General features: G+C 39.4%; 1 protein-coding gene across 1 annotated transcript; it reads left to right on the forward strand.

The window, feature by feature from the left end:
- The first annotated feature begins 70075 nt into the window (after positions 1-70075).
- vwc2l (von Willebrand factor C domain containing 2 like) lies at positions 70076-114226 on the forward strand. The gene is made up of 4 exons (XM_036573329.1): positions 70076-70227; positions 72386-72783; positions 96875-97004; positions 114073-114226. Exons 2-4 carry the CDS (start codon positions 72403-72405, stop codon positions 114222-114224), a joined length of 663 nt encoding a protein of 220 aa, XP_036429222.1. The 5' UTR covers positions 70076-70227; positions 72386-72402; the 3' UTR covers positions 114225-114226.
- Positions 114227-121896: the final 7670 nt, after the last annotated feature.

Raw genomic sequence — 121896 nt, forward strand, 5'->3', positions numbered from 1 at the left:
TTCCACCATTTTTTTTTTTTTCAAAATTTACAATTTCTGCATTATTTAACAACTGAGACGCAAAAATGTGTCAAAGTTGTTTGAAGTGAAATGGTTCATTGTGGAGAAACTTAATGTCTTGAATTTCTTTACAGTGGAGATAGAAGGAATTGGGATAGGAACAAGGGGTCACAATGTCGGCAAATATGAACATTTTATTTACTATTTGAAAGGACTGGTGAACCTATATTTGTCTTAGTTTTTATTTGTGATGTTTATGATGAAAAAAAGTGGTAAATTAAAAAAAAAAATCTTTTGGTTTTATGTGGCCTTAGAACAAACTCTGTGTACATCTCCGCTAAGAACGGATTTCAAAAATTATGTTTTAGGCCAAATTCTCATGCAAAAAATTATATATTTAAATTAAAAAGATTTACATATAGTAACCATCTGTGAGGGGGCTTTTAGAGCCACAAAACTATTCAGATGTCTGGTTCCTATCACCTCCACTGTGAACAATTCTGACTTTGTTTCTCTAGAGTGGCGTATTTCACATCAAACCACTGTAAATGACATGACATCATAATGATGTAATCAAGCAGAAATTTAGAAACATCCCCTTTAAGGGTAGTGTACACTATCTTAAGTCTGCATATGATACAAATATGATTGACAAGAACAAATTAGGACAGATATTTCAGTTACAAAGAGGCTCGTCTGTCAAATTATCAATATAATATATAATGGGAATGACACGACAGCCAAAATATTTGAAATGAGAAATGAAAGAAATGTGAAATTCCATAATCACAAGTGTTTTGATATTGTAACAGATCTGTCAAGGGCCATGCAGTTTTTAATAAGAGGCGAACCAGATTTGGCCCTGAGGCGCATCATTTAGTCCAAAACTCTATCTTAACTCTCCTCAGAACTGCTTTGAAACAGTTTAAAGCCCTTATCTTACAGCAGCTGTGAGGCAAAGATACCAGCACTCATTGAAATTCCAAAAAGCTCAATACACCTGCCAGCATGGTTTAACCGTGGCACCAACACAAGGCGCTACAGCGGAGACGACTTTGAGAAAAGGGCTCTAAAGGATACTTTTGCCTAACTAAGTTATAATGAAGTGTACTCTTTTTAACAAACCTTTGTAAGATTTTCTGTTTACTTTTCTTGCTCATACCACTTTAGCCTGAAAGCATTATGTTTTAAAATCAGCTGTAAAGGAAACATTACACTGACTGCTACCATATAAAGTTATATAGTAACTATATACAAAGTGTACATTAATGTCTTTGTGTACCTGTCACAGTTTTGGAAGTTTGGAATCAACATTCAAATGGAATCACTGTTGTTATTATTAGTACAAAAACATTTTTTGTTGCAGACACAGTGCTGAGCAAAAGTCAGAGACCGCCAATTAATTTCCAGGCAAAAGAGCGCTTTACAAGTTTTTCAGGAGATTTTTTTCTGAGGAGATTAGACATAAGATTTGCATATGCATAAGGAAAGAGAAAGTCAAATGAAAATAAGTCTAAACTATAGAGAAAATGGGCTCCTAACAACCATGCAAGACCTAGTAGACACCAAAACTGTCCCCATCAGATAAACAGCCCTCAAAGCTTTCATCTTTGAGAGAGAGGAGAAAATCAAGCTGCTTCAGATCTGAAAACATCCACAGGTGTTTCTGTCCATCCTTCCACTGTGAGAAGACAACTCAGTGCTATGGGTCTGAAAGGATGAAAGGATGTGTAGCTGTCAAGAAGACTCACTGAGAAAAGGAGACAACATTTGCAAATCAAGCAAAGAAGCTGCTGGTGTTCTCAGAACAATGGACTGACCACCTCAGAGTCCAGACCTCAACATCACTGAATGCATTTGGGATTATTCGGATCATGAAAAGCAGAAAATACAACCAACTTCTAAGACTGAACTTTGGAGGTGTGGAAAAATATCCCTGTAGATTTCTTAAAAAAACTGGAAGCAAGTCTCCAGATGGAAGCTGCAGTAAAGGCAAAGAGTGGACAGATTAAATACTGAAACAGTTGATATATTTAGCTGTTGAGGCGTCTGTCTAATGTTCTGGTATAAGTATGTTTTTTTCCTTATAATGAAAAATGAATAACTTGTACTTAATCACCATTTTGACTAACCTTTGCACAATATAAAATGATTCTTTTATAATGAAACTCTACAACTTCATAGAATTTTGTATAAATGACTTGCAGAAATATCCAGAATATAGATGATTCTAAAATGAGTGCATATGAAGCTGCATAACATTAAGAATACAGTTGGAAGAAAATAAACATCCTGAATTTAATAACTTCTTGGAATAAAAACATCTTTTACTGAATAAAACATCTGAAAATTCCTTCTGTTGTCTAACTTCACTCTACACTGTATGCTTTTATTGAATAAAAGAAAAGCAATTAGTAATACAATAAGTGATTCCAATTTTTTTTAACTGTAATGTATATCCACAGTAACGTCTATATAAAATAACCCCTTGATATAGAAGATGTCAAGCTTGATATAGAAGGTAGTAGGACTACAAGCATCTTCTCTCTTTGTCTAATGCCTTTCACACTGAATGACTTATGAATTAATACAATTACAGCATCACAAATTCAGATTACCAAATGTCTAAAATCCACAGGCATTCCAAAATCAGTGAAATTGTGATGAAAGCCATGTAGTGTGGAAAAGACATCACTAACAACAGCATTACAAGAAGGCACAGCAGCTTTTTTCTACTCCATCAAAGCCAGTCCCATATTTTCAGTCATCTTTAAAAGCATTTTGGAGCTGCCCTCTTTTTCACTGCCTGAGTATCTTCAACAGCCTTTGGACAAAAAGGAAATCATTACACCACAAAAACGGCTCCTGAAATATCCGGCTGTCTCTCAGCAGTGGATATATGATCAATCACGGGTATAATGACTCAAAAAATCAGGAAAAAAAATAATGAAAGCACAAGATAAACCACAAGTGGAAAGTTTATGAACGAACTTTAAACTGGCTTGACAAAGCCGTTGCTACGAAATCCTAGGTGGTTGCTAAGCTGTTGCTGGGCCATTACTGTGGTATCCCAGGTGGTTGCTAAAGTGTTGCTATGTTATCTCAGGCAATTGCTAAGATGTTGCTAGGCCATTGCTAAGGTATCCCAAGTGGGTGCTAGAGTGTTGCTAGGCAGTTGTTATGTTACCCCAGGCAATTGCTAAGGTGCTGCTATGTTATTGTCATGGTAATTACAGATGGTTGCTAAGGTGTTACAAGGCTGTTGCTATGGTATCCCAGGTAGCTGCTAAGACATTGCTAGGCCAAGTGAAGAATAGTAAGTTGGCTTTCTCAAGCTTAAGTATTATCAACATATATACTACTGTAGGAATGATGCTGTGATACTGAATGTTAAAAGTTTTCTCTCTGTTAAATATAGCTAATTAATTTTTGTGCTCAATAATTAATTAATTAATTATATTTCCTGTTCAATCTTTTGCAATAAACGGTTGTATGCAAAAGTTCAAACACTTCCAGTCAAAATACATGGTTTGTTGATTTTCTGAGTGAAAGTAAATTAACACACCCTCACAAACTTAAATATGGCATTTTTCTGAAAATTGTAGTGCACAGTTTCCATTTATTTGAGTTTTTTTTTTATTTTACATATATTTTTGGGGGGATTTTGCCCCAATTTTCTCCCCAATTTAGTCGTTTCCAATTCCACCCACAAGTTGGGACTCCCCAATCACACAATACTACCAGCACTAGGAGGGTGAAGGCTCCTCAGAGACCTGTGAAACACCACCGCATCTTTTCGAACTGCCGCTAACACAATGTCATTGGACAGCCAAATGCACTCAGAGGAAAGCTCCAACCTCTAGTTGTGTGACGTCAGCTAACAGATGCTTGACTAGCAACGCATTGAGTAATGGGGGAAGGGGAGGCCATCCTACCCACCCAGAGAGTGAGGCCAATTGTGCTGTCTTGGACTCCATGGATGGGTGTAGCATCAACAGGGATCCAACTCAGTGCTTAGACGGTTGCACCACTCGAGAGCCCTTACTTGCTGAGTTTAACATAATGCGGAAATGCTAACATAAAATATACACTGGGCTGTGTTGAATTCAGCAAATAATTCTAATTGTGCATTAAAACTTGCGTAAGTGTGTTCTCTGTAGAGGATAGTTTAACCTATTTTCACATAAAAAAATCAACAAAACATGTCTTTTGACCAGGGGTGCCCAAACATTTGCACACAACTACATGTATGTACAACAAAATTCAATGCCTTTTTATTGCTGTTAAAGCAATAATTCCCCCACATTAGTGCTGCTAATAACGATAAAAGGAACCAGACAGAGGCTCTACAATGTGATAAAAATGGGAGCTCTTTTATTCAATGGCATCAATGTTGCCATTTTTAGGCATATTGCTTTAATTATTGCTTTAAATGTCAGTGGTTGCAGCTGTGCGAAGGTGTTCTGACAGCACTTCTTCTATTCTCCCCGAGTCGTGGCACTGTCTGCATTTTACCGCAATGGCACAGTCCATGAATCACTGATATATCAGGGACAGCAGAGAAATGGTTCGGCTTTTTTGGACGCGATGTCATCTAACACCTCTGATCCGCGCGGCCTTTTGATTCACACCGTGCTGCTGAGCAGCAGATCATGGGGGGGAAATAAATAAGTGATTAAAGTCCAGGCCAGTGACTGATGTTTCGCCGCTCGGAGGAGAAATTGAACAACAACAGCGGCTCCAGTGCTATCACAGTCCCCCCTTGTAACTCTCGTGTACACTCATTGGCCCATTTTTCCAAGCTCACCTCAGCATGAGTAACAAAGAAAATGCAGGTAACGACCCGTTTCCAATGCGGCCAGCGCCACTGACAGCAGCTATGTTCAAAATCAAATGGCTGCAAGTATGATTGCTTTGAAAGTGGGCCCTGAAGTCACTTGCTCCCTTGGCTTCTTCAGTGATCAGTGAGCTAGCAGTAATCAAATCATATGAAGAGAATGCACTCAGGGAGGTAGCGAGATTTCTTGTTGCACAGCCGGAGAGCAGAGTAGAGCCACACGTGCCAAAAAAAGAGCTTATGCCGTCGGGCTGAGCACAGGCTGCTGGTTCTTAAGAGCCTTTCCATTCTCCTGGAAAAGAACCCCTGCATGGCTGCCATGCAGCGAGACCGCAACCCAGCCTGCTGTAATCTGCATGAACCAGTACACAGAATATATCAAGCTAAAAGGGGATACTAATGCATTTGTGCATTTCAGCATGCAACCTTCGCAGAATGGTGCTGGGGAGGAGATCAGTGCCCTTTGCATTCTGTTTTGTCCTGCAAGGTAGTGCATTCATGAGAATGACAAGGATTTAAATGTTTAACCAAACCATATTTTGAAATAAGGGCTATTTGGAGTGATTCTATCACTTTGGTTCTTCAAAGCACCTTTCAGTGGAATATTTTGTTAAAGCAGGGGTTCCCAACCCTTTGAACTGCACAGTCCAAACTGCAGACCACAGTTTTAATGAACCAGTTGGGGAGCTCAGCAGAATGTGATGACACACATGAGTAGGCCTTTTGTTTTGTCGCCATTGTCGAGGAACATTGGTAAAGTAATTAGATGGTGTAATAGCCTGAGTCACCAGCTTCTGACCTCATAGCACACAATATTTTTGGCACAGTGTTGATGAATCCGTATTTTATGTAGCTGCCATCATATTTTAGATTGAAATATGCTTTTTCTTGGCACTGTTTTCATTCTGTCTTCCATATTTTTGGAGGCGGTTTTGTAGCCTGTTAAATAAGTTTCTCCATTTTTAACTTAACTTTTAACCGCAACCTACCCACATGCAAGAGGCCATATATTACATAAAATTTGTGATTATGAGCATTTTACTAGCAAGAAATAGGCCTAGTCAAGGACAAAGCAATGTCACTGATGCTAAGCATCGCTCCTATGAAGCATCAAAAACTATAGAATTTTAAGCCTGCTAAACATGAGTGAGTGAGTGAGTGAGTTAGTGAGTGAATGAATGAATTATAGGCTAGGTTTGCATTTAAAATACTACTATAATAACATTTATTGCATTTATTATAACAAAATAGCAGATTTCATGTAGGCCTTTAACCCCCCCCCCCACAGTTCAAGTTTTGACCTTTGCCATAAGGTAGGGAGGGGCTGGTCCGTTTTAGAGAAATATTTTCTTGAAAGAAGAGAAAACTTATTAACACAAAATAATAAAAGCCAATAAGGATTGCCATTTTGTACTTAAAAGCTTTTCTGTTCTGAAATTATTTTCTCAGCTTTATGCTACAGAGATTTGGTTGAAAATACTAGAGTATTCCCTTAGAAAATTACCATTTAAATGGTCAGGGAGCCAAATGTGGTTCTTGTGTGGCATCGTTCAAAAAAACCCTGCTGGCATATATTTTTTTTAATGTTAATTCTAGATGGAATAAAGTCATCATGTAGTAAAGGGGGGTAGTAATAGAATCAGCTGCTCATTGGGTGAAGCTAGTTGTAAGCCCCTCCCCATAAAGGTGCCAAATAGGTTCTTTGTGCAAGGACAAAGTAGAACCATTTTTGGCTCCCTAAAAACCTTCAAAAGTGGATGGCTTTTCAGAAAATCTATTTTGCAAAATGTTGGTATAGCGTAGTGGGCAGTTACACCACTACCCACTATGTGGCTGGTTGGGTTTGATGCTCCACCTATGCAAGAGCATCATTCTACACCAATAAGGGATCCTGGGCAAGACTCCTAACGTTACAACTGCCTACCTCTCTAACCTGACTAAAATTGTGCAAAGCCATGCTGGATAGTTCTGTAAATGAATGAAGGACAGTTTTAAAGTTTATAGAACCTCTGCTTAATGTAAAGGTTCAAGGAAGAACCTTTAAAGTGGTCTTTTCTACACTTTGTGAAACTTTAAATGATTCTTCACTCTCTCAAATCTCTTTTCAAACATGGTTCTTTAGGAAACCATAAGTGGTTCCTTTATGGCAGTGGTGCTCAATCTTGGTCCTGGAGATCTACTGCCCTGAGGAGTTCAGATCCACACATGGCTTTAACATTTAGACGCACCTGGAAGCCTCCAGGTGTGTTAGATAAGTGTTGGATGTAAACTCAGCAGGGTGGAAGATCTTCAGGACCAGGATTGAGCACCCCTGCTCTATGGCATCACTCATCACTCCATCTGTGCTGGTTTCTTTCGTTACCTTGCTTAATCTGCCAGGCCAGAACCCACAACATTATGAAATTACTCATTCGACCTGAGTCTAAACTGGTTTTTATTGCCATTTGCTTTGTTTTGTTTTTTCACTCTGAGGCTTTTCCCATCGCTTGATGTTACATATAAATTACCATCGCCATGGTCTGCAGCTAATTAGCTCTGAAACCTGTTGAATTCGTGATGCTGCTTGCTGTGTAATGCTTAGTTAGACGCTCCGGGCGGCATTTTGTTCACAGGTTTCATACTGTAAGCAAAAAAAGAGAGAGAGAAAGAGAGACAGAGAATAATAAGGGTGTGCTGTTGCTCTGGCTCGCCATCTCAATCCCTTCTTCAGCATCTTCCACTAATGACCCATCTGTGAGCCAAGCCGCAGTTTATTTTAGACACTGCCCATGCTGCTCCTTTTTCCCCAGCCGAGTCCATCGATGCAAACAGCATTAGGATTTTTGCCTCCCCTTTGCTTGCTCAAGTCACTGTAAATATAAATAAAGGCAATAACTATCACTGTCAGCAGCGCCTGGCAAATTAAGGAAAGTAAGTGCGTCAAAGCACAGTTAGCAATTATCATGCACCATGTGAGAGCAGACAAATGATTATGGGCTGTGTTTTAGGCTAAAAATTGTGTTTTATTACACTGCACCAGCATGAGCTCCACCAGGCCCTGTGTGTGGAGTGCCCCATTTTTATTTTTTTATTTTATTTTGTTTTTTTTTTACCCAACTTTTTTCGCTAATGGACAAAATTGCAGTGGTAAACAGAAAAAAAAACTGATGGGTCCATTTATGCAGAAAGAGCTGCCCGTATTGATTGAATTTCATGTGGATTAAGCGTAGGGGAGTCTGGAGGAAGAGTGTGGAGAGGAAAACAAAATAAACTGCTTTTGTGACCCCGCTGGAGAGAGCGACGGGCGCTCCTGAGGGACGCCTGGTTTTGATGTGCGTGCCTCTGCTCTTCACAGTGTGAAAAGCTTTTTAGAAGTCACCTCTACCACTTCTCAGCATTGCCTCTCAATTCTCCTGGTCCCAAGCCTCTTCCAGCCTTTTCAACGGAGGCCTTCAGACAACAAAAACATACTTAAAAAAAAAGAGTTGTCCACTCAGGGCATAATGAGCAATGCCTCGCGCTGTATGTTACTGATGATGAATTATACATTGGTGCTTGATGGAAAAGGACTAAAGGAAAAAATATGTATTGTGGATTTTTCCTTGTTTATTGAAGAGCAGCTAATACAAGACCTAATACAAGACTTCCTGCTGCCTGATGTTTACAACACAAGCACAGCTATCATAATTGCATCCAAGCCGAGGTTATGCAACTAAGGAGGCCGAGAAGTGCTTGCTCTTTTGAGCGCTAAACAACCTGGATCTACTAATTACTGGGCCCAGATTTATCCAATTAGAGCCCAACTGTTCCATCAGTCCTCATTGCCAGGGCTGATTTGACTTGCTTTAACATGAGGGCATGTAATTTGTGTTTCCGTAGTGTCAGTCAAGCTTGCTGTGAATAAAAGGGGCCACACAGTGTTTGCTACATTGAAACACACATCTTTTTTTTTTCCAATTGAGATTGAAAGGTCTTTAACTATCATTTATTATGTAGTTTGTTCATTCAAAAATTTCTTCCACTTTCATGAAACATCATCACAAATGGGTTATCGTAGTCTTTAAAACAGGAAATTATGCTTCTAAGACTACCACAGCTGTGCTGTAGGAGGTGAGTAGGCATGTTTCTAATGATAATTAATGTGTAACATTTTTTTATTTTGGACAGAGTGACCCTTTAAGTAGTGATAATATTATGACGTTATTGGCATTGTGCTGCAATTAACCCTCAAATGCTTAACTTAAGCCACTAGTGAATAACCTAATTTCTTCTTCAGTTACTTTCTTCATCCATTTTTTTCAGATGAGTGACAAACAAAATATCAGTCTACTCAGGCTGAGCTCAAAAACACTGAGATTAATAACTGATCATCACATTGATTTATCAGTCTACTCAGGCTTTAGCAGAGCTCAGTAACACTGAGATTAATAACTGATCATATTGATTTATCAGTCTACTCAGGCTTTAGCAGAGCTCAGTAACACTGAGATTAATAACTGATCACATTGATTTATCAGTCTACTCAGGCTTTAGCAGAGCTCAGTAACACTGAGATTAATAACTGATCACATTGATTTATCAGTCTACTCAGGCTTTAGCAGAGCTCAGTAACACTGAGATTAATAACTGATCACATTGATTTATCAGTCTACTCAGGCTTTAGCAGAGCTCAGTAACACTGAGATTAATAACCGATCATCACATTGATTTATCAGTCTACTCAGGCTTTAGCAGAAATGTCAAGAAGTCTACTTCAGAGTCTGTGTTTACATGCTGTGAGCTGATTTTAAAGTAGTTAACAAACAACAATTGGTGGTGTTTTTTTAAAGATTTTCTTTTTTTTAAACTTGGTGAGTAAATATTCTAAAAGTATTCTCCTAATAATATAAAAAGTAACTATTCTGAATACTACCATTAGAAAATGTAACCTGGACTGAATGCAGATGCTTAATTTCTGTATTCTGAATACATATTCCTGATACTTGTATTCCTTTACATCCCAACCCTGTGTGTAGGTCAACGGGACACATCTATGAACACACCTAAGTTGAACTTAGACATGCCTACCTTTTTGGTACACCATGAAAGTGTACAGTTAGGACTCTGACATTTAAGATCTTTGTACCTACATATACTATAGCATTTTTGTATGCATCCTGCAGAGTGGGGTGATGCCATGCCTCCAAAAGTGAAGAGGCAAAATGTATTGATTAAAACAAAGTGTATCAGTGTGTAAGTGTGTAATACATAATAACATCCCAAGAAGAACTTTCATGGACAGGGTCAATGTTGCGCGCTTCACTAGGCTCTGCTCAGACAGCCACGTAGTTCACTAGTATCTATCTAATATCTCTGAGGAACATCAAATTCCAGACAGCAGTAATACTGGAACTGACATTTAGTAAATAAGTAGTGATAATAAAGTAAAGTAATAAACTATATGGCCAAGTGCATTTGTGTCCGCATCACTGCTTGAAAATGTTCTAGATTAGCATTCTTTTCACTAAACATGAAATCATGCAGGTTTAACTTTTTTGGAAATGTCTTACCCTCCAGCTAAGATGGAGGTTTATTTAATTTAAATGGTTCTGCTGTTGAGTTTGACTGTCTGTCAACTCGTGCCAATAGGTCAGTGGTCAGTGCAGTTAGGGAGAGTGATTTTTGTTCTTGTTTTGTTTGTTTGTTTTTTTTTTCTCAATCTCTATCAAAAAATGATGGGTCATCACCCCAGTACTCTGAAAAGTGGTGGAGTGGTGTTTTAAATACTCACTTGCCCTCCGTTGCTCTAGCGGCCATAATCGATGGTCAGTTTCTGACCACAGAGCTGTTCTTGGCTGAATATTTTTGACCGCTAGACTGTTCTCATCCCAGCAGTAACATTATATATTTTTAAACATCTTAAATTGTGAAGCAACACATGAACTACAAAGTGTATCTATATGGTAGGTGTTTCTAATAAAATGGCAAATGAGCATAGGTACAATGTAGGTATACCCAATAAACTGGCAACTGTGATTATACTTACAGTTGGTGAACACTCATGCACTTAAGGGTTAAAAGTTAATAGATGTCATGTCTTCCCTTCTATTATAACATGCCATGGATGTCATTAATCAGAGTTTTTAACCCTCATGGAATTAATTTCACCACAGGTATGAAAACACCAAACATCCAAAACTCACATAAAGCTTCATCAGCCACAGTCACCAGCCACCATCAATGAGTGCATGAATGACACCAAGACCCTGTATATTAAGCCTGTGAAATTGCGGTGGTCTTGACTGTGACGGTTGAGTAAATATACCTGCTTTGATATAAGCTGAATAAAGTCTGGAAAAATATTGTCTTTGGAATTCCATTTAAAACCATGATACAGTGATGTCTGGTCCAGTATATTGAATTGGCCTGGACTGCTCCTATGAAAGGAGACACTGGTTGATATATGGTGCAGGTTATTTGATTCAAAGGACATTACGCTGAGCTATCTCCAGAAATATAAATGGATATAGTCATACAATCATATTTCTCCTGAGGAGCAGCATGCCTCGCTATATACGAGGTGAAGGTGTCAGCGACAGACGCTTCTACAGGGGCCGTATCACAGATATGGAGGGCACATTTCTCTTCGCTTGTCTTGGCACTACTTTCAATCATTTCAAGCTTCTTTTTTTTTTGAAAATTATATTGGGAAGAAAATATGTTCTTGAATAAATGAATAAATCTTTGCTTTCAGCACATCAAATTTATAAAAAACCACTTCTTGAATGTGCTTTATTGGTCCAGTGGAGCAATTTACTTTCATACTTTCAGGCTTTCTCTCGGTTTATGTCGGGGTAATGCAGTACAAAGTAACATGTTACAGTAATGTAAGTCCTATGCCCTGTTACAAGGTAGTGCAACCATAGTTGGTATAGAGTAGTGGGTAGCACCTCTGCCATCCATGCTGCACTCTCAGAAATAATGGTACTACTGTCACTGGGGCAGTACAGTCAAGGGTACGTCACAGTACCTTTAGTCAGGGAACATAACTGTACATTAATCCATTGAAATGATATTGTCTAAGTTGTATTGGCTCCACACACCCCGTCTCGTCTCCAGGCTTTTATTTTATTGTTCTGTTTTAAAACATTCAGTGATAAAAAGGTACAAATACGAAGTTTTCACCTGGAAAAACTTAAGGTTCACAATTGGACCTTAAAACCACTGTTGTACCTTTGAGGGTACATTTACATTGTTAGTATCTTGATGAACCTCTACCATCCACTCTTTAGCATCCTATGCTATAATAGTACGAGTCCCTGGGCAAGACTCCTAACACCACCTTTGCCTACCTCTGTAAAATAATCAAATTAAGTCATTACAATTGTAAGTAAGAATCCTGTTACTTAAACCAAATTATAATATTCATAAGTAGCCAATCAATAATACTACTAATGTATTGGTGCTGTACTCTAACCTCTACTGCAGTCCACACAGCATTTAGCAGTTACTAATATATTAGCACTTCAAATAGTGCTGATCACTCAACTCAAAGCTGAAGGACATGAAAGCAGCCTTACTATGCAGATCCCAAGGTGAAATAAAACAATAGTTTCACAGCTTGGGGTCATAAAATGACTGGTCTGCGGTGGACAGAAGTTAGGAAAAGTGGGTCAGTCCGTGACAGAACAGCCATCAGGTCAAACCTGTCAGTTCTAATCCATGCCACTGTGTATTTTCCTAGCCCAAAACATCATGAACTGCGCAGCCATCCATGAGAACTCTCTTTGTTTGGGCAAAACTGTTTGTGGCTGTGAATGTCAAGTTGAAAACATCCTTCAAGCTCGAGTGTGTGTCTGTTGGCTGGAGAACACTCATCCTTATACAGAGCGGTCACAATGAAACGGCATTTCTGCAGTAGCTCAACCTTAGTGGTCCGGTTTCAAGTATTCCCCTGAAATCAGTAACCTTGAGCTGTATGTGTCTGTTCCTCTAGAGAGCATATATTACTTCAAACTCTCAAGTATTAGCAAGTTTAGAATCAGTTGTGTGCTTAAGCATGTTCATCTCAAAAATACCTTTTTTTTACATAAAGGACTGGTTTTGTTAAACAGACTAACCCAGTCTAACTGGATCAGCTGGCAAGGGGCTTGGAAGAATACTGAGCAAGATGCTGAGCAAAGCAAATACTGGAACGTGTTGAGTGGGCCATCAGAAAATGTTGCATTATTTACTTACAACATCTGAATGGAAGAGTAATAATCATACTTAGCATTGAAATAAGTACCAGCATGTTATTTCACTGTTATTACACTTGATTAGCCTACATTGCCATGTCTTTCCTGAGCTAAAGATGTCCCAGCTAGTGGGCTTATACAAGTATTCTTTAGGATCCATTTTTGAAAATGAGTCCAGTCAAGTGTACACTCACCGTCCACTTTATTGGAAACATTAACGTTGTGCTTCCACTTGCTGGCCACTTTATTAGAAACACCACCCCCTTATAGTTCCACTAACAAGCCACTTTATTAGAAACACCTACTTTGTGCTTCTGCTAACTGGCAACTTTATTAGAAAACACTTACCTTGCACTCTGTAAATATGCTGTAACTTATGGCAATAATAGTGAATTAATAAAAAAAAAAAACTTGATGAATTTATAAAGAACTTGATATTGCATCAACCAGTTGGAGCAAGACTTCTTCCAAGTAATTTTGGAGCATTTATATTGGTCCACACATCATAAGCCTTTAACACATTGTAAAGGACAGCTGGAAATTCTGTAAAAATCTTTTGATAAATAGATCAACAGAAATGATCCAAAATTACTTCAAAAACTTATACAGACAGTCAGAAAGAGAGGTCTGGTGTTCTTGTTAGGCCAAGTGACCAGCCATTCCTTTCATGTATATATGTCCGCTGTCTCAAAGTGCAAATGGCTGCACAGTGGGTAATGATTGAAATATCATGAATGAAATATCCCTGACTCTGACATTCAGCTAAATGGAATAACCTTGGACTGTTTTGTATACAGCATTAACTGTGCTTATTTGTGGCATACCTGTATAAAAGGCTACATTACAATTCGGAATTATGATAATAAGAGAGTTAGCTTAATGTCTTGAATGACATGCTCATTACCAATAATCTACATAGTTAATAAACCCCAAGACACAAAGCTGAAAAGATTGTTGATTACCAGGATAAGGACTTGAATAAAGACTGGATGTTTGCCCAACTATTGCCCCAGTCTTTGTCACTGGAAGCTCCTACCCTCTATCTGAATCCCTTTTATCATATGCCAACAACACATCTCAGAGTGTAAAAAGCAAATGCAAGCTTTCCACAGTTAAGGCACTTGGAGCCATCACATCCTTCCAAAATGCTGTTCCTGCAGTATCATAGGGCAGCTGAAAATACTGCACAGTTCTTTGTAGACAATTCTAACTCAGAGAAGCAAGAAGTAATACTGTCACTTAATCTGTGCTACTCAGGAACCCCCATAAAAATGTAAGTTAGTACTGACATCCACAGAGACTGATTGCATTTGCTGACAAGTTGTGTCATCCTATTGCTGATTTTAGTTCAGCTGTACAATCTTTAGAGAGAGATGGCTCCACTATGACCATCTTCAGCACAGTTTGAATAGCTCACTTCACAGTATGAAGGAAAGTATTCAAAGTACCCCACTTCAGCATTTTATCATTTGCAACCTGGGGAGAGCATTTAACAGAGACAGGAAGATTGAACTTCACACAGATCCAGGACATCACTGCTATGAAGCGGTGAAGAGGTGTACTGATATGTAGGCCACGTTATTTGTTTTAAGAGCTGACAGAAAAAGCAAAGTAACTTGCCTCTGTCAAAATTCCAACTACACAATATACTACAATACCTGGCTTTGATGTGACAGAAGGCCCTGGTTTAAATGACACAAAACAAAGACAAGATCATGAGCATTTGAGTATCAAAATGGTCCTGACCATGAGGACTACCTGAGTAAACATGAGTATCAGACCTCATCCACATGTGGCCAAATGTTTCCACAATCCATGTTTTAAAAAAAACCCTTTCACACATAAATTTCTGAAAATTCTCCCCATTCATACATAAAAATAAATGATGAGAACACTCATATGATCATGCCAGCCCAGAGGAAGGTGATTACACTTCATAAAATTTGATGTCAAACACCTTGAGATAAGTATTACAAAAATAGAACATGGAGTGGACAGAATGTGGCAACATGTTGCAAACACAACACCATGGCTATTTCTAAAAGTTTTAAGTAGACTGTCCTAAAAAGTATTTCACAGGTTTTGAATATTTGCTGGTATTCCCAAACGAGTACTTGAATATTCACTCTAAACATCACCCTTATAAACAATAATGTTTGAAGAGGATTTAAATCTGCTGGCTAATGGAACAGATGCACTTTCATTTTAACTTCTTTCTGCAGGCCCCCTACGGCCACTTGTGTCTTGTGTTTTCGCCTGGTCTTGTGTTTTCTGTGTGTATATTCCAGATTCTATCCCGTGGCTTCGCCCCTCCCTTTCCCGAATACTGCTGTGTTCCACTCCATGGCTTCGTCTCCTCCCACCTGCTTAAAAGGCGCCCTGGCGGCTGGTCAGAGAGTTAGGTTAGCACCCTGTCTTTTATTTCCTTTTGTTTGTGTGTAGGGTAGGTAGAGTTTGTTCTAGAGCTACTGTGGGTGTGTTTGTTGTTTTGGCTGAGGTCATTCCTGAAGTCTGTTGCTGGTCTGAGAATCAACTATTTATATTCATATATCAGTTACAAATAACAGTCTTTAAACTTAATAGTTACAATTGGTGTTCCATTCTCCACATCCACTTCACCATTAAAACTCATATTCATATTGTAATGGCCTGACTTAGACCAGGTCATAACACACTTCACTGGTCCACTTTTTTGTTTTCATTAATGTGATTGAATAACATATTTTCCGTATAACTGTTAGATTTAGGCATGTGAAATCTTGTGACTGTATTGGGCTGCTAGTGAGCAATGAGGAGTGAAAGGGGAAGAAACTGTGTGCTGTGAAAACAATTCACACCTCTCCACAAAGACAGCCATGCTAAAATGGAACAGACAACACAACCACAGCTTTCTTCATATGAAACATTCCTTAGAACTGTCACAATACAAAACATAGCATTTAAACACTCTTATAAATGTTGACTTGCTTACTCACCTGGTAAAAGCCAGTGAGTCCAGTTCACTTCTGGTTTTGTAAATTATACAAATATCCGTTATATATTCTATTTTCCATTTGCATATGAGTGAAGCAATCACTCCACAGAGATCCAGTCAAATCACACATTTTCATTTTCATTAGCAGTCTGAGCTAAATTTAAATGATAGTGGACTAAAATGTGATGACCGTGTTGGTGTGGTAGTTGCAGTGGAGCTCCCACATTGTACTAACAGTGTGTGAAAAGAGAAAAAACTGTTCTGACACCAACAGGGTACAAACTTTCTTTACAAGTTTTTGTCACAAAGCAGCTTTACAGAAACCCATAGAGCAAGCCAAGGATAATGGTGACAAGAAAAAACTCCCTAAGAGCAAGAGGAAGAAACTTTGAGAGGAAACAAGACTCAAAAGGGGAGCCCATTATCGTTTGGTCAATGATGGACAGCAACACAAGAACACAGAAAAAGTAATATTGTTAAAGAATGAGGAGTTGACGAATATATACAACAGTGAACAAAGAAATAAAGAAAAGAAATGAGTTTGTCACTGAACAGAAGCATTAAAATTAACCAGTGAAAACCATTAACTAATTTTAAAAGCCTATCAGATTGAGAATGAGAATTAAAGCCATGACTGCCATAACAACATCTCATCCAGAGGGTGAGTCGTTCAAGGTTTGAACTTAAATTTTTAAAAAGAGAGAAAAGAGAGCTGATATTCTTAACTGGAGCTTATCTGGCATTGCATCTGTTGTGAAGACGTATTAAATATTAAATTGTGAAGATGTAGTACATCCTTACTGTACATATGTATGATCATTCGGTAAATTTGTTGTTGTTCTGTGGTATGCAAATGCAAAGTGGTCACACACGTGACTTCTTTCTGAGCCATCTTTGTGCTTTTAATGTAAGTAGCCATGTGAAAACCTGTGCAGCTCTGAGGTGAGGTGACACTTGGCATTAATTCATTATGCATTCAGCTAAACCAGCTATAATTTATTTATTTATTTATTTTTTTTTAATCTTCCATATGTTAACAATCTCTGTGCTATTAAAAAATAAAGGGCTTATAAAGGGCTTTGTTGATAAAATGTATGAGAGAAAAAAAAAATTGAATCCTACATAGAGAAATAAAAGCATAATGAATGCATGCTAGCATGTTCAAATTATTTGGGCCAGCCTTAGTATTAAAAGGGAATTCCACTGATATTTTCTCCACCATCTCCACCCTGGAAAACATTTTCCATAAGTTTCATGTGGGCATGCAAGCCATAATACAGAGTTAAAACTGCAGTGACAGGACTTCAGATAGACGTGAGTGTGAGAATTATCAGGTGGTCCTAAATATAGGTAGTATTTAAATATTTGAGTCGAAGGTTTTTGAGTATTTACGAATCAGATGGTCCTGAATTGAGGGATTATCTGAGTAATTGAGAATCAGGTGGTCCTGAGTGTAAGAAGAATTTGACCTTGAATGATATGGGTATTGAGTGGTATGACAAGTGAGAGTCATAAAGTCATGAATGTAAGTATCCATATCCGTATATGAGAATAAGATGGTCCTTAGTATAAACAGTGTGTGAGTATTTGAGAATCTGATGGTCCTGAGCATAAGAGTATGTGAGTACTGGAGAATCAGACGGTCCTGAACATATGTAGTATGTCAGTATTGGAGAATCAGACGATCCTGAGCATATGGAGTATGTCAGTAATGGAGAATCAGACGGTCCTGAGCATATGGAGTATGTGAGTATTGGAGAATCAGACGGTCCTGAGCATATGGAGTATGTCAGCATTGGAGAAGCAGATGGTCCAGAGAATATGGAGTATGTGAGCAATTGTGAATCAGATGGTCATGAGCATAATTAGTATGTGAGTATTGGACAATCAGGTGGTCCTAAACATAAGGTGTATGTCAGTATTGGAGAATCAGATGGTCCCGAGCATATGGAGTGTGTCAGTACTGGAGAATCAGATGGTCCCGAGCATATGGAGTGTGTCAGTACTGGAGAATCAGGTGGTCCTGAGCATATGGAATGTCAGTATTGGAGAATCAGGTGGTCCTGAGCATAATTAGTATGTGAGTACTGGAGAATCAGGTGGTCCTGAGCATATGGAATGTCAGTATTGGAGAATCAGGTGGTCCTGAGCATAATTAGTATGTGAGTATTGGAGAATCAGGTGGTCCTGAGCATAAGGAGTATGTCAGTATTGGAGAAGCAGACGGTCCTGAGCATATAAAGTATGTCAGCATTGAAGAATCAGATGATCCAGAGCATATGAAGTATGTCAGTATTGGAGAATCAGACGATCCTGAGCATAATTAGTATGTGAGTATTGAAGAATCAGGTGGTCCTAAGCATATGGAGTATGTGAGTATTGGAGAAACAGATGGTCCTGAGCATATGGAGTATGTGAGTAATGGAGAAGCAGATGGTCATGAGCATAATTAGTATGTGAGTATTGGAGAATCAGATGATCCTGAACATATGGAGTATGTCAGTATTGGAGAAGCAGATGATTTGAGCATGTGGGGTATTTGAATATTTCACATTTCAGATGGTCCTTAGTATCCGGAGTATGTCAGTATATGAGTATCAGATGGTCCTGAATATAAGACGTATTAGATTATTTTAGGATTAAATGGTATGGAGTTCCTGTGTATTTCAGTATCAGATGGTAATAGAGGAGGAAAAGGAGAGGTGAGAAGCATTTAAGTTCAGTTCAAATGAGTGAAGTTATGGATATTATTTGGCCTAAACATCTTTGCTTTGTTTACAACTATGAACATGGTCCAAATGGCTGAATTGTTAAAGGAAGCGGAGTATGTATATGGAAAAGCAGTTAGGTCCAACCAAACAGCCAGGGCTTTTGTAAATTTGTGTGAAGCTATGTGACTGGACTGCAGATCACCGACAGTTCAGAAGTAAAGAGCCTCAGATGCCAGAAGGCTTGAAACAATGAGCCAACAGCCTGTGGTTATGCTACACTAGAAAGATCTCAGCACTCTCGCATTCTGATTGTTGAAGTGGAATTTTTCAGACAGTTTTTCACTGTTCAATTTTACATGAGCCTGCAGCATCAGAATTAGATGCAGAATCAGGTGCGTAGGTGGATACAACAAAAGAAATTCATCTTTGGCAAAATTGCGCTTAGCACAGTCATGCTTTAAATTAAATTAGAAGTTCAGGCCCGAGGCAAATTGAATTAGAGTCTCGAGTTTGAGACCGAAGTAAAATTTCGGTATTGATTTTCTTTTTTCCCCACTATGGCACTAATTTATTACTTTGTTATGCGCTTGTGGGTTTAATACAGAAAGTATCAAAAGAGGATCAGCATGGCTAATAGTGAACATTTATCTCCTAATACTCCATATATTACCAAAGCCATTGTTGGGCTAAAAAGGTGCCTGTCTGATTTGTAGTACCCAAGAATGTTTTCAGCAACTACATGAAATATGACACCAGAAAATACATGTCTAAGCACCGCACCCACTAGAACATATACACAGATGGGTTGCACAGGTTTAGACCAGTTCAGTCTTTACTACTTTCCAGTTTTTATTGCTTGTCGGCAAAATGTTCCTTCAGTTGTTCAAACCCTAATCCTTTTCTTATTAGGTGCCTAGAATAATCAAACCGAAAGGGGCAGGTCAATGCAGGGGACAAGTACTGATGTGCACCAATAAACTGCTGATGTGTTGCTAATGAAAAAAATCATTTAAAGTGAATTTAAAAACACTTTCATTTAGATGCAAGCCATTGGCTACTTCCCAAAATGTTTCTTTTATCTTTAATTAAAGGTGCTGGAGTTAGGAAGCTTTGTGCTTAAAAAAAGCATTAAAGAGTCATGTCAAACCAACAGCTGACCAATAGCTACCACTGTGACTGTAGTTATACATAAATATATGTAAATAATTATAAATAAACAAACAGGCAGACTGCGATGGAAAGAACGCCCATGCATCATCTGCAGGGCCGTTCCTTCCTCCTACTAGAGCCGTAATTTAATGGGCTTGGGCTCAGGAATAATTCATGTAGGATCCCTGGCAGGCAGCGGCGGTGCAGGGGTGACCTCACACTGGCAGCGGCTGTGTGAAAAATGGATTCGGCAGCGGTCAGAGGCACTACCTGGGCCGACGTGTGACAAGGGGGGGGTATTGCTGTGTTGATCTGACAGGAGGAATAGAGAAGCTATCGGGCTGATTGGCAGGAGGAAGGCCTGTTTACCGACGGGCCCCCCACAGGTGAGACCCAGGCTGGATTCTCATGCGGGTCAGGTAGCATGCTCCATTTCCTCGCCTGTCAGCGCGGACAAGCTGAAACACCAGACTTTTGACACCGGCGTTTCCCCATCCCTCAGTCTGCCAGACATGCTGAATGGAAAATCAGTCTTGTCGTCAAGGCAGCTGCCTGTAGGGGCTCAGGTCAGTCTTCCTTTCTTCTGTGTTATTTTCTGAGAGAAATAGTTAAAACCTTATTACGATTTCACACCATGGAAATGTCACACACTAGCTTCTGTTTGTTGGCAATCTGACCTCCTTGGATTTACTTTTCCTTTTCAATTTAGTGCTTCTCATTTCTGGCCTTGACCAAAGAAAGACTGGACCCAGCCTCAAAAAACCTTATCAACTTCTTCTATTGTGATTCAAGGCAGGTTTCTGCTGAACACTCGATGTGAAATCAGGAACATCTTCAAGGTTACACAAAGACTCCCCCAGCTGGGTTTCTCATAGTATCTGCTTAGGCTTTTCCAGCTATGAGCTCCATGCTGTGCTAAATGCTGTGATGTGTGGTACTCACTGCTGGAAACGTTAGGCCTTAACATTAGTTCTCCTTAAGTCACTGGCAAGTGCCCCTGCTGTTAGATGGGGGCAGATGAAGAAGAGGATAACAGGTAGGTCAGCATACCTGGAATCCATATAGTGGGATGTTTTCTGGGCAAAATTCACTACATCTGACAGATAAAATAATTCTGACTCTGAACCCCTTACATGGCCAGGGCCCGCTGGCAAGCCCAAAGTTTTATTACACGCTTTTATAACCCAAGAATACCTCAACCAATTTGCATTGATGTCCCTGTAGTTCCTGAATAATAAGCCTTACTATGTAATAAGCCTGGGGTTAATCTCACCATGAGGTACAGTCGCTAAAAGTATATGTAGTAACAAATTGAGGGGGATTTGAGAATAATCATAATAGGAATTGAAAGATATCCTAAAAGAGGAATGGCATAATGGTAATAATATCAGTGGAATCAACTTTCTACTGAGCAGGAACTGTTCCTTATTACATTATTATAACACTGGGTTTATAACATGTAACTCATTAACTAATAACATTGTAATAAACTTCAAAGATGCATACTTTGCTTTGTCCTTAAGAGATGATAAAAAATAATAATAATAATGACATAAAGATATCATGAAAAAGTAATTGTATAATCATACACAAAGATACCAACTGGGTCACTTTGTGTCTAGCAGAAATTAGATAAATTATTATAATATTGGGTTTATAATTACAGTAATTAGCTTATTATCACATTGTAATAATGACAATGCTAAATTCAAAGATATGATTGCTCTTAAATGTTCTTACGGTTGTCAAATAATATTTCCCAAAGGATTGCATTGTATCTATAGAAACCTGAATATTCCTTTATCTGTCCCTAATAGAGATAATGGAGAGTAATGATAATGATATGCAATGTTAATATATGTTAATAATGGTATACAATATAGAAATATCATGACAGATAACTAATATAGTGATAATGTCAGCTGAATCTACTCTGCAGAACTGCATTTTTTATAACAGTGGGCTTTTAACAACATAGCAATTAATTCATTATAAGATTGTAATAAAGAAATCAAAATTTAAAAATGCTATTGTGTTCACTGTGGCCCAACAATAGCAACAAGAATTGCATCATATACACAAGAACTTGAAGATACTGTTTTGTCCCTAACAGAATTGAGAGAAAATAATGATAATGATATACAAAATAAAGATATTGTAAAAGAGTAATATGATTACAGACAAAGAAGTCAACTGGGTCACTTGGCGCCTGTCAGCAACTCATGTAATACTGTCAAAAAGGAAACTTCAAACTCAAACATGCTGTTGCATCTACTATTGCCCACAATGACAGTAACAAGAATTGCATTGTGGCTACAAGAACGTGAACATACCTTTATTGGTCCCCAATAGAGTTGATAGAAAATAATGATACAATATAAAGATATTATGATAGAGAAAAGATATAATGCTAAAATGTCTGCTGAGTCAATTTACTACTCAGCAGAAATGGGTTTATCAATAACATAGTAATAAAGTCATTCTAACTTTGGAATAAGGGAAGCCCTAACTTCAAAGATGCAAATGTGTCCGCTATTGCCTGGTAATATTGCTTCAAGTATTGCACTGTTTCTACAGGAACTTGAACATACTTTTGTTTGACCCTAATAGAGTTGATAGAGACTAATGATAATGAAATAAAGTTGTCATGGAAAGAATAATTGTTTAGCCGTACACAAAGATTTCAACTGGGTCCCTTAGTACGTAGCAACAACTGGTATAACTCATCTAACATTTTAATAAAAGAAATTCTGTACTCGAACCTGCTGTTGCACCCAGCATTGCCCAAGAATAGAAACAAGAATTGCCTTGTGTCCATAGTAACCTGAACAAATGTGTCCCTAAAATAGATGAATTCTGTTTAAATATCATGCACATTCAAAACACTGTGTTAAGAATAACTGCTGCCACTGAGAACATGTCACAACACATTTTCAGTTCAGGCTTTTCTCTTTTTCTCTTTGTATCTTATATGAAGCACAATCAAAGGTCAGAGCTGAGTCAGTTTTGTTTAAAAAAAAATTATATGTACTGGAGTCATAACTTGACTCCCAAGTTACAGCCCTCTGTCAATCAAATGAGAACAATGACTCACCCGTTCACCCGAATTGCCCCCCCCCCAAGCCGGAAATCATTGCGCTGTGGACTGACTCAACACCAGAGGCATTCTTTAGACCGAAGGCTTTAAACCAGCTGAAAAATGCCCACAGAATTCAACCTGACACCAAAGGAAGACCGCTGTCTGATGTCACCTCCAATGCCACGATCGCTCAAACGCCTTCAATAGGAATCGTGGGCACATCACAGGGAAAGTGTCATGGGAAAGCGATTATGCAGGGACTGGTTCAGATATGTTGTTCGCTCTCATTCAGTGCCATGACATCTTTATAGAGACACTTTTATGGGAAATTGTGTTACACACAATGGTTCATACACACAGTATCACAGGACCTGTCAGTGAAAGTGTCATTTCTACAGACAGGAGGTTGCAGATTTTTTGCAATGCCAGCTCAGATAAAAGTATTGCAGAGTGCACAGGGACAATGTGTTTCTAGAGTAGAATTAATACTTTGACAAAGTTGGTAATATGAAAAAATCTTTTCTGCTACACAAATTAGCCAAGTACATAAAGATTCTCTCAGAGGGGAACTCAGACGGCCTTCTAGAGAACTAAAAAAGTGCATGGTGGGATGATGGAACTTAAAATGCATGTCTGTAATTTGAGGTTCATATTTATTCAATGGAATCATTGTCTTTCAACTTTGCAAGTACTACAGTACTACTCTTGTTTCATTGTTAAGTTCTAGATGAAAACAAAGGGCTTACTGGCCAATCAGGATTTTTTTCTCTGTGGTTTCTAGCAGATACAGCCAAGTGAGCTCTCCTATTAGGACATCAATAACTGAAGAGAATTCCAAGTGTTAGATTAGCAATTAGCAAAAGTATGAAGTGACAGAGAATCAACCCTTCATGTTTTGATTTCCAATAGGCGGGACCAATTTTGTGAGGAAAATTGTCTCTCTAGGCCTTCTGGAAGTCCCATATACATCACTGACCAGGAATATAAGTGACAACCTGGGCAATGGGCTGTTAGAAATGGAAAACAGAGGCAGCAGCTCTCTAGCAGCCTCTCTACTGAAAGAGTAAAACTGCTACAAGGTATATGCTAATATGTCTGACACAAGCTTCAAGTAAAACATGGAATGCCTTACAAACTTCAAATGTCTGTGTTTAATCTACTAGAACGACTAAAAAAATGTTCATGCTGCTAGCTTGGCACTAACAAACTAGAATCAAATAGAGTCACTGGCAAAATCTGCATTATAGTACACTGCTAGAAATAAAGGTTCTGTACAGGTACATTTTTCGTTCATCAAAAGTACAAACAATGTAAATGTAATCTCAAAAGGTACAACAGTAGTTTTAAGGTCCAATTGTGATCCTTAAATAAGTTTTTTCAGGTAAAAAGTATGTATATGTACCACTTTTCATAACCTGTTTTAAAACAGAACAATAAAATAAAAAAGCCTGGCGACGAGACGGGGTCTGTGGAGTTTATACAACTTAGAATATAATTTCAGTGGATTATGGGACATTTATGTTCCCTCACTAAAAGGTACTGAGATGTACCCTTGCAGGTACCACGTCAGTGACAAGAGGGGCATTGCCCCAGTGACAGTTTGATACCTTTCTGAAATTGTAGAGGTGGATTTTTCCTGAGATTTTGACCCCAATTTTTCCCCTCACGTCGTGGCCTAAATTGAAGGCTGAGCTTTAATAGTCAGGAATTGCCACTTAATTCTTTGACCATGTCTAGAATCACTTTAGTTACTACTTACTGGACAAACTTAACCTAAGTAAAATACTACTCAAGTGACATTATTGCTGTGAAGATACATCCTTAGGATACACCATCAGTGATGTAACCTGAGGTTAATGGGTGTTTCAGGTCTTTCAACATCAGACACCCCTGCTCAGGCAGCCCGGCCCAATCAGTTCATCAGGCAGCATCCTAGTAGCGTTAGGCTATGGATCGCCCCTCTTAATTCAATGCCATCTAGAGGCTCTTACGGCAGCCTCTGTGATGGACCTAATAGACTTTCTCTTTGCAGCCTCAGTGATGCCAAGTGACTTTGCAAGAGTGAGCAGCCTGCAAAGTAGAACCTACTGGCTCACAATAAGCCCACCAGGCCTGTCTTCAACACTCCTCCAACTGTTGCTATTTGCCACATCTCCTCTCATTTACCTCCTCTAACCTCTACCTTTAAAGTGGTCTTTCTATATCACGATCAGGTGTTTTGAAGTCTCTGAAAGTATCACTGTTAGGCCTCAGAGATGTTAATACTACAAATACTCTACTTCTATTTTCACTTGAGTGCAAAAGTACTTGCTTTTAAAAGTACCTAAGTAAAAGTATTGTGAGATATTCTAACAATCCAACACTTCTGAATGAGTAAATTTCCAAACTCCTGCGATATCGGGTGTCAGATTTAAAAATACTCTGCACAAATGTTACAGAATTTATTTCAATGTTGACAGGCTGCCAAGCTGTGTGAAAAACATTCATTTTGCCACTGAGCAATGCAATAACAGACAGCAGGTACCAACGCAGGGCAGAGCACAAAAATTACATAATTTGACATACTTGTGCAGTAGCCAATAGGAAATGGTGAAGGATGGGGCTTCAGTCAGTGAGTTGATTTTAAATAAAATGAATGACTGCTGTCAGCTTACATCCAGACCTGTAAAATACAGCTCTAACAGTTCAATAAGACAGCAAGCAGTTTAATTAAAAGTCTTTTTTTGCATCATTTTATGAAAAAAAAAAAGTTTTCAGGTTCACATGAGCTTCCCTGTATCATTCTCACTATAAAGTCATTCATGAGGTGAAGCCAACTAAAAATGAATGTTTAAGTAGCTGTTTCAGTTACAGCCTTTTGATGTCTCACTCATCCCATCCTAGAAGCACAAGAATTTCATCTCGGACCACATCTCTGTTTGAATCTGAGCTCTGAGTAAAAGTATGGGATTTCAAGAGAGGAGAAAATGAATTTAGCCGCATAGGTCATGTTAACAGCAAACAAAAGAAGAAAAAAACAATGTAACAAGAGGCCTTTAAAACAGCTGTTAGTGTTAGCAGGCTATTTAGTGCAGTAGAAACATTAAGGAAACTTCTGTTTCTTTTTCTACTTCTGTTTTATTTTCTTGCCCATTGATCTGGTGAAATCAATGGTTGAAAGTATGTTGCTCAACATGATCATGGCGTTTTGATTGGCTGTTACGTGAAGCTCATTTCACAAAGCTGAGACATGCAATTTAGATTTAAGTTAGTTCAAGCCACCTACCAGTATTAGAGATGCCAAGGCTAAGCTATGACTGGGTATTCCTTATCTTGGGATGGCATTTAGTGAAAGGTTAAGATTAAGTGACACTTTTAGTCCCACAACGGGGAAATTTCACCACATACACAGTAGCGAATGCACACACACTAGGAGGCAGTAGTGAGCACACTTGCCCGAAGCGGTGGGCAGCCCTATCCTGTTGGAGGTTAGGTGCCTTGCTCAAGGGCACTTCAGTCATGTACTGTCGGCTCAGGGGATTAAACCGGCAACCTTCCGGTCACAAGGCTGGTTCCCTAACCTCCAGCTCATGACTGCCCAAGGTGTGCTATGATTGGTTTGATTTATTTGTGAAAGTGCATCATGTTCTTTTGTGTATTATGCCAAATCTTTTTTTACTTGTACTGCTTTGAAGAAAGTATACAGCAGGATATTTTACTGTGAAACAGAAGTGTGAAAGTACTACCAGTCAGATATTTCCAACACCTTCACCAAGACCAGCCCTGGGTGCACTGAAGGCAGGACTGTTGTTAATGCTACTTTTCACTACTGATGCCATTCCAAGGCCTTCGTTCTGGCAGTCGAGATGCCTAAGCTTTTGTTTATGCACGTATGAAGTGTTGTAGGCAATAAAAGGCCTCTGCACTGCTGTTCTGTAGATGGTAAATGACTGAAATGTCAAACATCCTGATCAAAGTTCCCCGAAGCACAAAGCATTTATCTCACTAACTGACATCTGACCTTTAAGGTAAGGTAACACTTTAGTTCTTGATGTGCTGCCAAGAGTTGTAGGGTTATCAAAGCTTAACCTGATTGTTTTTAAACCCCTCTGTCTATCAAGGCTTTCAGTGCATGCGGGTTAATGCTACACTCTGAAAAAAATCAATGTCAAATTTAATGACCAATAAAATTTGTTATGTTTTTTTGTTGTATAGGATGTGCTGTGGAGTTCTGTAGTGCACCAATGTATCCTTCAGCCTCACTAATTTGACAGAATTCATGATTTTGCATTGTTTTAATGTTTTTGTTCCTCTGTGTTCTCTTTTACTACAATATCCAGCATGCATTTTACAAATGGGAATCCATGTGGTGTCTACCAATCCTGACTGCAATCCTGACTGATGTACAGACCAATAAATAGAACTAAACTAAGATTAGGGTGGTACTTTATTTTGAGTTTTTCTTTTTAGATGAAATAAACTCTCAGCAGACTCTCAGTAACATAATCAACAACATATCAATGATGATGAGCAGTGAATACATTCAGTACATTATCAAGATTTTTAATTAACTGTCAAATAACATTTGTTTATAGATTGTAGATGTTAACCTGAAGGTCACTAAACATGTAACTGATATAATACAGACCATCTCAACATTCTCAACAAGCTGTTATAGACATGCTGCTCACACCATTCTGTAACTGCAGCTAAACTAGATTAGGTTTTGGTTAAGTTTAGGGTTAGGTTTAGGGCCAGGCTGAGGGTTACAATTAGCTTTTGGATTGTAGTTAAGGTTAGGATTAGGGCTGGGGTGAGGGATGGGATTAGGGCCTGAGTGATGGTTGGAATTAGGTTTTGGGTTGAGGTTATGGTTAGGGTTAGGATTAGGGCCAGGGTGAGGGTTGAAGTTAAGGTTAGGTTTAGGATTAGGGCCAGGGTTAGGGTTAGGATTAGGATTAACTTTTGTGTTGAGCCCTCCCCCATAAATCTACCCCAAAGCAATTGTAGTTGTTGTTCAAAGAGTTTCTCTCACCTTCAACATACATGAAAAGGGGGTTTTCCTTGTCTTAAACCAGAAAATCTCCCTCTAAAAGCTACTGCAGCACTGCTGTAGGATGTGAGGCATAACAACAGCTGTGATGTACATTTTGGTCAAACTGTCCCTTTAATGAGTCCTAATATGCTGTAGAACTAAGCAGATCCCTTTCAAATCTTTGGCAAAGCTTTAAAAAGGCTGCTCAGTGGCGTCTTTCCACAGATGTTTCTGCATCCCTTTAAAAGAAGTTCAGCTAGCTTGATAACTGATGACAGCCCCTTTGTGCGAGAGGACAAAGTTTAGTATTGTCCTTCAGATTTTCATTAAGTTGGAGATATAGTTGAACTTTTCAGGTGCTAGCCGAAAGAGGAGGTGGGAGCTGATAAATAATGAGGCTTCGGCTGATCAAAGGCTAATGTCTTCTCTCCTCTATCTCCCTGTTGTCACCACTGCTAAGACTCTGGCCTTTCTCTGTGCCGGTCCACACAGAGCCTAACTCTGCTCTGTCTCCAGGAATACAGCCTTCACAAGCAACAAGGCTCATTTGTCAAACACAGTTAGCAGCTCCCTGGCAAATGTTGTACCCTTTTATCTTTGTTCAAAAGGAGATTGCTGCCGCACTTCCATATTTGAGCTGTCATGGCGTTATTTTATTTTTTAGTTTTTTATTTATTTATATAGTTCTCTCCCCCACTGGTATGCACTTTTCCAGCCAAGTTTAAACAAGATTGCTGGGTTAAAAATAATAAAAAAGTAATTAATTTACTGTTCCAACAAACGGCTGAATTAGGAAGATCCACAGTGCCGACGTGTGCAAGGCGAATTGGCAGTAGACTGTATTTTTTTAAGAGGAGACAAAGCTCAGCATCTTAATGGCTTTTCCTAATGTTTTATCACAGTGTGAGCTAAGGTTCTCTAAGGGTGTTTAGATTGTTAATTTCTACTGTTTTATCATTAGTTAACACTACTTGGAATCTGAAAGACAAAACAAAACCGAGGGCCTGAGATCAGTGCTTCTGTTTTTGACCCCCAAAATATGGATTATGTAATGTTGCATTGTTCTGAATGGCAGATGTCCTTCATTGGTAAGGCTGACATTATAAGAACTAAATTCCAGCTGTGTCCTCCCAACAAAAAAAAGTTCTCACAGCTGTCACACTAAAGCTGAGGTTACACTACAGGAGTTTTACCATGATTTTAGCCCTGATTCTCAGTCTGGCCGAGTCTGTGCTAGTTGGCTCTAGTCTGCATATTTCTGTTCAATTTGAGTCAACAGTAGGAGAGAGAATTGAGTAGTGTGTGAGGGGCACAGACCTCCAGATCATGTTTGATTAAACTCTGACTGGTCTGAAACATGTTTGATTTTTTCGACCTGACTCTGAGTGTAATCTAGTCATGTAAACTGATCAAAAACTCAATCTGAAAGAACTCTTGAAACAGCCAATGAAAACAGAGAGCGCAAAAGAAGAAAATACAGCAAAAGTTCATGTGTGGAGCAAAGCTTTTAAATGAGCTGAGTTTAAGGCAGAATCAAGTTTATGTACCTTTAAAACTCTACAAAATACCACACTGATCACATGATCCTCACTTAAACATGTTTACCTGCTGCTTCTTTACTGTGTCGGTGCAAAACGGCAGAGAAAACAGCAGCAGCAGCGAGCTACTCTAACTTTTATTTATTTGGGTCTCCTAGTAACAGGAGAATGCAAGAGCTAGCGTGAGTTCACGCGAGTTCAGCGAGTTCTGTTCGGTCCGGTTCAGCAACAGCTTAGAAGTTGAGTAGTGTGTGATCCCCAATATTTCAGTTGCTTAAAAAACCTGCAAAAAAAGTCAGTGTGAGATTCCCAGTCTTTTTATATTCTTTTAAGACTTTAAAAGTCGTGTAGTGTCCCCAAGGCTTAATATTCACACAAGCAACTGCACAAATTCATTTTAGCTGCCTCACAAATTTCTCTCATGTGCATCAAAAATGGCTAAAGGAGATTTTTCAGAGGAGATTATATATAAAATAATCCACTTGCATGAGGAAGTGGAGAGTCACAGAAAAAAACAAGTGGAAAAACAGGGGTTTCCAAACCTGGATTTGATTGAAAGATACAAAAAACAGGACACCTAACAACTGTGCAAGACCTGGTAGACCACCAAAACTGTCCGCATCACATAAACAGCACTTAAAGCTTTCATCTTTGAGAGAGAGGAGAAAATCAATCTGCACTCTTGATATTTGCACTAGAACACCAAAACTGAACATCTGAGATATAGAGTCTGGTTTGATGAACTGAGTCTAATTTTGGGCCATGAGCAGCAGAAAATGATGACATCTAAGACTGAAGTTTGGAGGTGTGAAAACATTCCTGCAGATTTCTATGAAAAATAGAAAGTCTCCTGAAAAGAATTAAAGCTGTTTAAAAGGCAAAGGGTGTAAACAGTACATACTGATTACATGTTTATATTAAGCTTCATTGTTGACACTTCTGTGTAATTTTATGTTAAATACAGGTTTTCCTCCTTTGTTTCCTGATGTTGAAAAATGAATAACCTGCACTGAATGTCTGTTTTGACTGTGAATCAAATACATGAAAAGGTTGGTCTCTGACTTTTGCACATTACTCTATACAGAAGGCACAAATGTAGAGCTAATAATATTTACTGTGCAAGAGAAAATAGCCCATTTTTCATGTCCTCCATTAAACTTGACAGCTTGATTCTTAAGGTAGTGGGTGCTCATTTGTTTCATTAACCCTGTGAAACAGTAGGTTTCACTTGGGAAAGGGTCTTCCTGGACGTACAGGACCTGCGGTGGGTATTATAATAGTCAGCACATAATTCATTTTGACGGAACAGCAATACGCGTCTTGTACCTTATAGCCGGCAATCATAACAGTGTGTTGCGATATTAAATGAAATGGACAACAGCAAGCAGGGACAACTGCAAATCTTCTCAAAAGGGATGGGTGCTGGCAGAGGTTTCGCTAGACCAGTTTTTTTTGGGGGGTTAGCTTATTAAACATGTATCTTCAGAGCAAAATCATACTGTTCCAAATTTTTTCAACCAAAGTTATACCAGTCTATAAGCTATGTACTTGAATGTGTTTAGAGCCGGCTATGTATCTAAGAAAGAGAAGATTACTTGACTTCAGTACCTGTGCTTGATCTGTGCCTGTTGTAAGTGGATGGTTAGCTGTTAAATCATATTAGAACTTTGCCTAATACAAGCAATGAGGAGGCAGATTTGACCAAACTTGACTAAATTACCTTTTTTTGAGTGATTTTTACACTAATCACTACTCTGAAAAAAGGTTTAGAGCCTTCTTTTCATTTCTGCAGTGGGAGCATACCCCAAGACCCCTGCTTTTTTAATTGAACCGTATTACAGGCCAGCCAATCAGAACGTAGGTAATTTACACGTATCAGTCTTAAAGCCACAGTAGCAAAAACAGCCCGTTTAACCATTAGAATATTAGAATACTAAGATCTGCTGGCACTTATACACGTTGTGTTTGAAGAGATTTCAAATGTATTAAATAAATAAATAAATAGTTTCTGTTTTATGTGCTTTTCCATTTATATAAACTGCAATGTATATATGTATGAATGATCTCTACATCTAGGTTAGATTCTGCAGATTTCATAGACATGCAACACTATGAATTAGATCCACTGTCCCCTTTAATATAAAGGTAGCAAAATATGCCCAGGAATGGTTTGGGGCTGTAAGGGTTAATTGCAATAAATAAATAAAAGGTCCAGATTCATAAAACGCATCGCCAGATTTACAGTGATGGTAAGAGTGAACATCATTGCAGAAGAACATTTATTCATTTATAAACAAGGATTACTCGCGTGTTTTACAGCTTGTGCAATGTTGTGACCACAATTCTCCTCCATTTAAACGCACTGGTAGCGATTAATAACACGACATACATACATACATACATACATACATACATACATACATACATCATCTAAACCGCTTATCCTACTGGGTCGCGGTGGGGTGCTGGAGCCTATCCCAGCTGTCATTGGGCGGAAGGCATAACACGACACCATCCCACCAAAAATAACATGCAAACCAGTCTGGCTGTAATTTTCCCCAGTAAACTTTGTGACTGCTGTTGGAGGAAGAAGACTCGCTTGAGCATGACTTCAGATCGGCAGATTTAACTGGCACTGTTCTTAAAACGGCCTCTTTTTCCTGCCTTAAATTTGAATTCCCCTCCTGTGCATGGATAGTAAGTTAAGCTTGAAAACCAGATAATGAAGAGTAATCTAACATGTTGAGAACTGATTTAGTTGCAAGCAGTTTTAGCTTTTAATCGTACTTTTCAATTTACAACGGATTTATAAGAAGAATTTGTTTACACGTGAAATGTTTACTAGGAAAAATGTGAAAAAAGGAAATTTAAAAAAAAAAAGCACTTTAAACTTCATGTTAGTAAAAAATTGCTACTATAATTATATTGAATTGGAAAGGGGCTTGAATTCTTTTCAATAAGAAATAAAATTCCTATACATTCCTATAATTGTCATTTTTCTGACATTTTCTGATACAGAAACTTTTTTTTTTCTTAACCAAACAATGTACAGTTATTTACCAGCATGTTTTCCCTTAAAATTGTTTGTGAACATTTTGGTTGTTTTTCTTTGTTTTTGTTTCTTTCATTATTTCCATGTTGGCAGCCAACTGGAGCATCACTTGACATGTGTCTTTAATATGTAGGACCTCCTTTACATGTTCATTTTGATTGGCTCTTACTGCATGAATGGCTCTTATATACTGTGCCACACATTGCATGGCATAGCATTGTTACCACCGAGTTTTATGAATCTGGCCCAAAATTAGGTTCAAAAATGTTCGTATGAAAATGAAATATTTTGGTACATTAACACATACGAACATTATGAGTGGACCTCGAGAAAAAAAAATACAAGACAACTATAGGATATGGGCCCTTTTATGAGACATTCATTCCATAAAACTAGTGGACATCTAACTTTAAATGGGCAAGGACAGAAGCCTCTGTGCAAAGTGAGACTTAGGGGGAGTTTCTGTGATGACACGCTCCATATGGGAGGGCTGCAGCTACTGAGGAGTTCAGAGAAAACCAATCGCTAAGCAATTAGTCTGCCATCTTGGAGCTTTTCCCAGCAACCTGACAAAGCAGGAAGCTGGCGTTTGCTGAGAGTGAAAGAAGCTCTGAATGCGAAGGCAGCACACATGCAGAGGTAGAAAATCGTCAGAAAGTGAGGCGCCCTGTTTCTGCATTGTTCCCACAGTATATTCCTTGCTGAGACTATCTCTGGACAAAGGCAAAAAAAAAATACTCAAAAAAAAGTTTAGACAACGCTGGAACCACATTTCAAGCAAGAATTTCACTTGATATGAGATTCATTAAAAGATCAATGCCATTCTTTACCAGTGACGCATTTGTCTTGTATCCTTTTTAACCACATGGATTCTTGCCAGATACTATTTTCCTCCTGAGCTCACTATAGGCTTTTACTCACCCTTTCTTTTGGATAATTTCTTTGAAGTGGTGCTGGTGATCGAACTCAAAAAAGGCACCCCAGCTAGACTGCTAATGGTGTCATGGGATGTCTCAGAGTGTTACTGAGATGTTCACAAGTCTGAGCAAAGCTCTCTTAAAAGCACTGAGAGTACATGGTGCACCCAGAGCGCTGGGCAGACTGTAATCACTCCTCATCCATCCGTTTCAGCCTCTTTCCCCCTGGCATTGCAGTGACAAGCCTCCAGCTGCTACTCGGATAGCAACGAAAGCCCGGGCTCGGGCTCAAAGAGAGGACAGCCATGCGCGGAATGAAGACACACTGATTTGACGGAGGGCTCCGAGCGCTCCGCACTGCTGTGTTTTTTGGCTTTAGTGCACTTTAATGTGATTTGTGACCATGGAATTCAATTTGGAACTTCACGTCTGACGTGAACACCAAGATGCAACAGAGGCTGGATGCACCAGCATTGTGAAGCTATGGCATGTGCAAGAGAAGAACATGCCATCTGGTATGCAGACTGCTCATCTTCTGTACATAACCATGCGAGAGACCATTGGGCGACAACATTTTGCCTTGCATTTGCATCAAGATTCTGGATCTTCTACAGGGTTAGAGCTTTATCAACACGTCCCAGATGTCCAGACTCATTGCATGTGGTTCATATCCTGCATTGGAAAGATCAGAGAGAACGACAAAGCACAAAGTTTTGGAAGCAACTCAAAGCCCTTTTCACCAGCACTTCCATAACATCCTGATACTCACACTGTTCATCAAATATTAGGGGACTTCTTTTGAAATGTTCTGTGCACTGTTGAGAAAAATACCTGCTAATTGATTAGTTTTGAAGTGTCGCTATTATACATCATTCTTTTTACATTGCTTCCCTAATCACACCCTTTGTACAATTATTTGAGTACAATACAATCATTCCAATACAGTATAATCAAAATGTATACAACAGAAATGATGATTGCACTTAATATAGACCAAATAATAACTACATACACAAACTTTAAACACGACTTGGACAGATTATGATGTAGATTCTCAGTGTGGAGAAGAAGGCTGGAGAAAATGCAAATGAAACACTGGTACATAAAGAAACACTAGTACATAAAACCTGCTCTCTGCTAGAGAGTAAAATGAACAAGCTTGTCCGGAGGAAGGGGGCCAATGTGTCAGTTCTGCAGCATTTTGGTTTCCAACCAAACAAACATAGAGAACCACTGTATGTTAAGTGTTACATGCAGTTTGTGCATAATATAGTTGGGAATTTTATGGTAATTATGCAGGCTATAGTGTAAGGCTCTGTGATGCTTATGCATATTTTGTAATGTAATTTGAAACACAATATTTTATTGTGATAGTTCTGCAAACGATAATCATTTGTGAAAATGCACATTATTGTCCAGGCTTAATAACTGCAAATGTTTTGGTAACGTTAAACAGCACTTTGTCCCTGAGGGGGTTAACAAAGTATGCAGAGAAACAGATGGACCACAGTCTGTAACTGTAGAACCACAAAGTGCTCCTATATGGTCAGTGGAGCTGATAAAAATGGACAGAGTGTGCAAACAAGGACGCTTACTTAATGAAGTGGATGTTGGGAATTGTTTTATTTTCTAGTTTTCGGTTCTTTTTCCTGAATTTTAGTTGTTATTCATTGTTAAGCAGGATTCAATGCTGACGTTGACTACATTCTGTTCTCATGATTTGAACAATAACAACAAATGGCCTTTACAGCACCCACTGAGGAGGTTTTGGCCTTCCTGGGACAGAACACTTAGTTTACAACACTAAGGTATTTACAATAGTATCCAAGTCCCTGAGAAAACCAACTCTGTCCTTTCACGACAGGATCTAAGGCTCTGCCCACTGAACACACACACACTGACCACTAAACACTGTGTGTCTGAATGTTTGTGTAGACTGGGGTGAGACTGGCACAGTAGATTTACATCATGGACAATCAGTGTATCTCTTCTCACTGAATTAAATAAAAGGATTATTTTTACAGCTTTCAATACAGATCTATGAAAAACACACAAAGCCATGCCTCTTTCAATGTATTGACTGTGTATAGATTTTTCTGTCTACCTTCTCATTTACATTTACTAATAGTTTTAATATTTTTTTAGGTCACTCTGCCATGTAACTTTAGGAGTTTCAGTAGGATCCTTTACCAAACGACTAGTACAAACCCAATTTCTCGATCGATTTAAGTGTCAAAAAGGTCTATACAGGAATTGCTTTATTGGTCCACTATTGAGTGCAGGCAATGCCCTTCATATTCTGACTAACTAAACATATGCCCCCCTTATCTTTCATTGCCCCACAGTCAAAGCAGTCTAGAACTGAGGCTGATAGGGAATCCCTGTGGTGTCAGTCAACCGTGACTGCCAGCTTAGCCAAGATCTATAGGCTAATAAATACAACCAAGCTAGCAATAGTGTAAACCTCTATCACTGAAAAAAAAAAAATGTAATGAAAACAGTGATTATGTTTATTCAGGACAAAATGGACACAACAGACAAAGTTTTTGACCCTTTTGATCAGAGAAAAGAAGTCAAGCTGTGGTAAGATGTCTAGATTGCCAGGTATTTTGATAACTAAAGCTTTTTTTATCTTGTCATTCTTATTAATGAGTCAATTCTGTCATCAAAAATGCCCCCTAAATGCTCCTCCCACCTTCAAGATACATCATAAGAAGGGGGACTTCCTAGTCTTTAAAATAAAAAAAAAAAATGCACATGGCACCCCTGTAGGCATGTTTACAACATTACATTTTTCATTTCGACCAGCATGTTTGCCTTTAAAACATATATTTTCAAAAATGAAGAGGCCCCAAACTTTTTTTATGGGCATGTATATCCGAATATGTTCCATCTGCTGAAAAGGCCATCAACATAATGTAGTACAATAAATGTATTTGGAATGGAACTGCACTTCAAGCAGAAATATTGGCACGGCGCAGCAGCAGATCAGGATTCGGACTTTCAGGAGTGACTCGCGCAAAGCTCAGAGACGCTTCTCCTTAATTAAATTGTTTCCCATACGTCGCGGATATGCCATGGCAGCTGATCTACACTCTCTTCCCCCCACCAATAAAGCACTGAAGCTGGCAGTAGAGAGGCGTCCACCGAGCGAGCTAATCTAATCTCCGAGGCTCTATCAGGCCACTGTATCCCCACTCTTCCTTCTCCCTCTTTCCATCATAACCAAGATTTATTTCACTCGGGCTTTGTTCCAAATCTCCACATGAGCCGTAAACCTGCAGCACCTGGCGAGATGAAAAGGTACGGTGGAGAAGAGAGAGAGAGCCAGAAAAGGTGATTGTATAGGTGTACGGTTTAGTATACCATACAGCACAACAGCAAAGGCGCCTAATTAGAAACCATGCGCTGTCTATTTCTCTCCCCATGCGGATTCAGCCTATTCAAGAAGCTTCATCAGATTCCTGACTAATGAGAAATATATCGGTGAAGCACCGTGTAATGTGCAGTGGCAAGCGTGATGCGCTGGAGCATTATTATATGCTATTTTCCATAATCTCTTCAAATGTGTGGGTAATTTAAGACCCCATTATGATACCTAATGACAATTGCAATTTTGGAAGTTAATTTTCCAATTGGACAGGAGCGATGCGCTGTGTGGGCTGATGGAGGGGAAGACTCTGTAGATGCTAGATTAGGATGTTATGAGGGGTTCGCATACCAGAATGGTCTTATCTGATTAACGGGATTTGACTAATAACCCTGGCAACCGAGTATGGCGAAAGGCCTGGGACACGACCCATTATTTTTACTATATCCCTAAAGGATAGATGGAGAGAAATGGGCCATTAGACAGTTGTGCTAATAGCCGTACGCGCATACGGTTGATTGCCACATGAAGTCCAATTTTAATTCTGGACAAGCCTCATTGCCTTACAATCCTCATGACACATCATATTACAATGATGTAATTTTTATTTAAAACAAAAAAGGGAAAAAAAAAAATGAGCCAGTCGTCATTGCTTAACACAGCAAAAGTTTCTTATCATAAGATGATGAAAACAAACAACTATGACAACATATTTAACCATTTGCTCACTGCAATCTGTTTAAATATTTCACAGTTGTGTCCAGATGATGCTGGGCACGCTCACCTTCACATCCACAATATGCCGAACAGGCAGCAGAGATTTTCTGCTAGACGCCACAGCCTGCATCGCAGTGGGGATAATAACAGCAGCATTACAGCTTATTATGCAATGAAATGACAACCTATTATCATACTTAATGCGTTCATTTCTCCAAATGTGTTACAATGTCAATTTGATGCTTGTCCACAGAAGATTTATAGCTACAAAACTAAGCTATCTGAAAAAAAGCATCTCTGATAGCAACTGCATTATTTATACGGTACTATCCTTAAGTAATTGGACATAGATACGGTTGTTTTTTTGGTTCTGTACTCTAGCACGTTGGATTTAAAATGTGCCACTGGCTATAGGGTGCATTTACATCTAGATTGGGTGCACCAGATAGGAAAATCAGACAGTTTCATATAAAATCCTACCATTTCAGTGGAATTACCTATGATCCAATGACTTAAGGCCCCCTGAAATGGATAATATATAAACATCACTTTTTATACATTATATATATATATATATATAGAAAATGCAACTTTTTTTTTTTACATCTCCAACAATCCAAGTAATCTCAAATACATTCAGCAATGTTGAGGTCTGGACTCCAGGGTGGTCAGTCCATTGTTTGAGAGAACGCCAGCAGCATCTTAATCTGTTTAGAATTGTTTTTTTCCCCCTTTCTCAGTAATTTCTTTGACATCCATACATCCTTTCAGACTCATGGTGGAGTTGTCTTCTTGCAATTTAAGGATGGACAGAAACACTTGTGGAGATTGATTCTCTCTCAAAGAAGAAAGTTGTAAGTTTTGTTTATCTGCTGGGAACAGATTTTGGTGGTGTACCAGATTTTGCATGGCTGTTAAAAGTCCTATTTTCACTGCATCTTTTAATCATTTTTTGAATTCAAGCTTTGAAAACTCTTGTTTCTCCTACTGATTTTCCTTAAAGGGTGTTTTGACTGGAAATGAAATAAATGAAGGGTGGTCTCTGACTTTTGCACAGTACTATACTCACACTAGTGCCACACATACTACCATGTCATTTTCATTGCTGTGCTGAGAATGGTCCACACCCAAGTAATATCTGGTCAGTGATAATCCTATGGCTAGAAACTGAGCAGTGATAAATGGAGTGGAGGGCAGCTGATTAACTGTGCGTGAGCAGATGAACTACAGTCTGTAGCCTAATATCAATATAGTGAATCTATAAGGTAGGTAGACCAGTGAGCGTTGGTGTTTCTACTAAACTGGATGCATAGCCTCTCAAAAACAGTACCATTACATAGTTATTTAAGAAAAAAGTCTCTAGTCTTTGGATCTACAGCTGCACTGTGCAAACACTTTGCCACGTGGCACCATTTTATTTCATCCTGGGTCATTATGTGCCACGTGAAGAGCATTTTAGGAAAAGGCTGCATGTCTCCCATGTAGAAATATTTTCAATCACATGTTATTACAGAAAATTATTTCAATGTTCTCGTTCTCAAAAGCACTCCAACTGGGCAGCAATGCCTCTCCTTACAGCCTGAACCCCAGGGGCCAGTAATACATGTGTAATTGTCGACAGCAGTCAGGAACTTAATTACTGCCAAAGCTTTTTCCCCTCTCCGTCTGCCTTTTCACACAGGAAGCTGTGGAAATCTGCTCTATGCCACAAGCCAATGTGTAGCCCAGCAGAGCTCTTCTGGACACATACAGCACAGCACGCAGCAGAGGCATCCCCAGAAGTGAAAGGAGAGATCGTTTCATGGGCAATAAAGCAGCTCGCAATGATTGAGGGCTCAAGACATAACATACCATTCAATTTCAGAGAGAGAGAGAGAGACAGAGAGAAAAAGAGAGAGGGGGGAGGGATGGGGACAGCTCCTGCTCTGAGTGGAGCATTCCCTATATATTCATGTGACCTCTAAGGAGAAGATCTCTTCTTTTAGAAATTTAATATGTGTGTGGCAGGTGAGGCAAGAGAGTATACGTCACATTTTTAATACTGAGATTCATTCTGGGATTCAATGGACAAGCGATGTAAGACAAGGCAAAAACATGAGATTGCATAGCGAGATCACCAGAGCGGGTTTAATGAGCTACCTTTGCTGCCAAACTCAAGAAAGTTTGGTAGCACTTTACTTGAACCATGTAAAATCTTATCACAAAACTATCGCAAAGCTTTGTCTCAAGCTGTGTATTCAATCTTTCATGTAATAACTTTCAGATACTTGCCTCCTTTCACTATCACTGTGAGCAACTCTGATTTGGAATGGAGTAATTCACAACAAACAACCTCAAATCACATCCCATCTTAACTTCTGAGTTGAAAATTTTGGTATTCATTGAGGAAAAGAGTACTTGACTTGCAGCTTTATTTGAGCACATACAACTGAGAAATGTAAGTAGTTACTACCCACCTCTGCTTTCAGTAGCATAACCAGTGAGTGTTGTCCATTTATACACTTGCCAACAGGCACACTGTAGACACTCCAGGTCAGTTTTTGGCTTGGTAAGGTCCAAAACCATCCTCACACTACTACTACTACTACTACTACTACTACTACTACTACTACTACTACTACTACTACTACAACAAATATATTACTGGTTATAATCTGTCATGTCAACTCATGGCATGGTTAGGTCTATGGAACAGGGTCTGAGCATAGTGTTTCCAAAATGTCTTTAACTCAGACACTTTCAGTTGAGTTTTCTCTAGTGGATGTGAGTGAACAATTCCAGCTAACTCTTCCCACTTTGTTGGAGGATGGCTTTGGACCTTACCCAGCAAAAAACTAGCCTGGACTGTCTACAATGTGCCTGCTGGCCACTGGACATCACTCACTGGCGATGCTGCTGCAAGCAGTGGTGGGTAATAACTAGTCACATTTATTCAGTCACATGCACTGAAGTAAAAGGTGAAGTCAAGTACTGTTTTTCCTCTCGTAATTCCACCAGTCTTTCATAATAATAGTTAAGATGTTAATGTTAATGGTAATTATGCAATGCATTATCATTATTGCATAATTATTAACCTTTCATACAAAAAACTCAAGACATGGGTAGATTCACTCACAGTTTTGGATATTAAATAAAATACTTGTGTTGTAGACATTGAAACCTCTGGTTCTTAACACAGCCATTGTAAAGTAATCAGAGTTGATACGTTTCTCTACAATGAACCATTGCGCATCAAACCACCCTACATGAATTTGCTTACATCTCAGAAACTGAATGATGCTTTACTATTTTATTTTAGTGCATACAAATGAGAAGACTAGCATCAAGCAAGCTTCACTTTCTATGCTGATGTTGAAAGTACCAAGTAGTTCCACTGTAGTTCTATAATCAGCACTTAATTAGTTTTTGACCTGCTACTTTTGGACTTCTACTGAAGTTGTTATTTGGAAAGGTACTTCTATTTTTAATGAGTCATTATTTCACAGAGGTGATAACACATTTAATTAAGGATGGGTTTAGGCTACTCTCTCACCTGATTATGCCATCACTAAGCACTCAGCACCTTTCAGAAATTCTGCCTTTGGCCCAAAGTTGTTTTGAAAGCTTTTGAAAGTTTACTATTCCACCTGATTTTTACACACTTTTATATAACTCATCACCAAACTGATTGTTTGCAAAATTATGACTGACATACCTCTCAGTCATCAACAATTGTCTCTAAAAAATGTTCCTTCCTCAGTCAAGTGAAGGAAAATCTGACAGAGCTTCTCAAAACAAACCTCCAGTGAGAACAGCAGTGGCAGGAAATCAGTCAGAATTATTAGGCTAAGAAATTGTGGAAAGGTGCTTCTGAGGAATGTTTGTTCACACGCTACTCTGATCATCTAGAGGGTGGTGCTGTTTTTATTTCATTGAAGAGCTAAATAGTTAGCTTTTCTTTTTAGCCGGTAAATCAGTCTAATAAAACAGGACTGTATAGCTCATTCTTGACAAATATGAATATATCGTGGCGTCAGTAAAGAAGAGACATGGGAAACATTGCGCTTTAAAGGCGAATGCTCTTTTATTGAACAGACGGTAAGGGTAAACCACCACTCAGCGCTACTCAAGTGGCCCAGACAGCAGGTCACTTCTAGCCAAACACTTCCACTTCACAGTAGGCACTAACACTGCACCAACTACCCCGTGCTACTATGACAGCACAGCCAATGGCCAGGGGGCAGTTGTGGACAGGAGGTTAGGGAACCAGCCTTGTGACTGTAAGGTCGCCGGTTCGATCTTTTCAGCTGACAGTACGTGACTGAAGTGCCCTTGAGCAAGGCACCTAACCCCCAACTGCTCCCCGGGTGCCATGGATAGGGCTGCCCACCGCCCTGGGCAAGTGTGGTCACTGCCCCCTAGTGTGTGTGTGTGTGTGTGTGTGTGTGTGTGTGTGTGTGTGTGTGTGTGTGTGTGTGTGTGTGGACTAGTGTGTATGTGGTGTTTCACTGAACGGATGGGTTAAATGCGGAGGTCTAATTCTGATGTGTTCAGACACAGTTGGCTAAAAGGTTCATTTCAGTTGCAATATTGTTTCATTAAAGTTTTCTGTTAAAGACAGAGTCTTCCTCAGCATCTAACATCGCTCTGATTGGCTCTAGTGTTAGCTTTAGCATTAGCTCATCTGATGAAGTGCAGCTTCCATCGCTAAAACCTCCTCCTTCTCAGACACGAAAACTACTTCAACATTGAGTGGCTAAACTATTACCCTGGTTTGATTACTGTAAAATGACTTCCAAAATCCTTTTGTTGTTTGCATTAAATTAGCCAGAATGTTTTTAAACGTGTATTTCTTGACTGAATGTCTTGTAAAGCTAGTTTAATTTTATGAAAAATATGTTTCAAATGTACTCCTCTCTGTATTTCTAAATTTGTGTTTCTTTGATGGATGTAGCAACAATAACTAAGAGAAGCAGGACTTTTTTGTGGTCACTTAGCAAGTCACTTAGCAAGGCCTTCATGAGCAGAATTCTGAATTTCATTGACATCTCTAATATAAGATATATTGTGAAATACATTTGGGGTTAAAAGCCAGATGTGAGGCCACAGGTGATTATATATATTAGAAAGCTTTTATAAAACTTCAGTTTAAACCAGCACTCTAACTCTTCTGCTTTACGTTCAGAAAAAAGTCAAAGTTCACTAGATTCGAATCATTCTGAGCCTGAAAAAGGGGAAAAAGAAAAACAGCCATTTAAAATATCAACTGTGTAATCAAATGCTTATTACTGCCATTAGAAAAATCTTGCTCCATTGAAGGGAGTTGTCATATGCATCATACCCTGTAATTAGAATACACTGTAATTACAGGTGCCATGAAAAAAAAAACACACCACACTAAATTGATTTACTCCCTTTATAGCTGTGTAGTTTTCCTTCCTAACTTATTTAATGCCTTTAGTGTGTACTCACCTGTACACAGCGTATGTCCCTGCATCTCAAATGGCTATAAATAACTCCCACTCCCTGAATAAGTAAAATCACATTACTCTGAATTTGATTTTCCCTGGAACAGTGTCCAATTAAAACATTTATGCTATACAGAAAGTGGTTCATTTAGCCATGAGTTGGTTTTCATTGGAAGAGCTTAAATCTTATGCATTATTAAATGCATATGACAGCTCAGTCCAATGAAAATGGGCTTGGAATGTTTTATTAAGTTGCAACCAAACTGGGTGCTTTATACTGGACCGTGGCATTGCCACCGTGAGTAAACTGCCGCGGCTGTCTGGCCTTAACCAGTGGCAAAAACTTCATTTAATTTAACAAACAGAGTGAAACTAATGGGGAACAGAGAATAGGGCTGAAAGTTTGTCGCTGTTTGCTTTTGCACCAAACGCGTCCGCTCCCCTGAGGACCCGCCCCCAGGGACAATGGAAGGGTCGTACACTGTGGCTACGGGATCTAATTAATCCGCAGCTAAAACCACAAACAACCAGATGCTCGGCATAGAGTCACCATCATTAGCTTAATATGACACATTAGCGTGAATTATATGGCATGTTTGCAGCCGTAACTAAGGCAGCATTAATTAAAAAGGAGCGAGGAGGTATTGAGCAGCACATATTTTGTGTGGCATGTGTTTTTTTTTGTTTTTGATTTTTAAAAAACAAGATCATTAATGATGATGCATCAACACAGCAACTATATCAAGCATGTCCAACAAAACATCTTTTGACCATTTCTGCACCACTAACCACGGGCACCAAGCACATTTTTATGGCTGGTGAAAGCTGCAGGTTACTTATGAATAACCCATACCCACTCCAGCTTACACAGCTGGCCTCCAAGCAAGTGTGCATGTGGTCTGGAAAGTAGTGAGCAAAAGCCTTTAGAGCAGAAATAGTCAACTCACAGTTCTCACTGGATCCATACTGGAGGTTTTCCAAACTTGTAACAACTAGATCACCCATGAGGACGTAGTGTCCAATCCAGCGCTCAAATTGTTCAATTAACCCTTGAACCTTAGGCTTATTAGGACTACTATAAATTATTCAGTAACTACTATTAAACTAATGTGCAAGGACCCACACAAGCAGATAATTACCTGGGGTTAGAAATACCAAGACAAAGTTTGGACTAAAGGTCTGAACTTAAGCAACTCTACTTTGTATGGACATAATGAGATGGGCTACTGGAGGATGAAGAGCAGAGGGCAAGAGCTAGAAGTAAAAGTACACTTGGTTTTATGAAGGACACCAAAATGTCAGCAGCTCTTTGTCTTCAATGGACAGGTTCATTTTAAAAAGGTCTCAGTGGAGAACACTGGGAACACTGTAGTTTAATACACTCATGAAATGACAGCAGGGCCTCTGTATATGCACTCACTATCCACTTTATTAGAAACCCCCCCACCTTGTAGCTCTACTTTGCTGATGTGTAGTTGAAGAAAGTAGCCAGTCTGTTGATGCACAATTTGCATTAGCCATGCTGTAGCTCAGGGGTCAGCAACCCAAATGTTAAGGCCAACTTGTCCTTTCAACAAAAATCAAACCACCTTGGGAGCCACATCATGTTATGTCCATTTTATTGAAGTAACGTTTTACCATCTTGGCTGAAAATATGTCTTAATATGTGCTAGCCAACATCGTAGTATAGACTAAAAATATATAATATAAACAAAAACTAGCCACTCTCACGCCAGCCCCACATGGACCCTGGGAACGCCAGCGCCGCAGAAGGCCTTGCAGACCCTCACTGCCACCCCAGCTGATATTCACCTCCTGCAACCATTTTGTCGCCCTCAGTTCACCACCTACACCCATGCCTACATCGTGGGCCTCCTCGCCGCCCGCCCCAGGGACCCAGACCTCGTCACCCGCCCCAGCGCCTCGTCCCTCTACACAGGACTCGATTTATGTTATCGGTAGTTCTGTTGTCCACCACGTTAAAGTAAAAGGAATAAACAGCCATGCCACTGTCTCGTCTTCCAGGTGCACGTGTTTTAGACATAGCCAAGTGTCTCCCCTTGGCTCTCAGCAGACGTAACACCTTCGGGACCGTGGTTATCCATGTCGGGACCAATGACATCTCCGACCGACGTAGTGAGGTCCTGAAGGAACACTACCAGATGCTGCTGGACACTGCCAGGTAAGAAGACGGACGCCAGGATCATTATATCCAGACCTCCTCCCGCATAGAGGAGGGGATCTGAGCGCTTCAGCAGCCTCTTAGCGCTGCAGTCCTGGCTCTCATCTGGTGCGCCGTTAACGGCTTGGGCTATGTGGACAACTGGGCCTCATTTTGGGAACAGCCAGCGCTCTACCACAGGGATGGGCTTCACCCTAGTCATCTCGGATCTGTTGTCCTCTCTAGGAACATCGAGAGGGCCATCCGCTGACTACAAAGCGAAGGCCACGTAAGTAGCGCCAAAAATAGAAACGCTACAGCTTATAATGCTAGTGTTAGTACTGAAAATAAGACGCTTACTAGCACTTACACTGTAAATAAGTCAAGTGCTGATAAAAATACTTATTCTATAAATACAAATGCTCATAGGTTTCTCCCAATTGAGACTGTGTCTGTTCCCCGAATAAAACAAAGCATCAAAAAGCCTCGAAATGTTTGCTCTAGTAACTTGATTAATATCAGACCAGTTGTACCACTCTGCAATGGCCGCACCTTTGGTCTAAAACTAGGACTGCTTAACATAAGATCTTACATCTAAAGCCATCGCTGTAAATGAAATTATTACCGATCACGACTTTGATGCTCTGTGTCTAACAGAGACGTGGATTAGACCTGAAGAGTACTTAGCTTTAAATGAAGCCACCCCGACAGGCTATAGCTATGTACATAGTCCTCGCTTAAACGGTGGAGGCGTAGCAACCATTTACACCAATACTTTAGGAATAAACCAGAAAGCAGACCATAGTGTCTCTTCTTTTGAAACTCAGTTTCTCAGTGTTAGCAATCAAGGAACAAATGAGAGCTAATTTTTGCTCATCAAAATCTACAGGAGTTTTTACAGGAATTTACTGACCTGTTATCTAGTTTAATAACAATCTTGAATAAAGTAATAATTGTTGGAGATTAATATCCACAGACAAACCACAGGATCCGCTAAGTAAGGCATTTGTATCTATTTTAGACTGTTTTGGCTTCACTCAAAATATTATGGGGACTACTCATTACTGTAACCACACTCTAGACTTAATATTGACCTTAGGTATAGACATTAAGCATTTGGCCATCCTTCCTCAGACCACAGCAGTGTCAGATCACTACTTAATCTCATATGAAGAGTTTTAGTCATAATATATATATTTATTAGCTGTCCGTCTGAACCTAATGAATTAGATTTGCTGATTAAATGTTTGGAGGACAATTTTTGCTCTACTTTAGATATTGTGGCTCCATGGTACAATGATCATACTCGAGCTACAGGAAAGCACTAAAGTCAGCATGTTCAGCCTATCTCTCGTCAATGATTGAAAATAAGAATAATCCTAGACTACTATTCAGTACAATCTCTAAATTAACTAATGACCAAGCAGCTACTGAAGCCCAGATACCATCTGCCTACAGCAGCAATGACTTCATGAACTTTAGTAATAAAATTGAATCGATTAGGCACAAAATTCAAAATGCGCAGCTAACAAGTGCAGTGTCCTATAAACCTAATCTAGATCTAGAGTGCAGTATAACCACTACAGAGACGCTGGAGTCTTTTACTTTACTCCAACAAAACAGAGACAACAACAACAACAACAACAACAACAACAACAACACCTATTCCTACAGGTTTACTTAGACATTTTGCCAGAAATAACCAAGCCTTTTCTATCTATAATAAACTCTTCTCTCAGCCTTAGCTATATTCCAAAATCTCTTAAATTAGCTGTATTTAAACCCCTAATTAAGAAACCTAATCTTGACCCCTCTGAGTTATCAAACTTTAGACCTATTTCAAATCTTACCTTTTTATCAAACATTTTAGAGAAAGCCTTGGCAAAACAATTATGTTCCCATCTGCATAGGAGTAATATACATGAAAAATTTCAGTCTGGCTTCAGGCCTCACCACAGTACTGAAACAGCATTAGGGAAAATTGTGAATGATCTTTTATTATCCGCTGACAAAGGAAACATATCCTTACTGGTTCTACTTGATCTTAGTGCAGATTTTGACACAATAGACCATTCCATTCTATTAGTCAGGCTTGAAAAGCCAGTAAGAGTGACAGGTAAAGCTCTTTCATGGTTCAAATCTTACCTTAGTGATCACTGAGTTTGTTAATGTAAATGGTGAACCATCAGCTCTCACAATAGTAAAAGTATGGTGTTCCACAGGGCTCTGTTTTAGGACACATTATTTACCCTATATATGCTACCACTAGGTACCATCATTAGAAAACATGGCATCAGTTTCCACTGCTATGCCGATGATACACAACTGTATATTTCAGCTAAACCAGACGACAAAATTGAACTTAATAAGATAGAGGACTGTGTCAAAGACATTAAAGACTGGATGTCAAGTAACTTCATCTTACTAAACTCAGACAAAACAGAAGTTCTTCTTCTTGGCCCAAAAGCTGCTAAGAATAATCTGCCTATGTTCACTCTTAATCTCAATAGTTTCTCAATTGCACCAGACTGTAAAAAGCCTTGGTGTCAAGATCGATCCTGATCTGGCCTTCGATAAGCATATTACCAATATTACCAGAATGGCTTTCCTCCACCTGCATAACATCGCTAAATTAAGAAATGCACTGTCGCTACAGGATGCAGAAACGTTAGTGCACAGATAGGCTTTTCTCGCATCTCCAGCAGGAAACTTTTCCTTAAATGTAGAATAGTTCCTTGTAAAATGTCCCTCAAAATCTAACCTTTTATGAGGCTAAAGTCTTCTCACTCGCCAGCTTTTTGAATGGGAAGATGACTTCAGCTTCGTGACTTTAGTGTTTGACAGTTTCTTGTTGCAGATTAAAAGTATCAGGAAACCGGTTGGAGTGCTTAGCAATGCAAATAGGTCCACTTGTCTCCAAACTATGGATGTTCACTTTTAAATCTCTCTTTTTGCCGTTTCATTAGCTACTAGCTAGGCAAGATTCTGGTCTGTATTTCTATGTGACCAACAGTCTGCATGCCAACCTTCAGGGTTAAAGGTTGGTTTGACTTGATGTATGTAAACTTACAACAGCAAAATGCACTACCATGTTGGTGTCACTGCTCTGTTGATAGTGTTCAACTACTCAAATAATGTGTGGTCAACAGCAGTCTTGTGGTCAGAAACTGACCTGTGATGAATGTAGCAATATGATCAAAATGTAGCAATTAAATAAGAGTATTACCACAATACATGCAGAGTTTAATTAGAACAAATGTGATGGTTATATTAAACAAAAAGAGACATGTATTTTATTTCAGAGAATTCCATGAAGGCCTTGAGGGTTCCCAACTGCTATATAGTGACCCTATAGCTCAAAGTGGCCAAAAAAGTGGAAGTACAAGGTAGGATTTTCTAATAAAGGGTATAAAGAGTATAGTATGCTCATTAGGTGTTGGGCTGAGTCTCGCTGTGTTTTGCTATAAGCGGTGTACGTACTGACCAGTGATGAACGATCCACAATGCTTAAGTTATGGTTATATTTAGACTCATCACTCTGTAAGATTCACTTCACATCTCAGATATCCAGTTTTAATGACGGCAGTGAGGCGGACCCAAGTGCAAAGATGAAAACCAGTGAGAAAGGGTGTTAAATAAATTTATTGAAGTAATGGGATGTGGATTTGGCAGGTTGGGATTGAGGTGACCCAGAGCCAGGCTCCGTGGCCACCAGAGCCAAGTGGTCCATAAAGTTACCGCTGCGCCACTGGGAAGCACAGGCCACAATGGGTAAAACACCTCAAGGAGCTGGAAATAAAAAGGCGGGAAAAACAGCAAACAAAGGAAACGCTGAAAGCAGCTCAAACAAAGGCTGAGATAGAAACGTGAAATAAAAAATAATCAGAAAACAAAAGACTCTTCCACTGTAGTTATGAAGGGAAGGCAGTCTTTACGTTTCACTCGTTTGCTCTTTGAGCTTAGCTTTAGTATGGCTTGGAGCCGTTTGTAGCTCAAGCCTTCCTGTGTCCTTGAGTAAATTTGGGGCAGTTACTCTCTTTTGTTTTTTCCAGCCCTCTTTTCATTTCTTTTCTTTTTTCCTTTCCTTTTAAATACCCACCTAGGCTAAGTACCGTACCAGTCACCCCTCTACAAAGGTGTGACAAAGGGCTTCTGTTTGCCACAGCCTTAAGTAGAGGAGTCCACAGGTGTGTCAGGTTGGGCCTAATCGGCCTGAGGGCTCCTGGGAATTGGAGTTCCTGAAAGTTATGGCACTTCGCCGACGTCGCCCTCTGCTGGCAGCCGGCAGCCCAGGTTGGACCCTTACAGCAATACCTTGTTCTAAGAACAATGATCTAGCCACCCAGGCCTCAACATCACTGAATGTGCTTTAGTACTTGGATCTTAAGATGCAGAAAATGCAAACAACTTCTAAGACTGAACTTTGTAGGTGTGGAAAAATATCCCTGTGGATTTCTCTGAAAAACTGAAAGCAAGTTTCCCAAAAGGAATGTAAGCTATAAGCTGTAAGGCAAAAGGTGGAAACACTAAATACTACAAAAAATGTCTATTATATTCAGTTTTTGAGGCTTCTATGTAATTCTAATTCAAATATATATTTTCCACTTTTTCTGATGCTGAGAAATGAATAATGTGTGCTTAATTGCTGTTTTGACTGGAGATTAAATAGAAGTGTGGTCTCTGATTTTACACAGCACTGTAGCTTCCTGGAGTAACACAGAAGAACCGTTCCTCAGATTCCACTGTATCTGTCAAGCTGCACCAGAATTAAGTGCTATATTTATCTCCCACCTCAAAGAGTAATGAGCTAAAATCATGTCTGTATAATTGCATCCAGGATCTGCCATGTCAGCCTGAGAGGTTTGATATATGGGTGCTGGAAAAGAAAGCAAGGGTGCTCAGCCTCCCCCCTGACGTGTTACAGCAAAGAAGACATGAAACTACAGGGCAACAGGTTCACACAGCAGGAGGTAAGAAACCTTGACAACATCAATGCACCAAAGAAGTCCATGTGGCAGGTTACATGTATACATGATACACAAGGTTGTTTTCATGATACAGTGAATACACAAAGATGGAGCTTTCTGCTAGCGCACCAAAGCCACACTACTACAGAGGCTTGCAACACCCACCAGCTGCTGCAGTCACTGAAAGGCCCAATCCCATTTCACCCCTTGCCCCTACCATTTAGCCCTTAGCCCTCTGTTTTGCGCGTTTACATCTAGGGTTAGGGTGTCCCAATTTTTGTTGAGAGGGGTAGAGTGAATTGTTAGGGCTACATGGCCCTCCAAACGGAGGTTTTTCAGAAAAAAAAAGAAAAAAAAAGAAAAACTGGCAAGACGGCTGAGCAAAAGACCAAAGAAACCCACTAATGTGAGTATTTTCTCCATAAAAAAAATACAATAACCACTGTATTGTATCAATAACCAATGTCGTTTCAATGTATTATGGTCCTTTTCTTCATAACAAGCATAAAAAACGCTAATAGCATGCTAATGTCTCGGTAGATAGCTAGCTAACCTTCCCGTTCCACCTTAAATAGTCCAGTAGTACTGAAGGCTGAAGCGCCAGAATGTTACTGCTGCACCATTTAAGGTGGAACAGGAAAATTCGAACAAGAAGTTGGTGAATAGCTGATTTTAGCATGGTATCAACAAAGCATTAGCGGCGGGTGATAATAAACAATTGTCTTATTCTCCCTCTTTGAAGGCATATGATGCCCTAAATGTTACTTAAGCCTGGCAGTGAGGTTGCTGAACTTTTCCCTTCTCTGCTATCAGTGAAGACGGGGCAGGTCGCCTACAGAGCACCGCTAGTAGCTGTTAATGAAGCAATGTTTTATTTATTTATTTTTTTTAATTTGGGGTTTGTCCCATTTCGTAGGGCAAGATTTCAACCCCTACCCCTTGTAACGCAGTTCAAAGGGGTTAGGGTGACACTCGAAAACAAGGTGTAGAGGTAAAAGAAGAAATGGGATTGGGCCAAAGTCATTTGTGAAAGAAAAAGAAGAAGTGTTTGCGTGAAAGAAAAACCCCATGAGGGTCAGTGAACACCTTTCAATCTGAGTCTTATTAAAACCAGCCTGACTGCCATTCTGATTAGGTATAGACTGTTTCACTCCCATCAGCCAGTCTGCACATGTTGTACACATCCAAGTCATCTGATCATGTAATTAACGAGCAGACGTTATGTGAGATCTATTCGGAGCTCAAGCTGGGCAATGTGTTAGATAAGAGTCTCTCTGAATCACATCAGCGGGAGGCAAAGCTACTCAAGGGAGAAACAAAAAACAAGCACACTTCTTTGTCAGTGTTAAGATGTTAGGAGCTGTGGGTTAAAAAATAAAGAATATCAGCCCAAATTGGAAAACACCTTTCATCATGCGGTGGTCTCATCACTGCAGATGGTGTTAGCAATACCAATAACTCACCTGTTCGGGACAAAATCCCATTTAGTTAATCAAAATCTGATTACTGTATTATACAGAACTGCATGGTCTATCAGAATCAGACTCAGATTTGTTGACCCACACTAGGAATTTGGTTCCAGCTGTTTGTATCTCTCTAGTATTAAAAGCAGTAAATAAACAATGTACACGTAATTTACAGACAATACACAATATACAATATACTAGCAATATGCAGACAACATATACAAGTAATATACAGACAATTTACATATTATTTACAGACAATACACAATATACAAGCAACATACAGATTATATAGGGGCAAGCAACAAACAGTGGTGCTTAAAAGTTAGTGAACCCTTAAGAATTTTCTATATTTCTACATAAATTTGACCTAAAACTTCATCAGATTTTCACATAAGTCTTAATAGTAAGAGAACAAAATTGAGCAAATGAGATAAAATATTAGACTTGGTCATTTATTTATTGATTATCCAGTATTACATATCTGTGAGTGGCAAAAGTATGTGAACCTTTACGATTAGCAGATAATTTGAAGGCGAAATTAGATTCACACTAGATACTGAAAGCAAAGGTTCACATACTTTTGCCACTTACAGATATTTAATATTGGATCATTTTTCCCCAATTAATAAATGACCAAGTCTAATATTTTTGTCTCATTTGTTAAATTTCATTCTCTTTAGAACTACTGTGCCTTGAGTGAAAATCTGATGAAGGTTTAGGACAAATTAATGCAGAAATCTAGAAAATTCTAAAGGGTTCACTAACTTTCAAGCACCACTGTGCATACATGTGTGAGGTAGTGCAAACAACAGTAATCTACATTATGTATGGGAATGAAATTTTTGTGCTGAAGTCTGAAGTCTGAAGCAGGGTGTAATATTCAGTAATCCCACACAAAATCAGAGCAAAACACATGAATTACAATATTTTAAAACATAAAGAAATACTGTTGTTTAGCACATCTATTCAAAACCTGGGGGTCACAAACCTCTAGAAGGTCAAAAGGCTATTATCAGGGGTCCTGAGATGATTGTCAAAAAAGGGCATATTTTTCAGCCTATAATGCAGACATATTGCTTTGTTTAACATGATTGATTTGCAAAAGACTTGTTGGATGTTTGCAAATGTTTCCATGCATTTTGAGAACCAAAATATATAGTTATCATTCCATTTATTTATGTATTTACATATTTATGGTCAGCAGTGCCCTGTTCTCTCTCATATGTAGTAGCTGTAGTGTGTGATAATCTTACTGACTCCAGGCCTGGAACTAGGAGTAGCAACAGAGTTTGTCAGGTATGCCCAACAGAAGTGGATTACCCAGCTGAACTATCAGTGCTCTGAAAGTTGTGAAGAACACATGTTTCAGAAGAAATGTGAAGAAAGTTGCTGAACCTGGCCCATTACCCAAGTGATGAATAGGACCTCACGTTTGAAGTAAATTCTTAAATGCGGTTAAATTCTGTAGCAAGCAATTATATAGCAGTCATTAGATCAAGGATGAATTAAATAAAAAAAAATATATATATAAAATAAGATGATATGATGAAATGAACAGCTGGCCAAAATTAGGTTAAATTCTACTTTACCAAATGTATTCATCAAGCAGTGCTTTTAAACAACACAACTAGATAAAGTCTAGATAAAGTTTCCATACTGTGCTGTTCTCATGCTGTGCACTGCTAAGGGCAAGATGTGGGTGTTCACCTATTTAATGCTAAAGCTCTTTCTGTGCATAAAACATGTTACATTTAACCTAAACATACTTTTGGTCAAACAAGCTTAATATAAATGCCCTTTTGGCTGCACTAAACTGTACTCTCATAAATCATTTCATGATTTATTTACCTCACATGATTTTCTCATGAATGTGGGTCTCAAGAACTAAATTCTGATGCTAAATTCCATCAAAAACACGTGGCTGGAAGTGGCTGACCCCAGCATGGCAGATTAAAAAATGTTTTAAGGTAATGAAAATAGGGAGGAAGGATAAAGTAAGGAGAAAAATGAAAGCAGGAAAAAATCCAGGCTAAAATCAGCTAAAATTTGAAATTTGAACCCAACCAGAGCCCAATGTAAATTCGAGAAATGACGTCCAAACCCATCCAAGCCTAAGGTGAGAAGTCTTGTCCCAACAAATAACTATAGGTCTATCCCAGGTGTCTGGTACTACTCTTGTGTGTACAACTAACCCTTTGCTACTCTATCATATCCTAATGAAGGATGGAGTTTGGGCTTTAAGGTCACAGTGATATACCATCCCACACCATGCTCAGTTTATTATTTTCTGTACCTCTGTGAGCATCATCTGTCTCAGGTCTGGATCACCTGAAGATCAAGGTTAGGTCACACTGTGTGTCACATTCATAGGCTACATCTATGAAACCATTTGTGATTTAGCCAAGAAAAGAACTGAACAAATCCTGTGAAAGTATATCAACTATAGTCCAAAGATTGGAATTTGCAATCAATAATCCCCCCACCCCCACCCCACGCCCCGCCCTTTACAGGCACCTCATGTTTCCACAGATTTTCTTTTTGTGCTTTTGTAAGGGAAGAATGGGAGAGAGTGGCACAATGCTTCACTCTATAATCATGCGGTGTTTTGTGGCAGGCTGCGTCACGGTATCCACGGTAACCTACTCCATCTGATTTGTCTCTGACAGGTTTTAATGAGGTCGTCGGGCCTGCCTCGGCATGCAAAACACTGCACGCTTTCAAATCACGCCGGCGCCACCGCTCCACTAAGAACATCGCATCCTCACTTCAGAGTATGAGTCTATAAATTATGACTCCACACTTGTCCCATTACGGTGGCAGCAGTCAGGGGAGATGATGGTAGATTATCTGAATGAGGGGCTCCTAAACTGATCTTCTGACTGACCCGCTCCAGCGGTGGTTCCACACAAACAATCCATCAATCCTCAACAGATCTTTGGAAATCAGTGCTCACCTAGTGGTGTTTACTACTAGTAGACTCTGACTGTAATGCAGGCTTGTTAAATGCTAATATGACTCTGTTTGTTGTGTATTTGTCAAAAATGCCCTTGATAGAACTGACTGATGCAGTAGTTCAGAATGCCAGTACATGAGACTCTTTATTCTGAACATTTTTGCATTTTTCCTCCTCTAACTCCTGACTCAGGACGTTAATGACTTGTTAATTAGTTAACCCACAGAAGTGGAGCATTATAACTGTTGCATTGCTATGTCATTACATAATGACACATATAATTACATAGAAGGTTATTGATTAATTACATTTGATTTATATTCATTATTAGCAGGTTTGAGTCTGCTGCACTTACAACTTTTTATTGTTAGCTTCAATGTCAAGAAATGACAGAAGTTAATTACTTCTTTTCATAAAATAAGATTGTATGCATGACAATGACATTTTATCAAAATCAAATTATAATAAAATCACACAGGATTCGATCCCTGGTGATGCTACAGCCATCCGTGGCCAGGAGTCCAATACAGCACAACTGGCCTTGCTCTCTGGTTGGGCAGGATGGTCCCCTCTCTCCCCTATCACTCAGCGTGATGCTTGTCAGTGAAGGCGTCTGCTAGCTGACGTAACAGATCTGGCGGTTGGCGCTTCCCTCTGAACGTGTTCGGCTCCCCAATGACATTGTGTGAGCGGCAGTTCGAAAAGATGTGGTGGTGCTTCACAGGTCTCGGATGAAGCCTGTGCAAGCCTTCACCCTCCTTTCACTAGTGGTACCGTGTGACTGGGGGACTCCTAACTAGTGGGTGGAATTAGATATGAGAAAATTAGGGAAAAAATAAAACAATAATAAAAATCACACCTCTTTTATTCATAAGGACAAATGTGGAATTGATTGAGACTTTTGACAAAATTCCTCTATTTCAATGAGCTATGAATGAGAAATAATAAACATCAGAATCATAATTCTGAAGGACCAACACTACCATTCAATAGTTTGGAATCACCATTTGAATGCTTGGAATCACTATTTACAACAGTGGTGCACAACTCCAGTCCTGGAGGGCCAGTGTCCAATACAGTTTGGTGATTAACCTACTCAGACATACCTGATAACACATCTCTTCATTGTCAGGTATAGTATGTGTTTGAGTTGGGAAACCCCAAACTGTGATGGACACTGGCCCTCCAGGACCGGAGTCATGCACCAGTAGTTTACAATAATACCCAATCCACCAAGATGATTCTAATGTGATGCTAATATTCTATAGATTTCAAACTATATGTAGGAAGCTGTAAAATTAAGAAATTTGTGATGACAAACAGAAGAGTATATGACTCCATATTAACTAAGAAAGTGACAGCTTTGGGAACGAACTTCTTATCAAATAAACACCCCATATGCCTTGTATTCTTGCTGAGCATATAGCTATTAACAGTGATTTATTGACAAGAAATTATTAGAAATGGAAAACAGAAATGTCAGTGATTCACTTTAATGATCATTTTATCATATTTCATTTTATTTTTTTTCCATGTCATAACTTTGTCTTGTTTCTGGAATACTCTAAATTGTTAACTGACTCAGACTTCCTACATGCCCTGGAAGACCTTGAAATTTAGAGACTAGTTTGCCAGTCATGGAAAACACCTAACAAAACTGATAAAATGAGTAACACTTCATTTGTAGTGCTCCTTTGTAGATGATTAATAAACTCTTAACACATTATCAGTAACACATCAACAACATATCAGTGAAGTGTCAGTAGTGGAGCATCTGAATACATTGAAGTAAATATCTTAGGTTCTGATGATGCATTACTTATGTTAAGCAGATGCACTGTCACTATGTTAATTCCATTATGCAAAACCTAAGATTACCCAACTTTACCCAAAACCTAACCCTAACCCTCACCCTGGCCCTAATCCGAAAGCTAACCTTAACCTCAACCCTAAACCTAATCCCAACCCTCACCCTGGCCCTAATCCGAAAACTAACCTTAACCTGAACTGAGTCAGACTTTACTGAAAGTCTGTTGAGTGTTTGTTTTATCTAAAAAGGACCACTCAAAATAAAGTGTCACCATGAAATGTCATGTAACTATATCTACATCACGTCAGCATACCAACAGCATTAGCCAGGCACAGAAACACACATCTCTGCTTTTATAACCACCGCAGTCTTTCACTTCTCTTCCTTCTTGACCTTCATCCACTGGCATAAACTCTTTAACCTGCAGTCCCAATGGCAATTACACTCTGAAAAAGGAAAAGTCAATGGAAGTCGGCTCTGGGGTTCAAGTGGATGTCACCTCACCACGCGGCCACCTGATGCTGCGACTGAAGAACAAAGAGCAAATGTCTGCTTTAAATGCAGCCAGTGAGAAAAGTCAGCAACGCTGTGTCAACACTGATCGAGAAATGACTAAGCGCAGTTCAACTCAAACACATGCCTGGCATCTTAAACAGACATGAGGTGCCATCTTAGACGCACTAAAATGCCAAACTGTTGCGAAGAATTTAGACTGCTCGTAGCCTTTTGCATAAATGTTGCACTTTGAGGGTCAAAAACTGACACCGCAGCTCCACAGGGTGGGCCATTCCCCAATAGAAGAGTGTGTCTTGACAAATTGGGGAGATATTTGTGTATTTACAACCCAAATCATCATTAACGAAGCCAGTAGGGACAACAAATGTTAATTGAATCTCTGAACAGCCACACATAACTTTCACTCTGGATGCAAGAAGCTGCTTATCATGCATGGGACGAGCTCTGGCAGGGCAAAGAGATTTGTGTAGCGAGTCTAACCTACAGCAAGCATGGAGCAGAGGATAATGAGGAGCAGAGGACGCAGCTCAAAGCCTAATCACAACCAATGGCTTTCTGCTCTACATCCACAGCTGTTTGGTAATGTACCAAAGTCAAAGCAGGCATAATTAATGTTAAGAGGTTGTATCCATAAGAGTTCTACCAGAGGACTGCCTGCTTTTGTAAGTCATATTGGTGTTTATGTCCATAAAACCTCTATAAACATGATGTATTTATGGCACAGGACTATGAACTAATCATATAGAACACACTGAAACGATAACAGATCACCTTTGGCATTATTAAGATATACGGCAGTGTTCAATCCTTCTAAATTCCATGTTTAGTTGGTAAAATGCTTCATCATCAACTGTAATATATATATATATATATATATATATATATATATATATATATAATGTCAATACGTTTTTCAATAGGAACCATGACTGAAGTTACATCTCCATTTAGATCTAAACAAAGACAGTAAATAAAGCTAGAAAGTGTTGTAAAAAGTGTGCATTTATGTACACAATGCTTGTTCATTTGAGCAATTTGTAAGGAAAAACAGAAGAGCAACAGTTTATTGAGTATAAATGCGGGACATGATCAAACTGAGTCAGTAACAGTCTATTTGCAGTTACAAAGATGGGGGTGTTATAATAGGGTTGCACTGCATAAACCTTTATTACAAGGGTGAATGCACGTTTCAGAATTTAGTGGTATAAGCCATCAACTTTGGTCCACAAAGATGTGGAAAAGGTGGTTGGGTGAGTGCATGTACAGCATATACACCATAAGAACAGTACAGACCTGAATGTTTGACCTCTACAGCGCTACCACAGTTTGGGTCCACTTGTCCTTCCAGGTGGAGGATCAATTCAAATGAATACAAAGTTATTCTGACTGATCACCTTCATCCTATGAAGAAACATATCTATCCCAATGGATAGACAGAATGACAGTGCCCCCATCCACAGGATGCAAGGGGTCACTCAATGGAGTCAGAACACATCAGAGAGAGACTCTCTGAGCGGATAAGATCACAGTGGCTTTCTGGCATTTTAACATTTTAACCTTCTTTGACAAGAAGTTTGACCTGTTTCTCCCAGAAAGCACCAATTTATGTAGATTACTACAGAATGTCCAGTGTGAATTTAGTTGTGAATTTTGTAAATTTAGTTGAGCTTTACAATGTACTCGCAGCTTGAGCAACAGATCAGGTGTGACCTGTAGCCATACTGGTACTTTGCAGGTAAGACTGGACAACCCTATGCTATGGCATTTGCAGTCACCAGATCCCAACACCTATAGGAGATTTTGGACCAACATGTAAGACAGCACTCTCCGATAATCATCATCAAGACACCAAATGAACAACGGCGTTCCATCCCTCAAGTACAGTTCCAGAGACTGGTAGAATCCATGCCAATGAGCACTGAGGCTGTTATACATATACAGTGAGGGGAAATATTAAGACATCTTTGTTTTTGATATTTAATACACTTCAGGTGCATATATGCACTTCTAATAAATGTTTTAACTCTTATAAACATGTCATTATAAGCATAAAAAGATATAGTTAAAAATAACATTCATGGTGATAAAAGTATTCAGACACCAAAATTAGTACACTGTTGCAAAGCTGTTGTTGGCAAACACAGCTGTGAGACGTCTACAGTGAGAAGTAAGTGGGTTTTTGCAGCATTGTGGTTCAATTTCGGCCCGTTTCTCTTGGCACAATCATTTCCAATTGTCCAAGTTTATGAGGGGCTCTCTGTTGAACTGGCAATTTCAAAATCATCCATGAATATTCAATGGGATTCAGTCAGGGGATTGGCTAGGCCATACAAGCGTCTTCACTTTCTTTAAGAAACCAGTCTTCAGTTATTTTGTGTTTATGTTTGAGGTCGTTGTCCTGTAGAAATGTTCACCTTCTTCACCTTTTTGTCCAATGAGATTAAATTCTCTTCAAATACCTCCCGGTATATCACTCTATTCATGTTTCTTTTGATGACTTGCAATGCCCAAGTACCATTTGCAGAGAAGCAGCTCCATATCATGATACTCCCACCTTCATACTTCACTGTAGGTATGGTGTTTTTGGAATTGTATATACAACCCTTCTTTCTCCAGACATAATGAGCTGAATTATTGCCAAAATGTTCTATTTTTGTGTTGTCTGGCCAGAGTACATTAATCTAAAACAGTTTTAGATTCAGGTTTGTCTAAATTCTCATGCGCAAGTCTTTTTCTTGTTTTAACAGAGTTGTTTTAGGAATGGAGATGATTGCAGTGCAGTTCATTGCTTATTGTTCTCTGTTGTTCCTGCTACTTTCAGGTCATCTTGCAACTCCTTTTCCAGTGACTACTGGCCCCTCTTTTACCTTCCTTATCATTAGTCTGAGGGAAATCTTGCATGGTGCATCTGTCCAGGAACATTTAGATGCAGTTCCAAGAACTTTCCAATTTCTTACAATGAAACATATTGTACTGGCAGGGATGTCTAACATCTTTCTAGGACTCCGTAGCTTTTTCCATCCAAGTGTTGCTTAATAATGCTGTCTCTGAGAATTTTAGTGTGCCCCTTCACCTTCACTGTGATTGCTATGATTGATCTTTTTTAAGCTTATGAATTCATATATTTTTGTTCATATTTATATGATGTCAATAGACATTATGTGTGTATATTAGAATGAATAACAACAATAAAGTGCACCAACAAAAACCAGTGTCTAAATACTTGTTTCCCCTCACTGTTTATATGGATATAGTGCCTATAGTTTTGCACATCGTGAAATACTAAACCATTCTTGTCTCCTTGTAGGGGCTGATTAAATACTGTTGGTTTTCTGTAAACGCAGATTCAAGTTCAACTGCTGAAACAGAAATGTAATTCTGCTCTCTCCTTTCTGCCACAATGTACTTACACTGCAGCATTATTAGCAGCCTGCACCCAGAGAGAGTATTATCCTAAAGTGAAGCGGAGTTTCATTAAGGGCACTGAACCGCTCTGTGCGCTCAGCACCCTCGTGCAAGGAGCAGACACTTTGAAGAGAAAACAGGACCAGAGGGAAAGTGAGGGAAAGAGACAGACAGACGGAGTAAGGAGAGAGCTTCTAACTAAACTCAGTGGAAAATGTCTTGCTCCAAACAGAGATGGCTCCACATAGCCTGACTAATAACTATCAGAATCTGCCTCTGATCCCCAGCACAACCCAATTCAAGACATGGATCCTTTTTTACAGGCTGCTTCTCTCTACAGGAGCACTTTGTCTGGGAGAAGGGAGAAAGCCCTTTATCTGTCTTTATTAGTGTTGGGGTCAAAGGTGGAAAGATACTGGCTGCAATAAAGGACTCACTTGTAATACATTGTAGACATTAGTCCAGTCAGCAAAGCCAAATGAGGAATTTGTACAGATTCATATGAGCTGCTATAGTGTCCATATAGATTTCTAGGGATAGTTCAGTGTACAAATAGTAAAAACTCTATAGAAAAGCATTCCTAATACCTTGGGATGCTCTGGAGCAGCCACTCATTGTTCCCAATGCAAAGCATTGGCTAAGGGAATATAAAACAAATTTCTGTTGTTTCTTTTTATAAACAGTTGTTAATCTTCAATTTTCAAACTGTAGATGCATGTTTAAAAATAAAAACAACAGAAATCTCAAATGTAATTTAGTGCCCATAGGTCTGTGTAGCATTAGGGGAGGTCAAATTTGGCACATCACCTGTCTGTAATAGGTGGCCCCAGTTATCAGCTACACAGTTAAGTATTGTTCAGTCATACTATCCTCTCAACCACACTGCCAAGTCGGTGCACCCTTAATGAAGACCTGGATGCAGTTCAAATGGGTTAAGAGAAGTTTTGGGGGTGTATTTATGGAAATGATTTAGGCGACCATTGACTTCTAGTGTTTGTTAGCAGCTTTAGCCTTTTAGCTCCAGTGCTGAAGCAAAATGACAACAAACATGTCTCGGCTGAACAACATCTGGAGTAAGTGAAAACTGTCAGTTTTACACTTAATTGTTCACCAAACTATTCCTTTAAAGGCACTTTATACAAACTATGCAGCCATAATTTAATTCGTTTATTTTTACTCTGGTGCTACATAACCTTGATCCCTCATTCAAATATCTTTCATTCTTACTCATTTACAAAATGCACTGCTGTGTCTTCCCCATGAACACTTTCACTGTGATGCAACAGCTCCCCCATCTAAAATCATATGTGGTTATAGTTTATACAGAGCACTGTATTTATGTTGCCATGCTGTCAATAACCAAACTGTAAGGGAAATTTAAAGGGCTATACTTAATGTACGAGGCAGTTGCTCAGAAATGGCACAGAAATGGCAGAAAAAAAGCAGACTGCTCCATTTATCTCCCTCGCACACACAACCTTCGAAGATAACGGCGGTTAAAAAATAAATAAATAAATTCACTCCCACGTTGGAAGCACGGGATGGCTTCAGGAGCTTCGTGTTTCCATATGATTCACTTAACCCTCCAGTGTAATGTAACATGCGAAAACAATCTAGGTGCCACCACAACGGCAAAAAGTCCCGCCGCAAAATTAGGCCAGAAGATGTGTTCCTGAACAGTTTGAATAATGGAGAAAGTAATAAATTCACCTTTATTCCTCACTGCAGGGGATTCCAGCACCTCGCCCGCAGAGTTTGATTTGTCACACAGGACAGACTGGAGATTGTGAGGGGAATATGAATACGCTATAATAAAAAAAAAAGGAGAAAAAAAATACAGGATTTTCTTTCTACTACCAACAGCTTTTTTTCTCTTCCACTCTTCCAGCACCATGCTTAAATCTCTCTGCACAACAGGCAGGAGTATAACCCTTTTGTCACATATGAGCATATGAGAGAACAGCCTCATATACAGAGAGGAATATAGCAGTGCATGGCTGTTTGAGAAAGCCTCAGGCTCGTCTGCCTGCACCATTCAGGCTTGGGAGCGAGCGTGAACTGCTTTGACCAAATATAATGCTGAGAACTTGCAGGAAGTCTATTAACATGGGCCTAATGGCCAACCCATTATAACAGTATTAAAGTCCTCACTGTGAAATCCATTGCCCAAGGGGGGGGAAGGGGGTATAGGAAATATGCAGTTCCTCCATTAGCTAAGTGAATCCGTATGGCTTCCACGCGCACTGTTTTTGTTCACTTCGCTTTTATCAGCTCTTTCTAACAGACCAAAACAGTCTCTGGTTAGAACTCAGGAGAGCATGGAGAGCTGCTCAGTGTTCCTGACCTGCCAGGTGAAAGCATGTTATTGTGGACGATATGTTTCCTTCTGTGTATTTTGTGCCACAGATATTGTTTGTTTCTTCGGTGCTAGAGGCTCATGGTTCAGTACTAGGCCATAGCAACCACTCGAAACATCTGCAATGTTGCTACCATGCCCCTCCTATTAAAGTTATTATTAACCACACTGGCCTGCAATAGCACAATAAAAGATTAATGGCCTCTTGTTCCAGCTCCCTCTCCTCAACCTTTAGTGGATTTGCCTGAACAAGGATGGATGTGTGGCCATTCACAAGGCATTAATGTTTTCTCCAGCATGTCGAATCAGGCCAAAAGCAAAGCAAAGGAGACAAGGGAATACCCGGACTCATGCTACAGCAGCACGGCTCACTGGCCAATTCTGTGCCTCATGGTCATTTGAAGTAGCACCTTATTCAAGACGCTTGTAGGCCGGTTACTCTTAAAGCATGCATTTTGCTATCGTGTACAATTCTGTCATTCTGTGCCAGGCCAAAAAGAAATAGGCTAAAAGAATTTTAATTTGCATAATTTTTGCAGAATTGATTTACATGATAACTATCAATATTTATACAATAATGATGTGTCAGAAATCATCCTTCATTTATTTAATTATAGTGTAAGAAGCTGCTGGTGTTCTCAGAACAACGAACTGACCACCCCAGAGTCCAGACCTCAGTATCACTGAATGTGCTTGGGATTACTTGGATTGTGAGAAGCAGAAAATGCAACCAACGTCTAAGACTGAACTTTGGAGGTGTGGAAAAATATCCCAGCTCTCCTGGAAAGAATGGAGGCTGTAATAAAGGCAAAGTGTGGATATTCTAAATACTAAAAAAAGAAATAACTTGTACTAAAACACAGTTTTGACTGGAAATTAAATAAATGAAGAGTGGTCTCTGACTTTTGCACAGTACTGTATGTAGTGTTAAAACTATGTACATTGTCATGTGTATGAGAAAATGCAGACGTTGCAGACTGCACGAGATTTACACTGTATTATTCCTGTTACAAGAAAACTCTGCATCAGCAAAAAAGAGGGTAGTAAGCCATTTCAAGAGGGTAGTAAGCCATTTGTATTTGACAGTTTTGGCCTTATGGTTATGGAAGTTTAAAGTGTTAAGTGTTTTTACCCCACACGTAGCCAAAACTCAGCCTACATTCTCACCATTTTGAGAACATTTCAAGTCTCAAAATGTCAAGAACATTTTTCAAAACACTACCAGGAGGCACGTTTCATGGTTTTCTGTCACTCATAATCTTCATGCAAGTGTTTGACCCAAAGAAACTCCATCTACTGCATGTTGTTTAAAAATGCCAGTAAGACTTAGAGAAATATAGCTATTTCCTTAGTCGTGTATCTGTTTTTGTAAATTAAATACCCCTGCTTTCAGTGAGATGAACAGTCATAAGCAATATAATCAACATCAACTTTAAATTTCTCACACTGACTCCTTTCCAATGATGTGACAAAGTGGTTCCATTTTGCATTGTGTAGTACAAACAGAACCTTTAGTGGACAGTGCTACCTAGGACCCACCTTTCTTGGATGCAGCCCAGCTTCTGGAATACAGCTAAAGACTTCACAAAGATGCAGGGACTTTGGAACCCCTCAAACAGCCAGGAACTGCCAACGAGTCCAAACTTTTATTATGCACATCTATAACTTAAGTCATAACTCATCCAGTTCGCACTACAGTCCATGTAATTACTGAATAATAAGCCTTAGGATGTAATAAGCCATGGACCTTAACTCATAACTACATATCATTAGTAGTCACTGAATAACAGGTCTTACATTCTACACAGAACTGTTTGCCATGTAAAGATACCCCCAAAAACTCCTTGAAAAGCACTACATCATTGCTCTAATCCTAAAGAGAGGAGAAGCTGTTCCTCATCTTAACCTGAAGTCACAAAATCCTCTCCTGCTTGCTTAGTTTCACTGAGCATCAGCTAATGTTAGAAGAAGAGATTAAAAATATATGCATGATCAAGCATCTGCTTCCTCGTCACGGCTGCTGCGCTTGTGATCGCCAGCATCTTAGCAGTCTGTCACTGTGGGGGAGGCTCCGTGCCATCACAGCAGAGCCTGCCGGGCTGATGGGCATGCGCTCGTGCCCTGGTGTTGTGATTCCTATAATGAGGAGTGTGACCTGCATGCGTCTGAGACCCGACCCTGCTGGTGAACCCGTCACCGAGCACGAGGGGGCTGAGGCCAATTAGAGCCGCATCATGCTCAGCGCCTGACACCCACCGAATGAGGGCGCGAGAAAACACGCCCCAATTACACGGCACCCATGTCATCAACCCCAGGCCTGAAGCGGGAGATGCTTGAAAGATGTGACTGATGTGACAAGAGCCGCAGTGCACATGTGGAGCATGAGACCACAACCTCTGCATGTACAACATCAATGCCAGCTCATGACTCAGCGAACGCACAAACTTAGAGAGAATAACACAATACATGTTTAACAGTATCCAGACAGCCTTTCTAATTAGTTCAATTGTTCACACACAGCTTGTATAATCTCTATAGAAAAGCACTGCCAATAGAATGTGACACTGTGGAGAGGTGGAGCTGCGTTCTCTGAAGTGATGGAGCTCCATCCAGTAGTACTGGAATGAGTGGCAATTGTGATTTAGAACTGATTACCCAACATGAGTACCTGACCTCACTAATGCTCTTGATGCTGAATGCAATCAAATCCTCACAGCAATGTTCTAACATCTAGTGTAAAGCCTTACCAGAAGAGTAGAGGCTGCTACTGCAGCAAAGGGGGTCAAACTCCCTATTGATACCCTTCATTTCTGAAGAAATGTAACACAAGCAGGTAATAATAGCAATAGTAGTTTTAGTGCAGTTTATATAGTACTTTACAAAAGCATGCAACAACAAGAACAACATAATGGCCCCAAAACAAAGCCATTAAACATAAGTAAACAATAACAATAACCGCAGGAATGAAAAGGAGAATGAAAGTATTAAAACAGCAGGAAGGTTTTAAGCTGGGCTGAGAAAGATTAAAGAGCAGACTTTGTGAGCCATGATGCTAAAAGGTCTGCCATCAGTGGTCACCAATCTGGAAATCCAGTGTCAGAAGACTTGCAGACTGAAAATAAAGTTGCTAAAAAGGGCTCTATGGATTATATTCCAATGCCATATAATGACCACTTTTGATTCCTTAAAGATTCCTGAAAGTGATCATTTCATGGTGTTGCTCCAAAGAACCCTTTTTGGCACCATTATTTTTAGGAGTTTATGTGCAGGGCAGGAGGGGTGAAGAAGCTCAGTTCAACAGTGGGTGCCCAGACTACTACATGCTGCCCATGTCATCAACACAGGACCTTGATGTTTTAAAGATGTGACTGATGCAACATAAGCCTCAGTCCATTTACAGCATGTGAGAACACAACCTCTGTATGCATTACAATGCCAGCTCATTAGTTGATGCATACAAATGTAACCCTTTATAAGCAGTCATCTACAGCATTTAGCAGATGTTCTTATCTAGATCAACTTAGAGAAAAAATATTGCTAACACTTTATTTGTAAATGATTAATAAACATTTGACAGATTAGTAACATATCAGTGAAGGAGCAGTAGTGAAGCACCTGAATACACCAAAATAAATATCTTGTAGATGTTCTGTTGATACATTACTTACTAATGTTACTTCCATTATGCAGAACCTAACATTACCCAGCAATACCCAAAACTTAAACCTCACTCTGGCCCTAATCCTAACCCTAACCTTACCCAACCTTAGCCAAAACTTAACCCTCACCCTGCCCTTAATCCTATTCCTAACCTTAACCTCAAACCAAAACCTAACCCTAACCCTGGCCCTAATCCTAATCCTGACCTTAACCTCAACCCAAAACCTAAACCTGGCCCTAATCCTAATCTTAACCTTTACCCAAAACCTAATCCTAACCCTGGCCCTAATCCTAACCCTAACCTTAACCTCAACCCAGAACCTAATCCTAACCCTTACCCTGGCCCAAAAAGAGAAAAGCACCCTCTAGTTGACTGCCCACCCCAGAGTCCAGACCTCAACACTGCTGAATGCACTTGGGATTATTTAGATTATAAGAAGCAAAAAGTAAAACCAACGTCTAAGACTGAACTTTGGAGGAGTTAAAAATATCCCTGCAGATTACTTTGTAAAACTGAAAGCAAGACTCTTGAAAAAGAATGAAATGCAAAGCATGGACACAATAAATAGTGATAAATTTGATCATTTACTTGGGTTGTGGAGGCTACTGTGTAACTTTCTGTTAAATATGTCTTCTGATTTTGTTTCCTGACACTGAAATATGAACAACTTCTACTTAATGGCTGTTTTGCCTGGAAATGAAATAAATGAGGGCTGTTCTCTGACGTTTGCTCAGCACTGTAAATACATAATTCACTAAGCAATAACACTGACTGATGCTTCAAAGGGAAAAAAATACTTTGGCATAAAGACTACCTCTAACTTTGCAACAGGAGTGCATTAGCTAAATAGTACACAGATGATTTGTATCTATAAAATCAGAGTCAGAAAGAAAGGACAACTGGAGACTCATCCTTCTACCTAATGGATATGTAGCTTCCTCGTCTCCCTCTGCACCATGCTTATTCAATTTAGAGTCACACTGGGACAAAGGCCTTGGGAGTTGATGTCTCATCGTTAATTTTGCATGTGTCTGCTCTCTTGAAACAGGTCTAATGTGTCTTTAGGGGCAGATAGCCCAAAGCTGAGGTTTCACATTAAAGAGTGAAGCTCGTCTCCTCACCTTGCTGATGCCTTTTATCGATTCACTCTTCTGCGTGAACAGCATGAGCTTCAGGTAGGCTGTCATTACCATTTTGAGGGATTTTCACCATAAATTCAGTGCAGTGGAGAGTGAAACCCACCACTGACACACACACAGACACACCTGCTGATTCATACTCTCCTTGTGCTTCAGAGGCCCTTCAAGATGCCCGTAACCTGCCTCTATTGCTTTGTCAATATCAGTTTGGGCCATGTCAATGTTAGTTTGGATTGGTCCTGCTTCATAGATTTTTGAAAACCTATTGTATGTTCCCCCCAGGCAGAAAATTGGGTAATTAAACTGGCCCAATGCAGCCTTCTAAATCTGACCTCATTTAACAGCAAGAATTTGAATACTGGTTTAGTCCGCTTGTCAAACAGATAAAAGGCATGACCTGAAGTCAATAATTCAATATACATATCATACAGTACTTTCATACAGTCAGAGACCCCCCTTCATTTATTTAATTTCAATTACAGTCTTTAGATTTTCAGGTGGTGGATCATTCTCAGCACTGCAGTGACACTGACGTGGTGGTGGCATGTTAATGTGTGTTGCACTGGTGCGAGTGGATCAGACACAGCAGTGCTGCTGGAGTTTTTAAACACCTCAGTGTCACTGCTGGACTGAGAATAGTCCACCAACCAAAAATATTCAGGTCTTTGTCTTTTAACACCAATTTTGGAAAAAAAAAAATTTCCTTTGACTCTTCTTTAGGCAGGTGGGTCATCTTATATCTCCTCAGGCATGTCTTCTGAAAAATGAATAACATACTCAATGTTTCGACTGGAAATTAATAAATGGGTATTTTTGCATAGTACTGTGCATCATAATTACCAGCATCTCCATTCACTGAGGGTGTCACCGTGAAGAGCCTTTTTTGGTCTAACTTCATCACAGTACAGTCAAATCTCACTTTATTTATCTCTTATGATCCCTTGGTCCATAAAAGGTATCCTCACTCTGGCTCCAAATGCAGTAATGCAGTGGCCCCTACGGGCTACCCTCTGTAAATCAATTTCGCATGATTTCTTTGATTTCAGCTGCACGCATACAAACAAGATTCAAACCATCATCATAAACATCTTAGGATTTTGTTTGATTTCATCTGCACATTCAGAATAGCTGATAAATGTGTTCCTATTAGAGGTGGGTGAGATCTTTCCCCCTTATTTTAATCTGAGAAAATGCTTGCTCAATATAGCACAAGTAAAAGTACCCAGCAGAGCATGCACATATATCACAGAGCCCTGTTGGCAAAGTGTTTTATGATGAGGGGGGAGATATTAAGACTGCTTTTATGACTCTTGTTCTTTTATAGTCTGTGTTGTGAAACTGCCAACTGGACAATGTTCAAGCTGCCTCTGTCCATGGTGGTGGATTTTTTGACACACAATGCTCGGTCTATGTCGTGTTATTAGACTGCAAACTGAACAGCAGTAGAGTGGAAGTTGCCCTGTCCATGGTGGTGGATTTTGACATAAAATGTGTAGTCTACGTTGGGTTATTGGGCTGCTAAGTGGACAGCCACAGTGTTCCAGGTACTGTCCATGGTGCTGAAAGATTAAGTGAAGCTGCCCTGTTCATGGTTCTGAATTTCCACACTACACGTTTAGTCATCACAGCTCCAGCTGCGGTTCTGATTGTTAAACATTAAACGTTTATCCTTCATTAAACCTCAAAGCTACAGCCATTTATTTGAGAATTACAGCTGCAGCTGTCCACAACACTAGATTCCCCACATGAAACGTTTAGTCACTGCCCAGTCTAAGCTGCTGAAATGTTTAGTAGCCTCTGCATTTAAAACATAAAACATTTATTCTACGTTAAACCCCTGAGCTACAGTGCTGAAGCCCCTCGTTTACGCTACAGCCGCAGCTGAAGCCGCTGTCCATGGTGCTGAATTCCCCACAGCGCGAAGCCTTTGGTCTACGCCGCGTCGTTAGATCGGCTTCTGGACAGCGACAGTGCTGAACCCAGTCGCTGTCCGTGGTGCTGAAACCGCGCACTCGAACAGCTCCTCAGTTCCCACCGCCGTCGTAGTCCACTTATCAGCTCCGTCTCTGACGCTGCTCTTTTCCTCTCATCCGACGGAGCCCGGGAGTGTGTATGTGCGCGCAGGCGCGCGCGCGCGCGTGTGTGTGTGTGTATGTGTGTGTGTGGGGCGCCGAGAATCTCCAGCGTAGCTCAACTTCTCTTCGCATTAAAAGGTGGAAACGTAATGACTGTGGCTCCCACCGTCGTCTGCCTTTGCAGCTCATGCGTTGCGGATCTTTAATCCCGATTCTCAGATGGTTGGATATAAAGACCTAATGGCGTTTCCTTCGTACACCTGCAGCATTTGGAAGTTGATTGAAATTCCACTCATCGCCGCGGACGACTAGGTAATCAGCCAACACCAGAGGGGAAGTATAATATTTTTTTATTCCACACCTATTTTGGATCTGTTTTCCTCGCATAGCGGCACGAGCGGTCACTTCACTCAGATGACCGGGAAAGGATAAATATAAATATGTTTACGTCCAACATATTTCTGGATATTTCATCGCTCAAGTCGTCCTCAGAACATCGAGGCAGGATCATGACGAGAGATCCTTTCTAATTGTTTTGTTTTGGTTTTTCTTTCCTGTTTTTTAATCAAGATGGATTATTTCTTCTATTGGAGTAAGTGGTCTTCTTTCTTTTGATTGGGATTGGGATTTTTTTCCCCTCCATTCACCATCACAGAGGCGCTCTGAGCTCGTTTTGCCTCGATTCCAACAAAGTGGAACCAGACGTTTCAACACGGTGAGTTAAATGCTCAGTATTAAACATCACAATCAAACACAGGCGAGCAAAAAAAGTTATTTCACCAAACAGACGAGCGAATGCACGACTCAACATCACTACGCGTTAATTTCCCAGCCAGGCTTTTTCAGCGCAGGCTGTGGGAAGAGAAGCAGCTCCTGTAGAGAAACACTGGCACGATCTGGGTTTTATATTTCAGGGCTAAAGTTGCTCTCCGCTCGCGCTGCCATTTCGTGGTTAATTTCTCGCAGCCTCACGAGTGAAGGAGCATTTGGAGCAGATCCCACAGCGCGCTCCTCAATGACTCAGAGAAAACGTGGCCTTTTTTCATGCCTTTTCTGTTTTTTTCACTCGAAGCTGTCAGGAGTTTGCTGGAGTTCGTGGCTCGACCGTTGCAGACCTGCTCGTATCTGCTCTTTGGTATTAGAGACGAACTAATAGTAGAGCGACGTGTTGCGCACCAGAACCCAGCCTCCCTCCAAACCTGCGACACCTTCCTTAAGCGTCTGAGTCTGGAGGGGCTCTTCACGTTTTCCTGCGTTTGTCTAGAGTCTCGCCCTCGGTGAACAGGCTGAAGCAGGCTAGATAGCACATACGCACGCACACGCACACACTGTCCCTTTCTCTCTCCCTCTCTCTTTCTCTCTCTCTCTCTCTCTCTCTCTCTCTCTCTGTCTCGCTCTCTACCTCACTTCAAAAGAGCACGCCCATTCTCCATGGCCCAACACTTCATTATAACAATAGCTTTCTTTTCATTTCGCATAGACGCTATTAAGGTAACGTTTTAATAAGCCACCGTTTAATGGACAGGACTTGCATTCAGAGCACATAAAAAATAGATGGTGTTCAGATAGAAAGAGCTGATGTGCGCTTTCAGAAAACAACAGAAGGTCTGACAACCCACCCTGCAACTCAGCACCCACACAGAGCTCCATCATTTCTGATCAGAGGTGGGTAGAGGAGCATCCTACAAAAAAAAACATCCTACAGTTAAAGCAGTTTTGCTACTTCAATGAAATAATGACTGGATAAAAGTAAAAGTAGCTACCAAAAGAAACCCTATAAGCTCCAGTGCTGAGTTCCCTATAGGGTGGTACTGGATCTAAAGGTGGGCTCTATTCTTCTCTTTTTTGGGACTCTTTTGGCCTAAAATAAAAAGCTAAAGGGACGGCAAAGCAGAACAAATACCGAATGACATTCCTCATAAATATACTTGAAACATGCTCTCAGAAAAAAAGGTACTATACTGTCAATGGGGTGGTACCCTCAAAAGCCCGTCTTCAGTATCTTTAGGTAGGGAACATAACTGGACCACATTCTACTGCTTTTGTATTATATTATGAGCTGCATTGGCTCCACACACCCTCTGTTGACTACAGCCTTCTTATTTTAGTTTTTAGTTTTTGAACAAATATGCCCCTTTCCTCTGGGAAAGTGAATGTGGTGTACCCTCAGTACTCATTTAAGGTACACAATTGGACTTTAAGGCCCCCATTGCAGCTTTGAGGGTATGTTTACTCTGTTTGTATCTGGTACTAATTTTTTTGACAGTGCACCAAGTCTCACACACTGTGCTTGTATACTTGGTACTGATGGAACTGAACCTGTTGCTGCCCACCTCTGATTATGCTTGTGATTCTCTGGCTTTGGTCCAGAGATATCAGCCATTTCACAACACTTTCACCTCCTGGATGTAGAGTAAAAACATACAATATACACGAGATACAAGACATACAATAGCAGAACCAAACCACCAAGATCCAACCAAATAATTAACACTATAACAATGTTTTTTCTACGTTTTTCTCATGTTATCCTCTTTAACTATCCTCGCCTCACCAACAGAAATGATGAAGAATATTGCTATAATCAGTGTAACATATTATTATTTTGTCTCTGTATTCCTAAAAATGAAGGTTTCTAAATGGTACATTATGTGGAGGTTCTTTAAAAAGGTTCTCCACATTCTTAGCTCATTTACAAAAATGGTTCTTAATTAACCATCCACTCAAAGTTTTTTGGGAGCTTCTTCTATGGAATAACTTCAAAGAGCTCTTTCTGGCACCTTAATTTTTAGCAATTTGTTAAAGGATTGTCTTTAATGTCTTATTTGCTTTGTAATAGATATTTATAATAATAATAATAATAACAACAACAGGACTGCCACGGCGAAGGATGGGCCCTCTCTTCCCTGCTGCCTGCATCGTACTGCTGGCTGTGAACGCCGCTGTGTCGCAGGCCGAGGACTACGCTGCGGACGAGGCCGAGGCCGAGCGGGCAGCCAGCAATGACGTGCTCTTCGACGACTACAGGGGCAAAGGCTGCGTGGACGACAGCGGCTTCGTCTACAAGCTCGGCGAGCGCTTCTTCCCAGGCCACTCAAACTGCCCGTGTGTGTGCACGGAGGACGGGCCAGTGTGCGAACAGCCCGAGTGCCCCAAAATACACCCCAAGTGCACCAAGGTGGAGCACAATGGCTGCTGCCCGGAGTGCAAGGAGGTCAAAAACTTTTGCGAGTACAGAGGGAAGACGTATAAAATCCTGGAGGAGTTCAAGGTAAGAGGCTCTCTGTGTACCTCTAAAGTTCTGCACAGCAAAGTTCCCAATGTTGAATGAACAACAACAGTATTTACTCTGTACAAGTGCAGCCAGAAACAGATAAACATTGTAAGACCCAATTCAACACTGTATCTGATTCATAATCTCTTTACTAGCACAGTATTTGCTAATGTAAAAAAGTCAGAGACCACCCTTAATTTGTTTGATTTCAAGTCAAAAAATGATTAAAAGCTACAGAGAAAATTAGACTCCTAACAGCCACCTGCAAGACCTGGTAGACACCAAAACTGTCCCCAGCAGATAAACAGCACTTAAAGCTTTCATCTTTGAGAAAGAGGAGAAAATCAAGCTGCTTCAGATCTGAACCACCAAAGTCCAGAGCTCAACATCACTGAATGTGTTTGGGATTATATTGTTAAATAAACATTGTGGGTATTCATTTAACACTGTAAAGCCTAATTCAGCTCCATAAGAGTGAATTCAACATTGGGGATTTTGCTGTGCTTCAATTAATGATGCCAGCAAACAAGTTTAAAAGTTATTATACTTCTATAGATGGACATTTATTCAACAGAAATTATGTCACACATTGCAAAACATTGGTACTGCAGGCATTTGTGCTGTGTGTTCCACAAGTACCCGTTTTAAGCCTTTACCCCATACATGACCCCTCTTTACAGTCTGTATAATAAAACACTGAGCCCAGCATTTACCAGTGCCAGTGCTGTGGTCCACCTGCACTGAACAGTTTCATGGGTTTTCCTGCACGTGAGTCCCATTAGCTGATGATGAGGTTCTTCCCATGTGTTAGAGTAGGTAAACACAAAACTGTGCAGTGCAGGTGGAAAGCATGAATGAAGAAACAGAAATGAAATAACAGGAACATCCTGGAATATCCCAGAATAACAGGAATTTCCTATAATATCAAAGAACAGCAGGAACTTTCTGTAATTTATCATAAGCTGGTTATGGTGGAAAATATTTAATCAGCATTTTAAGTGGGCGATAATCTGCAAATAGGTCAACACCTAACCAACCCCAACTGTACAGTGGAACATCATTCGCTGCCTCTAAAAACCCTTATCTGTCTCTATCCAAACATTCAAACACAATATGGAAATGACCACAATCTCAGTGCAATGAAATACTCAGAATACAATTGAATTGAAAGTTGTGAAGTGGGGGATGGCCAATTCCAGTCTTTTCTTAGATGGGAAAACCCTATTAACAGTGAAAGTCAGCCCATTACTGGGTTAACATGGCTCACAAACCTACCAGATTACAAGGAATGAATATGACAGCATGAAGTCTGTAGCATGTGGACCCACATAGTAAACGTAGCTAGGATAAATGAACTCCTACAGAGTCCGTATGAGGCTGAAATCCAGCAAAAAGCACTCTGTAGGAGTTTAAGTAACACCGATGGAGTTCATTTAACACTGCTGAGGTTACTGTGCTCCTTCCCTGCCATGAACATGACTACAAACAGAATTTAAAATGCAGAAATATCGTAATGCAATGAATGGAAAGCCCAGCTATACTAAGCAGCCATGGCTCAAAATGATTACAGGATGTTGCATTTGTTTTGAAATATGGATAATATTTGGTACATATGCACAAACCGCTCAATTTCTTTAGAGCGTTCTCACAGTAAAGCTTATCTGTCACTACAAACATGTCCATACCACATGAAACAGTCCACCTGACAAAGCAATCCGTTTGATTCTTGGGTGCATCAGTGAGCATTCTTCTTCTTCTTGCTTTAAATTTAGGTTATTCATATTGATCTCAGAGAGATGGCAAGCCAATCAATCATACAGGCACAGCGCAAAAAAGAAGCACTGCCTATCTAAAGAGACTTGTCAAGCTCAAACAGATACATCAGCATTCAGCACGTCTGTTTTAAGAGCTGTTTTCCGACCTGCTAGAAACTCTTCAGAGGCCCGAGTTCATTCATTAACGCCTCATGCAAGCATCGGCAAAACGGCAGCACAGCCTACGGCCCTATTCTTCATAGCTGACTAACTCAGATTGCTAGTTTGATGAATGCATTGTGAACAGGGATTTTTGTGTTTACCACAGGTATCCAACTCTAAGTTTATCCCAGCACATGCTGTAAGCCACAACAACAACAATGCTGCAAGAATTCAATCAGTAAAATGCACAGTGTGTATAGATACAGATATGTTAGTGAACTCTAAGATATGTTAGTGAACTCTAAGCTAATCCTAGACGTAGTGCTGGGCAATATGACAACATTTATGGTGAGTGTGATAAATTACATCAGCTTTTCTAAGCATATCATGGATACATTCACTACTTCTAGAACACTAACCAACTACATGTTTCATTACAAAAAAGAGGGCATAGTGATGCTGTTGGAAAAAAACCCTGCATCTTTTCTTTTTTTTTTTTTACAGGCCAGTTGCCCTTTATATTGTGTGAAAATCTCATAGGAAATAGACTAAATGAAACTGTCCAAAGTGACTTGGAAAAAATTGTGGTTACATTGACTTTACATTAAAATTAACATATATTTTTGTTCTCTCCTGTAAAGTTACCATTGTGAAGATACAGGTTTTGTTCCAACACTGACAATAATTAGTCCTGATTGATTTAATGCAGCTCATTATGTACCCAGAGTTCTTCATATTTGTAACATGTCACCACTGGTTCATTTTGCCCATTCCAACTTATCAAACCTTAGAAAAAAAAAAAAATAGTGTGGCATATTGTGTATAGAAAAAAAATCTTAAAGTGTCATGATACAATATTTTGGCCAGTGTCTCAAAATAAGCCAGCTACAAGTTCACTCTTAAAAAGTGGTTCTTTAAGGGTCCTTAATAACAGCAATGGTCTTACATAGACTGTGAACACTCAAGGTACTCTCTGAATGCATAGATGTTTTTTCTCTATGATGGAAAAATTGCTGTTGATGGTCCTTTAAAGAAACATTGTTAAAATGGTTTGACATAGCAAGAAAAAAGGTTGTCCTACTAGAACAAGTCAACAGAGGTACTATATAGAATTATTTTTGCTAAGAGGGAGGAGGGAGGTCTGGAATTAGTTTACAGTTCACAAGACAACAGTATAAATGTTTATATTGTGTATATACATTACTTTCACACAGTAATGTTGCAAATATATATATATTTCACCCACTATACACTACTGAGCACTTTAAGTCAAATACAATTACAGACTGTAGCCCATCTGTTGTCATGCACAATCTGTCAGCCACCCACTATCCCATTCATCATCGGTCAGTTTCAACACAGGATGGCTGCAGAACTGATATTATTTGGGGGGGTGGAGCATTTTCAGCACAGCTGTTGACACTAGCTGGGTTTCTATCCATACAGTTTGTTTTTTTTTTATTTTATAAAAATGACTTTAAGGAAACTGCAAATATGAAATACAATCTCCAAAATTCACATAAACATTTATTTAAACATTTATTTATACACTCGCTTTTTCCTGATAAAAAGAAATGTGATTAATGAATTACAATGGAAATGCATTTGACATAAATGTGAATAGAATACAGTCATAGGTCTAATCAGGTGATTCTGTCATACTCGGCCCTAGACACAAAGCATGACAGAAGGCAGGAGGTACCAGTGAACTAATGAAGAAATTAAAACTTCCTTTTATCCTTTCAAAGAAGAAAACATTATCATGGTTTCAGTGGTAAACAGAAGGTGCTTGCAGCTGATCTTAAGACATTTTATTATGTGCATTTTGTCTCACACAATGTGCTCTTAGAGGTGAAATAGAGCAATAAAATTAAACATAACAGCAAAAACAATTTACTCAGCATTCAAGATTTCCTTCTAAGCTTGCTCCATGTTCCTAAGAAGTGTTTTTACAAATGTGACAGAGAGATTGTTTTCCCCTGAACAAGAGCTGATGGAACCAGATTAATTTGCATAATGTTTTTGCACCATTTTCAAGAAAAGTTATTTGCTTGAACCAATAGATAGATGGAAATCTGGGTACTGACATAGTAGTGGCATGGCAGTGAGTGAGGTGCTGGCATGAGTCTATCAGCACAGCAGTGTCATCGCTAGCCTGAGAGTGGTCCTCCACCCAAAAATAATCAGAGTCTGTGGTCAGAAACTGACCACTGATGAAGGAATAGAGGATGGCTAACATTAGTTGTACGTCAACAGATGGGCTACAGTTTCTGCATAGAAGCAAGGTGGAGCAACAGGGGGTTTCTAATAAAGTGGCCAGTATGTGCAATTTTTCTTTTTATACATTCTGTGCCTCAAAATACACTACAGCACAGTCAGGAAAACAATGTCCACTGAGTAGATGGTAAAGAGAAGTGTGACTGTTTAGCCCGGTAGCACAGATTCCTCCTCTTGGACAGAGTAAGTTAAGTCCCTTCCCACAATTATGCATAGATTCGAATGCCAACAACTATATCTGTGTAAGAAGTAACCATTTGTTCAATTGCTAAAAGGAAAAATAGGGAAAGTGTGTTATTAATAAAAACATATTAGCTAGATGACTAAAAATACAGAATATTATATATCAATATGATCAATCAACAATGCAATATATCATACATATTATTGTGAAATGTGTGGCTGGTGCATCGGCAGAGGCTTACATATTAGCTTTTGGCTAGCATGTTAGAACAGAGCACTATAAAGCACAGCTCTTGTTTAATGTTAAAGTGCTCAGAAAATGGGATCGAGGCACCACTGTGTACTAAACTGAATCATGAATTTTGTGAATCGTTACACCATTAATATCAGCTTGTATAACTCATCAATATAACAGCACTTTCACAGCACTGCTCAGCGCTAGGCAAACAGAATGTCATGCTGGGCCGTTTGTGCATTGAGCACTAGCATTGGTCCTCCATAAAGGGGCATTCCTGCCTAAAACTAGCATTGACTATGTCATGTCATGGCATCTCTCAGCCTCATCAGTTTGACAGAATTCACGGTTTTATATACTTTTTCGTTTTCATCCACCAGTGTTCTCTCACTACAATACCCAGCATGCATTATGCAAATATGAACCATTGGGAATCCCCTACATGGTGACAGATAAATTCACTGGAGAGTGAAACATAGAAAACAGAAGCATTAGCTACTGCATTAGCCAGCTAGTGAAAGCCACCCTCAAATATCTGCCTCAAAGCACTTGTACTTTTTAAAAAGTTCCCCCTACCTTCAAGATGCATCATCAGCAGGGGGTTTTCCTAGTCCAGGGGTCGGAAGTATGCAGCTGTGTTACTGATCTGTTGCGGCTCCACAGCAGAATTAGATTTTTAGGCACAACATCTTTTGCAGTAAAAATAAAGCTCTGCTGATCGTTCTAATACAGTTTTAACAATAAATGGTCGTAAACGCTGGAGATAATGTAGAACTGCTAATTCACCAGCCATTAACCCTGAAGGTTGGCACCCAGACTGCTGGTCACCATAGCAACGCAGATAACAATCTCGCCTGACTAGAAGCTAACGAAAAGGCAAAGAGAAAGATTTAAGATAAACGTGTATAATTTGGAGACAAATGGACCTATTTGTGTTTACAGCCACTTCAGCTGGTTTCCTGATACGTTTAATCTGCACCGAGAAACTGTCCAACACTAAAATGTCACGAAGCTGAACTCAGCTTCTCAACTGAATTTTCCCGTTCCACCTTAAATGGCGCCTGCTGCAGAAGCCTTGTAAAAAAAATCAAACATTGAGAGACATTTTACAAGGAACTGTTCCACTTTTGGAAAAGTTTCCTGCCAGAGATGTGAGAAAAGCAGCTATAGCTGAGCTTAAGCTTAAAGCAGAACAAAGTAAGTCTGCATTTTCATTTGTAATAAATTTGATAGCTTATGCTAACATATTAAAACATACTGAGGCATATTTACAGCCAAGATGGTATAATGGACATAAAATGTTGTGGCTCCCAAGGTCGTTTGATTTTTGCTGAAAGGACAAAATGGCTCTTCTTAGCAATTGCATTGCCCACCCCTGACCTAGTCTTTAAAGTGGAAAATCTCAATCTTGACTTTAAGCATTTCTGTAGTTTGTGAATAGGCATGTTTACAACAGATGTAGCAATGGTCAGACAGTGTTATTGTTTGTTTAATAAAAGGAAGGGTGTAGAGGGGTATTGTTGGCATTGCTTTAAGTCTTTATTTGTCATGATACCAAATATAAGACCACTCTGTCAGTAAAGAAAGCTTTAGCAAGCCAGAATGAACTTTATGAATTGAATACATAAATTTGTCTTCCAAAATCATGATTCATCCTGATAGACACTAAATTCATAGTAAGAATTTAATGAAAACATTCATTAGATTCCTGACCAGCAGGGTGAAAGTGAATGCAAACAGTGGTCTCTTCTATAGAAAAGCATCTCTACATATTGAGAATCACTGGCAAACCCTTACAGGTTTTAGATTATCAAGGTTATAAAGATTGAATCTTTTCTAGCTAATGCTAGACTTTTCTCAAGATCTTCTCATACACAGTTTTTTATCAGCACGGTCAGAATTTACAGATGAAATATGGTCTTTTCATCAAACCCTGCATTCACTCTATTCAGTTTCTGGTACAGGACAGCACAAGGATAACCAATGAATACGTATTTGGATCATGCTCCGTATTGATACTTGTATACCTCTCAAATAGCAGTTTAGGTTGTCAGATTTAGTTTTACAAAATACAGAATGAGCAGGCCTTGCAAATAAGCATCTCCGTCCTGAAAAACATGTAAACTAGTATTTATATTCATTCTGCTGATATAAGCAAGATCAGCAAACCTGTGGTACAATTTGTTTAACATTGTGTCATTTAAAACCCAGGCACTGTGCATGGCAGTGACATGACATTATACAAGCCTACAAGCTAATGAGTGTACTTGTATCATGAAGCACACCATGCACTTTACTACTGTGACTGAGTTTAACAGGCCTCAGAAATGCCAAGTTCATATTTCACAATGGACCGGCTATATTGTATTAATAACTACATTTTTCTGAGGAGGTTTAACATTTACATTATCTTTGTCTAGAACAAAGAAATGTATATCATTTGCATGGCAGACTGCACAAAATAAACATCCTGAGACTCAAGAAATATTGTTTAGTGCATTTTAATTTCTAGTAGCACCTGAAAACTATAACAATGAACATCCTTGAACAGTGGGTAGTTGGTGAGGCCAGAGGGTTTTCGTGTAACATTTTAAAAATCCTTGAATATAATACAAGTAGTATTAAAAATGCATACAAAACAAGCTGCAAAGCACTGTGTTATTCAATATTGCAACTGTGATTTCAATCAGATTCTTTTTCTTTAAATTAAGAAAAGACCTTTTTTGCCAGAAAGACCATTTTTTGGCCTTGAGCCTTGAACACTGCATGTAGTGTACCAGACTAAGTGTTCAGAAGCTCTGAATTATTAAGTAAAATTTCTCTGCTTAAATAATGTGAATAATGTAGGATATAATTAAAAGCTGCAGCTCTGATGATCTGAAAATTGGACTCTTTCAAATTGTAACTTAACAACAATAAAATCTTTCAGCTCTGTCTCTGCAGCATACAGAACTCTGTTTAGCCCACAAATTACAAATACATTCAAAATAACTTAACAGTACAGTTGTTCCCATTCTACACTCCTGTAACTGCTCTAAAAGAGTCTGCTTTTTTGTAGTGTGAATGGCTAAAAACTTCCCTTTGCAAGCACAGGAACGCCATTTGCTTTCATACAGCATATTGTTACAGTCAGAACAAATTGTGTATAGCTACAATGATAACTTTACAAAACAAGGGAAACACATTCTTAACTTATGGAAGTCAATATAACAAGATTTTGACGAGAAGTAATTTTGCATCATTTGAGTTCATGTTGGTCCATTTATTATGAAATTTTAACTCAATGCAAAAGGGTAACTGGAGTTTCCAAATTATGCACAAAAAAGATAAAAGTGGAGATATACGTTTTTTCCATGACAATATGCGCACTGTTAAAATAATCTAATAATTTTATGCTAAAATCCACAAACAAGACAAATAGTGAGTGTGACGTGATTTAATTTATGTGATACGCTAAGCTACTACTGGTTTTCTAGGCTATTATTATGCATAAACTTTACAGTGACATTGTTCCTCTGTCCACGTATGAATAATGCCATGTTGGCTCATAAATCAGTTAAAAGCAGCACATTATTTTAAATAATAAATGATTTCAGTGTGAAAATGAAGATTTTTGTACAATATCTATTTGGGTATGCATTTCTCCTATGAGATGGGCACCACTTGTTTTAAAACTAACGTATTTATTGTGCTAGACACCAGCTCAATCGGTCTTTATTTCAGAACGTCAGTTCTAAGGTGATACAATAATGTATAAGGCACAGGCAAGCTGAAATGTGATGTCTTCATACAGAAGTACACAAATGTCAAATGACACGTTTTGTTTATTTTCTAAATGAAAATCAGTTAACACATCATCTACATAGAACAGATAAATATGATATTTTTCTTCACATTTTAGTAAACAATTTCACAACTCGGTACAAACTTATTTGTTGAGTTTTACCTTACAGTATAAAATGTGTCATTTCCCCAACATGTTAAATTCAGCAAATAAACAGTAATTGAGCACTAAAATGTGCAGAACTGTGTTCTCTGTAGAGGATGTGTTAATATATTTTCACTCAGAAAATGAGCTAAACAGGCACTTTGATCAGGGACACCTTACCTCTGCATATCTTTGCAACTGTATGAAAATAGAGAATCCCAGGAGGTTAATTTTGTCTGTAGTAGCTTTAAAAGCTGTAGTAGTGGCTCACAGGCCATGTAATCTCATCTTAAAACATGCCAATGTACTGCCTGATATGTATTCAGGATCAAGAAATTTGAATAATGTATCTGATGCTGCAGTAAAGCAAAGCCTGAGGAAAGAGTTTTACTATGCAAGCCATTTTGGCCACATACATCCACACTGTACCTGCAACCATTCTAATTAAACAAGGCACAAGCCAATCCCAGCTCAGCTAATCAGCTACTTGGCAATTGGCGACGGAAAAAAGAACCTGCAAAGTCCTTTAAGTGCTTTTCCACCAATTATCTCCCAGCAACCCTTGCTTCTTTTAAAGTGGCTCTGGCTTACCTCCTTTGAGCACCGTTAATTTGGCAGATGTTGATTTGATTGAGACTTTGATAGAAATTAGGGACTAAAGGGCAAAGCTGGCAACGATTACTTCTTCACCACATTACCAGCCTCAGTAATGTTTAATCAACAAAAAGGCCGGGCTAAGTAGATGCCACCTACTCTGTGATTTGGGTTTCCTCATATTAGCTTCAAATCAAAACGAAGCTTCCAAAAGCCGACGCGGTGTACGGCAGATGCAAAGGACAAATCAGGTGCTGCATTTAGCCTGATGTTTAACGAGGCTTTTAGCTGCCTAACAGGACATCTGCATTAGATAATTAGTATTGGGGGAAGAGCCTAAGTAAAGCACTGTACTGCTAATTAGGGGCTCTGGGATCAACTTCTTAAGTCTAATACTTAATCCGTCCCAGGTAGAGACTGGCTGACGTGTAAGCGCAAGGCTGATTAGCCGTGTGTTTTGATGCACGCCCATGTTTTCTAGCCTGCCCAAGTAAGCCTTATGATTTTGATGGGGCAGATCAAGTATAATCAATAGCTTCTCACCCTCACACGCTCAGTGACCTTGAGCGACGTCCTCTAGGCAGGAAAGGACGTCTCCCATCTCTTCCGACTTTATCCGGCCTGATTGATTTCCCTCCCAAAAGAGAGCGGGATCAAAGAGCGCAGATATAAAGTGGAGATGAGCCGTTGATGAAGAGGTGGACAAACATACATTTCTGATCAGTTTTCCAAGGCTGGCTTGCTGCAGGTGTTTAAGAAGGCGAGGGATATCATCTCCTTGTTTGGGTCTGGAGAGAATTTCAATCCATCTCTTTGAATTACACGGAGAGCGGTGAAGCCCAGCTGCGAACGAGAGGCAAAAGGGCGTTACGGCTCCTAATAGCAGCTCCAATTAAGAGAAGCCGACAGGGTAACCTTTGGTGTGGGCCACGCTGGCATTTCCTTAGGCGTCGACACGGTGCTCTCTCTGCAGAAGCCTGCGTTTACTTGGCACGGCGGGCGGAGCGGAGCCCCGCAGAGATGTGACTCTTCCAGGCCCACGGAGGGCTCTCCGCTGAGGACAAGAGAAGACTGCAGGCTTCTGATGTGTTAGTAATTACTGCAGATTACCGTGGCGGAGAGAAAACTCGACATAAAAACTCAAAGTGCAACATCAGCGTGTGCCTCTCTGATAGTTATGTGCATATGTGGGACATGGGATTCACTGGAACTGAATATACAATATCAATTATACCCCATGACTGCAGTCTGTCTAATGTTGCTTAAAATAAGTCTTATGTAAGAGCAAAGGAGCCAAAAAGTGATGTCAGAGAAGAACCACTTTTGGTTCCCTAAAGAAGTATTCAGTGGATGGTTCCTTAAAGGAATACTCTGTAGCACTTTCTATGAATACAATGAGGTAGAACACACATTTAAAAAAAAAAAGCACTCGTAAGGCAATTTTTTCATGTAATATATAGTTATACATATTTATATAATGTTATATTGTTAGTACCAAAGAAACTTAGTACCAGCTTACATAGTATATTATGCCATGACTATAATAAATCTTCTTTTAGTCTAAAATGTGTCTCCCGTTGTGACAATACTTCCTATGAATCCTGTATTCACAATGTATCCTAAATGCATTTATAATGCGGTATATGGCATGTATAACACCTTATAATGCCTGACATAAGCCTGTATAATTGCACCTAAATAGTTATAATTACATTACATCACATTGTTATAATTATAAAGGAGAAGTATATGACTTTTATAACATCAGGTTCCATAATGCATTATAACACCAGTCCCTAATGCTGTAATGCACTGTAACAAGTTCTGGTGTACAGTGTTCATAATAATAGATATTTTTTCATGTAATGTCTTTGCAACAAACCACAGTGTTTCAATAATAATAAACAGGGAAATAAAAATTCAAAACTTGTTGGGTACCTTCATAAATTTCATAAACCAAAGAAGTTTGATTACAGGTAGTAGAACATGAAAAGACATTATCTTATTTGTATATACTGATTCTGTTTTCATTGACCTGTTCGCGAAAAATTGGCTCAATGGGTTTCTCACTTCACTAAAAGCCTGTAAAGAACACTTATAGTGCTCCATTATATAGTTAACAAAAAAATCCCATTTAAAGTCTGTTAAGACTAGACATAATGCTCTATTACATTTTATATATAGTTACAGTACAATACAACAGTAATGTTCTTATGGACAGATATTATATTGCCTTACAAAACCTGAATTTATAAGCTAGAAGAAATTGTACAGACTTTTGCCAGGCTTTATAAGGCATTATATATATGAAGCATTATAAATGCGTTTATAAGTCATTATGAATACAGAGTTCATAGGAAGTGTTACCCACTTACGTATCACATATACAATGTACTGTGATTATAATTAGGTTATAATAATCATGTGTCTATCAATAATAATTAAACTCAAATAAGTATATAAATGCTGTCACTTTACTTGCAAAGACATGTTATAATGCACTAAAATGACTGTAGGCTATCAGTGCCATAGACGAAAGCATGTCTTTGCTCAGTGTGTTTTATGAATAAACAGGTCATAATGCACTGTGCACTCTAGGACTTTCTTTGGCACTGATAATATAATGTGTTATGAACACTACTAATAATACATTATGGTAACAATTCATAAAGCAATATAATCATTTCATGTGTGATGCATTTCATAAATATTTATAGTGATGTTCATAATGCCTTATGCATTAAATTGTGTCATGAATGTGCTCATTGATTCTTAACATGGTGTTTATAGAAAGTGCAGTCCAGAACACTCTAGCATTTTTTATTCAAATCTTTATCTACTACCAACAATGGGTCTCATTCACCAATCATTCTCAAAAAGAAAATTCTTCTTTTAACTTTTCACAAAGATTCTGACATTCACCAGTGTTTTCTTATCTGGGATTTGTTCTTAGGTAAGAATAGAATCTACACACACTCAAAAGCACAAAGGAGCGAACAACTAGGTGGTTTAAGAACACGTCATGAATCTGACGTAGACGTTTTCTTAGAACTTTTCTCAAGAACAAATTTGAGAAAAAGCTTAGGAAGATATTGGTGAATGAGGCCCAATGATTTAGATGCTTTTCCCTGCACTTAGAAGACACTTCTTGACTCAAACACTCTTACACTACATACAAAATTGAAATCATTTTTTTAAAAGTCTGGAATCACTTTTTTTCAATCAAATAAAACCAATTTGTTTTAATTTACATATACAAAATGATTCTAATATGATGCTACAACTGTACAACTTAATTTTCAACTTATTCTTATGAAGCCATAAAAAATAAATGTGAAGTGTCCAGAATGATGAATAGAGTTGTAGATGATTCCATAATAATTAAGAAAGAAGTTCTAATAAAATTTATATCCAGAATGCCTTGTATTTGAAAAGTGGTAATCAGATCATTATATTATGAACAGATAATTACACCATATCATTTATCTTCCAATAATAACATTTAAAAAAACTTGATATATTTAATAAAACATTTAAAAATACCTTCTGGTTTCTAGTTTGTAGTATTTCAATCTACACTGTATAAGTTATTATTGATTTCTGCCACAGTTAGTTCCGAGCTCACAGTGCAACTGGCTGAGAGGTGCTTTGAGTGCTAACATCTCCCAAAAATGGCACAATGACTGAATTTAAGTATCACTCTGCTTTATAGCAATGAGAACAAACCTTTAAAATGGAACTGCTACAACAAACATCTTTATTTTAAGCAATAAGGCTGCTGAGAGAACTATGAGGAGTAACACTATGTCTGAACTTGACAACTTCCGGGTTAGACATCCTGATGTTGTGATGTAATGCGATACTTCAATTAGTTGCATTTATATGTGTGTATCTGTCTGTCTATCTATCTATCTATTTTTATATATACATGTAAATATATACATACATATATATACACATAGATATATACATACATATAGACAGATACATATATATACATATAGATATATACATACATATAAATAGATACATACATATATATACACATCTATCTTTATATACACATATAGATATATGTTTATTTATATACTTTTGTACTGATCAGTTTTTTCACAGCGTGTGAAAAAACTTTCTTGTTAAACAGTTTTTGCATTGTCCTTGTCTCAAAATTAGATGGCATTCTCTTGTGTTTATTATTTTTTATTATTGGCATAAATAAAACATTATTCTAATTATTAATATGACAAGTGATTCTAAACTTCTGAACAGAACTATAAAACAAAAACCAATGGGCAGCGTTTAGAGATTCAATGTGTTTTCTTTTCCTCTTCTCTTCGAAGTATGAAGAAAGTTATTGCCTATAGTAATTGACCATATGCTGCACACGGCAGACAGACATTATTAAAAAATTCTAGAGTATTCCTTTAAAGAACCATCCATTAATGGGTTCTTCAAGGAAACAAAAGTGGTTCCTCCAGAGCCCCCTTTATCTTCAGGAGTGTACAGTGAGGATGGTAAGAGTATATACTGTTGTCAGGAATGAATGCAGTGTTGGGGCTGGTCGGGATGGGGGCTGTGGGGGTTGGTGGTTCCTTTTCTGCTGTTGTGTTGTGTTCTTTAAGCGTTGTGCCACTCACCCTCGGTAGGTGTTTCACCTACAGGGTTCCCCAGCAGCCGAGGAAGGGAGCCACTCTACCGCCGCGGTCCTAGCCCCCGCCCCCGCCCCTGCCCAGCTGCAAGCAAGTGCCCGGAGCTATAGGGTGAGTTCAGATCCCAGGCAGCCAGGCTAGGGCTGGGATGTGAGCTCCAAACGATCCCGTCCGCGCTCCTGGGATCAGGAAGGGGAATACCAGAGGGAGAGGGCGAGAGGAGAAAGGAGAGGCCATGCTTATAAAAAGTATGAGCAGATGCATATCTCAATATCTCAGTGCACAGTAGGGCTGTCTCAATTCCTTCATTAAACCAGATTAACTTGATATCTTCTTGATTAGTCTGCAATGATTAATGGGCAGTTTGCATGTAGTGCACATTTTCTGTTGGTCACTGGTGATAAATACAGTACAAAGGATATACAAATTTACATGCACATTTTGATACGTAGGGTCAGTTTCTCACATGGAGATTAAGCCTAAGCCCAGACTAAAAGGGACATTTAGCGCCGGTCTCCCAGACATAGATTAAGCCTAGTCTTGAACTAAATTGCAATGTCAATGGTGAATCACCATTAGAAATCAATTTAGTACGGATATATACTGTAAAATTGCAGTAAATTACTGGCTAGTGGTATTTTTACAATAATGTACTGTACACACTTAAAGGGTTCTTCAAGGGATCTTCAGTAAAGGCAATGGTTCTTTTTAGAACCATAAGTTCTATATAGAACCATTTCATGTTTAATTGGGTCTTTGACTGGTAAAATGGTTCTTCAGATTAAAGGAGAATGCACTGTACATGGTTCTATTTTGAACCTTTTATGAGAATGGTTCTATATAGTACTAATGTCAAGCTTGTAACAATAGAAGAACTCTTTTTGGTGCTACATAGACTGTTGATTTATACATTATAGATTACAGATTTATAGATTTTCAGAATCTTTTTGCATTTTTTAAGACTTTACAGTTTATCTTTATCTGGTTGAATCAAATCCATTTACTCTGATAAAATAATCAGCTAAATAATTGGTTGATTACTCAGTGACTAATGTAATCTATAGAGAAAGGATGGAAAATGATACATCATCATACAGGACTGCAGTTCAGGGACCTGCCGAATCTTCAAGCTCACGCAGAAAACAATGCTTTGAAAATGAATCAGATTACTCCTGCCATTCTCGAGGTGTTGAATTGTCTTGTCAGGGGTATTGGCCAATTTTCTGACTAAAAAGCTGCGCGCCGCTGCAGTTCAGTCTCCCAGCGCAGAGAGCTCTGCTTATGCTGGGATGATTTTTCAATCAGGAGACGTCCACAGAAACCCAGTCAGAACTGTACCGCGCTCGTCATTGTTAGGAGGCCAAAACTCTGCAAGACAGAACAATAGAAGAATCAATTTAGTTCCTAAAACTGCTGGAATTACGCTTCAATGGAACAACAGACGAATATAAGCGAAGTGATAGATGGCTCTATGCTTTGTCTAAATGTCAGTGTGGTACACGAAGTAGCAGCATGCACACATACCCACACCTCACTCCTCCCCACCTCACATAGTCCTTCAACTTTCCTTCACTTCTACACGCTCACACTCTCCACAGTCCTCCCTCGTTCGTTCTTACTTGCTTGTACACGCACAAACAGTCTTCTCACCCACACGAGCCACGTCGTGTTTGAGAGCAGAGTCACTAATTACTGCTCAGACACCTACAAGAGAAATGACTATAAAAAGTACCTGAAATTAATCGCTCAAAATGATGTTCCAATCCACTTGCCTGAAGAAATACACCGATTTAATTTAATAGGCTGCACTGATGGAAACCAAACAAGTAGGCCAATGAAAACTGGAGCTAAGAACTGGTTTGAGCAAGTTGAATCCCCAGCTACCTTTAAATCAGACTAAATAGGAGTCAGAAACCAAACTCAATGATAGAAGAGTCCTGTTTTATTCTAAAATATAAATCTGTGGCTTTTCTCTCTTCAATCTCCCATCACCCTCTCTGCATGTTGTATTTCCTTGTTTTCTGGTTAACTGAATGCTAATTTGCTGACTTGCCGTCCCCTTTCTCCTCCCCCATCTTTGACATTCTTAGTCTTCTGCATGACCCTTAAATTTCCACCATTTTCTCCAAATTTTTGGATAATTCTTTGAGATGTAAACAGCTGTTCAGAGTGGTTTGATGTGAAAGCTTGCATTGTAGAGAAACTTACAGACTCCGATTTCTTTACAGTGGTGGTGATAGGAACCAGGGGTCATTATATCAACAACACAAATATATTTTGTTTGCTGTCCAAAGTGACCAGTGAACATGCACATCTTCTGAGTGTTTATAGGTAAATTAGTGGTAATTCTGAAAAAATAAGTTTTCTTTGGGGGACTGTTTGCCTTACAACAGGCTGTACATATACCTCTCCACCATAAATACAGTTTAAACATATATTTTGGACCAAAACCTTATCTTAGAACCACTGTAAAACAATTTCTCAGGCTTCAGGCAGCATATTCGTAACCTTTTAGTGTACAAGTCTTAGTTTGAGGTAGCTTTAAAAGGCATTAAACACCTCACACATCTGGTTCCCATCACCACCACTGAGAACAATACTGATTTGCTAGGTTTCTCTAGAATGGAGCATTTCAGCCTTTCAAAAACTGGTGGAATTCCCTTTTAAACCACCCCACATGCCTGAAAGTTTTACCCAAAATGCTTTGTACTTGCTCACCTATACCCAAAAAAGCATCAGGTATGAACAACTCCAACATTCACAAAGCAATCAATCAATGCATAAACATACAAAACCCTTTGTTACAAAATTTTATGGCAGAGCTTGTAAATCTAATCCACATTTAAGCCTTTGCTGCTAGAGCGGCAGCGTGCCATCTCATTGCTGCTAAAGCTAGAGTCCGTACTGACAACATCTGGCGACATGGAACACTTTGATGAATGCGTTCAAGTGTTCACTGTAGAATTTCAGCATTTTAGAGTCATCTTTGATGCTCCATCCCCACCAAGACTCTCTCCTACATTCTTCGGCCAGCGTAGTCAAACAGCAGCTCAAAGAGCGCATATCAATTAGAGCAGAGTCCCTCAACCGTGCCACTCTGTTGTTCTTTCATTTACCAGAGATAAAAAAGGGGGAAGAAGTGGATGGAGATGCAAAGTGATTGCAAATTAACTCACTCTCGCAGACGGCATGAGCTAAAAGTATAGCTCAGTACAGTACTATAGCGATAATTCAGCTGAGCATTAGGTGGGAAACTATAGAGGGGCAGCATCGTAAAGATACATAAATGTTTATGAAGGCTTATTTCAACAACTATTAGTTGCATAAAGGCTGCTTTTGTCAATTTTGATGTCATTTTAGCTCAGTAAGTGTTATGACAACTGACGCCTGTTGGAATAAGCTGGGGTGTCCAACCTTATCCACAAAGGGCCGGTGTGGCTGTAGTTTATCATTCCAACAAAGCAGGAGGTCACCTGATCAGCAGTTTAAGGACTGAAACCAACGGATTAAACAAGGGGAATCAGGTGTGCTCCAGCTTGTTTTAAGGGAAGACCTGCAGCCACACCGCCCTTTGGGGATAAGACTGGACACCCCTGGAATAAGCAGTTATAAATGTCTATGAAGGTTTATGTCAGCTGTCATGAAAGGCTTACGTAAGTGTCATGTAGCCTAACAAAAACTGGCCTACAGTAAAGTGTTACCATAAGTTGTTTTATAGAACATTCAATGCTTAAGTCAAAAAAGGTAAATAAACACAACAGTATAACACAGTTTTTAGCTAAGCCTAGCTAGCCAGCCAGCTAACTGCTTCTTCAGGTTAGACGCTGAGTTAAAACATTATTGAGTTGTGGTCAAGGCCATAAAATGAGACTCTGAGTCAATACCAAATCTGGACACACTGAGTCAGAGTCAAGACCGTGTAGTGCTCAAGTCAGAGTTGAGACCGAAACCACTAGAGGTGGGACCGAGACAAGACCAGGAGCAGATTAAGATTTTCTTTCTTCAAAATATGAGAAAAATGCAATAATAATAATAATAATAATAATAATCATCATGATCATCATGATAATAATACAAAAAACAGGATTAGACCTGGCTGGTCTCCAGAACAATTTCTAGAGTCTAAGAGTCTACCTTACCGAGGTTTGAGGCATATTGAGGCTAAAACAAGACAGGGACTGTTAATTTACGCTCTCGAGACTCCACAAAACTACAATATTACAAAAACAGAAGTAAAAGAAACTCAAGCAAAAGTAAAATTACAATGATTTAACCATATTCAAAAAGAACTGTGGCAGGTAGTGATTTGTTACTTTCCTCTGATAGCCGGCTACATTCATCCACATTCAAATGCCTCAGCACGGTCTGACACGTCTTGTCACTTTCCCACTCACCTGCTAGACACAGAAGCACCCGAGTTTATGGAATTGGTTTTCACATGAAGTATTAGAGATGGCTGACCCGTTGCCCCACCATGTCCTAGTGGAATCCAAGCCATTCTGCATTATTGAGTCCATTCTGCTTACAGCACATCTGAGCCGAGTAATCAAGGGCTTGATGATTACTTGACAAATTGAATCGGGAGCGGCCGAAATGAAAATGAAATATGGCGGACGTCTGAAAGCTGTTTTCCTCTGGATTTTAAACGGAGCCAGAAAGACTTATCGCATGGGGTTCTGTAAATCTACGTTTGCCATTTATCAACGACAGCGTTTACTGATTCCTTTTGATTTGAAATATCGTAAATGTAACTACAACATTTGGGTGAGCTATACAGCGCAGCGCTCATGCTATATTTTAAAAACGCAGACACCAGCGGTCAGGCTGTGTAGGAATATCACTCGGCTTCCTAACGCAATTCATGCAGATGAGAGCTATGTAAATGTGAAAGTTTCATCAGTGAAAGGCTGTCTGTGACTTTCAAGGTCTCCATGCTGTTTAATGATAAGCATAGTTACTCTCTCAGTGTACAAAACTCCAACAGACCCTGATATGTGATAAAACACTGCAGTGCTGATGTATGTCTAAAACTAAATCAGTGTAAGAGATGGTGTTGCATGTTGTGTCTATAGAGCCTCAGAGTCAGATGAGAGCGGGTTGATCTGTAAAATAACAGAAATTGTCTTTTTAAATCATGTCAGGAATGACTATGCAGGATAAGTTACAACCCATAACATAATCATTATGAACGGTAAAGTAATCCCAACAGCCCTGCTCTCATTCCGCTCAAATTACTGACTGAATTAGAATAGAACTCTGAATGATGAACGCCAGTTCAACAACATGCTTTTAGTAATGTCAGAAAAATCAACTCTCTGAAGATTTGGCAGCAGGTCAAGTATAGTCACCCAGACGACTTCAGCGTCTATTCACATGTTAATAACATTTTTTTAGATTCGCACTAAACCAAAGCATGACAACCATGACAAATACTTGATTACAGGGATGCCATCAGAGCACAAAGAGAGAGGAAAACATTGTTTGGTCACACAATTAAACTAATTGCCAACTGCCTGGCAAACAAGATATAATTATACTGTATCCATGGTGGTGTCGACACCAAGATATCTTCTTTAACAAATCATTTGCTGGACTGTGCAAAATCATACTTACAGCTGTGTGTAAAAGTCAGCCTGGGCCAAATTACATAAAGTTAAAAAAATAAAAATAAACACTGAAGCAAACCTCAGAAGCAAGCCATAAAAAATAACACTTTTCTGCAAATGGTAATGCAGTTACTTTATATTTGATTAGCCTAAAAAACAAAATCAAAAGAAGGAATAGTAATTGTGACATGTGACATACACTCCTCCAAATGTAAGGTCGCAGAACTTAACTCTTTAGGCCTTAACTGACTCGTAAGGTGAGGCAGGTCAAGATTTATTATTGGAAACTGTCAGATGATGACAATGCCAGAGTGTAATAAATGTTCTGCCTCTGACTCTTCAAACCTTGTGCTAACATTCAACAACAATGCTCCACACAGCTGACTGTGGATCTGCAAATGAAGCTAATGATGCCTTCATAGCAGGGGAGGCTATAATAAAATATCAAAAAGATATCCAGCTCACAATTTCCACTGTTAGAAACGTCATTAAGAAAAGGCAGTTGAGGGGATCTGTGGACGTTAAGGCAAGAAGTGTAAGACCAAGGAAACTTAGTTAGATAGAACTGCTTGTATGTTTGCCAGATAGCAAAGCACGACAGTAAAGGACATAGAGGAAGGTTTAGCTGACACAAGAGTGGTGGTGCACCATACTGCTGTGCAGCATTACTCACTCAAACGGCATCTGCATGGAAGAGTCATCAGAAGGAAACCTTTCCTGCGACCTCATCACAAAACTCAATGTGTGAAGTATGCAAAACAACAATTAGATAAGCTAGAGGTATTTTTGAAAGTGCTGTGAAGACCGATGAAGCAAACATTGAACTTTTTGGCCACAATCACTAAAGATATGTTTGGAGAAGTATTTGATGATAAGAACACCTTGCCGACTGTTAAGCAGGGGGGTTGGTCTAGTATGCTTTGGGGCTGTCTAACAGCCAATGGCAGGGGAAACATTGCACAGAGAGATGGAAGAATGGATTCCACAAAAAAATCAGAAAATCCTGAAAGCAACTGTTACACAGCCAAGAAATTATAGCTGAAGAGAGACTGGCTTCTACAACAAGATAATGATCCAAAACCTGCCTCAAAATCCACCATGAACTACTTCAAGAAATGCAAGCTAATAATTTAGGAATGACCCCGGACACAACTGAAAACCTGTGGGCAGATCTTACATACTGTGCATGTTTGGACAAGAAGGCATAAGAATATTACAGAAATAGAAGCGTTTTGCAAGGAAAAGTGAGTGACAATACCTAAAACAAGAAAGAGAGACAAAAAGTGTTTGCAAGCTGCGATATTTACTAAAGGGGATGTTACTAAGTACTGATTTCGTAGGGTGTCCCAACTTTTGCACATGCCACAATTACTATTTTCATTCTATTATTTTAAGTTAGTCAAATATAAAGTAATTGTATATTAGATTTATAGGCTGTGTTTACTTTACCTAAGAATCAACAACTTTTCTATACAATTGTAAGGCTGTCGGTTTAGTAAAACTGAGAGCTCTTGAGTAGAAAGTTTAAGTATTAAAAAGTAGTCTTGGCTCAGTTCTTCAATAGACAGTCTTAAAAGAGCCTGCCATCTGATTTGCTAAAGTCTTTGCAACGGGGCCAGACAGCAAAGGGAAAAAAAAAGCCTTGAGGGAGAAGTAAAGCTTATGAGAGTGATCCAGGTTCTGTTTGAGAAGCTTCCCGGTAGCAGATAACGTTCACCTCTTGGCCCAGCTGAATGGAGACGCTGCCTGCAGAGGGAACACTTTTAATGATTGATAATCAGAATTACTGTACCTACTGTCTGCCACTTCATTTCCTTCATTTATTATATGCATAGCACTGCCCTTTAGTGACTACTTTACTCTGGTGACCTTTACAAAGTGGAGCGTTTAAGCTTTCGGTTCTTAGGGTGCAGAACTCTAAGTGTTCCAAGCATAACATGCATGTGGATAGAAAAATAGCCATCTTGCTCTTTTTTTTCAACTCCTTCTTTAGCTTTGCTTTGCCTTTGCAAGGAGCCTGGCACAATTAGTCGATTTCCATGGGCGGGTTCGCAAGCCCCCGTCCCACTGGACTGCGTGCCCTTATCGACGGTGAACAGAGGATTATTAGCGCTTGGGCTTCGCACAGTGCCAATTACAGAGCGTGCGGAGATTAAAGGCCATGACCACTGGTGGACCAGCAGCCCAGGCTTTCAGAACCGCCAACCTGGCCCCACTGGCCCCAGCTCCCCCCCGTAGTCCAGTCCTGTGACCTTCAAACCCCCCTCTCCTGCTGCCAGAAAACTGCCAGGGCCACTGAGCATAAACACCAAGTGCCACTCGCAATAATTGGCAGAATGTAGATGTGCACAGATGCACAATTGATGTTGGAAAGGTCATCAGACAATGACCATGTCTGACCTCACCGAAGGAGCAGAAGTAGCAGCATGTCCTATAGAGCCAGTTAACCATTTCTGCACTCCTTTACACAGCCTTGAGTACGTACAGATCTGTAGCGATAGCTTTCGCTGTAGTACTGCATGCAACAGCATGTCTTTTAGCCTGTTGAATCAAGTGTTCTTTAGGACAGCAAGCTTGGATCTGAACGAGCATTTATGGTTTAGATGCAGCCGACAGGCAAAAATGTGCACGGCTGAGAGCTTATGAATCTCAGCGTGGAGGAAAAAAAGATGCATTTTACACAGGAGTATTGCACACAATACATCAATAAGCTACACGGCCAGTAAACAGCACAGTTTGCAGATTTGAAAAAGTTGCAGCTTCTACAATAGAGACTTGTTTGTATCAACCGGCTGATAAGGGAAGATGTTTTATTACAGCAACATGTAAACAAGCTCTGAAACCCAATGAGGATCACGCTTGCCCAAGATTTTAATAGCATCTGGGCCAAACACAATGTTTTGTATTGGCAAATTAAATGGCCTCGATTTTTCAGATGGAATAAAAGCTGCAAGTCTTGAAATATGCATGCACTATAGAGCTGAATAATGCTGAGAACATATATTGAGCTTGTGATTTGATTCCATGTAAGCGCTGTAATGCACAAGGCTACACAGAAGTATTTTCATCATGTCAGACCGTGTCAATCCATTATATTTACGAGAACACTCATAGAACATTCGCAGAACAAAAATAGAGCTGGTTTTTAACATAACACTTTATGATACTGGCTGAATAACTGGTACAACAGAGGACTGAAAAATTCCATGTCATTCAATAGCAAGTTTTAATATGCAAGTAGTTGGCCTTGTTAGCATCAGTGAGCCAATAAGAACACTTACAACAGAATGCAGAGGGCTAACTGGCTGTCTAAATTACATTCCATATTCATGTTATTAATGTCGGTGCTTCTTGATTTGTCTGAAATAAACGCACAGCTGTACAAAAAAAGTTTGTGCCCCTCTGGTCAAATTTCATGTTGGGTTGACTATCTAAGTCAAAGTAAGTTACACATCTTACTACAGAGAACACACTTCTGCAGATTTAACTGCACAATTACTGTTTATTTATTTACTGAATTGAAAATATTTTGAAAGAAAAAAAAAACAAAACATAAAATCCGGCCTGTGCAAAATTTATGGCACCGTTTAAATTATTTTATTCCAATCAATTATGCACTAAAATGTATAGAAAAATGCCAAATTTAAGTGAGTTCTCTGTAGAGGATGTGCTAGTTTATTTTCACTTAGAAAATCAACAAAACAACAAATCAACCCAAATCCGCCCACTTCCTGCAACTCTCATTCATTTCTAGCTTAACCCCTTTACCAAGGCATGGGCCTCCTGGTGAGCCCAAAGTTTTATTACACAATTCTATAACCTAAGAATAGCTCCATTAGTTTGCATTGAAGTCCCTGTAGTTACTGAATAACAGACCTTAGTATGTAATAAGCCTGGGATTTTACGGTGTTAAGCCAAACCCATACTGAGTCTGTAATTTAAAAGAAGGCATCTAACTCAGGGAGGCATGACGATATAAAAATCTTATTGGTATCAGCAGATATTTGCTGGACATTCATGTCAGAGAGATGTTGACATTGACATGAAACTGTTATTTGTTGGCATGTTTATTACACTCCAGAAGAGCAGAATGACCAGGTGATGCTGGGCGTCTGCACTGAAAAACCTGCATTTTATTGATTTCACTGCATTTGTAACCCTATACAAATAAATGTTATATTTTTGCCATCCAAGGAGACCTAGTCCCAATTTCTACATTTTATGATGTTTATATATATATCGTCACAGGCATTGGTAGATATGTATATAAAATCATAATCCAGCATTGGCCTACAATTCCAAAATTGGTGCATCCCTAATCTAAAGTACTGTTCAGAAATCTGTGTCAAGGTATCAGTACTGAAACATTTTGAACAGAACCCAGCCCTAGCCAGACATTCTCACAGCACGTACCAGAAACTATGATTTATTAGAGGCAAAATCTACATAGAACATTATGCGGCAGCCTTTTGTGATGCATTGCAGGGGTCAACATTGTGATAAATAACAACAAACACTGCATTCTGCAAACATACAACATAGGCAAACTATAGCTAAGGAGCCATTAAGGGTCATTACTTGAAAAACATCTTCATGGCAAATAAACCTGAGTCTGTAGCCGCTACTTAATGTAAATGTGCAATTTTGAACTTGTGAATATCCTTCAATGTTCTCATGCAGCGCTTTGTGTCTGTCCCCAGCCCTCTCCCTGCGAGTGGTGCCGCTGTGAACCCAACAGCGAGGTGCACTGTGTGGTGGCTGACTGTGCGGTCCCAGAGTGCGTCAATCCAGTGTACGAGCCAGAGCAGTGCTGTCCCATATGTAAAAACGGTAAGACAAGCTCCCTTTTACATGTTCCTCCAGGAAGAACGTCTCTCACTGACACAAACAGTCTGAGAGCAAAGATGCAAAAATGTGTGACTTGGATTCTTACTGCCTCGTCCCCAAAGGACCCCAAGATATATTGGGTGTTCACAGTTGGTTAAATCCACTTGGGGTGAATACAGAATGAAACAGTTTTGGAAACCTCAAAAGCCAATGCATCCCAGCTGAAACAAAATATGATTTAGTTGTAAACACTGGGGCTGAACAATATATCATTTCACAGCATTGTATACGAATCTTCAAAACTTCAGTTAAATAAACCACATTCTAAGGGCTTTTCAGCACTGCTTGCAGCATTATTTATATTTTAATAGTAATATTTTTCTGTGGTTCTATGCATCAGTCAAGACAAGAAGTAATCCTAAATATAAATATTGCTCAAAGTATAAAAAATGGGTTTGATCATGTTATAAGAAAGGAAATTTACATGAAGCCATGTAACATTTCTCCCTGTCCGGGCATCCAGGGTCCTTTCTGTGTGGAGTTTGCATGCTCTCCCTATGTCTATGTGGGTTCCTCCCACAGTCCAAAGACTGGATGCGCTAAATTGCCCCTATGTGTGAGTGTGTGTGTGTGAATGTGTATGTCTATGTGTGTGTGTCTGCCATGTGATGCACTGGCGATGAATGATACGCTCCAGCACCCCCCGTGAACCCGAAGGATAAGCGGCTTAGATAATGTGTGTGTATGTAGGATTTTGCAGTAATGTTAAGTTTCAGATGAGCTCTAGCAACTCAATATAAAAGACAATCATGCTTCCAAATGTAAACCATAAACATATTAAACATCATCAAGCACTCGCCAAGCATCTTAAGTGCTTAAGTGTCCCAGTGGTTCAGATAAGTTGTAAAATTATGAAAAATACACTGTAAAAAGTGTCAGCAAGTTTAGAATTATCAGTATTATCCCATTATACACACAAAATTATCAGTATTATCCCATTATACACACAAAATGAACAGTATTATCCCGTGATACATACAAAAAAAAAAAAAATGTCTCTTTACTGTAAAACAAACTGCGGCTGTAAATTAACAACCGTTTTTGACGGTATTATCAGGTTATCCTTAAAAACAGCTATTTCCTGTAAAACTAATGCATCACAGGGGTTATGTGATATGAAGCTGTTCATGGCTTACAACAGGCATCTACAGCTGAATTCCGGAGTGAATTCAGCTGTATGAATGGCTTTGGAACTCACTTCACTAACTTGTGCAAGTTTAGCATTCTGAAGTATCTTCATAAGGGGAAGCTGCTGGCTATAATGCTAAAAACTAACAAGCTAAAGACAGCACAGAAAGCAGATCTAAAGTGCTGTGTTCTACAGGCAGATAACATGCTAATTATTTTCAGACACAGCCCAGGCCTAGTGAGGAATAAACACTTTCCCGCAAAGTGCTGGTGACATTTTTATGCAAATAAGATCATGGAAGTGTTTGGACAGGTTTCTGGCATGGGTTATCAATACTAAGCACTGAAATCCAAAAGAACAAATGTGCACTTCATAGCATTTCCAGTCATGATTCCTAAGCACATTCATGGCTTCTCAAACACTTCGTGACACAAATCCATAAACCTCATGTTAAGACTCACTGTTGGATCTTAACATGGGGTGTTCCCATGTTGACAAGTTGGGGAGAGGTTGGTTTGAACAGACCTAAAATGAAGCAGGCCTAAAACGTAAACCACAGACCAAGCCAGTAAAAAACGGTGAGTTCAGCCTGAACTTAATATATGGTGAATTATGGCAAGAATCATTGCTCCATTGATTGAGGCCATCCTGAGTGGGATTAATTAGCCTGGAGGGAGTGCTCTATCTCCGATGTCCTTGTCAGCAACTCCCAAACCTAAAATTAGAATTATAGAATTCCAATGGCTTTCCGCACAGTTAGGGCAAGAGAGAGCCCTGAGTCAGCCCAACGTAGAGGGCATGCTTCCCTTAGCTGAAGCATATTATCTGTGCCCTGGGAATCAGTGGGACAAATCAAAGGGTAACTGGTTATAGACGAAGCAAAGCACCCTGAGGCCACTGCTTTAACCAAGCATTACATTATGGATTAGAGACTGAGGAGCAAGCCACCCTGACACTATCTGACAGAGCAGAAGGCCTCCGTCAAAAAACAGTTCTACTAATAAGCTACCTAGTAAAGTAAAAGTACTTATAAGATTGAAAATGCACAACATATTAGGAATGAAAGCAAGTCAGGGTAAGACAACATTATGTGGGTCATTCTACCATTGCAGTGGCAAACAGTGTCCCACAATTTTGAAGCCATGATAGTGAGCTCAAAGTAAGAATAAACTACAGAAACTTGATGTCTCTGCACTGTAAAAAATGGTTCGCCAGATCAGCCTAAAAAATACTTCATGTCACAACAAGAAATTACTGTAGGGTGCTGTTCATAAGGCTACATGACACCTACATAAGGTTGTCATTACAACTGACATAACCCTACATAACTGTTTATAAATACTTATTATAACAGGCATCATCTGTCATAAAGCAAGCTTATGTAGGTGTCATATTGCATTATGAACAGCACCCTACAGTAAAGGGTTTCCAAAATTACTTTGATCTAAAGAATCGTTTATTCAACGTATTTATTTAGGTTGAATAAAATTAGTTAACTTGTTACCATATGAAGTTTTTTTTTTTTAGGTTGATCTGGTGAGCCATTTTTTTACAGTGTGTATTCTCTGTTCTATTCTTAAATTAACCAGGATAAGTATAATGGTAATCACAAATACTTCTAATTATTGATTATAATATAATTAACCATTTTTTTAATTTAAGTTTTTATTTTAGGGATTTTTATTCATGTTGTGCATGATAAACAGAATGTAACAGCACTGACTTCATAGATTTTATTGAAACAACAACAATTTTGATTTCATCTTTTAAATGTATTTTTAAAAATATAAATACAATTTCATATTTATAAGAACCCTTATACAAGATTTTTTGTCAGTGGTGTTACCAAAAAATATAATGGTATTTAAAAAAACATATCTGATGAGTCCACAGCTGGTGAAATCTTTTTATATTTCTGTTCAATTTGGCTAGAATACACAGTTTAATGCATCACAAAAAGATTTTGTCAGTGGTGTTACTCATTAAACATTAAGCAATTTTAAAACTGAAATAAAATAACTGCACAAACACAATATCTGTCATTTTCTACATACAACCTGACTGAAAATAAAGTGGTAGAGGCCCATATTTTAGAACATTTCAGATTTTAGTCAATTTGTCAATAGTGTTATGGTCAGTGGTGATACAACTTTACTGACGTTCAATATAACCTCTGAAGACTACAGTTTTACACCTGAATTACAAATCAACATTTGTATCCAGCAAAGAAGTTCTATGCAAATAAGATCAGGGTAACTTATTTCACCCATTTTAGCAGAATTTTTTTTTTTAACTTTATTTTAACCACTATGGACATCCCAGTGAGCACTGAGGACTTCTTTGGTGCATATATACTTCTAAAAGAAAAAAAAAGAACACTAAAAAAACAAACAAAAAAAAAAATCTGAGCCAAAAATATTTAACATACTCTAAGCTCCATGGTGACTGACAGAGCCATTGAGGTTTCAAGGCTTTATTAATGTAAAAAGGGTATTCGCTTCTAAAACTAGGTTTTTCATTACATCTTTTCCACAGCTGCCTTATTACGTATGTAGCACTGATCATTTTAATTGTTTTTGTGTTGAAGGAAGGATGAAAGATGGAGGAATGTTCTGTAAGCACAAAGCAAAAAGTGCTTTAACAAAGAAAAATCAAATCGCATTTCATGAGAATGCCAATTAAGTTCACAGTCTTCTACAGAATCTGGGACATGACAGGTTTAATGGAGGGGAGACTACAGCAAATTTTTTTGTGAGCGCTTTGCAGTCCATGTTTTTCTCTTTTCCTCGCTCTAAAGAAACGCCGTTATTCTTCTGAAGGCCTCAGGAGATGCGTCTTGAAAACAGACATGTGAGGAACGCTCATGTTCAGTCTTCTAATTGTAACTTTCAGATCTATCAGATTTTGCCCTTGAGCACACACTGACCTAAATACCCCCAGTTCCCTATTGTAATTATATAGGGATGGCGCAAGGAAGGTGTAGAAGATGAACCAGACCTTGTTGTCTTTCTTCAGCCTCACTCACACATACACACACACACTTTGCCTGAAGCGAGGTGAGTTAGCTAATGCGGGTGGACAGGACACAGTGACATGCTCACAGTGGTGGCATTTCAGGGAGGCTATAGCAGAGCCGGTGCCTGTGGGAGCCAGAGAGTCCAGCCTGAGCGCAGATCTTACAACAGGCCAGGAGAGAGAGAGTATTTAGGGCTTGACTCTGACATCCCAGCTAAGAATGCATTGATGCTGATATTGGTATCGGGCCGATACTGTGCTCATTTATTCGTACTCATAAAAATTCACAGATACCAACATTTCAATACCAGCTGTGACGTAAGCCGAGTGTACTCTGCCGCGTTAATGAACAAATGAGTCAAGCTGGCAGTGAAAGAGGCTGTGCTCACACACAGATTTGGTACAGAGTCTGTGAAGGGCAGACACAAAGCCGCAGGTCCCTTAAAACATTGCGTCTTTGTATATTTCTGCCAGACCTACACTGTGTGAATTTAGCCTGTTTTGAAAACGCAATCACAACCACTTCCCCAGTAGGGGTGAAGAAATGGAGGCTACCAAACAGGCAGAAAAGTCAACATTTCATACCAACGTCCATCTATGCCGAATTTACTCTGTTTGGCTGAATAGAATTGCGGGATATAAACATTAGCCATAAGGCAATGCTCTCTGTTTACCGGTCGGCCTAAATCCTGACCCTCACCTATGGTCATGAGCTGTGGATAATGACCAAAAGAATGAGATCATGAATACAAGCGGCAGAAATGAACTTTCTTCGCAGGGTGGCGGGCTGCACTCTACTTGATAGGGTGAGGAGCTCAGTCATCCGGAAGGAGCCAGTTGAGGTGGTTCAGGCATCTGATCAGGATGCCCCCTGGACACCTCCTGGTGGGGGTTTACCAGGCACAGCCTACTGGGACAAAACCCCAGGGTCGTCCTAGGACCCGCTGGAGGGATTATATCTCCAAGTTGGCCTGGAAACAGCTTGGCGTCCCCCGGAATGAGCTGGAGGAAGTTGCAGGGGACAGGGCCGTCTGGGATTCTCTGCTCTCCCAACTGCTACCACAACCCTATCTGGACTAAGCGGTTAATGATGCTGCTGACGACGACGATGATGATATAAACATTGATTTTTTTTTTTTAAACTGCCTTTGCAGAGAGACCACAGTAGCATACCCATGGACATCATCGCCTGCTTTCAGCTTCAGTGCACAGTGTCAGCAGAGCTACTCAGTTTCTCAGCATGTTTGCTCAGTGTTTTGAACTAAACAGCTTTATTTGAAATTGTTCACAGACAGAACCCTCTGTAAGGGATGCATTCCACATGTATGGAGTGTTTTCATACAGTATGAGTGGGTTCAAACTTATAAAACGTACTTCACACCCGTGCTTCTCCACTACTCAATCAGAGGTAACCAATGTGGCATAGCTAGCTAATGTACGTCATTTACATTTTAATGATTTAACGGTAATTTGTTATGGTATCAGATTCTGCATTGGCAAGAACTAAAAACATGTACTCATATTCATAAATGACACTGATGCATCCCTAATCCCAGCAATGAATTCCATTGTATGAACGAGCCTTTAAGAATTCAGAGTCTTTTAATGAGATCAGTGCCAAAAGGACATGCTATTTTGACAATTTTTTGACACGGCTTCAATTACATAATGCTCATCCCAAAAACACAGATTTTCCCAGCTTTTTTGTGCCAAATGAGACTGAGAAGTAGAATCCCATCATACTAATGTTGTGGCAGAGGGGAGTGTGACGGTAGGGTTGCCAAATTGGGCATTTCGGCCTCAAATTGGGCGGATTTTGCGCTGGATTGTCATGATTTTGGCAGGATTTTAAAAACAGAAAACACAAAAGGAAGGTCTTTTTAAATTACTTCTGAATCCAAGGTCAGAGAAATCTCTTTATATTTATGATGAATTTGGCTAAAATGCTGACTGCTGATAATAATTGGGTCAGTGGTGTTACTCATCAAACATAGTGTTACTTATCAAAAAAGTGTTTTAAAATTGAAATAAAAACATGAATGCAATATTCGTTTTGTGCCAAATTGGGTGAATTTTGGTTGGATTGGGCAGCAAAAACGTGCTTTGATGGACGGACAACATTTGGGCTTATTTGCATGATTTTGGTGGGTTTTTAAAAAGTATATAAAACCAATACACTGCATTGCTTGATAAGGCAGCTGAAATCTGAGCAGGCCGTTCAACGTCTCCCTACATCCAATTAGATATCAAAACTTTGACATTTTCAGTTGAGAGAAGGCTGCTGTCATGCCCATCGGCATCGCTCACAATCTCAAAGGCAAGACAAGGCATGGATTACCCACTTCACCCAACATTACTGACTGCACATAGTGAGGCAGGTGGAAACTAGAATGGCCTGTGATCTAGAACAGGGGGGCTTAACCTTTTTCAGACTGCACCCCTTTTTAAGATATTTTGTGATATTTAAGATATGTAAAATATTTCGGGACCCCCCCTTTCCTCCCCCGACCCCACAGATATTAGCCTTGCACTGAAAAGGTGCTTCAAGTTTAGCGCCTGCCTCAATTTTGAGTACACCAAACAGACATTGATAATCGATGTAAAGCCACAATCTGTAACTGCCACATTGCTGTTTTCTTCAAAGCGATGGAGTAAAAGTCAGGTGAGTATGAGTGGTTCTGATTTGAATGGATTCTCCGTTTAGTATTCTCAGGAAGAAAGTGCCACAGCTCACCCTTTTGTTTTCTATTGGCTGACGTTGCCAAGGTTTGCAGATTCACAGATCGTGAGTTATAGTTCACCTTGGCATGAAGCGAAATTATATGTTGCCAGAAACAAATACATTTGTCACATTCTCATACTATTTCCCATTTAAGTAACACTTTGTTTTTTTCACCAGCCACTTGTCAAAATTATTTTTCTTCTTTGTTTTGTAAGGTGTATCTTTACAGCACACCTCCTGTGACACTCCCCCAGAACGACGTCAGGACTCCCAGGACAAGAACCCCTGATCTAGACTATAGACAAAGCCTGTAAAGATAAGCAAGCTTTTAAAATATGTATAAGAATCCGTTCTGAAATTTCCATTGCTTGCAATATAATTGTTATTTATTTGCCTTTCTGATTACCTGGGATATGGAGCCTATAGCATACAACACATTTAAATGAAAAATGTTAATATTTTGAAAACATTGATCTAAAATTAATGGAATTTTGGTCTAAAGTCTAAGTCAGTTAAATGTCCAAAATTTGTTTTGAATTCTGACTTTGAACCAGTTTAGTAGGATGATCCACATACATCTGTTTGAACATCCCTGGTCGAATAACGTTTTGTTGATTTTCTGAGTGAAAATACGTTAAAACTAGAAAATCAACACAATGTCATTTAAGGGGTGCTCAAACTTTTGCATGCGACTATATGCAGCGTTAATGTGTAAAGGGAAATATGATCACTTTTATTTACTAATATTTGAAATGGAACTTCCATGCTGGTTCATATGTACATTTTTAAAGAAATGCATACAAACATTTTCTCTTACCATAAAAAACAAACATATTTTAATAGTGAGCTTTAAATGAATACATATTTAAGCTGGAAAAACTGATTTTTGTACAGGGCATTGAAAGTGGTGGACTAGAATGGCCCTCTTTCATTGAAAATAACTTTTTTTTCCCTACCATTTCAGCTAATTTTATCAAGAGTCACATCGCTAAGTGACACTGGAGAGAAAAACTCATATCCGATCAAAAGACTTTCACAGTGCATTATAGCTTCTTATGAGAAGAAAAAAAAAAAGAAAGCATCAAGTTCTTCTGTACTCTATCCTTTCTGATACGGCAAGAAAAGTATTACTCTTACAGCAAGCTTTACTGGAAGGCTGTCATTTAATCTCCACTAGATTGCATTCCATTGAGGAATTGAGACAGTAAATGTCAAGAGACAATCATCCCGGCATTGGGAGAGCTGACAGAAGATCAACACTGACACAGAGAATGCCAAAGCTCAGTCAATCAAAGTATTCAGACATGGCAGCTTGGTAGCTAAACTACAGTCTCCCACTGTGCATCACCCTGTCTGCCTGCCTGACACGCACACATCCTCCCATATACACCCACGCAAGACTTTCTAGCGAGTTGGAACACGTCCTACGGGCCTGCATGGGGAAAAGTAGCATTTTTGAAAAAAAAGCGCTACTGCTAAACTGCTGAATTATGTGTAAGTGCACCTGGACAGCTGCTTACATATTCTAGCCCAAGGCACCGACAAGGCCTTGAGCTGCTTACAGAACGAGCGCGGAGGGCCCGATGATGGAACGGCAGCCAGAGTCACTCACGTACAGCAGGCTTCCACACAGCTATAAGGCCGACACAGTCTGTTAGCGCGGAGCATTTGGTCTTTGTTCACCGGCCAAGGTGACGGGCTGCGGAAGCACTGTCCTTGTTCCAGTGACACCCATATTCAGTGGCCGATGAGTAATCGCACTTGGCAGTGCCAGTGGTCACACATCTCCATGTGCACTCCCGTTGCCTGAGTGCTGGCCTCCTGCTCTTTGCCAAATAACTTTTAAAAGATCTATGGTATGTATCGACAAGAGAGGGAATTTGCAGATGTAAGCAATGTTCCGGAGTCCCTGGTGAACAAGCAGTATTTATGCTGGTGGGCAATGCGTCCATCTAGGTGTCCTGCAGTTACCCATGAGCATGTCTGTTGATTATATTTGTTGCTAAACAAGGAAATTTCATTGTTATCATCTGAAATTGAAATTGCAGTTGATTGCAAGTGATAAAATGGACCTCATTAGCACTTGAGGACGCCACTGCTATACTAATAAGAGTGCTTGGGTAAGGATCTCATTGCAATATTAGACGAGTACAGGTACACTTTTACAGTAACTCATTGGTTTAGCTATCCACGGTTGTGGAAAATTACCCAAAGATCTGTCTACTGAGTTTTAACCTTAGGCTCACTGCAATTATTTATTCAGGAAAATCTCAAATAATTAAAGATCTTTAAAGATCCTGGCCAAGAAGGGCAGCAGCAGCACACAACAGGTAACAGGAGAAAGTCAATCCTGTCAACTATGAAACTACTGTAAAATCATTTAAAGGGCCCATATCATTATTACATATATATTTTTTTGTATTTAATTGTTTCTCTGAAGTCCACCTATGATATCTGTGCGTTTGAGTACTAAAACCGAATTCATTTTTGCATTACTTCTCTTTTTCCCTTCGAATAAAACAAGGTGTTTTTATTGCTGGGTCATTAAGGCTGATATGTTCTGTTTGGCTGATCTGCATTGTGCTTTGTTCAAAAAGTAATCTGGGCTGAAACTTCAGTGTGAATGGGCGGGGCTCAATTGCCATAGGCTGAAAACTGGATATGTAAATGTGTTTTTCATAACATCACCCAAAACAATAAAAAAAAATGTTTTTGCAGGTTAGTTCTCATATGTGGACTGTATAGATTGGGGGGTGAACAGTATGTTTAGAAAGTGTAACAATGCTCACATACTGCCTCAAACTTTATTCAGATATGAGCCCTTTAAAACACTGACAGTTTGGCCAGAATAATAACCTTATACAGCTTATACCCTACATTTTTCAGTATGTATGTAGGGTATAGGCTGCATACATACAAGAGGTCCACGTATAACACTGGTGTGGTTTTATGTACAAAAAAATGGTCCTAATCCATTTTTGGTTCTAATCCACTTTTACATGACCATTTTCTAATCCCTCAGAATTAAACAGCCTGTTTCTGTTACAGTGACTTTAAGACTGGTATATGTAAATGATCTCTGTTCTGACTGGTAGCTCTGTTTTGTGCCTCATTCAAAACGCACTCAGAGCTGAAACACTCCTTTTAACTTCAATATGAATGGGCAGTGCTGAACGGCTGTATGCTGAATAGGTAGATATTTGTAATGTGAGTTGTTTTGGTTTTTTTTTTGACATCACAGAAACAAGGATTTCAAAACAGGCTGTTTTTGAATCATGAATTCCCATGTATGGACTGTATGGAATGGAATGAAACCTACGGTCTGAATATTTGGCAATGTTTATACACTAACTCAAACTCCTTTATTTCAAAGCGTTGCATGGGCCCTTTAAAATAATTCACAGACACAAGTTTCTGAAGTTTTAGGTCTTTCTGTTGCAAATCCCTGATCCTAACTAATTCTGTTTGTACATACGGGATCTTACAAAGAAACATATTTTGAGAACACAGACTACAATTTACAGCTCCTTTTTGATGGACAGTGTTACCTAAACAGAAAGGTAATAATGATAAGTATGCCTTTATAATTTAAAGTGAACCAGTAAATAAGTCTATGTATAGCCGATGAGGGTAAAGGTACTCTTTATAAAGAGCACAGTGGTGAGAAACCCTAAAATTAGTAATAAATCTTACGGCACTGCAATAAACAGCATCTAAAGTGTGAAAACAATGTGAGTGCATACTTCTAAACATCTCCGGAATCAATTACTGGTAGAAAGTAGCAGAAACATTTTTTTAGCCTCAAAACATAAGGAAGACTTATTTCTAAAACAACCACATCTTAATTTAGGCTAATCAACTAGCTGTGTTAACTATTGCTTATCGTTATTGGCCCAGAAACTGCACACTGCTATTGCACTGCATGCTCTATTGTACAATGTCTGCTGAAGCCCACCAGACTCTGATACTGTAACACATTTTGTGACCCCTAAATGCCTCCATTGACTTTTACAGACCTAGACTAAAGAGTGAACTTTTGAAAAGATCACTGTCTTACGATACACATTCCTTTTTAAAGAGCTATTGTCTTCAAACGCAGCTCTAAAATGTTCCTTGAAATTTTAATGCCATAAATATTGCATTTTTATGAGGCTGTAGTACAATGATGGCACTCCAGACCTTTGCGAATGCACTGGCTCAAACTGTGGGACATGCTTTTGTGAGTAATATGAGAAACACAAATAGTACAATTTATCATGATTTCCTAAATATGCTCACTGTCCTTAAAACAAATTACCAGGCAGGGTGACGGCAACCTTGTGGAACAAAGTTTAAAAATGGAACATTAAAAAAGCTTGAGCAATCCACAGTAGGTAGACTTCAAATACAGAGGGCCTAGTGGACATGTGTAATATGCACTCAGTTACCGCTATAACAGACATGCGGTGCCACAGATTGGCAATATAATAAAAATAGCATCCACAGCAGAGACTGCCGAGAGCACATAAAATGAGAAAAAAGGAACATTCTGGCCTAAAACTAGAGTTTAATATTACTTGTCGTTTCATGCAGTATTCAGGAGTGCATCATTATATCCCTCAGCCTCACTGATCTGACAAAATTCATGATTTTATGTCATTTTCATGTTTGATCAATGTGCTCTCACTACAATAACCAGCATGCATTACACAAACATGTTACAGAACTACTGGGAATACAACCACCAATCCTGACCGCTAACTAGCCACTGATCTACAGACTAAGAAACACAACCAAGCAAGTGTTAGTGTAACTCTTACTCAGGTGTCAAACTAAACTGTAAAAAAAAACACAACAATTCTATCTATTAATGGGAGAAATGGACAAAAATGTATGTCATGGTATAAGTAAAAATTTCTTGGTATATATCAGTAAATATTTTTTCAAACTAAACCATTTTAGATGCTTAGGTAAACCTATTGTAGGTTAAATGTGGCTTAATATTCTGGGATGTCTGTTCAGTTTTAATAAGAACCATTTTAATAAATCTAGTAAATTTAGTAAATTTATTACACAAAATAGTAAAAACAAAACTGAACAATAAAGACAAAACTATGTCAATACTGTTTTCTGACATTAGCTCCACAGGCCAGGCAAAAATGTTTCATGTCTGAATTTCCACAAGGCTGAAGGGGACTTTTTGTTTGAATTTTCCACTCCACCTTAAATGTTAGCACTGGAATTCTAACTGTTGCACCATTTAAGGTAGAACAGGAAATTCGAGCAAGAAGCCAACTTCAGCTTTTGCCCATATACTTATCCCTCTGCTGAAAATCAAACACTGCTGGAATTGGGAAAACATTACAGTTATTCACACTGTAGTGCCAGTTGGTCTATTGTACCACATGCTCACCATGACATCATCTGATGTTGCTGACTGAGTAAGGCAGCTTCTCAGGTGGCATAAGAGGAAACAGAAGCAATCACTCTGGTGCCCATGTTAGGCTATGGCTAACCTCAAAAGACCAGCCATTCCTTTAGGTCCACTGCCAAAGTGGACTACTTAACATACAACAGACTAGACAGCAGGATCGAGTTGATGCGTTCTGGTTTTCTTTTGAAATATGACTGACCCATCCATAACTCAGTCATTCAGCTAAATGGCCTGGCTAGAGCGGTTTGCACTGTTTGTACATCACGTTATTTGTGTTTATTTGTGGAATACCAGAGTAACAGTTCTGACAAATCTCTGATCTGAGGAAATATTTCAACCCACTACTAGGTTTGTCTTTATTCAGCAGAAAATGGACACCAAGGATGTTTTTTACCCTTTAAGCCAGAGAAAAGAAGCCAAACTGAGGTACGATATCTAGATAACTAGCTAACTTTTAGCTTGTTGTGCTCCTCATCTGATGAGTCATTTCTGTCATTTAAGGTAATTCATTCTCTCCACTGTAATGATGATTTAAAGACAGTTACTACAGTCATATGGCTGTAATAAAGTATTCAGCGGTATGCTATCTGCCTCCCTTCCGCATTTCACCAACTAATGGGGGGAGCAACATTTCAAAATCACCCACAAAAATCCACATTAAAGCATTTATGCTTTTTTAAAAGTTCCTCCCACCTTCAAGAGACATCATTGGAATGGAGCTTTACCAGCCTTTAAACTAAAAAATCTCTACTACAGAATCTACCACAGCACCACTGCAGGATGCAAGTAAGCATGATGGTAACAGATACAGCCTTAGTTACATTTTTCATTTTGGCAAGAGGGTTTCTTTAAAACTGGCACACACAGGGACTCAGGTAAATAAAATGATTCAAGAACACCTGAAGAAAGGAAAAATAAACAAATAAAAACAAATCAGTCCAACCTAATCAACATGAAATGTTCCTGATGACAAAATACTGTAGTCTGTAAGACAGAACAGGTTCCCTCAGAACCATCGATCATGTCAGGCGGTTCATGAACTATTCATGACTTTGAGACAAACACAAACACTGCTTCCAGTTTCTCATACCTTCCTGTTGCTCCACCAGCTTCCACTGATCTGGAGATGTTGATTCTGACAGACGTGTGATAATCTGATTATCAGTATGAAGTCAGCATTACCAGGTCAGATCACACACAGCAGTACCAACCTTCTTACCGGAGAGTTATCTGCCAGCAAAGACTGGTTTGCACTTTACTCTGCTACAGCTGATCCAACTAATCACTCTCATAATAAGACCCTGATTATATTGCTGTTATTATTATTCACTCTATTTTGTACTGTCTTTTCTAAATGTTACTCCTTTATCATTCTACTGAATTTACCTTTGTATGACCTTGAGATTTTATTTATAATGCACCTAAATGAAAGATGCATTATAAATAAAAAGCATTTTTGTTATTATTATTATTATTATTATTATCATTATTATCATTATATGGATCAGGTTTAAGATATGGGTTGGAACTGAACTCTGCAGGATGGTGGATCTGTAAGAGGAGGCTTGATGACTGCTGCTGTATGGCATATACAAACAATATGCATTTTCATGCGCAGTTAATCACACAAATATGTTATGCATACCAATATTGCTGCCCAAGAGTGGGAAGAATACAAGTCCAAATCTGGAAGAACTAAAGAAACTACATACAGTCAATGGACTGTGCCATGCAAGCAGCTCCTTTTCTACCCTCTTTGAATGGGTTTGCTGGATGTTGGTGCAGGGAAAACACTAAACTGTGCAGAGCTGGGTTACTCCAGGACCGGGGTTGGGAAGCACTGGCCTCCATTATGTGGATAAAGGTTCAGGGTAGTACATACAGTGTGCAGTCCATATCTATAAGTTCTGAAATGTATAGTGCCTAAATTAGTCTCATGAGGCCAAGATTGATCTCGTAACAAGAACATCTTGGGACAACCATGAGAGTTTCTGGGCTAAATGTGGGAGGGGAAAGTAAATTTATTAGTGTGGGAATAAACAGTGTGTGACATTTCTAAAACAATCCAATGCTTTGCGAAGGCGGAGCTCAAAGTAGTGCACTTGTCAACACTGTCAGACAGACAACAAATCTGTCGTTAGCCCACAAATGTAATGTTAGTAGCATGGCTGAAAAGCCCCCCCAAAAAATCATGTAAATGTGTGGCCCATGTGTGCTGTTACCCCCTATGTTATACCAACCACAATAAGCTAGTCTATTGTGGTTATAAAGTCATTAACATTTTAGGCTAACTGGATATAAACAAACACATTTAGATTTTGCCAGTTAGCCGATTTTTTTGTTCTGGTTGTATTTTGAACTTGGACTGGCCCTGTAATGCAGCTTTAAGGCCTGAACAGTCAGAACCCAAGACTTATTATTATTATTATTTTTTTTTTAACAGTGCTCAGCATGGATGCTCCACACAGCCACTCAATATTCAACAGAGAATTCAACTTGAACCACTCTATCACCTCCTTTGTCCTCTGTTGTGTATTCATTGATCAAGAGACATATCATTTAGACAGTCTGTCATCAGTAATCAGTGAGGCTTATTTGCTAACAGTGATCACAACAATCTCCAAACACAGACACCAACAGACTCAACCTGCAAACTTAAAAATGGCATGTCTGAATGAATATTTCATATGCAACTGAGTTTACCGCTCTATTTAATTCAGATTTATGCAGAACAAACCACAAATTTCATCAGGTTTGGGTCTTTTCTTTAGAGCCCAGCAATAATGAATTGCATAGCACTTGCACAAGCATGCTGAGAGTTCTTTGTTTCGAATCCTAATACTAGGAAGCTGGTTAAATATATTTGCATTGCAGTACCATTCTGAACATTTCTACATTTGTAATAATGATATACATCTTATCAAACAAGAATTGATATTTTCCTATAAGACAAACACCACAATTATTTAGATTATGTAAAGACTACCATGTAAATATTACTACCGCTCACTACTACTCCTCACCACTATTAAGTGACCCTTTATTAGTCCCACAATGGGGAAATTTCACCTCCGCATTTAACCCATCTGTGCAGTAAAACACCACATACACACTGGTGAACACACACACACTAGGGGCCAATGAGCACATTTGCCCGGATTGGTGGGCAGCCCTATCTGTGGCTCCTGGGGAGCACTTGGGGGTTGGGTGCCTTGCTCAAAGGCACTTCAGTCACATACTGTTGTTGCTCAGGGGATTGAACCGGCAACCTTCCGGTCACAGGGCTGGTTCCCTAACCTCCAGCCCATGACTGCCCCAGTAGTAGCATTATCACTACTACTACTAATAATAAGAGGAATAATAAGAATAATAGTGTTTTATTTATATAGCGCTTTTTATGCAGTTTGGTGCTTCACTGTAATTGCACAAACAAGCATAGTAGTAACACAATTAGGAATATAGGATAAATAGAGGTTGGAATCCCTAGGCTCTATTTAATTCATGAATCAAGGTGTGATTATAAAACAATTCTTGATGTATCTTGATTTTTCATTTATAAAGCCTATATTGATTTTTTTCCCCCTTGTAATTCTCATTAACAAGTACCGTTAGTTTTCTTGACTATGAATGTAGCCTAAGCTCTACACTTGTTAAGTCTATATACCTGTTTCATCATCTAACAGATTTAATTTAAAAGATATTTTTTGTACGACCTATTGTAAACAGGATAGCTCATAGTACCAAAGAGCCATATCCCTGCCACAGTGCCCTGCAGGGTAACATGCATGTGAGTTTTTCATTACTGTAGGGAAAACTGCATAAAAGTCTGATTATGATGTTTTGTAAATCAATTCAGAATCGTTCAAGAGAGAATTGTGATCTACAAATCTATTGACCTTCCTTTCCCTGAATAATAATACAAAAAAAAAGACGATTAAAATAATGAGCTGGCTTGAAAGAAATGCTCTGACTAATTTGTTGTCTGGTTAGGCGCCCAACAGTACCTCCTCTGAAATGTCCCTGAAACAAACAGAGGTTTGTGTTTGTAATGGAAGGAGAGAAACAAGAGTAGCAGAAGAAAGAAAACAGACAGAAAAGAAAATAAGGGAGCGGGAAAGAAGAAGGAGAAAGCTTTAGTGTTGCAAAAAGAGCCAGCGAGACTCCAGCAGACGGGACAGAGAGCGGAGACAGAGCTCGGAATATGTGTATATGTGTGCGCTGCCAGCAAGGCCGCCTGCCAGCCTCCTGAGCTTAGAGCACATTAGAATGCAAAGCATTTCTGTACAGACACAGAGAGAGAGAGGGTAGGAGAGACGGGGTGGGAGAGAGAGTGAAAGTGTGAAACAGAAAGGAAAAATAAAAGAGATCAAGAGAGTGAGAGAAAGAAGAGAAAAAGAAGAAAACAGAGAGAGAGGAGGGAGAGAGCAAGACAGAAAAGGAATGAGAGAAGGAGAAAAGGAGAGAGAGAGAATAAATGAAAAAGGACAGAGAGAGAGAGAGAGACCACAAGAGAGAAAAAAAGAGCAGAAAAAAAGAGCTTTAATGCTGAAAAACAAGCCCATCGGTGCGTGCCCGTGAAAGAGATGTGTGCGTCTGTTCTGGCTTCAGAACTCCCCTGGGTGTCTCGAGCCGCTGCGCCATCCCCTCCAAAAGATCCTCTCGAGAGCTCCCTCTCATTACTATCTCTCTAAGTCTAACTCTCTACCCCCCTCCTCTCTGTCCCCTGCGACAGGTCCAAATTGTTACGCCGGAACGACGATCATTCCAGCCGGCATTGAAGTGAAGGTGGACGACTGCACCATCTGCCGCTGCCACAACGGAGACTGGTGGAAGCCTGCACAGTGCTTGCGGCGGGAGTGCCTCAACGGCCAGGCGTCATCATAGAAACCCCCTCTGGAATAGAGAGGAGGTGCATGCGAGCGACGGCGCCGTCCACCACCGGGGTGACCCACCTTGGGACTGGCAGGAGCACAATATGTTTGGCAAACTGAGGCTGCTGAGACACACTGAGAAATACAAATACACTTTAAACCCTGGCAGTGTCGGAGGAAACGTCTGAAGGCGCTGTTTGTTTCTATAGTGGTTTCACCTTAGTTTTATTTCTTGCTTATGCTGCTCAAACACAAAAGTTTCTAGACTTCGCGACTCAGCGAGAGCTGCTGATAAGCTGTTTGTCGAAGGCCGCATCATCTATTTATTGCTGCTGGTTTACGGACGCATTCAAAACCATGGAGGCTCCTCAGTTAGGATTAGTTCACGCTATTACGCCCAGGCCGATCGCTACAAGAAGGGATGCGTTTTTTTTCCGCCTCAGTTGAAGAGCTTTGGTGGGCTCCTTACAGCGACGGTAGGCCTGCTGCCTAGCACAGCACAGCTCATACAGAGCAACATCTTCAAATATGAATACAGCTCTACTCTGATGCTCCTTCATTTGTTATCCTGGACTTCATTTATATTTAGTGGCATTTTTTTTTTCCCTCTTTAGTGCTGGAGATTGTTGGAGGATTCTGGTGATAAAGGCTTTAAATCAAGAATAATGGAATTGGTATTAAGCTTCTTTATTAAGTACTGTTGATTTAGATTTGGTCATTTGATAGAAGGCAGGTCAAAAGGTCAAGGGAAAAAGGTGGAAGGCTTTCTTAAAGTAAAGGACTAATAAAGGGCTGGCCTGAACAGATTTGAATACTCGTTGATGTTTCCAAACAAATACCTGAGAGCATTTCTCAAAAACACCCTTAAAAAAAGAGTTGTCTCCCTGACTAAACAGATACGCTTCCATTTTAATCAATGTTTTAGTCCACATCAGCTGTGCTAAACTAACGTAAGACTGTTTTCCCCCCATTTGCTCACAAGTAAAGCATAAACTTCATAGTGTTATAAACTATATTTAATATAATAATTAACTTAAATGTGATGATCTAGTTGGTGTGGTAATAGCAGAGCAGCTCCTGTGCTGTACTAACAGCATTAGGAGGAGATGCTTCTCTAAAGCTTTTTATCTGCTGTCTGTGCTGTCAAGTTTAAAACTGCTGTACAAATGTTACATAATATTGACATAAGCAGGTTATATAAATATGACAAAACCATGCCATAAACATGTCATTGCAGATCTCCTATGCTGTCATGTGTGTCATGTTACCATTACCAGTAACTGTCATGACGGGTGTCATAATGTTTACTGACATGACAGCTGACATCACACTACATATCTGTGCTAAAAACATGTCATGGTAGATGACAACTTATGAAACTCCTATGTCCAGTAACAAAACAGCATCAAGTTACTATTACCATATATTGTCATGACAGAAGTCACAGCGTTTGATGACATGACTGCTAACTAGTGTACACAGCGAAAATTAGCATGTGACATAAACTGTTATGACATCAAACATTAAGGTATCTGTCCTGACAATTACTAGTAATGGAAACACGACACACATATTACTGCACGAAATCCGCAATTAAATATTTACACCATGGTTATGCCAACGTCATGTAGCCGAGTTCGAGTAAAGTGAGGCAAGTATGTGACAGAGCCCAGTTAGAGGCAGTGTGGATTGGATTCATGGCTGTACTCGGATAAGAATCATGATACTTACATATTTGATAAGATTCATCAAACTTGTAGTGACTCCATGGTAGGAGCAGCGCACTGGCAACCAGAAGGTTGCAGGTTCAAATCGCAGGACTGACTGGGTACACCTGGTGCCCTTAAATAACACATTATGCAGATATGATTTCGGAGGCAACTTTTACAGCCATGTGGAAGTGGTGCAGTTTGTTGCACTCTGAGGCGAAGTGATGTGGACGCCTGGCACGAATGTATAATGTATTCAACAAAACCATCTGCAACTTAACAGTTGTTAATATGTGGAAAATGTAAACAACTGTAAACAACTATTTTATCTGAAGGCCTTTGCAGATGAAGCTTCCGAATGCTTAACAACAAACGAAGCCTAACGAAAAGAATACTTGAGTATTTGAACTATTTCGGCCAGCCCTAGACTACTAGCAAAGAAACAGGACATGGGTGCTTTCTGGACCCTGTTATATAAAAAGTGATCAGTACAAAGAAAGAGACACTCCCGGTCTATGTCAGGAGTGTCCAGTCTTATCCGCAAAGGGCCAGTAAGGCTGCAGGTTGTCATTCCACACTATCAGGAGCGCACTCGATTCTAGTTCTTTAATAAACTGATCAGTCTTTAAACAACTGATCATCTGTGCTTCTGCAATGTTGCGATGAAAACCAGCAGCCGTACCGGCAATTTTTCAGATAAGACTGGACACCTATGGTCTACATAAATGCGACGCTGCTGTTGTGATTGTACCTTCATGACAGGATCCTGAGTGAGAAGTCATGTGACTTTGGACTGTTACACAAGCGCAATTACACTGAGAGGCAGCCTTTCCGGGCTAGTTTTCAGGCCTTAGAAGCCAAGAAGAAAGCAAAACACTGCAGCATTAATTCAGATTACCCCTGCCTGCTTGAGATGTCCTTGTTTTTCTCCCCCCCAGCCCAAACAAGCAAAAGTCCTCCTAGAGGCCAACAGCTTGAACTTATCTAAGCAATTAGCAAGCCCAAAGCAGCCCGCTTTAATTTTCCTTAATCAGGCAATATTCGGTGATAAATTACCCGCCAGACAAGCACAGCAGCGGGGCAGGGAGCCGAACCGAAGGCGGGAATCTGCACACAGTCTGCCGCTTCAAAGCCACGTTCTTAAACGCTTCCTCTCATCCTCGACACGCTGTAGTCCCGGCTCGCGGCAATTTTTCCGTCTCCCAGCTTTTTAGCGACCACATGTTGATCCACCGAAGCGCTTAAACCACTGAAGCACTCCTCTAGAAGCACTTAAACCAATAAGAACCTCTGAGCAGACTGAGGCTGATACAATAGGGTTTTTTTCTCCTACTGCAAAGCGCCCACAAATTATCTGCATAGAGCCGCAGTGGCCTGGCCCAGGCCTTCGTTTAGAATAAGCTAATGCATTGCTTATAGATTCTTTGGTTCGACTTGAGCGGAGAGACCAACCTGCCCGAACAGACCCAGCGCCTGCTTGCGTTCTTTTTCCCCTCCTGAGATGATAAATACCAGTCATTAATTCAAAGGTGAATTCTACAGAGTCCACACGATTTATCATAGGTATTTTCCTACCCAAAGAGAATTCATCCTAGTTAACCTTTTGGACCCTGTTGCCCAGCATTGATGGATGAGCTACTTAATAACAAATCCATGGGTTTGGTAATGAGATGAAAATGAATGCAATAGCATGACCTCTTAAGAAGAGACTGGAAGTTTCCATACATTTTCACCCACCAGCATTTTACCACCCATCTCTGCCAGCAGGCTGCCTGTCTTATGTCATTCTAATCTGGGATCATTCTCTTGCATTCTGTCTTCCTTACTTATTTGGTAGAATCAAGAGGCTGTTTGTGGCTTTCTTAAATACCAGAAGCTGAGAAAGAGAGCAAAAACGCCCCTCACTATCAAGACGTCTCCAGTCGTATGCAAAAGACTGCGCACCCCTGGTGATGTTACATGTTTTGTTGATTTTCTAAGTGAAAATAAGTTACATGTCCTCTACAGAGACACACCTCTGCACATTATAATGCACAGTAATTGTTTATTTGTTGAATTTAAAATATTGGGGAAAGAGATGAAAACAAAGTTGCGGCACATTTTATATTTTATGTTTTATTTTTTTTCAATATGCTAAACTTAAATGTACAGAAATACACAGAAATTGTGCGCTAACGTGCATGTGTCATATTCAAGTGTGCTCTCTGAGGATGTGTTAATTTATTTTCACTTAGAAAATCAACAAATCATGATTTGACTGGGGGGTGCATGATAATTTAGGGACGCATGATTATATTGGAATCATATTGGTATCTGCAGATATTTATCTAAAACAATATTGGATTTGTACAGATGTTGAGATTAAGATTTAATATTATTGTAATAAATTCTATAGATGACAAAATTGTTATTTATTATTATAAAACTGAGCCTATTAGTAAAAATAATGATAAATAGTCTTATTTAAAATGTGCATAACAGTATGACCCCAATTTATAATTCAATGGTAGAAATGTAAACAAAGTCATTCAGAGTGGTTTGATCTGAAATGGTTCATTGTAGATTCATTTCTTTACAGTGGTGGTGATGGGAACCAGGGGTCATCATGTCTACAACACAAATATAGCCATTTGATTTACCACCAAAACCACCAGTGAACCTACATGAGTCTTCTGAGTTTTTACATTTAATGTTGGTGATGGTAAATTGTGGTAAATCAGGGGAGGAAAAGAAATGTAAAAAACATGGGGTGAGGGGTTGTGGGGTCATTACAGGACTACTTTGCCTTACAACACCCTGCACATACCTCTCCTATAATCATGAATAAATTTTAAGAATAAGTTTTAGGCCAAAAACCTTTTTAAAATTCTCTTAAAACTATGCTTCAGGCATCAAGCAGGGCATTCATAACTATTTCATGTAATAATATTCTGTGAAGGAGCTTTTAGAGGGATCAAACACTTCAGATGTCTGGTTCCTATCACCACCACTGTGAACAATTCTGACTCTTTAATGGAGCTTTTCAAACCACTTTGAATGACTTTGCTTACATTCTAATGATTGTTAATATTTTCAATATCGTTATTATTATTATTAAGATATTTAATTATTATTCTCTTTTAGGATAATAAGGGCAATAAAAACAACAAAATTATTATTATCTGAAAGAACTGAAGGAGAAATGTCTCTTAAGCTATAACTACCAATCAGTTGTGTTGGTTCAAATCCCTCAGTAGGAAATCCAACTCAACGAAGCTGTCTAGTCACTCAGATTGTGGTCTTCATGTTTTTGATTATGGCTATTCCTACAGGCACTGAGCTCAAACATGGTTAGAATCAAGTGGAAGAGTTCTGAGCTAATCCTGCCTCTGTGCAGGCTTTAGAGGGATGCGAGGCCTGCCAAAGCACTGGGTCCTTGGCTGTACATTTAAAGCAGCCTTCAAAGCCATTGGAGGATCTTTTGCCTGGACCTTTATCAAATGAGCAGTTATCTCCTAATTGCTCAATTATGATCTCCTGATACACTGCCCTTTGCTAAAGGAGTCACTCATTACTGGTGATCAAAGTCTCAGCCTCACACACTGATCTAACCAACTCGTATGTTCATCATGCGTTTTATTTAGCAGAACGAGTGTTAAAATGCAGCGCTGGCATTTGTCTTGGGACTCAAACCTACCTTCAATGGCATTAAATGGTGCGGACATGTCTGACATTCCCGGAATACTGCACACTGGTTTACACCGAGTTGACGTCCTTGAGGTACGCGTGGGAGCGGCACTCATCAATTAGTGTTCATTTGTGACTTCTGTTACCTGTAACTCAGCCACCGGTGCACCGCTGAGAACAAGCGTCTCTCGTCCATTCTTTTATGACAATCATGAAGGAAACTGACAGGGCCTCCGAGATGGACCGCGTTTTCTTTCCATTCATCTCTGCTTTGCAACAAGTGAAACCTAAGGGAGAAAAGAAGATTTTTCACCCGCTGGGAGCATCTGTGGAACTGTCCAACCAAACTGTCTGTAGAGATGTTGTGCACATGGTGTCTGTCTATTCCAGTCTCGAGCACTCCCTCATTCACTGTCCGTTTTGTAAAAGTGACCCACAACAGCCCTTTTTTGAGACACCGACTAACTGTAGCTGGAAGCTATGAAAGATTGTTCTCTTTTTTTTTTTTCTATACAAAAAAACTGTTATAAGAATTTGTGCCTGAAACAAACTGTAACTACTAAGAAAACATACTGTTAAACAATCAGCTTTTATTACACCCGGACGGGCACTAATGGTCATTCTTAAAGCAAACTGTCATTTCCTATATCTATCGTTTAATATAGTAATGTTTACTATTCAAGGTAAATATTGTTATTATACTATATAAATTCAGAACCAGATGAATATATTTAAGAGAAATTAGACGATGAAAACCACAAGTGTTTTGCTGGAATGCAAATGATCTCAATACTCAGCCAAGCATTTGTGTTTTTCATCCAGTATTAAACCAATCCAAGGTGCCCTTCATGATGTACAGACATGTAAATATCTCCAAACATACAGTGTGTATTCTGAATTCAAATGTTAAAAGAGGGGACAAAAATGTGTATTATTTATGAAGACAAAAACTATTTTGTTAAATAGACTGAAAAAAGTGGTATTCAGCAAATTGTGTGTGTGTTGATTTATTGTTGCTGTTTCTCTGGTAAGCAGATCGCACCTGCTGGCCCCTGGATACTCGTGGGGCTGAGGGCTCTGATCACTGATAGTGCGAACGCAGTGTTCTTCAGCGCTGGCGTCAGCATCACTCCACATCCAGAAATCCACGTACGCTGGAAAACATCACATCTGCTCTGCAGCGGCAGGCACAGCTCGCAGACTTCTTTCTGCACAAGTCAGGAAAACAAGAGAGAACGAGACAAAGAATTCAGCCCAATTAGACTTTCGCACATCCAGTAAAACAGGAAATTGGTGCTCTTTAATTGTAGGACTGAACAGGTGAGCAGTGGCAGAGTCTGTTTTTGTGAAGATGCCAGAAAATACCTAAAGCAAAATTCAGAGACCAGCCTTCATTTTTTTTTTTAATTCCCAGTAAAAATGGCCATTATGTTATTCATTTTTCAGCATCAGGCAAAAAAAAAAATTATATTTATATAAAAGTTACATGAGAGCCTCAACAACTAAACATATCAAAATGTTCAGTGTTTAGTCTGTCCACCATTTGCCTTCATTACAGCTTCTATCTTTCTGAAAAACTTGCTTTCATTTTAAGAAATCTGCAGGGTTTCTTTCCACACCTCCAAAGTTCAGTCGTAGAAGTTGTTCTGCATTTTCTGCTTCTCACAATTGAAGAAATCCCAAACACATACAGTGATGTTGAGGTCTAGAGTGGCTTTCTTTTTCTTAGTAACGGCTTCTTGACAGCTACACATCCTTTCAGACCCATAGCGCCGAGTCGTCTTCTCACAGTGGAAGGATGGACAGAAACACCTGTGGATGTTTTCAGATCTGAAGCAGCTTGATTTTCTCCTCTCTCTTAAAGATGAAAGCTTTAAGTGCTGTTTATCTGGGGGCAGTTTATACACAGATAGGTCACAAATGAAAGGAGAAAAACAATATAAACTGTCTTAAGATGCTGGGCCACTTAAGCGTGCCAAGATAGCTTCAATGCACCTTGACATAGTTTGTACAAGTTTCTAGAACTGTACTGGAGGGATGGTGGTGGAGATTTCGTCCCAAAATCATATGCCATAGCATATGATCTGCATAACCTTTATACACGGCACACCATTCGGTGACCTCTTGTGCCCTGTGGATGGACACACTGTCACCCTGGAAGAAACCACTTCCATCAGGAGAAAAATGTTTCATCATAGGGTAAAACTGATCACTCAGAATAGCATTGTGCCGGTTTGCAATCACCATCTCTTCAAAAGTGACACGTGGAACCAAACCATGCCAGCAAAATGCCCCCCACAACATAAGAGA

The sequence above is a fragment of the Colossoma macropomum genome, unplaced genomic scaffold (assembly GCF_904425465.1).
Source record: "Colossoma macropomum unplaced genomic scaffold, Colossoma_macropomum, whole genome shotgun sequence".
NCBI lineage: Eukaryota > Metazoa > Chordata > Actinopteri > Characiformes > Serrasalmidae > Colossoma > Colossoma macropomum.

Excerpts from the sequence above, each read along its gene's own strand:
- vwc2l (XM_036573329.1), top strand. The coding sequence starts at position 72,403 with ATGGGCCCTCTCTTCCCTGCTGCCTGCATCGTACTGCTGGCTGTGAAC. Across the intron at positions 72,784-96,874 it reads AAATCCTGGAGGAGTTCAAG|CCCTCTCCCTGCGAGTGGTG; the intron begins GTAAGAGGCTCT and ends GTCTGTCCCCAG. Across the intron at positions 97,005-114,072 it reads CTGTCCCATATGTAAAAACG|GTCCAAATTGTTACGCCGGA; the intron begins GTAAGACAAGCT and ends CCCCTGCGACAG.